The following is a 144,179-nucleotide window of genomic DNA, read 5'->3' on the forward strand; positions in this document are numbered from 1 at the left end:
TTAGTACGATCACACACTCTCTGGCTATTAATTCTTTCTCAATATGTCCCTCTGTAAAAGCGATAAGTTCGATAGCTCCAATTGTCCACTTTGCTCTTTTATTCTAGAGAACACTCAAGTTAGCAAGGTTTTGTGGGATATTATTCAAGAGATAAAAAGAGGCTTCTAGATTGTAGTAGTACCTCAGTATGGCTAGATACAATATGGCAAGTAGTTAAAGATCTACTGTAGCTTCTCCTCTTGCTACAGAGCAAAGAAAGTTTGACAATTGAACATGATTTTGTCTCTTATTGCTCTTGTATTAAAGAGAGATTATGAAAAATATTCAACCTTGTTCGGAGGGAAAGGAAGGAATCTATGTGTAATGGAACTATCTACATGGCATCCTAGATGGCAAAAGGAGGGCTCCCCCTCCAAATTTGCCTTCATTTCTTGGTTACTTGTCTTGCTTCTAGATCTTAGGCTCCAAATCCCTCATGCGTATGGCCAATACACCCCTATCTTTCCCTCATTTCATAGACCTAGAGGAGATATTATGGGATGGAATCCCACTTCAACAGGCACCTCAGGATGGTTGGCCTTTCAGGATGAGAGCCCTCTTCAATAAGCCCCTAGGTTTCTCTCTCTTGTTTTCTCCCTCACCTAGTTTGAGACTGGTCAGGGACTAGCTACTAACAGACATCATCAACACCCAACAATGGGTGTAGACCATAGTATAAACATATGTTCTCACACATACAAATCCACCCACCCACACACTTTTGAGCATCCATTTATACAAAGTCTTCGTACTGCATTTCTGTCGACACTCCGAAGGTGAGGGACAGACTCAGCCATGACGAAGGCTAGCAAGCCTAAAGGAAAAGGCTAATCAAAAGGTACTCCAAAATCTCTTCATTCAAGCTACAACCGCTTGTAATGACAACGATTTCATTTTAGTCTCTCCTAGACGAGCATCTAAATCTAGCTGATAGGACAACACGCCACTTAAGATAGAAAGTATTATTACAAAATCAACACGCCGTTAATAGCAAAAGTGAGAGGGGGAGAGAGAGGAGTGCACACGATATAGCTACCTGTACACTAAGTTATATTGAACATGAGCATAAAGATATACATGTGAACCTCTTCGGGTTAGGGTTAGGGTTAAGGTTTGTCCCTATGCCCTATGTAGATGTTGCAATTTACACCATCGTCAACACCCCCTCTTAAATTGCACAAGGTAAGTAGAGAGTGCCTATACAAGAGCGTTTTATGGATTTCATTTGGTGCATATGCTAGCATCCAAAACTGAAAAGAAAACTGAAAGAAATCATAGTAGTATGTGCGTATGTGAGCACGGTGACTATGTAGTAAAAGCTTGTACAATGAGTACAACTTATGATCCTGTACATAACGTGGATTTCTCCCTCTTAAGTTGTGGGTCATCCTTCGCCTTTGGAAACAAAGCCCAGAAGATGGGCCGAAGGGAAGAGGAAAGAAATGTGCAAAAAGTAAGGTCCACTTAGATTAAAAACTAATCGATCGGAAGATGACTGCGTGAATGACGGTGTGTATGGCCACATGCTGAACATGTCATTAGTCGTTGTGGACTATGCAGTTGCTCTAAAGAAGAGATATCCGGGATGTGAGACTAGTCGATAAACGATGGAGATGTCATCTGATAGGTTGTGATATACGTGAGTGTCAGAACTGACAACAATGTCGAATGTATGTTGCAGTAGTGTAATCTCTGTCGAATGATGCGGGGTCAAAGAAGACCGCATAGTTGGTGTGGACAGAGTGATCCAAAGGCTGAAAACCTAGGGCCAAAGGTGCATGTATGATACTCTTCTCTGCAGAAGAAGAGGCCCGTAAAATTGACAAGATACGACAACCTATCAAACCTATATGCTCAACTGTCATGAGCTGAAAGTCGTCTGATGTGTGCATGGTTAAACATCCATCGACATGGGATGTAGCATCTGTCATAGGCTCGTCGAGAAGGAGATAATAGTGTAAAGGCCTAGAAGCCTGAAATACAACTATAAAAACATAAGATATCCCTGAAGCATATGCGATGCCGCATGCTGATGTCGAGATAGATCTATAGACTTGAATCCAACCACTAATCTGCATCAAGTAAGGACTGTATACTGCAATCATAAGTGCATGTTGAAACATCGAGTCTCCCCAAGTTGCACTATGGCTGAACCTGATGATGTCCACTGCACTAAGGCGGGACCACACCGATGCATAGGTATCCTTGTGCGGAGGAATGATCTGTTGATCGAAAGAGGTGGTGATCACTAGATCCAAGGGAGATGCAATGCAACATAACTGAGCCGATGCTAGAATATCCTAAAGACTGATCTGTTGATTTGAACTGCTGAAGGAAACTGAGCCCAAGAAGATGATGTGCTCCGATTCAGAGGTGAAAGCATCATCGATAGATGCTAGAAGGTATCACCTGAAGAGTTGAATGCCCCGTGACATAAATCTTCACATGCGGCTGGAGATGTGAGTGCCTCGTACTGAGGACTTACCTGCCAAATAACTACATGATCATAAGTGAATTGCTGTGTATCTACATCTATGGCAAAGGATGGAGTCGAGTCCATGCATAAATGTGATAGCTGTACATCACTAGAATCAAAGTGTGCTGAAGTAGATGGGACTGCCTCATACTGAGGACTTACTATCAAATTCGCATCATGCTGAGGGCTCACTACCGAATGCTGAGGGCTCTAATACCATGATAGCGGAAGTGAGAGGGGGAGAGAGAGGAATGCACACGATATAGCTACCTATACAGTAAGTTGTATTGAACATGAACATGAAGATATACATGTGAATCCCTTAGGGTTAGGGTTAGGGTTTTCCCCTATGCCCTATGTAGATGGTGCAATTTACACCATCCTTAACTGCCGCAACATGGACAAAGTCACAAGGTGAAATTTGCATGTCCACTAATACGGCAGAGGCATATACCTAGATGAGTCCAAGAACAAGCCCAAACTCATCCTCTAATAACACAACATAGTGCCGTTTCAATCTCATGATAGTCACTCATAAGTTTGAAAACCATAAACTCCATCACGTATAGCAAGGACTCACCAAAATAGAAATGGAACCTTCAAAGAAGAGATTGAGTACAACTGAGGGAAGTAACTTTTATTTAAAAAAGATCAAGTTTATAAAGGAGTTGCCTTATACATTCAATTTTTCATAAATTGAGATCATTTCCAAGCATGTGTAGCTATTGCCAACCTTTGTCTAGAATTTTATCATTGATCCTTCCTCGCCTCAGAAAACGCTTCTTTGTGATGTGTATGGATGCTAGTGGTACGTCTATAGGAAACATGATAATAGTAGGTTAGGAGAGTGAAACTACAAGGTGCCCACTTGAAATACAAGACATGTGAACAGAATTAATGGTACATGATTTTTAAGTTGTGATTATCTTTACTAGTCAGAATTCAAGGTTAAGTAGGTTTCCTAAACTGATTATTTCCTCCCATCAAATGAAGTCAAGAGAATACCTTCAATCATTTTGACAGCTTATCATTGAATACAACTAGGGAAGGAAAATCTAGTTGCTGAAGAAATATCGATGAAAAGAGTTTTGAGTAATATGAGGGAAGTCTACACTTTAGATGAGCTGTGAGCTTCTACCTAAACGCTGCCTTCCTCCCCGCCTGTGCCACAGCCCCGTTTCTCCTTCCCTATTGCTTCTTCCTTGGTGTTCCTCTACCTGAGTTTTTTCCAGCTCAAGTTCATTTGGTCATTTATATTTGCAAGAGCCTATTGCTGTGGAGTCGCACTTGACCGGGAACCTTACATTACACTCCCTCTGGTCGCGGTTCTTACAGGACTGCCTGCTGAAGCCCGCTTCGCCCAGGATCCCCTCAGACTGCTGCACCTCTCCTTGGAGCTGTTGGCGGAGCTCATTGGCAGTTTCTGCAGTTCATTTCAAGCTGGAGAAGCCCTTGTACCCACAACTGTTGTTTCTTTGGCGTCAAGCTGTTGTTTTCTGGAGCTGTACTAGTTCGTGGACTTTGGAGCAGCTCTTATGCTGCTTTATTCGAATTTTCAAGCCCCTTGGACTGTTATTTGTGGCCTATTCTCGATCGCAAGTAGCTTCCACATGTCAACCCAAACAGTTTGGGGCTGCCTTGGAGAGCTCTTTGGCCTGGCCTTTGGAACTTTGTGAGTAGTTTCAAGCAGGGTTTTTATTGTTCAATTGCAGCCAGGACCAGCCCCTAGAGAAAGGCGTAGCTGCTCGACCTTTTTTGGACCTCCTCCTAGCCTGGGGGGCTGTGTGGTTTTCGAGCCCCTTTTCCAGATCCTTTTTCACCTTTCTGCTGCTCCTCTACTTGGCGAGCAGCTTAACCTGCTCACTCAAGGACTACGGGTGTGAAGGCCCATGCGGCCTTCTCCTCAGCTACGAGCCCATGCCTCTTCGTTCCTTTTCCACCCCCTTCTCTTCCTTCCATAGCCCAGCACTCCGCTTGTTTTTTAAAGAAAGATTATTGGTGGTGGACATTGGTATGGTTGAAATTGTCAGTCCAGAATACAGCACTGGTGTGCAGGAACGTGGGTCTTATGCCCTCAAGGAGACAGATACGGGATTGGCTTTAGGCGATCTTAGCATTAGCAGATGACCATATTCAGTAACCCCATTTATGGGAGGGGAGTCTTTCTCCTCCAGCTGATCTCCACTGACACCGCCCTGTCCCTGGTGGAGCAGAGTCCTATCCTCCTGAGTCCTCAGCCCGCACCTCATCTACCTACTACCTTGGTCGACATGGATTTGACTTATCACGTGCCACTCTCAAGGGAATATTATCCTATCCTTCCCTCCGTAGGGAAAGCATTTGGCACGGTGCTCAAGTCTCTGCCTCAGACAGCAGCTCCAGTGGTAGCATATGACAGAGTTCCCCACCCCAGGGTGATAGTCAATTACCTGGAAACTCTTCCAAAAGACATCTTGCTTGAGACTCGACGGAGGAGAGTTCAGAGGAGACCGCAAGTATGCCAGGTCAGTGTTTACGTTGGCTCATGCCTATTAATTTGGCCGACTTAATGTAGTGTATACCCAACCAGACATACAGACTCGCCTGTAACCTTTGACCAGTCTGCAGCTACCAGTCAATAGGATTGCCACACGGCAGGCACCTACACGCTTGACCACTTCTTGCACTATCCTGACTGTGCAGTCTGATGACTCTGTTCAGGGCCTGTGAATAGGTCCTGAGCAGATAAAGACCTGCTGCTCCACACACTGTACCGTGCAGCTGCTCCAGCCATCTGTATCGGCTGTTTCCGAGTTGAAATTAGCCTCTAAACGCCCAGTACCTCCATGGCACGCTTCATGTTTACTCAGATCTTCCCACATGGCAGTCTAGGGATCTGCCAATGTGACCTCTCTCTGATCCCAAATCCTACCACAGGTTACATGCCCCCATGTCCTCCACATTTGGGGGTTGACCTCCAGTCTCAAACACCCCTCAACGAACCACTATGGGCCAGCACCCACTTGTCGACATGGATGCTCCATCAGCTACATAGAGAAGCTCTAAAGAACAACTAAGAGACATCCTTGATCGTCAGTATTCGAACCCACAGCTCCTGTTCCCCCAAATCCAGCTCCACCAAGGTTAAGCCATCCCAAAACACACGTGCAATCCAAGTAGCACCAAGGGTTCATGGTACCACCATCCTTGATTAAGAACACGCCAAAGTTATTGAGCACTCTTGTTACTACCATCAGGTACAACCACCTACCCCCCTCAAAATCCAAGGACAATCTAGTTTCTGCCAAGCACCATGCTCCCAATGTCTATTTCAACCCATCTTTACTCAGCAGCAAGATACACTCTTATTCTGTTGACGTCCCTTCTCCATCTTTAAGGCTTCAATTGGTTCAAGACAGCAAATCATGCTCCTCGAAGCAACATCATTGTCCTTAACAAAAGATGTAGCAAGCGTTGATGGCCTCTGCATAAAGAAATATCCATCTCTACTTAAGAAGGGCTTTCACCATCCATTCTCTCAACACCTGAGAAAACAAGGCAAACACTTTGCCCAAAACAAACTATTGAAGTCTAAATGTATGCACAGACAATATACATACCGTCAGATCCAGCTGCTTGCATTGAAAACAAGCTAGGAAACTCTTGGAGGCACCCACAGCATCTACAGGTAACTCTATACAGCCATCCTTGGAGTCCCTGTACTCCCCTAACCCTGATCTTGCAAGTCTATCCCAAAAACCTCCTTTATGCAAGTTATGTACCTAGACGCTAATCCTTGCATTAGCAAGCTTAATCTTGCAACGTTAGGGGACCCTAGGATTGACGAAGCAGCCTAATGTGGGACTAGAGGACTAGAACACTAGAAAAGGGCCAATTGGCTATATTTCCACTAGATGGGCTGGTCTGGATATTGAGAATAGAAACTTGCCTTCTACATGGCGGATCACGTGATCATGTGCCGAAGGTTCCTTGGGAACGGGTTCGGGTGGTTGGGAGTCTGAGCAAGTTTCTACATGGCCGATCACATGATGATGTGCCACAGGGTTCCTTGGGAAGGGTTCGGATGGCTGGGAGTCTGATTTCTAGCCAGAGTAATGAGCATGGGCTTGTGGGAGTGTGACCTCTAGCCCTTGTGCTCAGGGGGGGGCTGGAAGTTGAGTCACCTATTCATTATCCTTGTGTTTCACTGATTGTATTTTGGACTGTGTTTACAATTAGATCCTAGAGGGGATTCAACAGTTGGTATCAGAGTAGCCCTCGTTGCAGAAGAATCCTTGCAAGGTATAAGAGAGGGGATTCAACAGTTGGTATCAGAGTAGCCCTCGGTGCAGAAGAATCCTTGCAAGGTATAAGATCAAATGGTGCCGGGCATGTGTTTCACTAGTACAAAGTGTTTCTGTAAGTTGCTGTTGTGTCATGAGGAAGAATTTATTATGATTCATCAAATATGATGTAGGGAACTAAAAAAACTCCAAAGGGACACTGAACCCGCCCGGGGCGGGGGGGGGGGGGGGGGGGCGCGCACTAGTTGTCTGTGAATGAATTTGACGTGCTGCTGTAGTGATGCATTCCTGGGCACTCCTTGCTGCTTCTTTCCTGACGAAAACCTGCAGGCTGAGTACTCCACTCTTTGGATCCCTGGACCTCCCTGCTACACCTGCAACCACTTCTGAGGCACTAGTGATGCTGAATCCTTGGGCCTCCTTGCGGCTCTGAATGTAGTCAATGCTGAGGCACCTCTAGATGATTCCTAGCCTCCCTGCTGCTCTGCAATGCAGCCAATTGTGAGGCTCTCTTAAATGAATACCAGGTTCCCCCATTGAAGCCCTTTTATAGGCTCATGCCCTGCTGATCTAGTCCACCTGATGTAGGGTATACCCGACCAGAAATACAGATTGGGTAACCCAGTCTGTAACCCCCAGCCTCTGCAGCTCCAAGCCAATTGGATTGCCACTTATAGGCCTGACCACTTCCTGCAGTAGCCCGACTGCAGTGTACAGTCTGCGGCCCAGCCCTGCAGTCTCATGACTCTGCCATCCCGACATTAGCCTCTGAACTGCCCGGTACCTCTTTTACTGCAGCCGTACAGATGATGAATTGCTTCACTGCCCTCCGTGGGCCTGCTCCCTACAATACCTACATGGCAGGCTTCATGTTCACTCAGATCTGCCCACATGACTACTTTGGATCTGCCCACGTATTCTCAAAAAAATAGTATCAGGGTCCTCCACCTTCACAAAGGCTCCTTGTCCCTCTGGTTAATCGGACCATCTATCAATGCCAGATATAATTAAGACATTCACCTAGGTTTGCATACCTGATCTCACTAACACTTGGAGTCATCACCAAGAAAAGTTCTCATGTTTCTATTACCTCGCTTGCCACTGGTTTGGACTCCTCAGACCTGCTTGGACGACGAGTCCTTTTAATCAGTCTTCTTCTTTCTACAACCCTTGCATGATGTCAGGCTAGTCGTAGTAGAAACATTTCTTCTTCTTCTTCTTGCTTCACCTCCAATTCTTCTTGTTGGGCTCATCATTGAAAAGCTTGCCCTTACCTTGCCTTCTATAATGAAGGCTTTGTCATTGCGACTATCTCCATCGTACACTTTTGCCTAGTCTCCTCCTGTACCAACATAGTCCCCAGCTCCTCAAAAGTGAGTGGTCTTGACCTTTCCGAAGTCGTAATGCTAGTTACAAAGGTTTTGAAGCTCTTTGAGCAACATATATTGAGCACAAGTATCGACAACTGAACCAGGTCTACCTTGTGACCGACAGTTCTGAGTTGATTCTCACTACCTCCACTTTAATGAGGGAGTCACGCACAGTATCTCCCACCATCCTCATGGCAAACAGTTGATTCTCGCAGTTGAGGATCCTTGTAGCATCATTTTCCTTGTATAGGTCCTTCATGATGTCCCATGCTTCATTCAAAATATCTGCGAAATCACTCCGTTCGTTATTGTTGCGATGATAATTGACCGAGCTTCGGCATCCTTTTCCTCCCACTCTTCAACCTCATGTAGAACAACATGTTTTGTACCCTTTCTGTCACATCCACTATTTTAGATCCTCTCCTGTCGTTACTTCCTTGCCACATGAGGTGGCTCCACAACTTCACCTTCCAGATAGGATAGTTACTCCCAGCCGATATGTCCACTTCTCCAAAATTTGGGATTGGCGCATGTGCAGCTCCTGGACTGAAGTTCCTAAAACACAAATGCACTTCATTCAAACACTTGCAATCCCTCAATGCCATAGTCACATGAAAACCGTTTTCGTCTTGTGCGAAACCTCGAAACGCGAAACAGACGAAACGTTTAGAAACAGGACGAGACACTCTCAACGAAACCTTTATTTCGCCCAAATCAAAATATACGTTTTTGCCCTGTTTATTCTAGAATCCATATGCTATTAAGTTTTGACTCCATAAATACTAAATGTCCTAAAGCTGAAACTTGAGAAAGGAGATTGAACGCTTGAATTTAAAAACATTTGTGTTTTGAATTTCCTTTTTAGGTATCTTGACTCGTATTTCTCTTTGTTCACTCTAAACGTGAATATAACATATCTTATTTGCCCCTATCCTTATATACATTGAGGAGCATCTTGAAACCTATCCGAACTTGAGAAAGGAGATTGAATTTCTCTTTGTTCACCTAACTTAAATATAACATATCTTATTCACCCCTGTAAGGGTATATATTAAGTATCAATTCAAAACCTATCCGTTTCGTCTAAAAAGTTGAAACGAAACGAAATGAAACTTGTCAAGACGACGAAATGACGAAACGGACGAAACATTTCTTGTGACTATGTCCCTCACTGAGATACAAAGGTTCTCACCTCCAAGCTCCATGCACTTGTGAATCTTCCTCAAGACTCTGATACCATGTTAGAAAATCGACATGGAGGTTGCTTGCTGTAGCCAACGCTCCTGCAACGGAGGAATGTAAAGATATGTAGCCCCAAGAAAATCTCGCTCGAACACATTTAGAGATAGACAGAGTGGACACAGATCTTGAACAGTACACAATAGAGTAGAACACCAAAACGTGTAATGTAGATTGCTCCAAAGATGGACAAAATCAGATACAAAAGCGTACTCCGTGTGCCACCTTACAGAGCTGTCTTCTACCTCATCTTGGCACCCTCAATCCTGTCAGCCTGTGCCCACCAAATGCTTCAGTAGGCTGGCTGTAGCGATGCCTTTCTGGGCACTCCTTGCTGCTTCTCTTCCTGATGAAAGCCTGTAGGCTGAGTGCTTCTCCACTCTCTATATCGCAGGACCTCCCTATTGCTGGAGCTGCAACTACTCCTAGAGCACCAACGATGCTTGAATTGGGCCTCCTTGTTGCTCTGAATGCAGTAAATGCTGAGGCACCTGTGGATGATTCCTAGCCTCACCTACTGCTCTGCAATGCAGCCAATTGCCCTGCTGATCTGGCTGAGCCAATATAGGGTATATGTGACCAGACATACAGACTGGCCCGATCCAGACTGTGGCCTCCGACCACTGCAGCTCCCAGCCAAGTTGATTCGCACACAGAGGGAACCTACAGGTCTGACCATTTGCTGCTGTCTGCAATCTGCAGACCAGTCTGGCAGTTTGATAACTCTGTTCTGGGACTATGAAAAGCCCTTGAGCAGCCATAGACCTGTTGCTCCACATGCTGTACCATGCATCTGCTCCAGCCATCTGTACCTCTTGCTGCTGACCTAACATTAGCCTTTGAATAGCCCAGCACTCCTGTCCCGCAGCTGTACAGGCATTGTATTGCTTCGCTGCCCTCTGCAGGCAGCTCCTACATCTCAGGCTTCATGTTCACTCAAACTTTCCACATAGCAGCCTTTGGATCTGCTCATGTGGCCTCTCTTCAACAGGTTACACTCCCCCACGTCCGAGGAGGAGGTTCATAGGTGGGGAGTTGACCTCTAATCTCCAACACTATACACATACAAGGACCTCTCGAATGGGCTTCACAGCTAAGCCATAGACACATTTTCTCATTTTCCTGTCAAGCCTAGGGCCCTTGATTCGTGGAAACTGGACGATACTGTCCTAAGGAGATCTTCGTCCTTTGACATTATTTAAAATTTGATAGGCAGTACTATGAACAGATTGCTCCTTTAGCCCCAATGAGGATGCTATTACGCCCAACGAAGGTATGAGATTACGGAAAACGTTTTACATGCCCCAGTCCTCCTAACAAGAACTAAAATTTTCATCAAAATAAATATAAAATAAAATAACAGAATCTCCTAAGTAGGCAACCAAGTGCATGCAAAAGACAAGGGAGTACCATAATTGCAATGCCAATCGAACCTTCACATAAGATCTAAACTGAAAGAACGTTTACATCAGGGTCACAAACCGATGCTGCTGCTTTGCTCAATTTTTGCCTACGTATTAGTGCACGCAAAATAAATACAGTATCATATTATTGTGCTCACAATGCTGTTTTCTATAGGCTTGGTTCTCTTTATACAGCAAAGCTACAATACCAATGGCCTGTGCAAGAACCCTCGCCTAAGAGGTCAACTGAAGAGCATTTACATGAAGGTCACAGCCCTATGCTGCTCCTTGTCCTCAACTTTGCTACGTGTAACTTTGAAAGGGGGAGAGTTTCAGTTCAAGAAACATAGATCAAGTTAATGCAATCTTCATACTCAATAGTCCACTTCGGACAGACTTACAATGAGTATGAGGAGTCACAACTTCGAACATGCACGCTGATCCACTTTGCAAGAACTCACATAGGAGCTACAGCACAAAAACATCTAGATAAAGCTTGAAGACGAGGGGGGCGAGAGAGGTTTTTGAGTTCAGGAGCTACACGCAAGGTTGCTGCAATCTTCACCACATTGAATCAAGGTATGCATTCGCATGGCAGCGGTTATACTCCAGCAGACTGCCATACGTTCTATCAGCAACTCCAATAAAAAGAGCCTCTGTGTCTGGACTAAAGGAAATCCCTGCAATCTCACCGAAAATGTCAATTTCTTGAGATCGCTTGAATTCCTTTTCGACATCAAATAAGTGCACAAAGTCTGCTGCTTCTGCCATTGCAAGGAATCGTCCATCCGATGTGAAACGAAGAGAACGTATTGCTCCTATCCGACCTTTCAGAACTGCAAACGAAGAACTCAGATTTCTGACATCCCATAATCTACAGGAAGTGTCCTGGTTACCGGTAGCAAATATATATCCATTTGGGTGCCAAGCAGAGGCGAAGGAATAATCCAAATGACCTCTCAGGGTTGTTATTACCTTGCCGGTTAAACTGTCGGCAAGAAACCCATCTGCGCTGTCGCCCACAACGACCACATATCTATTGTCTGGACTGACTGAGGTGTGATTGACAGGCCAAGGGAAGCTGAATCTCTGGAGCACCTCAAACTTCTCAACGTCCATAACCCGAACAACACGATCATTATTTGAATTCATCAGCCACATTGCACCACTAGAATTCTCGAATATCTCAATGGCATTAGTTATCGCATTTTCCTCAAAGGTGATCTTGGTGTAATAAGAAACTCCAGGGCGGTCCAAAAATTTGCACAGCATCTCCCCTTGAAATCCACCAGCCACCAAGAGATTGTCTTTAACACACATGGTACAAATTTGCACATGATTTGCAACACGCTCTAAAGCCCATGGGCTTCTCTGCGCCTCAGGAGCCGGCACGATAGGGCGAGAGACATTAAGAACTTCTGTCGATTTTCGTGTCAAAGGAGACCAGTGGAGAACTGAGGAGCTGTGCATCGAATAAACGTCGTGTTTTGAGGTAGCCCAGACAAGATTCCGGAGCTGGAAGTGCACCACCGTGCATTTCACCGACCTTGTGTTCTCTCGAAACTCGTAAAACGTCCGTCCTTTTGCAAACTGCAAGCTTTCCCTTTCCACATCTTCATGCGACCAATTCAGGTTCTCATAATTCTTGTAGTGCTGCAATCTGCTCTCGCGATAATGTTCTCTGGTGATCTGCAACCTCTCCCAGGGGATACCCTGAATGTCTTTCCCTCGCCGAGCCTGCGTTGCGGAGGTATCGGACAAACTACCGACCTCATCATCATCGGGGTCGGAATCGAGCTGTTCGTCGCGAATCTGGACCTGAAAGACATCCATACCGTCATCGAAATCGCCAATATCGAATTCATCAGCCATGGCATAATGATCTAAGATGGGGGAGCAAGAAATTCTCCTGGAATCCTCGATCTCTACGATTGTCTACAGCTCAACGTGCACCTGGCACACAACCCAAAACGCGTGTCGCTGCCTGTGACACATACACTCTTTGTGGGGGGGGGGGGGGCTTTTGCCGACCTTTTCACACATTTTTTTTCTTGGGTTGTGTGAGTTGGTGAGAGAATCACACTTCATCTCCCAAATAGCGAATTCAAGCTAAATCCTACCTGCTAAACTCTAAGGTTCGCGTGCCAGGGTTCAAATCCCTCGGGATGCCTCCTGTTGCTTGCCAGCATAGGCCACCGGCACATGTGCCCCTCATAGTTAGCCATGTGTGTGACTTAGATATATGTACCCGAGGGATTTGAACGCGAGCAACCACCGTGTGTGTGTGTGTGTGTGTGTGTGTATGTGTGTGTGTGTGTCTGTGTGTGTGCACGTGCGTGTGCATGTGCGTGTGCTTGCACGCACACATCCACGCGCAAAGTGGCATGCAGCAAGCTTTCATGAAAGTTTCCACTACATTAGATTCTATGCTTTTTGGATGCTATCGAAAGCTCAGAACAACCATACCTTTGCAAACGACCCTTTTCTTTTTTCTTGGGGTTGCTGAGGAGTCTCTTTATGATTGCCTCATGGCTCATAACATTGATCCAATCACAATGACTCTTTGTTGCCATTTTCTAGTGCCTTTCTGATATGCCCTGCTTGCTAGGCATTTCCTTTATTTTTGTAATAGAATGCAATATAGATTTCACGAAAACTCTCTCTCTCTCTCTCTCTCTCTCTCTCTCTCTCTCTCTCTCTATATCTATCTATATATATGTATGTATGTAAAGCCATGCAAAATGCAAGCTAATTCCTAACTTTCATGGAGATGTACATGCACAATGTAATGCCACTTCTTGCACGGAGGCTTAATTCTAGGTACACAATTGCCAATTCAACAACACAAAATGCATTTTGCTCATAATTGTGGAAAGAAAAATGACATATGTAAAAGATTGTAAATTTTCTTTCTTTGATACATACAAAAAGCAAAGGCCTAACACAAAAATAAGGACAATAGTTAACCACATAGTACAAAGTGCTAAATATCACCCAATGTGTGTGTGTGTGCGCGCGCCCAAAACTGGAATATTGGAAAACTGCCACTTGGCCACTTCATGTCCCCGTCTCAGGATAGTGCAATCAATTGTTATGGCATATATACAATTCTTTCTGCCACTTTTACATTGGACAGCTCAAGAAATTGCCGCCAATTCTTTCTGCCACTTTTACATTGGACAGCTCAAGAAATTGCCGCTTGTATGTCAAAACTTGGAAATGTGGCGGTTTGAATGTGCTTAATATTCACTATCATGCACTCTTGAGAAAGGTATCATCGCTGCTCACCTTCTTTAAGTAGGAACAACCATGGACAAGAATGCTTTCCCACATGTGTTAGACTGTGCAGACCCATTTTTATGGCAAATGGGAAGTGGATGTCTGGGAGCTTTTACTTGGGAAATTTATGGGGAAAATCCCAGGTTGCCCCTTTGCCTCGGCACTCATTCATGATTGGAAAGAGGTCCTGTTCAATATCAAATGGGATCCTACAAACCCTAATGCTAATTCTTTAAGGGGTGAGAGCATCTTTTGGAGTGTTGTTTTTGATCCTCCTCTTACTTGTCAAGAGCCTGTCCGATCATGTAACCTAAGCAAAATGGGTATCAAATGCATTGCAGATGTGGTAGATGAACAGAGGTCATGGCCAAATGCACGCTTGGAATGCACCATAGGCCTATCTGGAAGAAAATAAAAGATCTTCTGCAACCTTTCTTGCCCATTCCCTAGCTCTCATATTATAACAGGTTAGCTGACTGGAAGTTATGTCCTAAAGGGCTGAATATGCGACCTGTGGCTTTAAGCAAACTCACCTCTATGACAACATACAGGCTACTACAGTCCATGCCTTGGATACACACTTATATGGCATATGCAAAAACCCCTCTCTTGGTGGTCAAGGAACTTGAGTATTTTATGGAAGGCCAAGCTGCCTCTCAAACAAAGATTATTTCTTTGGCGTTGCATTACTGAAACATTGCCAAATGGAACTACTTTGATTAAGAGGAAGATAGCTACTGCCATAGCTACATGTTTACGATGCCAGGTACATGCAAACAGTACCACACTTATTATGGTTTTGTCAATGCTCAAGGCTCTTGGCTCAAAAGATCTCCAGGTTTTTATGCCTTAGATTCCCAAATAACAGGTTTGGGAAATTTTTTTGGCTTTTTGGCGGATGTCCTAATCCATTGAGACCCTATTCTCTACTCCTTCACTGGATTAGATATTGGGCTCTATGGACCTTCTGGACTGAACATAATATGGCATACATGCATAAACACTTCAATCAGCCTAATGAATTCTTCAGAGCTTCCTTAAGGCAATCAGTTTATGATGCTTGTAAAAAGGAAGGTGATCTAGACAGTGCATGGAGATAGTTTCTATGTGTTTTTGATTTGGCCTCTCCACTTTTAGGAGACTCTTTGTACAATATTAATCTTATAATATAAGCCCTAGGAATTACCCAAAAAAAATAGTGTGTGTGTGTGTGTGTGTGTGTAAACCAATGGTGTATAGTCTCTCAAAACTCTCAAAACTAGTTGTTTATAATCTCTCAAAACTCTCAGAAGATCACTATCACTTTCGTCGCTCAATGTGATGGGTACCATTAGCTCCTTTCTTGGACACCTCACAAAGTCTGCGTCACTCTTAATTGTCATTGAATGCACAAAAGGATGTCTGTCTTTTCAAATCAACCAGGTGGTCAATTCGATGCCCGTGAGGGTTTGCAAAGGGAAACCTTTTCAAATTGACCATATAGTCAATTTGATGGTCATGCAAGTCATGTGAGTCTACAAAGGGATGCCCTTCCAAATCATCCACGTGGCTGATTTGATGGTCATGCCCGTTATGAGCGGTGGCTCGTATGCATAGAAAATATTGCTTGCATCATTTGCATGGACCGAATATGATGAAATATGAGATCGCCAAAGAGAGGATGCAAAATGACGATTCATGCTCTTGCCTCGATAAGGTGTAACCCATGGTGCATAAGGATAGATACCAACCATCTTGCAATATATATTTTTGAACTTCCTGGGATACAATGTGGTTTGATTGCTTCTTTTTGTGATAGCATTGTTCTTCTTCATGGCCAATCTTTCCACAAGATGTGCATTCCAAATTTGCTTTGTGCTTGTTGCAACATTCATTCTTAGTATGCCCAAGCTTTCCACAATGGTAACACCTTGGTGGTGGTGAGGAGTTATTTTTTCCTCCTTTGTTCTAGAACACTTGATCATGTGTAGTTGTGGGGAGAACTTTGTCCTTTACTTTTGATTTATGCTCGAGTAGTGCTTCTTGAATTTCATTGAGACTTTTATTAACATTTTTTAGTGTGGATATAAGAGTATCATATGGCTTCTTGTTGACAATGTTGAGAAGCACAGATGCAGCTTCTTCTTCAGTCTTCCTTTTTATCCCTACCAATTGTTGCTTTAATGCCTCAAATTTGTTGATATGAGCCATCATTGTATCTGCTTCTTTTTTATCAAACCGAAAAAACTGCATTAAGAGATTCACTTTTGAGCTCTTAGTCTCACTTCCAAAATTCTTGTTAAGTTCCTCCCATGCTAGTTTTGCATCTTTGATTCTTGCAATGTGATGTAAACCTCATCTCCTAGACCTTGGGCTATTAGGCCAAGGGCCTTGTGATTATTTGTTGTGAGCTTGGTGTGCTCTCACTTTCCCCACTTGGCTTGATTAGGTCTCATAGTCCCTTTCACATTAAGGTGTACATGGTTTTCATTTGCCATGTATTGAAGCCATCCCCATTGAATTTTGCAAAACGGTGACTTCTATGTACTCTACGAGGGGTCTTGAGTACTTATCAATATTTTCTACCTCATTTACAACTATGGGCATGATGGATGTATCGATCTCAAGAAATTGAATAAATTTGCCTGCTAAACCAAATGCAAATTCTTGATAATTCACAAGGTATAGAAAATCAAAGTTTTGATGACTTGATATGGATGTTCATGTACAGAATACCTATTATGCTTGGCAAAACATTTTTGTGTGACGCATGTCTATGATTGAGAAAGTTCTCAAAACCTTACCCAGATGAAAGGAGGAAAAATATAAATTTTCATCGTTCGCAAGGAGGAATTGCCACTACGCAACTTTAGCAGATTAGGCCTTCACCTGGCTCTTTGCACAAAGCCCCAGAAGAGCCCCAACAGATAAAGAAACCATAGATCCCACCTACCCCACATAAACCATTGCATGGACTTTAATTTAGGAGCCAATTTAAGCCTCTTTAACCAATGAAGGTGTCTCTTGTCCAAGCCCAGTAGTACTATGCCCAATTTTTTAGATATTTGCAAGGGATTTATGTTAATGCAAATGCTAGTGTGGATCCACCAATCATTAAGTGTTTGAAGAGAAAATATACACTTTTTTGTTTCTCTTACCAATACCTCTCATGTTCCATTAGAGAATCTTAATGCGTGACCATCTATGACATGCTTGTTTTCTTTCTCCACTATACCTCTATCTTACCAACTACCAATCTCCGTTGTACCTTTGTCTACCAATTTCCACTCATGAAAGTGTACCATCGACTATACCACCATCAGTCCATTTTCCAATCTACCATCATGTTGTTGTCTATAGCTCTGCCAAGCCTACATCACCTATACACCATTGGCATAGGTGGTCACTATCTATTGCATCATCATTGTTTGGCTTGTGGAGTCAAATTTCTCTACATCTACCCATTTGCTTGGGTTAATCAATTTGTCAGGCATTTGTGCCACTAGACTATGCCACCAGTTATTCTACATGAACAAAGCTACAATTCATAGGGCAACCTTGTTCTTTAATTAGTAATGTCGGCATGGTCTTTGAGCCGATCACTGCTATGTGTAAAGCAAGATCACTACCAAGTTTTGCCAAGCTGCTAGTGGATTACAGTGCATGTGCTCCAATATAAACTTGAGAATCATGTTCCTCATGCATGGGTGCCACATACAACCACATAAGTCGAACCTAATCCCCTTTTGCCTAGCCACTCCATGGAGCCACCAATAACCAAAATGCCAACACGATGATTTGGTTCTTCCTCACGCTAGGCATTATATGCCTTCTCATTACAAAACAAGTGGATTAATCAGGCAAATTTGGACAAGTGGATCTTGATCAGGTAGACCTGGACAAGGGGGTCCAAACAATTGAAGTGTATCCTAGACTATCTAACATTAAAAGGGAGATAGGGGTCCTACACAATGAGGTTTTCTTAAGGCAATATCCAATGCCATGATTGAGTTAGTGACACACTACCTGTCTTGCTAAAGAAAGGATAGGAGATGGGTCAATATGACAAGTATCCACCTACTTCCTTTTCCTCTAAAATATCTACCAATAGAAACATGAAACTTTTCTAAGTCTAGGATTTTTTATATCCCAACCTCTAGATTTACAACACTGTGTGTTGCCTATCTATTATAGTGATTCTACTAACAAAGGCAAACATCTCATGGTATTTTTCCAAGTCAAATGAGAGTTGACTTCACAACTCAAAATCACAATAAGAACAAGATTACTTATCAAACCCATGCCAATATGGACGTTTCTCATAAGAATTGCTTTTCAAGGAGCTACATTTTATTATAGGGCAATCTCCCAACTACTTCAATGACTCCTCTCATAGTGTTCAGCCTCTCTTGCTCATAGAATTGAGTGGGGTCACAAGTGGGGGGTGAGCCGGAGGTTTTGATACCAATTTCAAGTGTATAGGAGAGGAGTCATGCAAGACAAAAGTGTTCCCAAGATGAACCACCATCATGAAAAAATTAGAAAGATCAGTCTGTCTTTTGCAGGTCCCTAGTCAATATGTCATTATAGCACATTTCCTTAGGCTCCTATCAGTCCTCTAATGTCATAAGCCGAGTAAATGTCAACTATTCCGACCCATTGGACAAAAGACGCAACCGATGATGAGCTACCCATGTGAACAGTAACACTAACTTTATTGAGCTACTTGATGTTTGCATGCATTCCAAACTCATCTATTAGGTAAACACACTTAATTAGTCATGCTTACTTAGCATCGTCTTTCTTTACATTGCACTTGTGTGTAATTAAAAGAAATATAACGAACAAAGCGCATGGAAGAAGCTCTTATGTTGGCAAGAAAGCCACTTGCAAGGCTTAATTCACCTCAACCTAGAGGTGTTACTTGGTCACATTCCACCTAGTGGTATGATCCACCTTGCGAGCATGGCAATGCATCATGGCTCAAGGGAATTGAGAGTTGGACTAAGGAAGACATGTCCATGACTATTTTCGCATGGATGGAAGGTGTGGACATGCAACAAAAGGAGGGGACCATCCACGATAGTAACGTCTAAAGAAGAGAATGCTTTGCTTGAGAAAGCTATCCATGGTGTGAGGTTTACAAGAGCTCTGTGTTGCAATATGCCATACTCGTAACACTCTCTCCACCCCATGGGATCCCCTAGAAAGGTAGTGGGATTCCCCAAGCAACATTCCAAACCTAGTTTTCAAGATGCTGAAGGGTGAAATAGATCTCAAGAAATTTACAATGCAGTGATTTAAGGTGTAAGCATGAGTTTTATGAAAAAATGAATCTATATTTTGACTCCAAGCACTTGGGAGTAATTTTGCATTGACAATTTTATGTTGTATTAATGCAAAAAGGCTGCCTTTGCAAAATTATGTGTCAATGGGGAGATGGCACAATGTCTTAGTCTCAAGACATCCATCAGAATAGGATGGCCTCTAGCTCCCCTTCTTTTTACCATTGCTATTGATGCTCTAGGATGGCTCCTCTAGGAATAGGTTAAGTGCATGGAGTGGAAAAATCAAAAGGCAATAATTTCCAAGTTAGAAATTCAACTACTAGGTCAAGCTGATGTGATGATGCAGAGGAGTCATCATAAGATCTTTTGCTACAAGGCATCACTACATTATACCAAGAGCTTGTTGCAGGCCTCCAGTAAGAGGATCACCTTGAAGGAAGAATACACATACTCTGGAAACACTTGCAAATCAAAATGGTACTTGTAGTATCTGGTCTTGATTGGACCAGACTAGTAAGCACAAAGACTCTGAGATCCATGCCAACATATGAATGAAGATGAGAAGAATGTGTTATGTCTCTCAGTGCATGCAAATCTCATACGGTTAAAAACTGATGCAATACTACTATATGAATGCTTGATGGGAAGCCCCCCTCTTCGGGTAGTAGCCGGACTCCTACCCTTACTACAACAATCACCAGCAACTTCCAGGGGATATAACTCCTAGAAAAATCCAAATTTAAAGCTATCAATGCCTACTAGAAGCGACAAGGATTTGCCAAAGGAATATGTGGTCTACCTTCAATCTAATCTCCCCTATCTTGCCACTCTCTATTATGATCTACTCACATCCCTCCCTAACTCCAGTACTATCCTCTATACCTTTCCAAAAATCTATGCTAATCCATATTCCTTGCCATGCCTCTTTGCCCATGCCTCTCAACACTCTCGTCTAATCCAGGGCAACATAAGGGGGATTGAGTTACTGTCTAGAAAGCACTTGGTGAACTAGAAATTCACCTTAACCCTAGCACCACTCGGATTGTCAAGGGTGTTTTAGATTGTTTGATATTTTTTTTGCATGGCCTCTGGATCTGTTAATAAATCATACAAAAAGAAGCCACTCTGATCTCAAGGAGAAACATCAAGAGCTCTTGAAACAATTGGTTGTCATAGGATCCCCAAACGGTATTGCATTCAAACTTTTTGGAGTTCCAATGGGTTTTGCAGTGTCAACAAAAGACAGATGAAATTGGTTCCTTGCCAGATTCAAGGGAGAGGGGAGAAAGTGGAGAGGATTGCAAGCAAATCTGGTTAGGAGAAGGATGGTTCTTAACCACCATTGTATCTACCCTTAGGCCACATTCTATCTTCTTGTTGGTGCCATTCCAAATCTGGATTGGAAAAGTTTACCAACATATGCAGGTCCTTCCTTTGGCAGGGGGTTTCCATTTTCCGAGCAAAAACCCCCGAGCGATGAGCAGACAAAAGGTGGGAGGGGTCAAAATATATAGGCTCAAGTCATTTTTTGGGAGCTAAAAATTCCAAATTATTTCAAGGAATATGTAAGTAAATATGAAACATTGATAAATAGACATAGATGTAAATATACCTTTATATAATATACATATATAATGTCCAAGTGGTGACTTATTTTATGACTTTCAAAAATCCTTTCTTTTGCTTTCACCATTGCTTGGATCATAAAATTTTGAGCAAATATCCTCTTTACAGTTCCTGAGGATGACCTAGGAAAAATAAATAGTACCTTTTTAATAGACCCTCTAAGTGCATTTTGCTAGAGGAATATGGTTTGAAGAGCTTATCCCAACCCTATTCCGCCGGCGAAATACCCTTGGAGAGCCTATGTAGAAGGGGTCATAACTTTTGCTCCTTAGCTCAGATTGAGGAGCTGTAAAAAGGAAAAATGTTCAAAATTTCATGATCTATGCAATGGTGGGCTTGAAACTATACTTTTTATAGTTGTAATAGCGAAAATTTTAAAATTTCAAGATGTATATGAGAGTTACAACTTCTCCCTAATTCATATTATGGTAGGAAGGAGTTTAATAGAGACCACATTTCCTTAAAAGTACTTAGGTTTAGAGAATTGGGAATATTTTTAAATCCCTACCTTGCCTTTCCATATTTGATAATGCCTTAGAGATTAATTTATGATTGATTATAATGGCTTCAAGTATGAGGTTTCCAATATCTTTTTCCTACTTATCCAAGGAATATGGTATACATTATTACATGAGAGCTTCAAATATGGGATTGCTAAAGATTAGGGAAACTCTTTTAAATTGATTGAATTACCAAAATCCTCAAAAGAGAGTATGGTAAGGAGGTATTTATAGGAGTTTCTAAAGTGTTCACTATTTGTTCATATATAGATGATGTTCTCTAAAATGAGGGCTATAGTGAAAAATAAGTAAGTATATGGTTCCATAAATGAGAAATTAAGAAAGAATTGTATATTCCTTTGAGAAATATACAAGCATGGTTGGTGTCAAAAATTATTGCTTGGACTTTTCTGCTCGTAGGTTTTTGCTCGGAAACTGTGCACCTCCCTTTGGGGGTTATAGCACCAAAAGAAGAATTTCCAAAGGTGGGTGGTCTTTTTACACTAGACCCAAAGAAGAAGGAGGTCGTTGGGTGGTGGAAATTCAGCGATCTTTCTACAAGCTCTCAGCTACATGGATTGTGAGAGCAAATTTCAACCCTCAAATGGACTTGGCTTAGCTCTTGCTCATGAATTTCTCCCAAGTCATACGTATAAGGAGTTAGGACCCCAAGGTGGAAGAAGTATCCTCTACTCTTTGCAATCCTAAGCCTTTATTTTCCAAGGGGAGTTCTGAGAGTGCTCTCAACGGAAGCAAGAACAGAAGAAGGAGAGAGAGAGAGATAGAGAGCCACACAAGTTTTGGTGGGTGCAGAACCACCCTAATCTTCTTTTTCATTCATTTATATATGTGTTTGAGTATTGTACATAACCGAGGTAAAGGCACAGTGACCTTTAACCCCCACAACCTCCCACTTAAAGGACAATGTGCCTTTAAGCGAGAAGAACCAGTGAGCATACTATCCAATGCCCATCAATACACGACAATACTCAAACCGCTGACTAGGTAAACTCTTCGTCAGTATATCTGCAGGGTTATCATCTGTATGAACCTTGACAAGCTCTATGCGCTTGTCCTCAAGTACCTCCCTGATGAAATGGTACCTGACCTCAATGTGTTTGGTCTTTGCATGAAAGACCGGATTCCGTGTTAACTGAATAGCACTCATGGAATCACTATGCAATGTCGGTACACCTGTATGAATCCCCAAATCTCCCACTAGCCGATCAAGCCATATAGCCTCCTTGCAACCCTCTGTGGCTGCAACATACTCAGCCTCTGTGGTAGACAAAGCAACGCACTTCTGTGCGCGAGACATCCACGACACTGCACCACCTGCAAAGGTGAACACATAACCAGAAGTGGATCTCCTACTATCCACATGCCCTGCATACTCTGAATCTGTGTACCCAAGTACACGCATGTCTCCTTTACCAAAGCAGATGCACATCTCCTTGGTACCCTTCATGTACCTCATGATGCACTTAACTGCCTCCCAATGCCTCTTTCCTGGATTAGCCATATACCGGCTAACAACTCCCACTGCAAAGGCAATGTCTAGTTTAGTAGCTATCATAGCATACATAAGACTCCCAACTGCTGCTGCATAAGGAACCTTGGCCATCATGGCCCTCTCCTCATCTGATTTGGGACTATCTGTATGACTCAGTTTCACATATGGAGGCAATGGGGTACTCACTGCCTTCCCCCCCTCCATATTGAAACGCTGCAATACTTTTGTAACATACTCTTTTTGTGAAAGCCAAAGGAGTTTCCTACTCCGATCACGCGTGATGCGCATACCAAGAATATGACCTGCAAGTCCCAAATCCTTCATATCAAAGGCCTCATGCAACTTGGCCTTTAAAGCATCTAGCTCATAAGTATTCTTGCTAGCCAATAGCATATCATCCACATAAAGTGCCAAGATTATCAGGCTATTATCCTTAGCCCTTTTAGTGTAGAGGCAGTGATCAATTTCACTCCTTCTAAAACCCTGGGACCGAATGAAAGCATCAAACCTCTGATACCATTCTCTAGGTGCTTGCTTAAGACCATAGAGACTCTTCTTCAGCTTGCGAACTAAATGCTCTTTGCCCTTTTATTCAAAGCCTTCCGGCTGAACCATGTAAATTTCCTCATGCAAATCCCCATGCAAGAAAGCTGTCTTGACATCCATCTGCATAAGCTCCATATCCTCTATTGCCACTAGTCCAAGCATGCATCTAAGTGTGGTTATTTTCACAACCAGAGAGAATATCTCATCAAAGTCCACACCCTTCTCTTGCTTGAACCCTTTAGCAACCAAACGGGCCTTGTACCTAGGCACATCATCACCTGTGACCTTCATTTTGTAGACCCATTTACATGGCAATGCTTTCTTTCCATGTGGCAAAGAAACCAAGTCCCAAGTCTTATTCTTCATAAGTGAACTCATCTCTGATTGCATAGCATACTCCCACTTGCGTTGATCCTCACGCATCATAGCCTCTCTGTAGCAAGAAGTCTCCCCGCAATCAGTAAGCATCACATAGTCTATCCCTAGAACGAACCTATCAGGCGGTCTAGACACTCTAGATGATCTTCTCAATGGCATTTCAGCTTGCTGTCCCACCTGCATATATCAGCCACATTTGGCTCATCATTTCCACCAATAGATGATCCATCATTTACCCTTGATTGTATACCTGTGGGAGTACTTGGTGGTACCATTTCTTGCACATTTGGTGCATGGACAGCTTGTTGTCTATCAACATATGCAGGTGGATTCACATCCTAGAAAGTGATTCTCCTCATTTCCACATCCCTCATGGGTGCCTTATGCATCTTCTTCTCATTGAAGACTACATCATGGCTGCGTATGATCTTCTTTGCTTCTGGATCCCAGAGACGATAGCCCATCTCTCCACTTTCACCATAACCCAGAAAGATGCATTTCCTAGACTTAGGATCTAGCTTCTTTCGAAGCTCTTTTGGCACATGTGCATATGCCTCATACCCAAATATATGCAAATGAGAGTAAGAGGGCTTCTTGCCACTCCATGCCTCTTCAGGAATACCACCATCCAAACTCTTACTAGGTGATCTATTGATCACATGCACTGCAGTCTTCATTGCCTCAGCCCAAAAACCACCAGAAAGACTTGCATTGGAAAGCATGCATTGCAACCTTTCTTGAATGGTACGATTCATCTTTTCTGCAACTGGATTTTGCTCTGGAGTACGAGGGGATGTGAGCTCCCTCTTAATCCCATGTGTATCATAGAAATGTTGAAAGTCATGAGAGAGATACTCTCCACCATTGTCAGTCCGTAGGCATTTAAGCGTTCTACCTAACTAATTCTCAACCAAGGCCAGCCATTTCTAAAAGACCTGGAACACATCACTCTTTCGAGCTATAGAATAAGCCCACACTTTCCTAGTTGCATCATCAATGAATGTCACATTGTATTCCGCCCCGCCTAATGACCGTGTAGGCATGGGACCACATATGTCTGAATGCACCAAATCAAGCTTTTCAAACTCTTTCTTTCCCCTTCTTTTATGGGCTGATTTAGTCTGCTTCCCATAGAGACAATGCTCACAAAATTCAAAATCAGAGAAACTCAAATGCGGTACATAACCCAAACGGCATAAGAGTTTCATTCCATTCTGGCTCATGTGCCCCAACCTGCAATGCCATAAAGAAGTGCTTGGCTGCTCGGTTATTGCAACAACATGATCAAATACCCCTGATACATGTAAGGGATATAAAGTCCCACACTTGGCACCCCTGGCCAAAAGCATAGAGCCCTTCTGAATTTTCCAACTCTGAAAGCCAAAAGTGGTGTGAAAACCAGCATCATCTAGCTGACCCACTGAAATAAGACTCTTGGTCAGCTTAGGCACATTTGGCTCATCATTTCCACCAATAGATGATCCATCATCTACCCTTGATTGTATACCTGTGGGAGTACTTGGTGGTACCATTTCTTGCACATTTGGTGCATGGACAGCTTGTTGTCTATCAACATATGCAGGTGGATTCACATCCTAGAAAGTGATTCTCCTCATTTCCACATCCCTCATGGGTGCCTTATGCATCTTCTTCTCATTGAAGACCACATCATGGCTACGTATGATCTTCTTTGCTTCTGGATCCCAGAGACGATAGCCCATCTCTCCACTTTCACCATAACCCAGAAAGATGCATTTCCTAGACTTAGGATCTAGCTTCTTTCGAAGCTCTTTTGGCACATGTGCATATGCCTCACACCCAAATATACGCAAATGAGAGTAAGAGGGCTTCTTGCCACTCCATGCCTCTTCAGGAATACCACCATCCAAACTCTTACTAGGTGATCTATTGATCACATGCACTGCAGTCTTCATTGCCTCAGCCCAAAAACCACCAGAAAGACTTGCATTGGAAAGCATGCATTGCAACCTTTCTTGAATGGTACGGTTCATCTTTTCTGCAACTGGATTTTGCTCTGGAGTACGAGGGGAGATTTTGCTTTGGAGTACGAGGGGATGTGAGCTCCCTCTTAATCCCATGTGTATCATAGAAATGTTGAAAGTCATGAGAGAGATACTCTCCACCATTGTCAGTCCGTAGGCATTTAAGCGTTCTACCTAACTGATTCTCAACCAAGGCCAACCATTTCTGAAATACTTGGAACACATCACTCTTCCGAGCTATAGCATAAGCCCACACTTTCCTAGTTGCATCATCAATGAATGTCACATAGTATTCAGCCCCGCCTAATGACCATGTAGGCATGGGACCACATACGTCTGAATGCACCCAATCAAGCATTTCAAACTCTTTCTTTCCCCTTCTTTTATGGGCTGATTTAGTCTGCTTCCCATAGAGACAATGCTCACAAAATTCAAAATCAGAGAAACTCAAATGCGGTACATAACCCAAACGGCATAAGAGTTTCATTCCATTCTAGCTCATGTGCCCCAACCTGCAATGCCATAAAGAAGTGCTTGGCTGCTCGGTTATTGCAACAACATGATCAAATACCCCTGATACATGTAAGGGATACAAAGTCCCACACTTGGCACCCCTGGCCAAAAGCATAGAGCCCTTCTGAATTTTCCAACTCTGAAAGCCAAAAGTGGTGTGAAAACCAGCATCATCTAGCTGACCCACTGAAATAAGACTCTTGGTCAGCTTAGGCACATGTCTCACATGTTTCAAAACAAATGCAGACCCATTTGCAAAAGAAAACTTTATGTCACCTACTCCCACTATGTCACATGCATAGTCATTTCCAAGATGCACACAACCTGTCTTTCCAGTATCATAAGTGGAGAACCATTCCCTATGGGGAGTAACATGGAATGAAGCACCAGAATCCAAAATCCAATCCTGGGAATATGCATCATCTGAAGTGGTAAGCAACTCTGTAGATAAGCTAGACATGAAGAGAACGTCATTGTCACTATCATGTGTGACTGCATTGATCTCCTCGATCTTCACTTTTCCTTTGTCCTCCCTTGGACTCTCTTCCTTTTGATTTGCACCCCAATTTGCATTCTTTTTCTTATCCTTTTGCTCTCTTTTCAGCTTGTAGCAATCCTTTTTCATATGGCCCTTCTTGCCACAATGGTAACACTCAATGTTCCATGCCCTGGATTTGCTACGAGACTTCCCTCTTTCTTGGGACTTCCCCCTGAACTGTGATCTGCCCCTTTGCACATTTAAGGCTGCATCCTGCTTGTTGCCATCCATAGACTTCCGTCTAATCTCCTCGGCCAACAAGCTACCCACAACATCATCAAATTTCAATACTCCACCAGGTGCAGAGTTACTAACAGCTGTACGGAAGGTATCCCATGAGGATGGCAATGAACATAAGAGAAATATTGCCTTAGTCTCTGCATCAAAATTCATCTTCTGAGCCTGAAGCTGGCTGAAAATAATATTGAATTCATTCAAGTGAGAAGCAAGGGAGACCCCTTCCTTCATCTGCAGCTCAAACAACCTCTTCATGAGGTAAACTTTATTAGAGGCAGTTTTCTTTTCATAAGTGGCACACAGTTTCTTCCACAAATCTTCCGTAGTCTGCTCATTTATACTACTGTGAAATAAACTGACTCTGCAAGATGAAGTCTAATAGTAGACTTTGCTAATGCATCCAACTCATTCCAATCATCCTCAGACATATTTGCAGGCTTAGCTTCAATCCCTGCCAAGGGTTTAATCTGCTTCTTTTGAATAAGCACATCCCTTATTTGTTGTTTCCACAAAGAAAAGTTTGTCCCATCAAACTTTTTAATGCTGAAAAACTCCTTTTCAGATGTGGAAGATGATGCCATGATGCAAATGAAACAAAATCCCAAATGCTAGTGCCTGCAAGAGAGAATCACACCAAATACTAGGTGCACCCAAATGTGTATGCCACAATAGACATAAATATCACCAAAAAAACTCAAAGCTCAAAGCATCAAAAGATGCATCTGACTCATGTGCATATACTATGCATCCATATGAGCAAATCTGGCCCAAAAGAAAATGCCAATAAGTGCCAAATGACTCAAGCATAAACACCGTCCACTGGCATATGCATCAATAATATCTCATCCAAGAGAGCATAGCACTATCAGTGCATCACCTGCAATGTGTCAAAGCTGTCCCTCAGCATAAAATAGCATCCATGTGCAAAGCGTCCATAAAAAATAGCATCCCATAAGGCAATTTGGGCCTATCAGCGCATCCAACAAGGACCGCAATGCATCCAAATGGCCTATAAATCATCCACTGCAACCCAATGCATACCACAAATGAGCGCACACTGCTCAAACTGCAACCAGAGTGATCTGCATAAGGTATGCTCAAGAAATCATAGTCCCACGGTAATGAGCGCTACTGAAAATAGAACCTGAGATGCCTCAAAACATGGGCGCCATTGCATAATCGGATTTAGCAAGAAAATCTGCAAATATCTCTCTTCTGCCAGAACTCCAAAATCCCAACCGATGAGTGAGAAATGGGAGTCAATACTTATCCACTGCCATGTGGCATAAATCTAAGGTTTCAAAACCTTAGTATGAAAAATGCATAACAGAGAGACGAAATCGAATACACACAGATTTATAACTCTGAAAATCCTCCACCGAATCATGCAAGAACTGATAGGTAGGGGTTTTTGGGCGTCCGGAATGCAATGGGACAGACGGTTTTGGAAACCGTGGTCTCAATCACTGGGTCCAATACACGGACTGAAAAACGTTTTTTGAAATAGAGCTGTTTGTAAACTCCACCGGAGTGCGAATGATGAGCAACATAGAAGTTTTAGGACCTCCTGAGTCCACCGGAACTGACAGATCTGCAAATGGTTGCTCCAAACTGAAGTTCCAAAACCCGGGCAAAAAACGCAGGAACTGACACAGTGAGTCAGAAATCCACTGAAATGATCCCAGATTCAAGAATGAAGGTGTTTCCAAGCTCCTGAAGTAATGTGGACACCAAAAGCAAGCAATAGTTGCCTCTACGAGTCAATACGGAGTCTCTGTCATCGAACGGAACAGGAAAAAGCTCAAAAAACGACTTTTTCTTTGAAACCACTTAACAGGCTCTCAAAACCACTTCGCAAAGCCAAAGTGACTTTTCCAAAGGTTTCTCCAAGGTCTTTGCACACTCGGATGCAAGTAAAGTCACCCACAAAGCTTCCCAGCTTCTCCTTCCTCCCACAGAGCTACTGAGCTTCAAGCATTCATGCACGCTTAGCTAGATCACCTGGGCTCTGATACCAGTTGAGAGTGCTCTCAACGGAAGCAAGAACAGAAGAAGGAGAGAGAGAGAGATAGAGAGCCACACAAGTTTTGGTGGGTGCAGAACCACCCTAATCTTCTTTTTCATTCATTTATATATGTGTTTGAGTATTGTACATAACCGGGGTAAAGGCACAGTGACCTTTAACCCCCACAAGTTCATCGTGGAAGCCTCTTTGGAACTCTTATGAATCTCTTAAAAGTCAATTTGTTTTTACTAGTAAAGGGATTTTTATGAATATGGATTCTATTTAGGTCTTAGCTATTGGATGATCTCCTCAAGGACAATGATTTTATCAAAGCTAGTCTTCTTTTCAAAAAGGTCCTATAGTGTTGGGGATGGCTTTGGGTAAAAGAGGATTTCAGGTGGAAGAGCTAGCAAGAAATAAGGAGAGAGGTTAGGATCTTTAATCAAGAGAAGATACACTTCAATGTCTTAAGATCTCCTGCCATGTGCCATTCAACTTTAAATGATCTGAACCCTTCAACTTGAAGCAATCAGTTGCAACCTCTTGTAATACAAGTGGTATTGAATCTTATGGTTAATGGGTTTCTATCTTTTCGTAGCATAGCTTACATGAAAAAAACTTTTATGGCCACAAGAAAGATCATGCCAACAATGATCGATCCCACCTGCTAAGAACAAGGGGTATTCACACGGAACTCTTTAATGTATCATGTGAGTGTAAGGGAGGGTGTTTTTTTGAAGGTGTGGTTTAAGCTTATAAGTCAGGGGGTAAGGAGGGTTCTCTGTGGGATTTTTTTTTTTTGGGAGGGGGGGTAGGGCGGGGCTCAAAGGGGTAGGGGTAGGGGGTGCTTATCCTAATAAACTCCTTAAAGAGGGGTAGCAATAAGTTTTCAATGAAAAACTTATAATCTTAAGTAGGAGTACTTATTACCCATAATGCAACCTTAAATAGGGGGTTTTGTAAGGTTCATGCACACAGGTGACATGGCCCTTTTATAAGTAGTAAACCCCCTAGGGCTAAGCAATTGTTCCCATATTTATAAGGGGGAAGACCTTGTTTAAGAAAGTATGGGTCCCCTCTCCCATCAAGAAGCAAGGCCTACAACCTACATGGGAGATATATATATACCTATCATTTAGTTTCAACAAATTTCAAAAGGATAACAGCACCCAAGGAGACTAACAAGAAGAGGAGGAGAATGAGGACCCAAACCTCTTAGCTATAGTGCTCGTACAACCCCTTTCACTCCCACCCCCACCCCATGTACCCCTCCCACCTACTATGCTACCACCACATCCCGTGCCTCTCCCATTCCCTATGCCACCACCTTCTTTGAAGTCCAAGTTATTGGAGTAGGTTGTGCACAGCTTTTTTTTAATACACCTGATCACAATTGGCACGCCTTGTCATCTGCTCCAATATCACATGGATTGCAGCAATCATCTACGAGGACATTATTAATTCTAAGCTTCAAAGTCATCGTACTCACGTTGAATCAGAGTGAAAAATCCATTCCTCATTCACTTTCACAATTTAATAGCAGTTGAGAGTAATAGATGGGGTAGCTTGAGTGAGTGGCGAGTAATAGATGGGGTAGCTTGAGTGAGTGGCTTGATAAGGGCTTCCCACCAGTGTTCACAGAAAACATTTTTCTCAACAATTCACAAAACTCAAGGTTTCAAATTTTTGAAGCTTTTCCCTGAGAATTTGCTGATTTTTTCGGTAAAATATAAAAATTTTGCAAATTTTACAAAATTGAGGAAATATTTTTTACAGGTGCAAATGAAAATGTTGGAGATTCGTTGTATATAGTTTGCAGGTTTTCTCTGAACAGTGCTTCCCACTAGTATAATTTAAGAAGAAAATCGTGATATATCAGCATGATTTCCTCGCCTAGGCAAAGGATAAGTGAGAAATTATAGAGGCACGAAGAGCTTCTGGGAGCCATGGCGATGGCGGCGAGCGATGCAGGAAGTGCTGTTGCTGCTGCTTCTCCTCCTCACGGACTGGTGCTGTCGTTCCCGATGCAGGGTCATATCAACCCGCTCATGCAGCTTTGCTCCAAGCTCGCTACGTCGGGCGGCTTCCAGATCACGTTCGTGCTATCGGAGCACCATCTCGCGAGGGCGGAGCAGCAGCAGCAACGAAACAAGAAGAAGAAGAAGAACAACAACAACAAGGCAGACGAAGAGGAGGAGGAGAAGGAGGAGGAGGAGGAGGATGATCATCTAGGGGGAAGCGGAATTGGGAAGATGCGGATCGTCGGAGTCCCCGACAAGCTGCCCGCGCATCGAACCGGAGGTGCCGAGTTCCGACACTCTTACGACGCGCAGATGAACATGCGCGAGGGTGTTGAGCTGCTGATCGAGCGTCTCCAAGCTGCTTCTTCTTCTTCCTCCTCCTCCACGCCCATTACCTTCCTGCTCGCCGATACCTTCGTCGATTGGGCTTCCGATGTCGCCCGGAAATTCCACCTCCCCTTCGTCGCCTTCTTCACCTCCAACGCAGCTTCTGCCCTCATCTTCCTCCACGCTCGATCTCTCGCCTCCAACGGCATCATGCCTTTCCGAGGTCTTCTGCGCCCTTGCAATTTTTTGCCCTTTTGTTGCGAGTTTTCTGGGAACGCTTGCTTGCTATGGCATGTGTTTGCTTTCCATTTCGGTGTTCAGAGGTTGCACTGTTTTGTAAATCACGTGAAACGAGCGATTGCCTTTTTCAGATGAGAACGATAACTTCATTGCCAACGAGCGTGTAGTCGTCCCGGGGATCCCACCCATCTTTCCGCGCGATTTCCCCGCCTGCTTCACCTTTGGCGCCTCGCATTACAGGTATCAATTCGTGTTGAGGCACTATGAGAATTTCCGGCACTGCTCTGCCATGCTGATGAACTCCTTTGAGGAGCTTGAGAGTACAGCCGTCGCTGCCCTGCGCGAGCATGTCCCCGTCCTCCCCATTGGGCCGCTGTTGCTGCTTGGCGGCCGAGATGCTTCTCCCAACAAGGTGAGCCTGAACTACTGGGAAGAGCAAGCCGATTGTTTGATATGGCTCGATACACAGAAGCCCTCCTCCGTCTTGTATGTCGCCTTTGGCAGTATTGCTACCGTATCAGCCTCCCAAATGAAGGAATTGGCTTTGGGATTGGAGGCGAGCCAGCAGCCCTTTCTCTGGGTTGTTCGATCAGACTCTGTAGGGGGGTCTCTTTCCAGCAATTTGCCCGAGGGCTTCTTATCCAGGACGAAGGCCCAGGGTCTGATCATCTCCTGGGCTCCTCAGCTCGCAGTCCTTTCTCATACTGCTGTTGGAGGCTTCATTACTCACTGTGGATGGAACTCCACCTTGGAAAACCTTAGCATAGGAGGTTTGCCCACCATATGCTGGCCGTTGGTAGCAGAACAGAGGATGAACTGCAGAATATTTGTGGATGAATGGAAGATGAGTATCGAGATCATGAAGAGAGAGGATGGGATAGTGGACAGAACCGAAGTTGAGAGGGCTGTGAGGGCATTGATGGAAGGTGAAAAAGGCAAGCAGATGAGAGCAAAGGCTGCAAATTTGCAGGACAGAGCCAGGAAGGCTGTGGAGGAAACAGGCTCATCTGTTAAAAACTTCAGGGCCTTTGTGGAAGCTTGCAGATCAAATACCTTAAAGCCAAGCCCTTGAGTGCACTGTAGGGTTCCGAAAAAGAGAGCTTCTCAGATTGGCATCCAGCCGGTTAAAATTTTAAATTGGCTGGTTGGATTGTTGGAAACCAGCCGAGCCAGTCAAAATTTCAGAGTTTCTACTTATATTGCTTAGCAGGTTGTTTGCCATTCAACAGGTTATATTTTCAAATTGGCTGGTTGGATTGTTACTCGTCGGAAACGATCGAGTCCGAATTTCAACTTCATGTGTACCCTTTCTTTAGAAAGGTAGGGAGTCAGGTACTTTCCTCATCTGATATGGCATCAGGGGGAAGTGATTCTTCAATTCTGAACATAAAGAAACTGGAAGGAGCACACAACTATGCTTATATATATACATCAGTTTTGTCCCCGGGAAAAAAAACTTTAGTTATATTGCTACTCGATTTCCTGTCGGAATTACAAAGTTACTCGGTTGATTGCCATTCAACAAGAAACTATTTGGCTGAGCTTTTTTTTTTTCTCCAGAACACTCTACGGTATCATACATAAATCTTTTTTTCCCATTTTGTCACACAGATGCTTAAGGAGTATTAGGGTTGAAAAGAGAAAAGGTCGATATTTATCGTCGAAATAAGAGTTGAAACAACTTCCAAAAGAAGCATTGATATGACTCTAGATGTTGTGTTTTTTTATTAGCACTAGCTCTCCTAGAGAGAGTGCTTTAGGATTGAGTTGAGTGGGAGTTTTGTGATTATTCTTAGTTTTTTAGGAATTTCTAAAATTCTTAACCTCTAGTTTTAGATGGTTGTTGGCTTTTGAGCTTTTAGCTTGTGTGTGGCAGTTGGCTTTTCAGCTTTTAGCTTGTGTGCGCTTTTTACCTCCCTCCAACATGGCTATAAATCAATTCAAGGGCTCCACTCCATGCTTGAGCTCTCCCTAGAACGATTGCCTTGGCTTCTTCCAGCTACAAGTCTTCAAGTCACTTCAAGCTTTTCGGTCACTTATCTTGGTCTCGCGTGTTCGTTTGTGAGCAAGGCGCTTAAGCCGATTCACCTATGAACTATTGTTGAAGCCGTTGCGTGGAAAAAATTGCTATCCAGAAAACAGTTTGCCAAAAAAACAGGTTCACTTGTTTTAAAAAAATCAGTTTTCCTATTGAAAGGGCTTTATGCATGCCTAACAGGCTTTATGCCTGTCGGTGAAGAGATTGTCGTCTATTGGGTCTGTTTATAAAAATAAAGCCAAAAAAACCCTAGAAACTTGACATCAAAACTTTGCAAGTATCATTCGTAAAACCTTCAAGGAAAAATAACGCCAATTTACCTTTCAGTTTTAAATCATAGTTTTTTTTAATAAAGGCACTGGCTTTGCAGTTAGTGTGAGAGCATGCAAATAACTATAGAACCTTGGCAAAGTTTAATGGATCCTGCGAGTCCTCAAAGCATTTCATTTTTATTATTTCTTACTAAACAATCTATAGTGTCTAAAGACCCGTAAAACCCACAAGTTGGAGCCAAGTGCTTTCGTGCATACATGCACCCTTGTTTTTAATAAAAATGGGCAAATTGGGACAATGCCCAAAATATATTAAATGAGCAAAGTTTATTGTTTGAATAGTGTCAAGGAATCGTTTTGGAACCTTTTTTCATAATGTTGCATATTTTGAAAATAATTAAGTATTAGCTACATTCCGAGGAAAGAAAAAATATGACATTGAGACACCTAGTTCAAAGAGGTGCCATTCTCCTTTATGTTTTGCCATTGTTATTGCATCACTTATTCTTTGTCATTCTCCTCATTCTTAGTCATGGATGCAAATGATAATGTTGTGTATTCACCCACGTTGTGACCACTACTACATGTACTCCAACTAAATGCCATATCTAAAATAGACAAAGATGGACTTTGGCAATTCCAAAACTCCCCATTTGGACTTCAAAGAGATTTCAAAACCCCATGACTTAGTGAAAAGAAGTTCCAAAATCCCACTACAAAAGACAAAGGGGAGAAAGGGTGTTAAAGAGCTAATTCGCATGCAAGTTAACCATAGAATCTTTGTACATTGCGATTCTTATCCCTTGTATTTGCCAAGAGTAGAGCATACATGTTCATGGTTTACTCATGGCACTAGTTTTGCAATTTGCGATCAGCATGCAAATTGAATTCCATCGAGTGCAAGCCACAAATCTTTATGAGCTAACTCAATAAACCTAACCACCATGGATTAGTATCATTGCGACACATTCACTTGCTCATGGCATTTAGTTTATGGTTTGCCATCCGCATGCAAAAATCAAACACCATGTTTGTGTTTCTTTGTTTACCAACTTTCCTAAAGAATTAGAATGAAACATGTGTACCATTCTCATGATTCCATACAAATTCAGTAAAAAGTTCATTAGACAAAACATCAAACACAAGCATACTATACGAGTGAGCCACTAAGCTTACTATTCTAGCATTTAAAGACAACAATTAAGAGAGTTGCATCCTTAAACAATTGCTCACCTTAAAGGGTGGTAATGTTGGCTTTTGTCTAGTTTTCTTAGTAGTGATATATTCATTATTAGCTTAGAGGGTGGTAATGTTGGCATTTGTCCATTTTTTCTTAATAGTGATATAATTAAATACTCTTCCATTCCGCTTTCATTCTTGATATCTCTCATAAACTCCATGTGGAATGATTTCCACTCTCCTACTCCATCTACAACAACAACTAGATTAAGGGAAATCTTTTCCAATATCATGGGAAGGTTTGGATTCACAAACCCAGTAGAATTGCTGAACCCATTTGCTGGATAGAATAGAGCCTTAAATGCAGGCCCAACCATAGATATCACAAGCAATTTTCAGTTTTCCAAAAAAATCAATAAAATCAAATAATAATATTCAAATGACATTTTGTATGAAGCCACATTTCACACGTTTCATCATGCTTTGACCTGACAAAATGTGTTTCTTGGTCACTAGATGCTCTTATTAATGGATGATGGTAAAGCCCCATTCTCAAACATCAGTATATTGGGCAAATTGTACCCAAAGATTGCCCACTATTAGGCTATGATCTAACTTATATGGTGCAAGAGGCATGTACCAAAGAGGGACTTATTGACAAAGCTAAGATGATGTACTAAACCTCATATGCTAAATGAAATAGGTTAAAAATGGGATACTAGTGCCTACTCACACTTCTCAATACATCTTACCAAAAGACAATTTCCCTCATCATTGTCTTTATTTCCAAGTAGATGCTAAGTCAAACATGAAAGCTTCTTCTAAGGGTTGAGTATCAAAAGGGTGGTATCCCTAGTAGATTGGTGCCCTATCGCACTGGCTGTCGTGGCTTCCTCGTTCTATCCCCATAGGGGGTAGATGCAGGACGGCTGCCCTCGATAGCCTCAATCGTGTGTGTGAGTTGGGTGGGTGAGTTTAAAAGGGAAAAAAAAGAAGAAAAAAAGGGAAGTATCCCTAGGAAGAAATTGAGGCTCCCTTTGCATCTCACAATTCTTTGTTATATATCTTATTTTCATGATTGTTGCTACGATGAATCTCACTTGCCTCTCTCCATCTTTCCCTTGCCCTCTCAAGGGTTTTGCCCTACCTCCTATTTCTCATATTTTATTTTCCCTTGCTTCAACAAGGCACTAGGTTCCTTCCTTTATACTTCCTTCCACATTCACAGATGCTCCCTCACTATGGCTTCACCCAATACATTGCGCATAGTCCTTTCTTTGAAAAAAAATAATAATGCATTGCTCATAGGACAGTCGATATTACCCTTCAAATTGACATAGTGTAACCCACTGGGAAAATCTAGATGAACGATTTGATATGCATCTAGTGCTCTAGCTAAGAGTAGGTCCCCATGGTAGGGATCTACACTAGAATGGATATTTGGACCGTGCCATCTTGTCCCCATGCTTGAGCTTGTCAAACTACCCCATCAATTCACAGGTGGGAACTATTAGAGAACTCCACTCAAATGAGGTATTGGTGCGCATGGGGAGGCGGGGGCGAGGGGTGCCCATAGAAGTAAGAGATCCGGATTGGATGCGGGGGTCGATGGGCTATTTGGCAAAAATAACGCAAAGTTCAATTCAGTGTGCCAGTCACCAATTGATAAAGGAGTAGTAAGTGATGAAGTTTAGTGGCATGGACTGGCAATCCAAGCCTAGTTGATCCCCTTGAGTGGATGCCTTCCATGGGAACTCTCACCTTCCAAATTACAGAGATTAAAGCTTGAGTTTGCCAAGGCATGAGGACGCACTCTAAGGATTGTTTTGGGTTTTTCAGGGGCATGGGGACCTACTCTAAGGCAACAATCGGGCCAATCGGAATCTTTTAGCTTAGCCGCTATGCTCAAACTTTTTTTTTAGTTTTACACACACACACGTATGTATATATATATATATATAGAGAGAGAGAGAGAGAGGGGGAGAGAGAGAGAGAGAGAAAAGATCACTTAAAAAAGACCAACTAAGGGGGCGCGTGGTGGGAAAAGAGACTCATTTTAATTTTAATGTAATAGAAATATCCTTAAACCACGAGAGAATCCTTCGGGGAAACCACTCACCAAGGCCATATCAGCAAGAATCTGCTTTCAAACTTACTCGAGGAGACCTGTCAAGGTCGTGAGTCAAGGCTGAAAATGAAAAATGCTCCCCATGTTGTTGAAAGCACGGCACATTTCCTGAGATGGAAGCATATGCAACATTGCAACCGGGAAAGTCCTCAGCAGCAACTAGAGACTTAATAAACGCTTGACAGATGCCATCTGCATGAGTCATCCTTCACTCTCAGGAAGGACGCTCCTCCCTTTTGTAGAGACGTTCCACGCTTGGAGTATCACGATCTTCGTCCCTCTTTCACTCACTTCTGCTCTTAGTCGCCTCTTGTCTTATAGGCAGGTCATAGCGCCTCCAAGACCATTCTTAGTTGACAGACAACAACCCAGAAAGAACAACGAAAGGACCTGTAGTGCAAGAATGCAAGGAAATCTCAATGTAGCTCCAGTTATCTCAAAGAGTCACGCCCCACACGGTTTCTAGGCAACGCAGCACTCAGATAATTGCACGCAATGCCAACGCAAACAGCTATGTAAGCCACCCGCAATGCCAGAGTCCGCACAGTAGTTCCAATAACACTCGCAATATCTTGCTCTTCGACCAGTTTCATGTTCAACTGCACGCACATTCTGAATCGGAGTTTCCTTTGCTTTTAACCCGATTTGATAGCGAACTCCATCGTTATCGCATTGTCTTCGTTTGTGATGGCTCGTCAGTCAGGCTGCTTCGCTACTTCAATTCATATAATCGCATTCTCAAAATGCAATTTCTGTGGTAGATCCTGTTTAAACCCACCCGATGGTGAATTAGAGTTTCCTTGGGAAGCCATTCCATCAAAGTCACCGGACTTCAATATAGGCAAAGTATCCCCTCTCGCTCTTACGCAACCCTTCTCGCATATTTAAAGATATTATTACGTGCTTGATTTGACACGTCAACATGCAATTAGCATACATGAAATTTTCTACGGACGTGAGTCCATTGCTTCAATCAAGTCTTGTGGATATCCAAGAGTGAGCAATGGTTTTTTGATAATGTCCTCTCCTAAGTAGTGTATGTGGTATGCAAGAGTGAGGAGTTGTTTTTTGATAATGTCCTCTACTAAGTTGATAGTCTATATGGGTATGCAAGATTTTACACAATACTTTTTTTCTACCTAAGTTGGAATGTTAGGGAGGGCTTTTAAAAGGGAGATATGTAGTAGATAACTATTTCTAACAAGATATTAGGCTACTATGGAAGATGTTTAGAAAAGACTGTTGTATCAATTTAATCTTGACAACATTTGTAACATATGAGCATCATAAGGAAGGAATAGCATACAACATGGAGATTGGAGTACAAGGATGCAAGCTAATAAAAAGAGGTAGGTGCTCACAACAAGGTAAGACAAGGTGAAGGGGGATGATATTCAACTATGGGAGAATGTATAAGGGGAGAGAGACACACCATGGGGAAGGGAGTGAGGGCGACCAGAGGAAGGAGTGAATAGGAGAGAAGACTTCATGAGGGAAAGATGAGGAAGATTTATTGTATTAGAACCAAAGTATATACAAGGGTGCACAATAGATGGAGTCAATGTGAATGTGAGAGTGTGTTACATCAAGCAATAGCCCCCATTTTACAGCCAATTCTTCCTTCATTAATTAGCATCCCACATGCACAAGGTGGGTGAGGATATCTTCGATGTGAGCATCTTTGACTGATATTTCCCAATCCAGAGTGTGACAACCCTTTGCCTCATTTTCCACATAAATCAAGATTCCATCCTTTAAGTCAAGAGTAGATGGCTCACCACCTTGGACCATTTCCCTAGTTTATTATTTAAATAAAGCATCTAGAAGGAAAAATGGCACAAAGATGTTGCTCTAGGGATTGTGTCTTTGTCCCCCTTCAAAAATATAGTTTTCAGCATTGCAACATTTCGAGCATCTATAGGAAGAACTTGTTCGAATGACCTCAGTCCATTCTCAATTGTAACAAAAGTGCATTTTTAATTCATGGATTGAAAATGCATTCTGAAAAATGAAATTGCATCTCCATTAGCCAAAATATTTTCAACCATACAAGAAATGCACAACAGCCCACTAAGGCTTCTTTTCTTACAACTTGAACACATACCCTGTATTAGAGGGATTTTCATAAAACAAAATGATCTAGACTCCCTTTATAGTGTTGTTGAAGATATATTCTCAAGAGTCAAAAGCACGTTGCCAACTATTAAATGCACATTCTCAATTTTTGGGAATAGAATCTTTGGAGTTGTCTTTTTGACCCATCAAAGTTGAATTTTTTATGCATCAAAAATTCAATTTAGAGAGGTAAAATCTTAACATTAAACCCTTCTTTAAAATAACTAAAGTCCAAAATTAATTAAAATAAAAATTGCATGCCTTTTTGGCAAGGACATTGCTCCCACCTCATCTCTAGTTTTGTGTCATTTTAAATGGAATATATTATTGTTTCACTGGAAAAATTATATGCATTTTGTTTTATGAATTTTGTTAAGATCTCATCTTTTTGTCTTCTTGTCAATTTTTTCCACTGTAAGTTTCTACAAATTTCACCTTTATTGAGCCATCATTGATTTAATAAAGGTGGATGCTAGGCTAGTCTAGAGCTCAAGATAGTAATTTGGTGTGAAGAGGCCTTTGATAGAAATGTGGGAAGAAAGAGGGTATATAAGCCCAAACTCCCACATTATTGGCATCTTTTAAAATTATAATACATGTATATCGACTTTGTATTTACCCTCTACTCCTCTTCTCTTATCATTGTTCTCTTGCTCTCTTGTTGTCCCTTTCCTTTCATGGCTTCCCTTCCTTCTTGTTTCCCTCTCCCTCACTTTCTCTCTTCTTGATTCCTTTCTACATTCTTACATCTTATTCTCCCTTTTGCTTCAACTTCGTGCTCTCTATGAACCTACATTGTACCTTCATTTTGTTCTCATTTTGTTAAAAATCATTGCTCCACTCTCCTCTAACTATGTACTTTGTCAGCTCCTATTATGACCTTGGAGAAGGCACTAAGTTACATGAATTCCCAATACGTCTGAGTTTAGAAATTGCCAAGTGTGGCTTGATGGTTAGAGATGGCCTAGAAAAGAGTTGGCATACTACCAACGAGTACTAAACCCGTGCTTTGCATGGGCAAAGATGCATGACCATCCTCAACCACTCCCCATCTGAAGGTGGATCTTTGATTCTTAAATTGCTAATCAATTCACCTTGCATACTTGGATCGGATTTTAAAATTTTGGCTAAGTATTAACCCATGGCTCTAAGACCATCCATCTCCTCCTTTCATTCCATTAACCATCCATCTCCTCCTTCCTCCTGAAGGTGACCTTCCATCTCCTCCTCTAAGACCTTCCATCTCCTCCTTCCTCCCGAAGGTGACCTTCCATCTCCTCCATTCCATTAACCCTCTATCTCCTCCTTGCCCCTAAAGCTGCCTCTTGTCTTTCCACCTCCTTCCCCCTCCAAGAGCTCCTTCTTTGTGACACGTGGTAGGCTCTTCAGCTGCCACGTGTCCTCTCTTTTTTTTTTGGGTGTCCCTGGTTAATAGGTTAAAGAGAAGGCTACATTCTAGTGCAAGAAGATATTCCCATGATTGAATGCACTAAGGGCAAAGGGATCCTTACTTCATTCTCACATTGTGGGGTCCATTTGAGGGCCCAAATGACCTAGATGGCTCCAACAGCTACACAATCTATAGGTATGTCATAGTAGTAAATCATGCCATCGATCGAATAGTGTGGTTGGTGCTTTCTACAATGACTAACCCAAGTTGGCAGATTCATCGGTCTACTAGGTCATCGGTCATCAATTGACCTCACAATGGGTTATACCTAGAGCAACCCATGTGGTCCTTCACCATTCCCTCTCTATTCCCCTTTTATTCACCTAATGTACAACATCCATCCTCCATTTGTTTCTAGTGCATCATCAAAGCTTCTTCATTGAAGCACACGACTAGGAGGTGACTACCATCGATTGTCATGATTTGCAGTGGCAAAGTTTTTAGTCTTCTACTCTCTCTCTCTCTCTCTCTCTCTCTCTCTCTCTCTCTCTCTCTCTCTCTCTCTCTCTCTCTCTCTCTCTCTCTCTCTCTCTCTCTCTCTATGTCTAATATGTCCCTCACTAATTACTATGAACCACAAGGGTAGCTTAGAGTAACCCTCATCTAATATATAGTAGTTTCTTTCTCCATCAAATGAGTCAATTGTAAGGAATAGACTTGCTACAGTAGTAGCCCTTTATATGACCTATGTGAGCTTTAATACCAACTTTTGCATCAACTATCAAGGCAAATGCTTCGACATAGCTTCCACCTCATCCTTAGATTCGATATTAGAAGCTTGGTTGGGAAGCTTCCATGTATCTGGTTGGGCAGATACGTGGTGATGAACCAAGTGAAACAAGATTCGTTGGCCACAATAATTCATAATATATGACTTTTGATGGACCCAAGAAGTTGTGGTAAAATTCCATACGCACATCTAGAACAAAAGCAAGATGAGTAATCAATGCTCCTTACCTATATTGCATCTTGGTAATATTCTCACATGCATGCTTTTGTTATAAATGAGCAAAGAAGGAATGTGGCTGACAATTAGCATCCTTTAGGGCATCCATGTGAGCCAAAAATATACATATGATATATTGATTCTGATGCAATGTTGTGACCTGATGGGACAATTGATCAATAGCTAGTTAGGTCAATTTCAAGGAAAGAAGCATCTCTTGAACCACTAAATCAAATAGTCCAGCAAGGATTTAACCTCTTGCAACTTCTCCCTTACATATGTTGCATTGTGAATCCTGTGATGGTGAGCAAGCTTTGCATATTGTGCAAACATTACTCCAAAGTTGACGCCCCAATAGGGCACATGGCCTCAAAAGTGTTGTAACACATGGAACATAAACTAGTGGAAAATGGTATGCTCAAAGAAAGTCTACTTAAACTTAAGAGGAGACTCCCCAGTAATAGCTAATGAGCATCCACAAAATGAATATGGCTCTCCAATACCAAAGAAAAATTATCTGACAAAATATGATTATATTTCACATGCATGGACAATATCTTTGGTAGAAACAAATCATGCTAGTACATATACGTTTGGTCTAGATGAGATCTTATATCCATGTACTATTGAGAAGCATCTGTAGATTCTCTTCCATGCGGGTGTAGCCATGACCACATATATTGTTTCAAAATTTGATTGGCAAACACATTTAGCACAACCATTTTGGCCCATCCATAATAGAGAGGGGTGTAGAGGATGCTTCAGTAATTCAAATACATTAAAATTACCGAGCACAAGGCCAGGCCTGCATGGCTCAAGCATAGTAAGCCATCCATAATTGATAACGTTGCATCACACAATTAGGTACATACAATCCCACTAGCCATAATGTTTCATCCATAATCTCCACTTCCTTACAAGAAGCTCACAAGAAGGAACCACTCCCAGACATGCTGCATAACCAAGTATGGCTTAAACTAAATTTTCACAACAATCATGGCCTTGAGTGTGTGGTGGGATGCCCACTATAAAGCATACAAATCCCTTTTAACCGTACATCTTTCCAGCCATGCAATGTTGTTTATGCTCCACATCATGAAACACTATATGCCACATGTGATAATTCTTAGATGGTGAGCGCACACCTTTAACATTCCAAATCATAAGCAAGCTAAACAAAAGGCCAATCAACGAGAGGTACCACCTTCGACCTCTCTTCCCCTAAAGTATTTGCATTGGATCCTCAATGGCATCTCTCTCCATCTGTTCCCATACTCTATGTAGGAAAACCTCCACTTGTTCCTTTGTACCTAAACGTCTAAAAATACTAGGTGAGGTATCTAGTCTCTACTTGACATTTGAATACTTCTTGTCCTAGGCTAATCTCATAGCCTTGTTTTTATCAAACACAAGAGGAAAAATTACTTGATTTTATTTCATAACTAGAGGGTGTATATTATACCAAAAGTTTAAAAGACTCTACCTATGTTATCTTGATCTCAAATTCCATCATGGGGTTTCAAGGTGAAAGGATGAAAAAGCACCATTATCAACACCCAAAATTTAATTGACAGTAGTCTAAGGAATTGACTGAAAACAAATCCTCTTTACCACCATAAGCCAATCTGGATGTGTCACATATCGTTCAACTTTAGCTGTCAAACACGTTGAGCTTTATCTACCACTCTTGCACTTGGTTTGTTTACCTATTTTCCCTTCTCACGATTAAAAGTAGGTGGCAAAATAGAAACTAATATGAGTTGGGACAAGGGTTTTGATTGAGCATCCACCTCGTTCAGACACTAAAAAATGAAGTGACACATCTCCCCACAAAGGAAGTGGTGGCCTACGAAATGATCCCCACTTTAATTTGGAAAACAAAGGGTTAAAACCATGCACACATGTCATTGACCTCAGTTGTTGAGGGCTTCCTTGTATGCCAAAACATGCAAATCCTATTTTAATCCCTAGGCAACATTCTAGGCACAACCAACTGCTCCCCAATAGTTTGCATGGTCAATCATAATAATTCCCACATAGTTGATACAAAGTCTACAACAATGACCAAATACGATAAGCTTAGCACAACATATCTCTATACTCGACTATAGGTGCCAAAGGGTCACATGCACCAACTGTCCATCCAAAAATAATGGGACTTTCTTCCAAATCTCAGACTTCTTTGGATGAGAATAAGACCTCATAGAATCCCTTGGGACTATCAAATATTTTCTCCACAAAATCATCATCTACTAAACCATGCAATACAACACAATCATAATTCTCTTAGAGAATAGAATTTATCCAATTGTAATTCTCTTAAAGAATAGAATTTATCCAATAAATAAGAAAATTGCAGCCTACTATGAAAGGATTCTTTTTGTGCGACAAACGGCCATGTTTCTACTCAAGCAGCAATCCCTTACTAAACCCTTTATTGAGGATTCATATGAACATCATGTGATCATATGTGCATAGAGGTAACACAAAAGAATGCTAAAAGGCACAAGTTTTGGAAATCCTAGCCTTAACCCTAAAGGGGTTTTTATATTTTTGTTAGCTATTCATCCTCATGGGTGATTAAAGTTAGAGAGGGATCCTCTTAATGTAGTGTGATTGGTCTGTTGGTAAGTCCACGTGAGTTTGTGCATGGAGGACTACTTGGACTTCTTTGCATGAGTTTGGTTATGTAATAGGAGGTCATGGCATTTTTGTCTTCATGCCTACTATCTCCAAAAGGCACTTTTGAGAGTCGACTCCCGTGAACTCAGGAAGGAGGTGTGACCCTTCGTTTCTATGCAAAGTCAAAGGGCTAGATAGCTTGCTCCATGGAGGTCACAACCACGAGAGGTAGCAAAATCTTTGGCAATGTTGGTAATCAAAAGTGTCTACAACATGTGTTGTGCCTTTGTGGCAGAGCCTTTGTGGCTAACTCAGATGCATTGTAATGAGCAACAAGCCCCATAGGGATGAGCTCGATGTTTGATAGTAATTTGAAACATTCTCTACGTGAGTTATTGACGCATTTGATATCTTGACTATTCTCTAGTTCATGAATCATAAGCAAGTAATTTCAGTTTAGAGTTAAAATGTCTAATTCAAATTCATTGCATGCATCGAATTTTTTGAGGCAATAAGCCATCAGTGGTGGTATCAAAGACAAGTTATCAACACAACCTTTGTGATAATGTTTTTGTTGTGGTGCATGCATGTCTCACACTTTTGCACACCTCTGGTCAGGCATCAAAATCATGAAGAGATGTAGGAGCAAATGTAGTGATTGAAGAAATTCCCTCCACATACTTGTAGAGGATTGCTTCTGAGTCCTTCTCACCCCATAAAAGCTCTAATCATGGATACCTCCAAGAAGGATAAGCATGGAGTTATCCTACTCATTTCAACTGCAAGAATTTCACATCTTGGTAGTTGGCCACTCGACTGTTGTTTATGCGACAAGGATTATGAAACATAGTCTCGAGTGCAAAAAAGAAGCCGAAAGGAAGATCTCATGATGTAGATAAAATACAAGTTTGGGAGTAGAAGGACGAGAAGGCACTAGGCTATTTAGGTAGAGCTCTAGGGCCAAAGTATTTTCATCACATGGACATTAAAGTGACTACAACATAGAATTGGCAGACATTGGAGACTCTCTTTGGAATACGACTAAAGCATTCAAAGTCAAATTTGAAGCAATATCTCTTCAACTTGCAGATGAATGAATCAGAGACTTTAGGCGTCTTTCAATTGCATGCAAGCACTTCTCAAACAATTGAGTGATCTAGGTGCATGAGTAGAAGACGAGGACAAGAATGCGATCTTGCTTAGGAGTTTACCAGTAGAAGAGTTTGGAGAGATTGTGAGACTCCTCAGGCTCAATGATGATATGGATTTTTTGGATTTTGTGGGTATGCTTCTAAGTGAAGAAAAGCATAGCAGCTTCACATGGCTTGATAGCAAGGCATTGCAACTAGTGACCAGAAGAAGAAATCAGGTCAGGATACACATAAATGGAATTACTATGGTAAGGAAGGACACATTGAGGGATATTGCTATACTAAGCAACGTGATGAGATCCTAGAACAAGATAAAGGCAAGGAGAAAGCATTTGTAGCAAATAATAAAGAGGAGACAACTATGATGGTTGAGGTTGATCACCTCAGTGATCAAGACTAGGTATTCTAGTATTTTTGTGATCATGGCAGGGCAGTATTGACTGCTGAAATTTGAGCTCTTTGTGAGCAAGTGTTGGTCGAGGATTCCTTGGTGGACAAAGATAGCTTTGTGCTCTTTGTGAGTATAGCTTTAGTGTTCTTTGTGAGCTTGAAGTGTTCGTCTAATCTCCCATTCTGGCTGAGGGAGGGTTTGTTAGCTATTCATTCTCATGGGGGATTAAGGTTAGAGAGGGGTCCTCTTAGTGCAATGTGATTGGTATATTGGTAAGTCCACATGAGTTTGTGCATGGAGGACTATGTGGACTTATTTGCATGAGTTTGGCTATGTAATAGGAGGTCGTGGTGTTTTTTCCTTCATTTCGGCTATCTCCAGAAGGCAGTTTTGAGAGTCGAATCCCGTGAACTCAGAAAGGAGGCGTGATGCTTGGTTTTTATAGAGATTCGAGGGCTAGATATCTTGCTGGAGGTCACAACCACGTGAGGCAGCAAAATCTCTGGTAGTATTGGTAATCAAAACTGTCTACAAAAGGTTGATTGTTGTGTGAGTCGTATGTGTGTGTTGTGCCTTTGTGGTAGAGCCTTTGTGGCTTACTTAGATGCATTGTAATGAGCAACAATCCCCGTAGTGATGAGCTCAGAGTTTGATAGTAATTTGAAACGTTCTCTACGAGAGTTATTGAGTCATTTGATATTACAACTATTCTCTAGTTCATAAGCAAGTAATTTCAAGTTCAAAGTTAAACTGTCTAATTCAAATTCATTGCATGCATCCAATTGTTTGAGGCAATAAGCCATCAATTTTCAATCTTTTCAACAACTAATATTAGTGTAGAGGTGTTCATTACTTTGAGGATTTTCTTTCATCCATTTGCTCATTTATACTAAGAGATCCCTTATGAGGGAGAGACCTTTTGGGTGCTTCTTAGGTCATTAAGAGGGATAGAAATCCATCCTATTCTCATTCTTTTTTGAGAGATTGAGAGAGGTTTTCTCTTAGATAGATAGATCGATTGATTGATTGAGAGAGAGAGAGAGAGAGAGAGAGAGAGATCTGCTATTTATCTATCTAGAGGCAGTTGCCTTAGGAATCCTCTGTTCTCCTTCAACAAGCTTTTACATGCAAAGCCTTCATTGATAGATGAGACCAACAAGATCATGATATGAGTCAAGCACTCCTGATGCAGCATCTCCAACTTAGTTGTTGCTCTGCTGACTGAGTAGCTAATTAGTCTCTGACTATAAGCAGCACATTATCAAGGTGCTTCACAAAACTCTTAGGGTAGATCTTCCTGCATCCAAACTATCTACCAAGCAATGACTCAATTCCTCCTAAGCTCCAACATCAGCTAGGACACAACTCAATCCCATGCCTACGCAGCCACCAGGTGACCCACAAGGCAATGTAGTAAACCAACTACAAGGTGACTCCTAGCATAGCAGTAAGCAACTATCAACAATCCACAAAGCAACACAGCCGACAAGGACACACATCCAAGTGACAACATCACCTCCTAGGCACGTATAAGAGAAGCCACTTCAATGGGTATGTCTTCAATAAGCTACATGCGTAGCAATCAGAAAAACATTGATGAACCACACAAGCACTCCATCGATGAGCTTGTTTTCTGGAGGAGAGGACACAGAATCTTAGGATTTTAACAAAATCTGCAAAGATTATGGGATACCTTATCACTTGGTCTCAGTGACACATGGCACCAATGAGAAAGGTGACACATGGCATCCCATTAACAGTTGCCACATCAGTAACCTTATCCTCATGGTTATTACCACACACTTAGTTTGGTCACAATTTTTCCATGTGGTAACCCTATCCCTTATCTACCACGTCACTAGCCACATAGGTAGTGCCACATCAACACTACCATATCATCAAGCAAATGTCAGTTACCATGTCAGCACAACCATGTCAGCAACTCCACCTATCACGTCATTAAGGACACATAAGCTACCACATCAACACAACCATATCATACTACCATGTCAGCACAGATCATCATCCACCATGTTATTAGTGCCACATGGCACACATCTTGCTAGGCACATTTTCATCCTCACAAGCACGATTTGCATGCTACATGTGCACCCACTTGCCACATCACAGTGCCACATCATCATTTTTCACCTTTTTTTGCCCTCCACCTTGACCAAGCCATATCTCTTGATCCAAGAAAGTTTCAATATCTTCATCACACACCTTTTATCCTCGGCATCAAATCCACTTCTTTCACACATTCAAGCATCTATATCAATACATCTGACCCCACACCTAAAAGGAACAAAAGGAAAAGAAGCTATTTCTTGCTTTTCATCACTAGATGGTTGGTGGTTTAGCATAGACTAGCATAGATTAGTTTTCCAGAGAGAAGACAAATCCAAAGCATCCAATCACAAAGCCATGCCCAAAAATTCTCAATTAGTTCTTACTGGGAGTCAGTCCCTACGCTCACATGCAATTTCACATCATCACATGTCTTTGAACCCAATCTTCCACAGGTTTGTGAGTAGTCTTCAAACTTCAAAGATCAAAGGCAATGGCAAGTGGTGGTGATATTGTACACCATTTCAGATCAAGCAATGCACTTCTACGTGTACTAAATTCATGAAAGGCACTGGATCATCACCAAGGTGATATTAATCAAAACATGTGTGTGGATAAGATGGTAGCAGATGGTCAAATGGAGTTCAAATGATTGCCTGAGAACTTACAACTACAACTTGACAATTATGGATCAGAGAATCAAAATTGCTACTTGTTTGCATTTTTATCGCTTTTGGTGACACGAGGGACCTTCAAGATGATACAACTGGGATTTCTTATGGTGGTGAGTCGTACACATGAGGACATTGATGCCATGTTTAGCAAAGTTTTTGAGAAGCTCAGGACAAGAATGGCTTTCACTTTCCCACACCTAATGCATCATTTTCAAATGTGTCAATCTTCAAGGCCCAAACCATTCCTAATAACTGATGGCCCAAATTTCAATAGTTACATCGATGGCTTCTTGTGTGATGGGTAGGATGCATTGGTGGGACATTCAAATCCACTACAATTTAGGTTTTATATGAAAGGAAACATGCCAAACATGCAGTACAAGATGTGTGGGGGTTAAAGGTCACTGTGCCTTTACCCCGGTTATGTACAATACTCAAACACATATATAAATGAATGAAAAAGAAGATTAGGGTGTTCTACACCCACCAAAACTTATGTGGCTCTCTGTTTCTCTCTCTCCCTCTTCCATTCTTACTTCCGTTGAGAGCACTCTCAACTGGTATCAGAGCCTGGGTGATCTAGCTGACCGTGCATGAATGCTTGAAGCTCAGCAGCTCTCTGGGAGGAAGGAGAAGCTCTGTGGGAAGCTTTGTGGGTGACTTTACTTGCATCCGAGTGTGTAGAGACCTTGGAGGAACCTTTGGAAAAGTCACTTTGGTTTTGTGAAGTGGTTTTGAGAGCCTGATAAGTGTTTTTTAAAAAAAAGTCGTTTTTTGAGCTTTTCCATGTTCCGTTCGATGACAGAGACTCCGTATTGACTTGTAGAGGTAACTATTGCTTGCTTTTGGTATCCACTTCACTTCAGGAGCTTGGAAACACCTTCATTCTTGAACCTGGGATCATTTCATTGGATTTTTGACTCACTGTGTCAGTTTCTGCGTTTTTCTGCTCGGGTGTTGGAACTCAAGTTTGGAGCAACCATTTGCAGATCTGTCAGTTTCGGTGGACTTAGGAGGTCCTAAAACTTCTATGTTGCTCATCATTTGCACTCTGGTGGAGTTTACAAATAGCTCTGTTTCCAAAAACGTTTTTCAGTCCGTGTGTTGGACCCAGTGATTGAGACCACGGTTTCCAAAACTGTCTATCCCATTGCATTTCGGACGCCCAAAAATCCCTACCTGTCAGTTCTTACGCGATTCGGTGGAGGATTTTTAGAGTTATAGATCTCTGTGTATTCGATTTCGTCTCTCTATTATGCATTTTTCATTCTAAAGTTTTGAAACCTTAGATTTATGCCACATGGTAGTGGATAAGTGTTGACTCCCATTTCTCACTCATCAGTTGGGATTTTGGAGTTCCGGTAGAAGAGAGATATTTGCAGATTTTCTTGCTGAGTCCGATTATGCAATGGCACCTATGTTTTGAGGCATCTCAAGTTCTATTTTCAGTAGCGGTCATTACCGTGAGACTATGATTTCTTGAGCATACCTTATGCAGATCACTCTGGTTGCAGTTTGAGCAGTGTGTGCGCTCATTCGTGGTGTGTATTGGGTTGCAATGGATGATTTATAGGCCATTTGGATGCATTGCAGTCCTTATTGGATGCGATGATAGGCCCAAATTGCCTTGTGGGATGCTATTTTTATGGACGCTTTGCACATGGATGCTATTTTATGCTGAGGGACAGCTTTGACACATTGCAAGTGATGCACTGATAGTGCTATGCTCTCTTGGATGAGATATTATTAATGCATATGTCAGTGGACGGTGTTTATGCTTAAGTCATTTGGCACTTATTGGCATTTTGGATTGCCATTGCAGTTGGCATTTTCTTTTGGGCCAGATTTGCTCATATGGATTCATAGTATATGCACATGAGTCAGATGCTTTGAGACATGAGTTTTGGTGATATTTCAGTCTATTGTGGCATACACATTTGGGTGCACCTGGTATTTGGTGTGATTCTCTCTTGCAGGCACTAGCATTTGGGATTTTGCTTTATTTGCATCATGGCATCCTCTTCCATGTCTGAAAAGGAGTTTTTTAGCATTAAAAAGTTTGATGGGACAAACTTTTCTTTGTGGAAAGAACAAATAAGGGATGTGCGTATTCAAAAGAAGCAGATTAAACCCTTGGCAGGGATTGAAGCTAAGCCTGCAAATATGTCTGAGGATGATTGGAATGAGTTGGATGCATTAGCAAAATCTACTATTAGACTTCATCTTGCAGAGTCAGTTTATTTCACAGTAGTAAATGAGCAGACTATGAAAGATTTGTGGAAGAAACTGTGTGCCACTTATGAAAAGGAAACTGCCTCTAATAAAGTTTACCTCATGAAGAGGTTGTTTGAGCTGCAGATGAAGGAAGGGGTCTCCATTGCTTCTCACTTGAATGAATTCAATATTATTTTCAGCCAGCTTCAGGCTCAGAAGATGAATTTTGATACGGAGACTAAGGCAATATTTCTCTTATGTTCATTACCATCCTCATGGAATACCTTCCGTACAGCTGTCAATAACTTTGCACCTGGTGGAGTACTAAAATTTGATGATGTTGTGGGTAGCTTGTCGGCCGAGGAGATTAGACGGAAGTCTATGGACGGCAACAAGCAGGATGCAGCCTTAAATGTGCAAAGGGGCATATCACAATTCAGGGGGAAGTCCCAAGAAAGAGGGAAGTCTCGTAGCAAATCCAGGGCACAGAACATTGAGTGTTACCACTATGGCAAGAAGGGCCATATGAAAAAGGATTGCTATAAGCTGAAAAGAGAGCAAAAGGATAAGAAAAAGAATGCAAATTGGGGTGCAAATCAAAAGGAAGAGAGTCCAAGGGAGGACAAAGGAAAAGTGAAGATCGAGGAGATCAATGCAGTCACACATGATAGTGACAATGACGTTCTCTTCATGTCTAGTTTATCTGCAAAGTTGCTTACCACTTCAGATGATGGATTGGATTTTGGATTCTAGTGCTTCATTCCATGTTACTCCCCATAGGGAATGGTTCTCCACTTATGACAGTGGAAAGACAGGTTGTGTGCATCTTGGAAATGACTATGCATGTGACATAGTGGGAGTAGGTGACATAAAGTTTTCTTTTGCAAATGGGTCTGCATTTATTTTGAAACATGTGAGACATGCCTAAGTTGACCAAAAGTCTTATTTCAGTGGGTCAACTACTTTTGGCTTTCAGAGTTGGAAAATTCAGAAGGGCTCTACGCTTTTGGCCAGGTGTGCCAAGTGTGGGACTTTGTATCCCTTACATGTATCAGGGGTATTTGATCATGTTGTTGCAATAACCGATCAGCCAAGCACTTCTTTGTGGCATTGCAGGTTGGGGCACATGAGCTAGAATGGAATGAAACTCTTATGTCGTTTGGGTTATGTATCGCATTTGAGTTTCTCTGATTTTGAATTTTGTGAGCACTGTCTCTATGGGAAGCAAACTAAATCAGCCCATAAAAGAAGGGGAAAGAAAGAGTTTGAAAAGCTTGATTTGGTGCATTCAGACGTATGTGGTCCCATGCCTACACGGTCATTAGGCGGGGCTGAATACAATGTGACATTCATTGATGATGCAACTAGGAAAGTGTGGGCTTATGCTGTAGCTCAAAAGAGTGATGTGTTCCAGGTATTTTAGAAATGGCTGGCCTTGGTTGAGAATTAGTTAGGTAGAACGCTTAAATGCCTACGAACTGACAATGGTGGAGAGTATCTCTCTCATGACTTTCAACATTTCTGTGATACACATGGGATTAAGAGGGAGCTCACATCCCCTCGTACTCCAGAGCAAAATCCAGTTGCAGAAAAGATGAACCGTACCATTCAAGAAAGGTTGCAATGCATGCTTTCCAATGCAAGTCTTTCTGGTGGTTTTTGGGCTGAGGCAATGAAGACTGCAGTGCATGTGATCAATAGATCACCTAGTAAGATTTGGATGGTGGTATTCCTGAAGAGGCATGGAGTGGCAAGAAGCCCTCTTACTCTCATTTGCATATATTTCGGTATGAGGCATATGCACATGTGCCAAAAGAGCTTCGAAAGAAGCTAGATCCTAAGTCTAGGAAATGCATCTTTCTGGGTTATGGTGAAAGTGGAGAGATGGGCTATCGTCTCTGGGATCCAGAAGCAAAGAAGATCATACGCAGCCATGATGTAGTCTTCAATGAGAAGAAGATGCATAAGGCACCCATGAGGGATGTGGAAATGAGGAGAATCACTTTCTAGGATGTGAATCCACCTGCATATGTTGATAGACAACAAGTTGTCCATGCACCAAATGTGCAAGAAATGGTACCACCAAGTACTCCCACAGGTATACAATCAAGGGTAGATGATGGATCATCTATTGGTGGAAATGATGAGCCAAATGTGGCTAATATGCAGGTGGGACAGCAAGCTGAAATGCCCTTGAGAAGATCATCTAGAGTGTCTAGACCACCTGATAGGTTTGTTCCAGGGGTAGACTATGTGATGCTTACTGATTGCAGGGAGCATTCTTGCTACAGAGAGGCTATGATGCACGAGGATCAACACAAGTGGGAGTATGCTATGCAATCAGAGATGAGTTCACTTATGAAGAATAAGACTTGGGACTTGGTTTCTTTGCCACATGGAAAGAAAGCATTGCCATGTAAATGGGTCTACAAAATGAAGGTCATAGGTGATGATGTGCCTAGGTACAAGGCCCGTTTGGTTGCTAAAGTGTTCAAGCAAGAGAAGGGTGTGGATTTTGATGAGATATTCTCTCCGGTTGTGAAGATGGCCACACTTAGATGCATGCTTGGACTAGTGGCATTAGAGGATATGGAGCTTATACAGATGGATGTCAAGATAGCTTTCTTGCATGGGGATTTGCATGAGGAAATTTACATGGTGCAGCCGGAAGGCTTTGAAGAAAAGGGCAAAGAGCATTTAGTTTGCAAGCTAAAGAAGAGTCTCTATGGTCTTAAGCAAGCGCCTAGAGAATGGTATCAGAAGTTTGATGCTTTCATTCGGTCCCAGGGTCTTAGAAGGAGTGAAATTGATCACTGCCTCTACACTAAAAGGGCTAAGGATAATAGCCTGATAATCTTGGCACTATATGTGGATGATATGCTATTGGCTAGCAAGAATACTTATGAGCTAGATGCATTAAAGGCCAAGTTGCATGAGGCCTTTGATATGAAGGATTTGGGACTTGCAGGTCATATTCTTGGTATACAGATCACGTGTGATTGGAGTAGGAAACTCCTTTGGCTTTCACAAAAAGAGTATGTTACAAAAGTATTGCAGCGTTTCAATATGGAGGGGGGGAAGGCAGTGAGTACTCCATTGCCTCCATATGTGAAACTGAGTCATACAGATAGTCCCAAATCAGATGAGGAAAGGGCCATGATGGCCAAGGTTCCTTATGCATCAGCAGTTGGGAGTCTATGTCTATGCCCACATTCAATTGAATATGAACCATAGAGTTCAAAATTTTGTGTATTATACATGACAAGGTGGATCAACAAAAGACAGCAATACCAAGATTGAGGGTGCAATCGAAAGAGACGGACAAATGCCCTCAATTGTCAGTTTCACTAACAAGAGTTATTACACATGGGCATGGGAAAGGGCAATATGGTCACTTCGCTTAGGAACTATGGCCTCATAACCCAACCTTCACCGTTGCATCATTGTCCATGTGTCTACAAAACTTAGAGAGGTTGGAGAGACATGTGAAGGGTGATCTTTGCTAATTATAAGCGATTGAGAAAAACAAAGATAACAGATACTTGTAAGTGCTTAGAACCACATTGATTGTGTAAAATATTTGACAATGGATGGACAATTGGAACATGCCATAGTGAAGACTTTAGCACTTCAGATGTGACATTTTTGTAGTTGTATCTAGCAATTCTTGCTTTGCATGTCGTTCACATATAGAAGGTTTAGATGGAAAATCCTATAATGGGAAGTAATGGATGATGATTTGCATGATGGGACTCACATCCCGATTATTGAGGTATTCATTTCTTGGCAAGGACATTCGGATCTAATGTCAGAATTGGAAGAGGAGTGGACCATGCGATGTATCAAAGAATAAATGCAATTGGCAACATCAAGCCCTCCCCAAGACTATTATTTTAGAATTGATAATTGCAAAGTTATATATAGGAATGTGACATACATCCTTTGTAAGAATTGCTATCCCCCAGATACTCTAGAGATAATAAAGACATGATGGCCGAGTCCATCTTTTTGTCCCGGAGGTTAATAATATCTAGTTTCTTTGATTCTCAGTGTTTCAACACTTCGCCATGAGGCATTGCTAGATGTATGAACAAACCTTACAAACAATTCAAAGCGATACTTCATTGATTGTTATGACTGCATTTAATCATTAGCATCTGTAGACTATATGGGCGGAATGACAAGTTGATAAATTTTAAAATTTTAAAATTATGTGGATATGCGTATATGTGTATTATGTGTCCAAGTGTGTATGTGTGTGTGTGTGTGTGTGTGTGTGTGTGTGTGTGTGTGTGTGTGTGAGAGAGAGAGAGAGAGAGAGAGAGAGAGATCTGTTTTTTTTGTTTTTTACTTTTATTTTTTAACAATGTTTTTATTCAAGTATTTTTAGGGTGATGCCCCCTTTAACACCATATTAGGGAATTTGGGAATTTTTAGATACTTTGGGAATTCTCAAATGAGAAAAATCCCATTAAATTTGGGAATTTCGTTAATATGGAATTGGCCATGAGATAGTATGTTTTTATAATTTCATGGAAATTGCCATGACATAGTATGGAACTTGCATGGTGTGATTGCAATTTTTATAACACTAGCAACGTGCATCCACATGGTAAAGGATTGAAAATACTCACATTGGTGGTGTTTATAAAACACCATTTATAATATTGTGGTGTTTATAAAAACTATTTGTAAGGTTTGCATAAACTTGTTACATCACAATGATGAATCTCTAGGGCACAACCGTAGATTTTCTTGGGCCTTTGCCACATGTTTTGATGGGATTTTTATTTTTTGGGGGAGTTTAACACATATGCATGCATGCAAATACAATCCTATCTATACTCTCCCATCGTTGAGGATCCTTTGTATTCCAAAATCTATCCCAACACCTTGAGTACATTTCTTCATCTATAACATCTCATCGAACGCAAATTGGTGCCCAATATTGTACAAGCATCTTTTTGCAATTCTTTGATGTCCTATTCACATCTATGTCACTTTTTGCAACTTCAAGCCATATTGGATAGATTGAGTCTGGTGGCTGAATAAGCACAAAATCACCATTCTTGACATCACCATTGGCTTAAATGCATCTTTGGGCCTTTTCATGAAGGCCCACAATACTGGTCATTGAGTTCTTCCAACTCTTCAAAGTCATCCTTGTCATCCATTACAACAGATGTTCCTTCACCATGTGTCCTTGTCCAAAAATCTTTGAACACTTCCTCTTCTTACATATTTGGAGTTTGTAGAGCACCCACCATATTTTTCCATACTCAATCCTAGGTGCTATGTATCGTGTGAACTTCAACCTCTGGACATTGTGATGTGAGAAATTTTCCCAATACCTTGGGTATCCTTTGATGCTTTCTACCACCTCTTAGTGATCATTTATGTATTCAAACATGGGTACTAGCATTGGGGACCCTGTTGGAAGCATGGGCTCCCCAGAATTGTCCCTCTTCCTTAATTTAATGCCACCTTCTCTTGGTAGCCACTCAATCAACTTTGGATGCATCTTGAGAGTGCTCTCAACTTAAGCAAGAACGGAAGAGGGAGAGAGAGAAATAGAGAGCCACACAAGTTTTGGTGGGTGCAGAATGCCCTAATCTTCTTTTTCATTTATTTATATATGTGTTTGAGTATTGTACATAACCGGGGTAAAGGCATAGTGACCTTTAACCCCCACAACCTCCCACTTAAAGGACAATGTGCCTTTAAGGGAGAACAACCAGTGAGCATACTATCCAATGAACATCAATACACGACAATACTCAAACCGTTGAACTAGGTAGACTCTTCATCAGCATATTTGCAGGGTTATCATTTGTATGAACCTTGACAAGCTCTATGCGCTTACCTCCCTGATGAAATGGTACTTGACCTCAATGTGTTTGGTCTTTGCATGAAAGAACGGATTCCGTGCTAGCTGAATAGCACTCATGGAATCACTATGCAATGTCGGTACACCTGTATGAATCCCCAAATCTTCCACTAGCCGATCAAGCCATATAGCCTCCTTACAACCCTCTATGGCTGCAACATACTCAGCCTCTATGGTAGACAAAGCAACGCACTTCTGTGCGTGAGACATCCACGACACTGCACCACCTGCAAAGGTGAACACATAACCAGAAGTGGATCTCCTACTATCCACATGCCTTGCATAGTCTGAATCTGTGTACCCAAGTACACGCATGTCTCCTCTACCAAAGTAGATGCACATCTCCTTGGTACCCTTCATGTACCTCATGATGCACTTAACTGCCTCCCAATGCCATTACAGCATTGTGACATTAAAGAGAATGTTGCAGATATCTTTACCAAACCACTTAGGAAAGGGCTTTTCGAGAAGCACTGACAAGCCCTTGGTTTGACGTAGAGAATCATCATCTTGAGGAAAGGCCTACTTCATGATATTGATCTTGAGGAAAGGTGTTGAGGATTTATCTCCACATCCTATGTTATCATATGTGCATAGCACTAACGCATAGAGTGGTGAAAAGGAAAGGGTTGGAAACCCTAACCCTAACCCTAAAGGGGTTTGTATATATTCTTTATTTTCAACTAAATCTAGTGTATAGTTAGTCATTTGTGGTGTGCTCTCTAGCTGTGCTCTCTCTGCTCATCTCCACTTTTCTCCTCTCCTCTCTCCATATTTGTTCATATAGTAGTATATTCATCCATAAGTTTGACAATTCAATGGAACACAATAGTATACTGAACGATAAGACCCAGACAATCATGTAGCCCAATTTGAGACACAATGGCAAGCAATTAAATTCAAACAATGTTTAGGGATGCAGAGAAAATGCAATAATTTGCAAGTACGCTGGTCGCAGGGCCATGAGTTGGTTCAACCATTATAGTGTCTCATAATTTTTGGATTATAATGCCCTAAAAATAGTGTTGCTACTGCTAGTAGAGAGCTATGAACAAAAAATTTAAAATTTGAATGCTTGGTTGGATCCAACAGAGAGACTAACAATTGAGACATTAGTGGAGTTACTGTATTTCTATAAAGGACTCAAATTCAAAATACGTAGTTTAGTAAATTGATTTGAAATCCCAAAAGGAGATAATGGCTTTAATGATTTAATTGATGCTGCAGAGAGAGTGGAAAGGAGATGTGGAATCTCTAAATGGGAAAAGCAAGGAAGGAGGATTGTGATTTACATAGTGACTAAAACTCAGATATAAAAGAATCAAATAGTGAATCTGACAAAGACTCCAAGATAGATAATAAAAAGTCTCTGTGATGATTTGGATGATGAGGATAACAAAAAGAATAAGAAGAAGCAAAGAAAAAGCAAAAGCAATTGAAGAAAGAACAGAAATAATCCAAGAAAGGAAAAAGAAATTATAAGAAAAGTATAGTATCAAAAGTCGAGAAACTGGTGGAAGAGAAATTGAGAACCTTTGGTGTTGCCAAAAGCAATTCCAAGACGGGTTGTTAGATTTTCTTTAAAAATCATCCAAAAGAAGTTTGTTAGTACAATCTGAATGCCAGGATGAATGCAGCATAACAAGCTACCCATACTCTGGCAATAGGGGCAACATAGCAAGTTGCCCGAATCCAACAATGGAATTAGTGGAATCAACAAAGGAGCAATTGGAACCAAAAACATAACAACTGGAACCAATAGTGGCCACCTTGGGCACAAACTAATAAGGACTTCATTTACTGGAAAATGGGCATCGGCAAGGTCTGAATTTCCCTTTAGGGTGCAAAAATTACAAAAAACATGGATTATTGATTGTTCAATTCTACAACAATGCTCAAAGAGAGAAACCACCAAATCAAGTGCAACAACCACCATAAGCAAATGCAGTGAGCATCAAGGAGCTACTCAACATAAGGTAAGAAACCAATGAGATTAATTTAATTGATGGACACAAGTCGTGCAATTGCTCAACTTGTATACAGACTGAAGAAGTGCCCGAGAATCTGTAAAAGGTCTGGATTCTCACAATTACATGCTCCAAGGGACCAATCTGAGTTTCAAAGGCAATGAAAACAATTAATAAATCTAAGCACGTCAGCTGGAGGGAGCAAGAAGAAATTAGAACTAGGGCTGTATAGTAGGAAATCTAGAAGGTACAGGGGGAAGACACAACCAATGAAGCGTGGCAATCTATAACAATGATCTAGCAAAATCCAACAAGGAGATTTTTTGACCGTCTGAGGAAATTTAAGAAATACCATTCAAGGACATTCGAGAGGTACCATCTAAAACTATGGTTTTTGAACCAAATAATTTATCTATCGATATATTCAAAGCATTGAAACATGCACGAGTTCAGATCTCAATTTACGAATTGCTTTGCATAGTGCCAAAAGTCGATGCACTTGGGAACACCAGAGAATCCTGAGGTAGAGCTAATTCATGGGACGTATTGGTGCGATAATATGATACACTTTCTAAAAAACAGAGTATTCCCTCCTTCGGACATGAAAATAGGCCACCCTTCTTTGTAATAGCTAGAGCATTATACCATAGAGGCATCAACCAAGTACTATGTAGATGTCTGTCGGATCATGAACAGAATGCAATACTACAAAAGGCACACTAGGGAGTGGATGGTGGTCATTTTTTAGGTGATATTATGTGAAATAAAGTCTTTCAGGAAAGCTTGGGGTGGCCAACCATGATCAAGGATTTGCATGAGCATGCATGACATCCTGATACTGCTAGAGAGTGGGCATTCAATTGATGCAAATCAAATGCCCCTAAATCCAATTTTGCCTCTTGAACCTTTCCAAAAGTGGGTTTTTTATTTCTTGGGACCATTTGAACCGACATCCAGGTTCACTGGGAACAAATTCATGCTATTTGCCATAGAGTACTGTACCAAATGGGTGCAAGCACAAGCAATTAAAGACAATATGGTAGATAGGATAAAATATTTTATTTATTGCAACATCATGACCCATTTTGGATGCCAGATAGATTTGGTGTCGGATAAAGGAGGCCATTTTCTAAACAAAAAATAACAAAATTGACAAATGTGCATATGGTATCTCACAAAGTCTCAACAACATATCATCCACAAGGTAAGATAATGTGTATGTAGAAACTATTAACAAGGTCATGAAGTGTGTCTTGAAGCTCATTGCATACAAAACTTGACTCTAGACTCTAGGCATTTTGAACAGCATATAGGGTGAGTACGGGAATATTATACCAGTTTGATTGGTATATGGATTGGAGACCATTGTACCTATGGAGTTTATTTCTTCGAGTTTGTGCATAGTAGAATAGAAACTTAATTCACAAGAATTAGTGGCATTCTACTAGTATTAACTCTTGCAAACTGGATGAGGATTGGATGAGGATTGGATCAAAAGCCAATAAATACACAAAATTCCATTTCATGCTATATTTGCTACAAATAAAGTAACGTTAGGAAAATCATCTAACAAGTGGTAATCTGAACCCTATAGAATAAAAATACCACTCTAAGACCTCTAATACCATCATATCCACCATTGAAGTGGCTAGACACTATTTGCTATCCTTGTTAAGACCTACACTACCATCACATGGCACCAAAAATGCTTAGGCATGGCCAACTAGTAAGAGCTCCAATACAATCACATCCCACAATGTATATGCATAATATGATAGTGAAATGCATCTTATAATAGTTCCCTTTGGTATAGTGACTCTCCCAGTGCTTGTATTTGCCTTCCTTTTCCTCGTACAACTTCCATGACCCATTCTTGTATCAACATATCCAAGAGTGCAAGGTTTTTTCCCATTTGGGACCTCAAATCTAGGATTGTATTCATCAAGCTATTGAATGGTTGTGCATGTGTCTATAAGTTTCTTCCTTTTGCTATAGATTCAAAATGTATTTCTCTTTATGGTGCTAAGTGTAAGGAGCATGCTAAAATAATTCCAAATAGAGTTCACATCTATATTTCTCGAATCTTTCACATCCACTTCCACTTTAGTTCATTTGAGCAAATTATATAGGGAATATTTCTTCCAAAATCACTTGACCCCAAGTCTGCCTCTATTGTAGCCAAATACTTCACAGCCCTTCACACCTAGCTTATAGTTGCTTATAAGATTTTATTAGCTCATATGAGCCTATGGGCATACTAACTATTCCACACAAAAAGAGTTGCAATCGTTCACTTTATCTAGGCAAAAAGTACGAAGATCTAGAATATTATTTCCACACAAATTTTTTGTATACATGCACTTCCTTTTGAAATAAATAAAATAAACACTCAATTTGGAAGGAAGCTTATGGGCAAAACATGAAACCTATCCAACTATGTTTTGGAAAATTTAATTTGCATTAATAGGTAATTGTAACATAAACATTGATAGGAAGAATTGCAAGAAGATGATGTCTAGAATTACAATATCCACACCAATAACATAGACCACCTATGATCACCAATATGAATTATTTTGACATATGCATTTGGCACAAACCTCACATTGGGTGACCCATGTACCAACCATTGCTAAGACATAGAGCTCATGTCAAAAATTTTGTAATTTGACAAAGTTCATGTGTGTAGCCCCCATATAGTGCTACTAATTGATTATGTCAAGCACAAAAAGGCACTATACTCACGAAAAATGCATCTTTATGAAAAAGAAAGCACGTCTACTTGAGAAACAGATCTTGGACGTGCAAAGCCTTCCCAACTTTTTTGGTCAATTTGCTAATGGAAGTTATGACAAAGCTGCACATAATGCAAACTCTTCATTTTCCAATACATTAAACTCTTCATTTTCCAATACATATGGCTAACTTAGTAGGTTTCTCAAAATAAAAGCTCAACACACGTCATGACAACATGCAAACTTGCAACTTGGCAAAATCTCCATGGTGATAAAAATATATGGAATTTGTTGATTGAATGTTGTGAACCACCCAACATAACCACGACTCTTACTTTGTAAAATTAAAAAATCATTACATATGGAGATTTGTTACAACTAGTCTAAGTGCAAAATTTTGGGATATTAAATTAACATGTTATTCACTATCATGTTTGAAGAAATTATTCAGTATCACATTAACATGTTATTCACTATCATGTTTGAAGAAATTAATGAGCTTTTTCATGCTAACGATTTCACTTTGGATAAAATTATAGAGAAAAAGATGAACCATTTGCTGAATTTAGTTCAATGATGTTTGAGCTTTTCAAATTCTTGAAAAATTTTATAGACATGACAATGAACTATTTATGTGACTTTATTCCAAATCTTTGACCAATCACCACAAACTTATGCTTGTAAGACACGCTGACAAATCATAAAAGTCAAAATTTCCTTGTTCAATTATAAGGCCATACACAATCATGCAAACTTTGGAAACATTGTTGTACACTATGCTCTCAAGTTTTGCTATTGACCAATTACATGGCATAGAAGTCACATGGACATGTTAATTTCCATCATTACTATGTATAACCTCCATACATCAAGATCTATGAATTGATCACAATCCTACAACACATCCTCCAACATTGGAAAATCAAGTCATTCAATGTTATTATATGTGAATTTAATGTGATGTTGCTTGACCCTTCCTGACCAAGCCAAAACTCATTGGATTTCTTGATTACAATGACTTTGGAAACTTTTCACCAATGCCACAATAATCAATGGCTCATAGCTTAATCATACCTAGATGAATTTTTGAAACCCATAATTGGATTTTTACTTTAGGTGTGCTTATTGATTAAACCATTTCTTAACAATCTTAATCTAGATATTTATATAATGATTTATTGTACTCAAGCATTTAGGCTAGGTAAAATCATTCATTTATTTATGCAAATTCAAGTAAACACATGTTTGTATCTTTATTTTGATATTAGCATTCTTGCATAGTCTCAAGACTTCTAAATGCTCTAGCATGCTGACTAGATTTAGCATTTAAATACTCTATGGCATGATGATATGAATAAGAACTAAATTGCATTTCTACTATGTTATAGCATAGTCATTCATATAAACATAACCATTGTACAAGGTTGCACAAATTGCTATCCGAATATAACTCTAGCTATAAAAGAGAAAATTGCACGTCCAAGCATTCAACATTTGATAGCATTAGAATATTTATTATAACTAAGCAAATGAAAATTGACAATTGTATATGTGATCAAAGCATGTAAATAGAAGGGTGTAACCAAAAGACTAAGCCCCCAAGTCTTTATTCTAGAAAAAAATAGGCATACAAGAAACTATACATGTAGACAAAAACAATTAAAACTCCATAATACAACATAGTATTGGAACATTTGAGAACACATATTCATCAAAGTAACTAGCTTCATAATCTAGTGCATATGCCACTGCCCTTGTTGTGCATACAAAAAAACTCCATGATATGATATTATAACAATTGAGAATTGTATAATCATTCAAGCATTTTTCTATTGAAGAAAAGAACCTTGCTCTGCATACAAAACCTTACACAATGTGCATGCACCCTTGGAAAGTTGCTTCTCATCTCTTAGTCTATGAGGACCCCCTATGGGGAAAAAGGGCCTAGATCTAGGGGTTCAAGCCAAGAACATGCATGATCAAATAGCTGTTAAGTTTGTGGATGGCTTGGCGCACACTCAATAGGTTAGGTTTGGAGTTTTCATAGATATATGATTTGTGTGCATGGAGAGGGGCCATTATGCTTGAAACTATCCTTCAAAAGTGTGTAAAAAGAGTTGCATGTAGCTGGGACAAAATTACATGAAGCATAGAATGGTGTTTGGTAATCCTAGAATCCCAGAAAGTAGATTATGAAGAGGAGTGGGTCAACAACATCGTTCAATTGGTGGGTGCGGCTTTGGGAGAGTATATTATACTTAAATCTTGATGTGATGACTTCAGAGGGGTGTAAGGTTGTAAGCAAGAAAGGGAAGGCATAGACTATGGGTGTTGACGAGGAGTTGGATATGACACATTCTAAAGGTAAATTAGGGGTTCCTGAGAATGTGGAGGGGTGGAAGATTGGGCGAGGGTTGCAAAAAATATAAGATGACTCCTCTCCTATACTTGGTCTCCTTGACGACGATGCAAAAGATGAAGAACTATCGAATGTAAATCATACTAAGAGGACCTTTGAAGAAAAACAATAGTAAAAGAAGCCCCTTGAGGAGGCCATTGCTTTAAATTACCCTCAATCTATGAGAATAATTCCCAAACAAACAAATCAAAGATGTGGCTCGAAGTTTTGGTAGTGGTAAGGAAATTCATTTTAACTTCTTTTTAGATGCCTATAAATTCCTAGCACAATTAGGGTACGGGCAGGTAGTGTTGGCCACGGGTAAGTGCAATCATCTATCAATGATTCTTTTTCTTTGGAATTTGAAGGTTGTCCTAATAAGGATAGTAGAAGGGTTGTGTTAGAGGGATTCGGGGTGTGAGGCTTGGGATCATTTTGTGCAAGAAATCAAGTGTGATGAAGGTGGTGTGTTTTGGCAAATCTTTAATAATATGGGATTTAAGGTAAACTATCATATAGAGGGAGAGGAGGCATGGCGGTGTTGCTGAAGAGTTTGCTATGTAAAGAATTATTCAGAGGCAGTGAGGGTCAATCACTAGCTATTGAAATCACCCTATTCAGGTTTGTGTTTAATGTGTTTGTTTGTATGCTTCCAATGGATCCAGGAACCACATTGACTATTAGAATTTTCGAAGGATAGGATGTGGGAATGGATTGGCTTCAAGGAGGGGATTGGAACATGATTGGGGTTAGAGAACCGCTCTCACAATAAGAGAAGCCTATCTTTCTCCGAGTCAAAAGTGTGGGGGCATTTATGCCTAGCATGGGATGTGGTTGATTGTGTTTACCTAGTTCACAATGGCTTGAGTGGTTTCTCACAGAATAACAGAATAAAGGGCAAGGGGTTTCAGGTCGGTAGAATTGATAGGTTCTATGCCTCAAGAGAGGTGAGGTGGATGAGGGGGGTATGCATATCTTAGCTTTGTTAAGGGGTATGCATATCTTTACTTCGGGTTTTTCTAATAATGTGCCAATTTTGTGGTGGTTCTCACTCTTGGTGCTAGTTAGTGGGAGCTCCCAAGACATCCTCTTTAAGTTTGAAAAAAGACACTTGAGTAGAAAGGAGTTCTATCAACTAGTCTCTAGTACTTGAGTGTAGGTCCAGTTTGGCTTTGTGGTGGTATGTGCTACCAAAGGGATAGGTAGTACAAAACTCAAAGCTCGAAAACAAGAAAAAATGGCCATACTCAAAGTTACAATTTTGGCCACTATTGTGGAAGTACTTGTGGCTATCAATGGGAAATTGCCCTTCTCATGTGTTTTTCTAGGTTGTTAAGGGAAAGCAAGCTCGGGAGATGGTGGATACGGTGGTCGATAAGAGTTTTGGCTCATTGCAGATGTTGTTCAAAAGGGAGCTTTGTGTGAAACTTCAAGAGGTGCCATTGGGCTGAAGTTGAAAGGATGTCTTAGGAGTTAGTTCCACCATGATGCAACAAAATGGCTCTACTTTCCTAAAAAATCATAACTTTTAGAACACAATTGATATGACCATGATTCAAACAACAATATTTTTGCCTAGAAAACTTGCATGCACAAAACCAATAGGGACCCCTAGTCGCTAAAAACAAGTATTAATTCATTTGTTTTTGTGGAGGGCGAGGGTGCAATGCATATTAACCTATGACAAGCGAGGGCAAATTAATGTATGGTCGATTAATCCATGACAAGCGAGGGCGAACTAACATAAGACGAAATCGAGAAGGTTCTCAGAAATCTAGAAAGTTTGTATCGCCGCCCTGAGTGAGTATATGAGGGGGAAGGGGGGTAGGGGAAGGCAGGGAGGGGGAGAGAGGGGGAGGGAGACGGAGACGGAGGGAGAGGGGAGGGCTGAGTGGAAGAAGGGGAGGGAGATGAAGGAATTGAGCGGAGGGGAGGGCTGAGAGGAGGGAGAGGGGGGAGGGGCTGAGCAGAGGGTGAGGGTGGAGGGAGAGGGGAGCGCAAGGCATGAAGGGAGAGGGAGAGGGAGAGGAGAGGACTGAGCGGAAGGAGAGGTGGGAGAGGGGACGGCTGAGCGGAAGGAGCATAGGGAGGGGAGGGGAGGGGAGGAGTAGGCGTAGTAATGGAAGAGGCCAAAAGGCAGAGGCGAGGAGCGATGGAGGAGAGAGGAGCGAAGGGCTGAGGAGGGAGGATCGCAAACACAAGTTAATTCAAAAATTACCTTAGCTTAATTGAGGATCAATGGGGGGGTGCGCGATAGACATTAATTAATTAATAGGAAAAGTACGAGGAGCGATTAGAATAGTAGCATTCATTTTACTTTGGATTTTGAAAATTCACATGAATTAAGTGGACATCATTAAGCTAAGGCCAATACTTAATTAAAGAGACCTAGCATAAGCCACATAACCTAGTGTAACCCTCCCCCTCTTAGTGCAGCCCTATCTCTCACCCTCGCTTCCCACTGTCTCTCCCTCTTGAGCACGCTACTCTTTATAACATAATGGTTACGGTATTTGGACAGGGTTGCCAGTTCCGAAGTGTATGGCCATTGGTCTCCAAGGGCTTTGATCTTCTCGCAACTTTCAACATGGTAGATCACTTGCATTCAAAAGCTTTGATCCCCTTCGAGTTCGGCAATGCTATGACAAACTCGTGCCTCGACTCTGTGCTAAGTTTGCGAATGCTGTGACAAACTCGTGCCTCTATTCTATGCCAAGTTTGCGAACAAAATTATAGACGAGCACTAGTCCAAGGCTCATGACAATGCCAATTCCTTGGATTTCATGCCCCCTCTCCCCACCCTTTCTAATCTCGATCTGCTCCATGCTCACAATTGAACGTTGCAAAATCAATCAGCCTCACAAGCGGTGGCTACAACAATAATCAGCTACACTTGCGATCAACACCAAAAAATGACCCAATCATTCTGCCTTCAAGAACATTCGTCAACCAACATGACGTGGCCTGGTAGCTTTCTCAGACAGGACAAGTATAATCCCTTGCTCCATCCCAACGATTTGCCCAAAGTGAAGAGAAAGCTCGTGAACGTCAAAGGAGAAAGGGGTTGGGCTTAGCAGAGGAGGGCGAGCCGATGCACGGAGGCGACATAAATGTTTGCCCTATGTCTTTCACCTTTATTTCATATTAGGGCGCTCTTGTTTGTTTTCCACATACACACACATGCGCGTGCGTGCATGCACACACACACATACACATGATTGATGACGAAGGGCCAACCGCATGTGGCTTACGCTAAGGCTTTTCACACGTTGAGGAGGAAACAAATGCTAAGGTGGCGGGCGGGTGCGGTGGTTCACACCACCAGAAGTACAAGCTAAATATTCTGATGCGACATTGAATGCCAACAAATTCTAATTGGTCTAGTGGATAAACGACAATTTTTGTTGAGCCGCCCACCGATGGGCACAAGAATTTTCTTGTCGGACGTCCAAGGCCTTGCTTCGTTATTGGGCCACGTAGGTCGACGCACGTGTTCTTCCCTTGTTCTGGGGGGCTGTCGGAATTGGTGTCCGGGCAAAGTGCAGCCGAAGAGGCTCTCGAGAAAATCAAACGCGGGCAGCCAGCTCAGTAAGGGAGACCCCCACCTCTCCTCCGCTAAGGTTATTTGGGACTCTCAAATGGGACACTATGTTTGGCAGCGACCAGTGGGTTGCCTAAACTTTAAAAATTGGGAGCAGCTCTCACCCATTTCATTTCGTACTTTTACTAACAGGATGTTGCAGAGCTGCTCATTTCTTTCGAGTAAGTCCGCCCGTTCCCTGTTTTGCCGTCTTGGAAGTTTTGCGTCACGTTGGCCTTCTCCTACACCTGTTCCCATCTCCAGGGATCGGCATCCTGGAGTCCAAAAAAATGTTTTCTCCAATTTCAGTTGTTATGACAGGAATGCACTTGTCATGTTCGAAAATGACTTTCCATGCCTCGGGAAACTATCTTCCGATGCTTTTCGCTCGCAATCGTATGCGACCTTGTCCAAATCGGCCGAACGCGTCAGTTCTAAGCATTCTACTGGCGTTAGCAGTCAGAACTTGCAAAAGAGATCACAGGCAACACTTATGTATCTCATTGCTCTTGTGATGGCAATGGTTGGCTGCTCATATGCAGCTGTTCCCCTTTATAGAAAGTTTTGCCAGGCTACTGGTTATGGTGGAACTGTAAGGAGGCGTGAGGTAAGCCAATGTTCATTGCTTGCATTCGAAATGCGGATATGCCTTACTTTCTTGATTCTCAGCTTGCCTTACTCTTGCAGGTTTTTTGCAGTTTTTACATAAACTGGATAAATCACCTATGTGTTGATGGATGATTGTACGGTTTGGCAGACTGTAGAGGAAAAGATTGCACGACACGTACAAGATGATAGCGAAGCAACAAGGTGATAATCTTGGACTTATTCGTTTGTTTTAAAAGTGATATATAATATTTGCTAGGTTTAAACAAAACCGTCCCACACGTGTAGACACGAAGGTCCTGGTATCACTGAAACATACAATTTTACAGTTAGAAACCCAGTAGAGATTGCTGCTTTTTGTGATGAGTCACGACACCTGCTTTTCCGACCCTGTTCCATGGTCTCAACCCAATTGTAGACTTCTCAGCTCTCTCTCTCTTTGATGGCCATAAAAGGGCATATTCCTTAAATTTTTGTAACACACATTAAAGTTTCTGGAATATCATTGATATTTTTTCTTCTGTCATTAAAGTTTATACTATGGTCTATACCTACGTTGGGTGCTGATGTCATAGTAGTTAGTCCCTGCTATGCATGATGGAGTTTATGGTTTTCAACCTCTCTTGAGATTGTGAAAAACGACTGTGTGTTGTATTTTCTTTGGGTGTGTTCCTGAATTCATCTAGATATATGTTCCTGCCATATTAGAGGACGTGCAAATTTCACCTTGTGAAGTTTTCATCTGTGTTGCCTGGATGCATGTAGACGTATCTTACTTGCTAGTCCTGGATCCATGAGTATTAGCTTCTATATTCAGACCTCCTCATGTGGTTTGCTTGTTTGTCACTATATTGGCACCATATTCTTTGTCCTATCCCAAGTAGGTTACAAAGCTCAGGTTTTGAAGGTGGCCTCGCCTTCCTACACTCTCAAGTTGTCTGTACAAGTCGATCTCGTAGCAGGGTCTAAAGTAGGTACTGCTGGTCCATGGCTAGGAATGCGTGTCATGGTAGGAAAGAACTTCCGGTAGATTCTTGTGAGATTCTTGGCTACTACTCTTTGAGGTTTGGAGGTTGAGATTTATTATCAACATGTCTGTTCCGGCTACTTGCAAGTCAATTTTAAGAATTTTCTGTGGTATGCCCCTGATAGTTTTTTGGTTCTTAGACAGCCTCTTCTTTAGCTGTTTGGTATGTTTTAGTGACAAAGCTTTATAAAAAAACCGCCTTGAGTAGTGTCCTGAATTAGACAGGGTCTTTTTAAATTTATATTCACCATTGCTGGGACCAAACTGGTGGATCATGTTGTGAGTGTTCTCAGGCAGCTGGCAGTACAGTTCAATGCTGATGTTGCAGATGGTCTGCCGTGGAAATTCACACCAACCCAGCGGGAGGTACTTATTGCAATCCTTTTAAGCTGATGACCGCACTGAAAAAAAGTACCTGTATGGAGTATTGCCCACACATTGCCCCAGCACCGTTAATATCTCTTTTTGTTTGCTTGTACCAGCTTTTCTGTGTTTTTACTCAACATTGAGCTTTGTGAACGACATTTTGGCAATGTAAGCAATGGTTTTCTCACTCTGCTGATGCTGTTTGCTGACGCTTCCTCCCAATTTTCTGTTTGCTGAGGTGACATCTGCAGGTTAAAGTGAAGCCAGGACAAAGCACACTTGCTTTCTATACGGCAGAGAACCTGAGTTCTAAGCCCATCACGGGTGTTTCCACATACAATGTTACACCAATGAAGGTTGTCACAGAATCATATGCCTTAGTTTTGGAAGTTTTCTTGATGCCATTAAAAAATGTTGATCATGTACCTCGGTCCTCCAGACTGCTGAAAGGCAGGCATGTTATACTGTTCAGTGGGGTGTTTGTTGTTCTGCTGATAACAATTTGAAAAGAGAGGGAGAGGAACGCACACACCTTTCCTGTATTCTTTTAAAGTTAGTCTGGCAACCTATTCGAATCTGTATTTTTTCACTTAGATGATGTAGTGAACAAAGTGGCAAATTAGTTCTCCTGGTGGACAGAGCATTCCTACTTCTGCCAGCGGCATTAGGTGTGGAGTTTGTGCAGTGAATTACCAGAAACGTTGCGAGAAATGTTTAGTGAAACATGTTTCTTAGGTTTTAAACATAAATGTTTTGTAATTTTGGTAGGAGTTCGAGCTAGAAGAAGCGCGCTCTATTTATACATGCAAAGTACATGTTATATAAAGTATGTTGGAATGGTCACCTCCCTATCTGTAAGCTCCCATATGAGGAGAGCATGGGGGAGGTAGACCTGGAGATATTCATGGGCAGCACATGAGCTGCCATGTGGGCAGCTGTCAAAACAATAGTACGGACGTGTACGGGCAGGACATGGCGCCGGCAAAAGGCTGCAACATGGTGCAGCAAAACAGGGGTCTATGGGCAGGTATACAGCCTGCAGGAGGGTCTCCAGCAGCAACAAAGGGCAGCCTAGCAGCAGCCCAAAAGGGCCTGGCTAGGGCCCTTATATAGGGCTGGTTAGACTAGCCAACCAGGTCGGCCAGTCTGGTCGGCCAGGATGAGACTGGCTGGTCGGTTTTTGGCAGCCCCCTTGGGGGCCTATAAAAGGAGAGGCCTCAGGCCTCATTTATCATCCAACATTCAGCAGGAAAGGAGCAGACAGGAGCAGTCAGATTCCACTCCCTTGGGCCTCACACTGGGGGTGAAGGAGAGTGGAAGGTGTGCTGCAGACTGAGTTCCCTAGAGGCTGGACCTTGGCTGTCTTCTAGGGCAGCAAGGTGTTGTGATCATATCACTTGGAGCTCCAACGCCAATTGAACGACGAACAGGAGCGCAAGTGCATCGTGGACGCAGGTTCGTTAGCGCATCATGCATGACGATAGTAGCCCCTTTTGTTCGTGGATTCACTAGTCCCTTTGGTTCGTATACAGCTCGCTGGCCTTTTGTTCATTGGCAGAATTTCTACGTGCTCCTTCTTGCCATGTGTCGTTGCGTTGGAGCCTGGCAAGTAGATTGCTGCATGCATGATGCTGCTAATTGCTAGCTAGCTAGCTATTAGCTAGCTGCTGTGAGCATTGGAAGCAGTTGGCTGGTCATGTTCATTAGTATACGTATTACTTACTACTACATTCACGATTCACAATAAAAAATTTATTGTAAATTGTCTTGCAAGCTTGAAGCAACAGATAATCAAAGGGATTATTGGTTGTCTCGCAGGTCAAAGACTTGAAGTGTCAGAGGGCTACAGAGTAACGCGTAACCAGTTCCAACTTCCAAGGACTTAAGATAGTATAGCTTAGAGATGGGGCGAGCAAAGGACACTGTTTGGGAGCAAGTGCATGTGGAGCAACAGTATGGTGCTTCGGGTTCGAAACAATGGAAGTGTAAGCATTGTGGTGGCTCATTTTGTGGTAGTGCACCTCGTGTAAGGGCACATCTTCTTGGTATCATTGGAAAGGGTGTCAATCCATGTGTATGAGAAGTTCTAGATGATGTAATTCTTTCCTTGGGAGGCACACCAAGTGGCCCGTCAAAGAGGGCACGAGTTGAGGCCTCATCAACACTAGTAGGTCCTGGATCTCCTCCCAAGAGTCCCGTTATATCTGTGACATCTGGACCCCCTCCTCCACTTTCACCACCTACACAAGGGGCTTCTTTTTCTATTGGTAGTGCTTCCACTAGATGGGCATCAGTGCGAGTTGTGAAGCCTCCAAGGTTTCCAAATTCAACCAGGTTACCACCTAGGCCAGGGACTTTACGAGCCAGTTGGGTCACAACTTTGCTTGCATCTGCTCGTTGGGCAACTCGCAAACTCTTTTATGAGTGTGACCTTTCCTTTAACCTTGCTCGTACTCCAGCTTTTTAGGAGTTTGTTCAGGCAGTGGCCGAGGCTGGCCCTTCATTTAGGGCTCCATCTTCAGAGACTTTACGCACTGGGGAGCTGAAAGCAGAGGTCTTGCAAGTTGAGAAGGAGCTGCAGCCTATTAAGGCATCATGGGGTAGATACGGGTGCTCCATTTTGTGTGATGGGTGGTCAGATACCAGGAGGCGCCCGCTCATTACCATTCTTGTATCATCTTGCGTGGGTACTATGTTTTTGAGATCCATAGATGCATCAAATGAATCTCATACAGGTGAGTACATTTACAGCCACATTAAGAAGGCAGTAGAGGATGTGGGGCCTCAGAATATGGTACAGGTGGTTACAGATAATGCAAGTAACTGTCAGCGCATGGGTGCACTACTTGAGAGTGACTATCCGCATATCTTTTGGACTCGCTGTGCTGCACACAGTTTGGATCTTCTTATAGAGGACATAGGGAAGCTTCCTTGGATTTCCTCGGTGGTTGACAAGGCACGGAGCATGGAGACTTTCTTGACAAGGAAGCATAGAGCCCTTGCAAATTTTCGGCAACATAGCTCCCATGAGATTCTGAAGCCCTCAAAGACCCACTTTGCCTATCTCTTCATAGTCTTGTCACGCTTGGTAAAGGTGAAGCCTAACTTAAGGCGCATGGTAGTCAGTGAGGAATGGTTGAGCTGGGATAAGTCTAGCAAACCAAAGGCACGTGCCTTTGAGGACATTGTGTTTGATGGTGATTTTTGGCATGCAGCTGAGGAGATTGTGGGGATTGTGCAGCCCCTTTTCAGTACCCTTAGACTTGTTGATAGAGAAGGATGCACAATTGGACTTGTGTATGAGTTCATGGAAAAGGTTGGAGAGGCATTGAAAGGGTGCACATGGCTTGATGCAACAAGGTAAATGCAAATCAGGAATCTTGACTTTTCAATTCATTGTTGGCTGCAATTAATTTTCTTATTTGCAGCTTTAAGGCTTTGCATGTATGATGTTACATTTGTATTTAGAATCTAGAATCTAGATTCTAGGTTTGCAGCAACCTAAATATATTTCATTTGCACCCTACAGAGAGCAAGAGATTATGGCCTTGTGGGAAAAAAGATGGACATGGTTCCATAGGTCTACAGAGAGCAAGAGATTATGGCCTTGTGGGAAAAAAGATCGACATGGTTCCATAGGCCTATTCATGCAGTAGCACACATTTTGCATCCTCTATGGAGGAGGGAGGACCAATCGGATGATGTTGAGTTGACTGCAGGGTGGACAGGTTTCCTTGAACGTGCATATCAAGATGCAATATTGCAAGATGCTTTGGAGGACCAACTCCTCTCATTTAGGAACTCCTTTGGGGAGTTTGGATCAGCTCGTGCATGTCTCCGTGATGATCAGTTGAGGCCTGTTACTTGGTGGGAGAAGTATGGTTGGGGCACGCCAGAGTTGAAGCGCATTGTCCTCCGAGTCCTTTCACAAGATTGCTCATCTAGCGCCTGTGAAAGGAATTGGAGTGTGTTCTCACTTATACACACTAAAAAAAGGAATAGACTAGGCACTGGACAACTTGACAAGTAATTCATATTCGGCCTCTCACTTAATTAAAGAAATACCGAAAGGGGCGCCAAGGTTTGGGGCCAATATGTGTCTTTGTCTTGGTGCAGGGGCACTCTAGCTCCCAATCTGCTACAAATACTTTGGCTGAATTGTTAATGTAACAGTGTTGACTGGTTACTTGTTAGTTTTACTGCCCTTTGAATTATTGAAGGCCGGTTTCAGCAGTAACGGACCCAACTCCTCAAAAGTTAGAGCTTTGGTCCTCTTTCCTGTTGTCATAGTTGTCACAAAGCTTTTGAACCTCCGAGGTAGCCTCCTCAATATTATCAAGGCCAAATGGCATGAGTCCACCTTCTGACCAACTGATGCCAATTGATTCCTCACCACCTTGACCTTTGTCAAGTGGTCATGTACCGAATCTCCCTCTTATCAAGATTGTTGAGTTGATGCTGAAGAAGCAAAATCCGGGAGGTGTTATCTGTCTTGTACAAGTCCTGCAGAGTGACGCACGCCTCTACTGTCGTCTCGGCCATATGGATGTGAGGAAGCACAAAGTCCGCCGTAGTCCCTATGATCAATGCTAGGGCATGGGCATCTCTGTCTTCCCAAGTTTCGATCTCCTCTCTGTCTACTGCCATGAGTATCTTCCCCTGTCTGTCCACCATGTCCTCCGGCTGTGTCTCCACTCCTGTTGTTAGTTTCCATAGCTTCCGAGCGACTAAATGACTCCGGATCTTCACCTTCCAGATCGGGTAGTTTGTCTTGTCTAGTTTCCCAGACTCTCCAAAGTTAGGGATAATGAATGAAAGAAAACTGGGGGAGGAGGAAGGGAGAGCAAGGGCTGAAGAGGCTGTATAAGTCGACATCTCTGTTGCTTAACCACACAGCAAAGTCAACCAAACTCAATCTTCAGTAGACCAGAACTCTTACTGCTCGCAAGGGCATTATCCTCCAGTCGTGGAAGTTGATTCCCAAGAGATTCTGAATCAGGGTCGTCCTTCAGCAAGGTCCTTGCCTTCTGTAAGGTACTGTATCTCTAATTTACGAAACTCTTTCATGCGTGGATACAAGTCACGTCTGATCTTCTCCTACATTAGCACAATCACGGGCGATGGCATTCGATTATTCCCCCCAGCCAAATTCTCTAGGATAGCTATCGTCAGATATCTCTACGTTATTTTCCCTTCATTCCTATCCATGAGACCCTCAATTCCCTAGATAGTTCTCCCTGCCAAATGTCATCATTATAGCCTCTCCACTTGGTGCACCTTTTTACCCCTCTTTTGGGCACATTAAAATCCACTTGCCCCTTGGCATTATTGCACATCTAGGTGCACCTAGGCCTTAGCACTCAGAACTATCTAGTCAATGCCATTCCGCCCTCACCTAGGACCTTGGCAGTTACTTCTCTTGACCATTTTAATTACGCACATTAACTATTACAAAAGTTGGTCATCTAAGAGAAAATGCCCACTGATCTATCCGAGGTCATGCTATCTCGGCTAGAGCATAACATTCCTTCCCTCTTCAAGCATCAGCGTCCTCGATGATGAAATCTGGGAAAGCTCTCCGTAACTGGTATACGGATTCCCAGGTAGCTTCCGATAGAGGCTGACCATGCCATGCAACCAACACGGTGGGTATCTTCCGATTTCGTATCTGCATTGTTCCTCGGTCCAGGATTCTTGTTGGCTGGTGCCTTGCAATATCCTCTATCTCCTGAAACAAAACCACACCTTCGATTAGTGAGTCACCTGTATGCAAAAATTTCTTTAAGCGCGAAACATGAAAAACCGGGTGCACCTTACACCCCTGTGGCAATTCTAATTTATAGGCTACACTGCCTATTCTCTTTAGAACTAACCACGGCCCACAGTATCGAGGTGATAACTTAGCACACTCTCTTGAAGTTAACGACTTTGAGTGCGAAGGAACTCTGAGAAAAACTTTTTCTCCTTCCTTAAATACTCTTATAGACCGATTTTCATCCGCATACACCTTGGCTCTATCCATAGCCTGGCGGATATTAGCTCTCGCAAGTGCTAGCATCTCCCGCATCTGAACTACAAAGTTCGCGGCACTAGGCACTTTCTGAGGTACTCCAACTATAGTTGGATTGGCTGGTCTATAACCATAGTTCAGCTCAAACGGACTGAACCCAGTAGATGAATGTTTCCTATCATTGTAGGCAAACTCCAACAATGGCAACCACTTGTTCCATGTATGTTGCCTCAATGACACATATGCCCTCAGCATATCCTCTAAAGTTTGGTTGACTCTCTTCGTCTGACCATCCGTCTCAGGATGATCCCCACTACTCATTCCCAACTCAGTCCTTAGTGTCTCAAATACCGCTGTCCAAAAATGACCGGTAAATCTAACATCTCTGTCTAACACTATGGATCTAGGCAATCCATGCAGACGAAATATATGTCTAATAAACAAATCCGCCACTTGCGGGGCACTAATAGACTCTCTAGTCGGAATGAAGTGAGCCATCTTGGTTAGACGATCAACCACCACAAGGATAGAATTATACCCTCCTTGTGTTGCAGGTAGCCCTACAATAAAGTCCATGGAAATGCTCTCCCACTTACTTAGTGGTATCTCCAAGGGCTGTAAAAGTCCGGGTGGCTTCACCCGCTCGGCCTTACTTACCTGACACGAGAAACACCGTGTCACATATTCATGAATATGCTTTTTCATCTTTGGCCAAAAGAAATCTCGCTTCACGAGATCATATGTCTTCTCGACACCTGGATGTCCCGCACACGGGCTATCATGGCATTGTCGAATGACTCTCTGCCTGAGATCATTCTGACCAGGTACTACAACCTTGCCATTTCTAACTAGCATACCATCCCTTATGGTATATCTTGCATATGTTTGGCCTTTTCTGGATGCCAGGTCATCCTATCTCGGTCATTAGAGCACTCTCTAATATCGTGAAACTCAAGTTGTGCATAATGCGAGACAACGCATCAGCCACCTTATTGTCTTTTCCTCTTCGGTACCGAATCGTTAGATTAAACTCCTGCATGAGCTCTGCCCACCTAGCTTGGCGGCCCCTCAAGTCAGGCTGTTTACAAAAATGTTTCAGAGTATCATGATCTACATCCACATAAAACTCTGAACCATACAAATAATGCCTCCATGTTTTCAAAGCATGGATAACAGCATACAACTCTAATTCATGAGTTGGCCAATTCCTTTGAGAGGGAGAAAGCTTCTTGCTTTCAAAGGCTACTGGCCTTCCCTCTTGAAGGAGAACTGCTCCTACCGCAATGCCACTTGCATCGGTTTCTAGGAACAACGGTTTCTGGGGATCAACTATTTTTAACACCGGTCCTGAGACCACAGCTTGTTTTATGGTGTTAAAACTTTCCTGTTGATTCTGTCCCCAAATAAAAGGTACTTTATCTGAGGTCAGATTAGTCAATGGCGATACTATTCCGGAATATCCTTTGATATGCCTTCTATAAAACTGAACAAATTCCAAGAATGATCGCAACGCGGTCAGACTCTGAGGGATTGGCCAAGTTAGTATCGCAGCCACTTTCTTCAGATCCATTTCTACCCCCTGTGGAGTAATTATGAACCCTAAGTACTCAAGCCTAACCATACACAGTATAGTTTTCTTTTTATTCACATAAAGACTGGCTTTCCTCAAAGTACTGAACACTATCCTTAAGTGTTCACGATGTTCAGTAAGACTTTTACTGAATATCAGGATGTCGTCAATAAAATGTACTACGAACTTTTCGATATACGGACGTAGTAAATCGTTCATAAGCATGACGAAGGTCGCTGGAGCATTGGTAAGTCCGAAGGGCATTACCAAAAACTCATAATGACCAAACCTGCTTCTAAAAGCGGTTTTATGCACATCCTCGGCTCTAATCCGGATCTGATGATAGCCGCACTTAAGATCTATCTTGCTGAAAATCACGGCTCCATGTAATGCATCTAGCAAATCATCAATCCGAGCCATCGGATACCTGTGCTTAACAGTGATATTATTCAATGCTTTGTAATCTATACAGAGGCGAAACGTATCATCCTTTTTCCTCTTTAATATCACTGGCGAAGCAAAAGGTGAGAAACTTGGTTGAATCTGCCCCAACTTGAGGTATTCTTCCAGTTGCCTACGCACCTTCGCTTCTTCAGCAAAACTCATTCTATAGGGAGGTCTATTTACAGGTTCTGCCCTCGGGATCAGTTCAATCTTATGTTGAACTTTCCGCTCTGGAGGTAACCCATAAGGTAGTTCATTCCTAAAACATTCAGAGAACTCCTATGTTATAAGATTAGCTAGCTTGGCCACCTCACCACTTTGCGTAACATCAGTGCTAGCCGAAGAATCATCCACCGGCTCTACCGACGTTGTGCAAAGGAATAAAGACTCGACTTGAGCCTTTCTGATTTCCATCACGGAAACCAACGGTCCCTGAGGTATATCTTTTTTGCCTCGTAAGACATAAAGCACATCATTCATCTTGAATTGATATACGTGCTTTTTTCAATCAATGGCTGGATTCTTCCTAGAATGCCACGCCATTCCCAGGGCTATATCCGCATGAGCAAGCTTGGTCATTTCAAAATCAAGCTTCTCAGCATAGTCCTGAATCCGAAGCTCCAACTGGGTAACCCTTTGGTCCCATACTTCAGTTGAACTTCCATCGGCCATCCTGACTGTATACGCATAGTTAGATGGACTTGTCTTTAGTTTCAGCCTCTTCACGAGCTTGGAGTTAATCACATTGTGAGTTGACGCCGAGTCAAACAACACAATGACATCATGACTGGCCACTTGCCCTCTCATTTTAATTAACTCCGTATCATTGAAGGCCGTATACCCCGTTGCTGCGGGCTTAGATAGGATGTTATCAGGTGCACTCGTCACTAACTTAGCAACAGATACACATAACAAACAAGGTACTAACCTCTGAGAAGGTCCCGCCAGTTGCATCTGCATATGTTCCGCACTGGGACTCTCCTGCATTTCTACGTCGCATTCAGATAGTCGCATTCAGATATTATCATATTAGCCGTGCGATGGTCTTTATTCAGTGCACAATCCTTCCACTGATGTCGCTGAAGGCAGCCGAAGCACAATCCTTCCTTTCTAGCTTTCTCTTTTTGTTCAGGGGTCAATGAGGACTTTGACCAAGCCCGGGCTGCCATTGGAGTTATTTTCCTTTTCACCCCAACGGTGGTACTTGTTTTTACTGGTCCCTCAACCGGCTTCACCTGCTTGGTTTGGCCACTTGGCTGTGAGACACTTGTCTTTGAAACCCATTTCCTCTGAAATCCCCCTTTTCTCGGGTGCTCATACTGAGTCCCTGCCTGCACAAATCCACCAGATCTGCCTCTGGCATCCTCATAGTTCAGGGCTACTGCTATAGATTCATCTAGCGTAGTCACATATTTAGCCCGAACTTCCATTTTGATCTTGTCGTTCAGTCCATAGATATAGTCTTTTAACTGAACCGACATAGGGAGAGGGTCTGTTATCTTCATGACACATTCCCTGAATTTGTCAGTGTACTTTGCCACTGACAAGCTCCTCTGACGAAGATTTCTATAAGCATCCCAAGCTCGGGATTCTTCATCAGGTGGGAGAAAGTGTTTCTTGAATTCAGCTTTAAACCCTTCCCAGGTGGTTGGAGCAACTTGATCCTTCTGTTGCTTCATCCACCATAGTTTCACAAATGGAAAGGGGTTTCTTTTTTTTTTTTTTTTTTCTCTTCTTTAAAAAAAAAAAAAAAAATATATATATATACTCTCTCCCTTTTCTGTTTTTCCCTTTTTTTTTTTTTCAACACGCCAAACTCCAAAGTAATATATATATACAACTTTTCGAATTTCTCTTTGCGGTACGCAATAACAGAGTGGAAATCGAAAAACTAGAAACTCAAACGAAAGGAAAAAGATGCTCCCTGGTAATTACTCCTAACCAAGATTTCGCTTTCTTTCTGACTGTTGAAGCTCTGCACGATCAATTTCCCAATTTGCTTATGCGTAGCCTGCAACTACAGCTTGCCTTCCTGTGTCTACTTTCGAATCAGCATCCAGTCACGAACCACGAACTAGCTCTTCCCTTTGGCTATCTGGTTCGACCGATTGACCCGCAAGCTGCGTTGAGGCCTTCAAAGATCATACGTGAAGTAAGTCTTCACCCGCAAGCTACTCGTCAAGGATTCCAGATCGTGCGCTGCCTTACGGGACATAGGCCGATTCCAATTCCAGATCGTGTTAATTAGATCCTACACCTTCACCTACGAATATCCACGTCCCCTCTGCGCTGCAGTTTCGATTTAGAAAAACCCGCCTGGTTTCTTTCCCGTCAGCGCGTCACCCACACCGGTCGTCGTAGCAGAAGACCAAACAAAATTGGCCGTCCACCATCCCTTCACGCACCGCCTTGGCCTAGGTGAGGATGAGCTCGTCAGCTTTCCATTGATCTTTTTCTTGCCTTGGCTCTGATACCAAATTGTAAGGTACTCTATCTCTAATTTACGAAACTCTTTCATGCGTGGATACAAGTCACGTCTGATCTTCTCCTACATTAGCACAATCACGGGCGATGGCATTCGATTATTCCCCCCAGCCAAATTCTCTAGGATAGCTATCGTCAGATATCTCTACGTTATTTTCCCTTCATTCCTATCCATGAGACCCTCAATTCCCTAGATAGTTCTCCCTGCCAAATGTCATCATTATAGCCTCTCCACTTGGTGCACCTTTTTACCCCTCTCTTGGGCACATTAAAATCCACTTGCCCCTTGGCATTATTGCACATCTAGGTGCACCTAGGCCTTAGCACTCAGAACTATCTAGTCAATGCCATTCCGCCCTCACCTAGGACCTTGGCAGTTACTTCTCTTGACCATTTTAATTACGCACATTAACTATTACAAAAGTTGGTCATCTAAGAGAAAATGCCCACCGATCTATCCGAGGTCATGCTATCTCGGCTAGAGCATAACACCTTCAGGCTCCCACATGTGTGAGCCTCCTACTTGGGCTTTGATACCATGTTAGGAATCACCCAACAGAGGGTACGCATGACAGAAAACCGATAGAATTGCCCAGGAGCTCAGATAGTGCGGTGTGGGGTGTGGAATCACAAACTTCTTAACTTAATGTGCATTTGGTGTGCAAGCCAGTAAATAGACAATGCTTAGAGACGAATATAGAAGCAACACTCTATATTTCCGTCCGTCCACAAAGTTGGACAGGATACAATACCAAAATGTTCTACTAGATGTCAAGCACTTTTAGATCTCTGAGTCCGCGTGCTCCACCTCAAGCGTATGTAGACTCTCTGTCCAGAGTGTTCTTCTCCACCTTACTGCCTATGAATCAGCCTAGGTGGGCAGCACCTTGCCGAGCTAGGTCTGCAACTCTCCAGCCTCTATGTCCCCTTGGATGTAGGCTCATAGGCTGCCGGTCTGCTGCTCCTTCTGCTCCCTGAAGTGCTGCTGCAGAAGATGATCAAATGACCTTTTATAGGGCACAAGGCCCTTGAACCAACCGACCTCATCTGGCCGACCAGACTGCCCCTACCCACCCGACCTGCTGGTCTGTAAACCCCGACCAGTGGGCAGCCCATTTGCTGCCCCATGCTGGCCCGCCTTGCCACGTGGCCTTCAGCCACTGTCACATGTACTGCCCTGCCCCAGTCGAAGCCTATTGCAGGCCCATGGCCTGACCAATGCCCCGCCTGGTCGCCTATGTACGGCCTGCTTCCACATAACATCTGCCAATGCTTGTAATGCAGTCCAGCCATGTTATGCCACTCCCTGGCATGCAGGACAATGACCCCATTTTTAGGGGATCTAGGAAAGAGGCTAGGAGGTCTCTTGCTAGCAAGGATGATGCTCCTACGTTGAGCCACCAGATCACCTCTGCGTTGGCAAGGCCAACTCCATTTACCTACACTGATGGAAGAGACAGCCTATCCCTTGGTTTTGGGTGATTCCCATGGACAATGTGAGATTCTGGCCACTAACACCGAACATGAGATTGCCACCATTAGCATGGAAAAGCATGATGCATTGACCAAAGTTGGTGGGTTTGGGATGAATGCCGATTCAAATAATGCACCTAGACTCCCACAAGGTTGTCATAGACAAGCATACATCAAAGGGCAATCAAAGTTTGAGCTGCTTAGCTTACATGCCATGCTCATGAAGCACACAGCAGAGATGCATTCATTCGGGACAGAACTTAATGGTGGGGATGGAAGCCAGGCCAAGTATGCAGATTTCAGGGGTAATACCCAATGTCAGAGCCCTACAGCTGATGCAGGGGTAATACCTGATGTCAGAGCCCTACCGCTTATATGTTCATGACCACTGCCACAAAAGCTGCTAGTACATGCTACAACCTGGAAATGACAGCAAAAATTATGAAGACAATGGACAGCAAAATAAAGATGGCTGTTATGACAATTTAGAAAGTGATGGCGAGCAGCCCTTGGTCTAAGTAGTTACTGTCTCCAGCAGTACATTAGTGCACCTCAGCAAGATAATGCAGATCTGCAACTTGATGGAAAAGGTGCACATGAAGTGCTATTGCAGGAGACCAAGGTAAGTCTGTGGTTGGGGATGAGCAAACACAACAGAAGTTGAGGATCATGAAGGGCAAAGGCGATCAGCTTCTTTCTGAGGGTGGTGATCTCATAGGGCATGATTATGCTACCTCCTTGCCAATAGAGCACCAAGGTACACTAATGTATGGGGATTTTACTGCAAGCCCCACACAAGGTGCACGGTAGGCAACAGGCAGAGTATTTATTACACAACCAGCCAGATCCTTCCACATATGGGAAGCCTGTTAGTGAGCAGTCCACCATGATCTTGCCCATTGGAGATTTCAGCCAGAGACTTCCACCAATGACTCTTCCAAGTGGGGATGCCTTTGAGTTACATGCAGGGGATAGAGGCCGGTCTTCACTATTGCTTTGTGTGGATGCTTTTGGGAGAGCCTGTCCCTCGAGCATTTATTTGTCAGATTTGTTTCAGCACGATGCCAATTGGGCTCAGTCTCAATCAGACAAAAGGCTCTGCATAGAGCCTAGACCACCTGGACAGCAAATGCAGCCCGGACAGATTTATGTGAAAGGATGCCATATGCCCAATGCGCACATGCATTCGTGGGGTGAGTGGGACATTGATGTTCCCTTGTCAAATCTGCACCATGCTTACATGGGCCTACCATTTGAGGTCAGAGATAAGTGGGAAGAATGGCTCTCAGCTTTGGAAGGATAATTCAGATTATATTGAATGGATGATGAGGGCGATTCTTTATGATGGCATGCACCATGCCCACACCTGGTTGAAGATGAGTCTTGGGAGCTGTACACATGGGCAGCCTTCAAAGACCTCATGGCTGTCATGGCTAGAAGGAAATTACAGTGGTACAGTGGCCTACAGCCTAGTGTTGAAGGCCTTACACGTGAGGGTTGAAGACCCCTGGAATGTTGAGGAAGCACAATAACTTCTGGAACTGTTTGAACCTGAATATAGCATCTATAATGAAGATGATTTTCAGTCTGTTGCATTTGGGCAAGACACTAGAGCCAGAGATTCATTGGAAATATGGAAAAGCAATGAATGCTCTCAATGTAGGCACAAAGGGACAGCAAGGCATAAAGAGTTGTGCAAAGTAGACTCCATGGAGGCCAGCAATGGCTATGTGATTGTGGAGCTTCTTGATGATGAGCATGCTAGGTGGGATCAACGCTTACATGACTCAGGAGGTGCCACATCTATGGCAAAGAACTATCAGACTTTCCCTTTTGACCCAGTTGGCCTGCATGTTTATTCTGCAGCAGGGAGTTTTGGAGTTTAACCATCTCTTGCAATTTTGAGGACAAAATTATATTGAGCAGGGATGGTTGTAATGAAGGCCAAAAGCTGGCCAAGTTAGTGCTTGGGGATGTTTGAAAGATAGAGGTCAAAGCGGATAAGAAGTACTATATTATATAAGTACCCTCCCCTCATGTGGAATGTAGCTTTTGATGTGACATCTAATCCTATCTACTCCCCCCTCCTTCCTCCTATGTGCTGCCTACACTCTCTCTCCCAATCTCTCTCTATCTCTCTCTTCCCCTCGCCCTTCTCTCTCTCTCTCTCTTCCTCTCCCTCTACCCCTTTTCCTCACTTCTCACTCCTCCTCCACCTTCCTCTCTCCCTTACGCCAATTCTATCCTCTTCCTCCAACCTGCCCCTGCCTCCTTCATCACAGAAATTCACTCCTTTTATCTGCAACCATGTAGTTACCACCATAAAAACATTTCACATATAATGCACTTGTTTCTGTGGTCAATCAATTGTAGAGACTGACTATTCTCTGTTTAGCTTGTTTTTATATTTTCTGCTCAAGTAAAATGTTGGTGGGATTTAGAGACCAGAATCCCTGATATGGGTGTTGTTCTTTCTGCTTGTAGACTTTATGGTACATTGAGATCTGACCAAATTACATTTTTTCATTTTTGGAAATGATTTGGATCGTGGTACTTAAAAGGTTTTCGTATGCAGGCAGGGCTTTATTTCAACAAAATTCAGTGCTTCTGTTTTGAAGAGCAGAGGTTACTTCCTGGGGAGAAGATAGACATGCCTGTGAGTAATCATTGCATAGTCAATGGATATACTTAATAGTGCTATCATGCTTGTACACTTTGTTTTGTTTGTAGCCCTGAAAGCTCTTATGGCAAACTGATAATGTGAATGTGCAGGTTTTTTTCTATATTGATCCAGAGTTTGCTAAGGATCCAAAAATGGAGAATGTGAAATCCTTGATATTGTCATACACATTCTTTAAAGTTGAAGACAGTGAGGAGGAATCTAGCAATGCTACTCAATCCCATTAGATGCCACGCTTCCAGAGGCCTTCAACTTGGGTGATGTGGCCTTTGTCTGCATCCGCCGGATTAGCAGTGCAAGAGGACCCCATTTTGTGGCTAAAACTTGAAGGAGACAATGCACCCTGAAGTGAGACATCATGACATCTGAGCTTTGCTTGGAAGTGGTCTCATTTTTTATGTCATATCTTTATCAGAATTTTAAAGGATCTCTAGTCCGTGATTCAGATTTGGGAGGACTTTCTAGTCCATGAATGGCAGTGACTCATTCCACTTTCTCACACTGGTAACATGAATGCATGTTCGCTGACTTGTAATCCCTCCATCAAATAAGTGGATCGTCTGAAATTAAAAAATGCAACTTATGACTTGCATTGTTATTTTGCCATGCCAGATTTCCTTATGTTTGAAGTTCCTCTGTGAGGTTTAGGGTGAGAACGACATGATTTTGTTAGGAGAGCTTTCTAGTGCTTTTGCCTCTTCTTCTCTAAGGCTTGTTAGAACTTCAACCGCAAACTATTGTGCCTTATATAGCTCTGCTCAGTCCCTACAACCTACTCTACGTCTACTTCTACGTCTAATGCAAGCTAGCAAAGTTTAAAGCCAAAGCAACATACACAAAGGTCAAGGTAGGCTTTGCCCCCAATCCGCAAGACAAGCACTACCGCGATTTTGTTGCAAGAAAGAGAAACAAGGAAACCTCAAACTAACAGAGTATAGAATAGGCATTGACGGATTACCTACATTGCCTCACAAGCAATCAGTGACGACACAATAAAAGAGGCACGACACAAACGTAGTGAGTTGTCCAAAGGCCACACAACCTAGTAGGCAACACAAACAATCGAGCATGAGATGCTAGCAGCAACACTACGCACATAACAGTCGATGCAACACCACAAGCAATAGCACGACAAAGCAATGAAGTAGCTCGGTAGACACAACAACGGCTACTTTGCCTCAACAAACGAACGATAGACGCAAGGCACATGCAACAACATTTACAACAGAGAATAAAAGAAGCAAGCATTGCAGCATGTGAGCATGCGATCGCTAGAGAAAACATAGAAACTAACCCATAACTTGTAACTTTGCTTCATCGTCTTCAATAGTTTCACTAGCACAGATTCATTTCTTCATTTCTTTTCAAAGTCTTTGCAAGGCTTAGGCCACGTGGTAGATAGGGTCAATTAGGTAAGTTGGGGTTTTAGTGTGACATCGTAGTACAATCACGTGGCAAATAGACCTATTCACAAAGTGCCACATGGCATCTTTAACCTATTAACCATGGACACTAATAAAAGAAAATGAGGACACTTGGTAGCTTGGAGGAGAAGAGCTTGCTAAGAGTCACAAAGAAGGAACTCTTGGATGAAGGCTTTGACAGGGGAGGAGTGGAAAGATGAGGCAGGCTTTGAGTGGGAGGAGGTGGAAAGACGAGGGAGCTTTGGGAGGAGGCAATCTTTAACTTATTAACCACAGACACTAGGAAAAAGAATGAGAACACGTGGTAGCTTGGAGAAGAAGAGCTTGCCACGTGTCACAAAGAAGGAGCTCTTTGGATGGAGGCTTGGAGAGGGGAGGAGGTGGAAAGATAAGGTAAGCTTTGAGTGGGGAGGAGGTGGAAACATGAGGCAGCTTTGGGAGGAAGGAGAAGATAGAAGGTCAATGGAAGGAGGAGATAGAAGTTCAATGGAATGAAAGGAGGATATGGAAGGCCTTAGAGCCATGGGTTAAGGCTTAACCAAAATTTCAAAAGCCAATCCAAGTACGTAAGGTGAATTGATTAGCAATTTATGAACCGGTCAATGCATGTGCCAAAAGAAGAAACTGATTGAACGCTGGGAGCGTAACTCCCTAAAGCAAATGCTTTAGGTTAGTGGTTGGTTGAGAGAAGATCCACCTTCAAATGGGGAGTGGTTGATGATGGTCATGTATCTTTGCCTATGCAAAGCACGGGCTTAGTTCTCATCTATGTCCAATCAGCCATATCAATGAGTGCCATAGGCATCTATGTCCAATCAGGCACATCAATAAGTGACACATCAACATTCACAAGCATCATGCCATGCTAATACATTGTCATGAAGTCCATGTCATCCTTGACACATCATTATGCCCCATCATCAGTGTCACGTAAGCACAGTGTTCCACACAACCATACTTTTGTTAGAGCGTGTCAACACACTGTCACATCATCACACAATGCCACATCATCATTTTTTGACTTCTTGGACAAAGTTTGGCCTAATTCTCAAATGGCTATAACTATTGATCCTTAAGGAACTTCACACTGATCTAAAAGCAAAATGATCAACACATCATGCACCTTGCATTGAGCACATTAAGTATGCATTCTAACTTTTTCACAGTTCAGAATCATCAAGCCTCTTTATCGGAACCACGTCCTCATCCATTGTTGCAACATCTTCCACCCAGCATATAAAATGAACTAAGATATAAAAAAATTGAGACGTTTTATGCTTTGACTTGTAATCCAGTTGTAGACTACCATGTTCGTAGAGGAGATCCAACTCCAACAATCCCAGTGAGCCATTGCATGAATCACTTGATTAGTTCTCACTGGCATTGGTCCATTCGGTTCTATCATCGATGTTCACACACATACATTTGATACCAACTCACCTTGGCATATTGCAATTCATCACACAGTGTAACACTTTGTAGAGTGAGGTTCCTAGAATTTGGGATAGTTGCACAAATCTTGTACATACATGCCACCCATGTAAAATTACATTTTACGATGACTTGGTTCATAGAATTTTTGAGTAATCCTATCACATCCAGATAGTTGGATCATTCTTAGAAAACATTGTTTTGAGAGAGAGTATCATAGTGTTATAGTTTGACAAGCTCAACATAAGCCCCACAGCAACAGCTCAAGCATCAGTCCCGCAATGGTAGCTCCTCATAGTGTTCTCATGGGTAGACACCCTTGATGGTACATAGGTAAGCCTCTAGCACAGAGCACCAAGCTATTTCTAGCATGAAGCTATTCACAGTCACATCATATTGATGATACACCAGCCATGATTCACATAAGATCCATGGGTGAAAAGAGAACCTTCTTGACCTTTCATTGCCAACTCAAACCTCTTTGTCCTTGAGAGATTGGATACCATATGCTAGTATGGATTAGCCTCGAGTTTTTCATCCTACACATTAGTAGGTAAGTCCTCAAGACGAGACACTTTCATCTACATAGCAAGGTATACAACCATCACATTCGTGCATGAATCCTACTCCATCTATTGCCACATCACATGACGAAGATACTAAATAGGAGTTCAACAGTGATAAGTAATTCCTTAGCAGAAGGCTCTCTCATCTATAATAGCATGTGAAGATACTTGCTAGGTTTCCGATATTGCCTCAAAGATTTAGATCGAAGTGCCAAATATTCTTAAGATGGATTGGAAAAGGAAGAGTAGCAAAAAGCAAAGCAAATCAATTAAAAGATGAGTAATTAATCTCAAGAGATTGCTGAATCTGTTATGCATTCTGGTACCTAATTAAAGAGTGTGATTATATGAATAAGAAACTTTAAAGAAACTGAACATCATTTGAGTAGGTTTCAAGTCAGACATATAAATTGCGCTATATGTGTTTATGACCCTTACAGGACGACATTGAGCTCATGGGAACCTAGCATGTATTGATTCCCTTTTCTCACCAATAGTTAGTCAATGTTGCTCTCTCTCTCTCTCTCTCTCTCTCTCTCTCTCTCTCTCTCTCTCTCATCTAGAAGATTAGCTGAGCGCGGGGTGGACACATGGTATGCACGTATATCCACATGGTTTGCAAGACACGGGATTAAAATGGGCAGGCTCCCTCCCTTTCAGTACAATATGGATGCACCCCCTGAGTTGATCCCACGTGATGAAATTAACCATATCATACAGTTAGATCTCCTCTAGGTCGACACATCTTGAACTTGGGGGGAAGATCAGGAGCTCCCCACAAAGGGACAGTTCTACTACGATCACTTCTTGAGCGTCTCGGAGGAGGGATTCATCATCAGACCCCAGTATTTGGAGGATAGAGGAGTCTCACATGCAATGAGGATTGCTATTGGGGCAGATGTGGGTTTCATCTTAAGGATTGAGATAGGGAGAGTAGCACGTATACCCAGAGAGCATTGGATCTACATGCTACACACAGTGGGAGTGATTGAGATAGAGGAGCACTTTCTCTGCACCTGCCTAGCCTACTACGATATTCGAGGGTGATACCACTATCTCTACCAGGATGGGAGTGGCTTCGGTCGACTCTCACGATTGATCCACTTCCGTGACCAGGTCTACATTGGGCTTTATCTACTTGAGATGAACCGACACATGGAGACCCTGCTATGATCAAACCACTAGGATACAGAGACTGACCTGACATAGCGGTGAGTCACAGATTTCTATGTTTTTGAGTCAGCCCTAGGACACAGTGGGGTGGAGCTAGCTGATATGCGGTCAGTCTAGATTTCTAAGAGAGGGGAGCAAAGGCCACCCGCAACATGGAGAGCGACGAGAGCACCCTCTATTGAGGTCATACCTATTACACCTTTTCTCAGAGGAGACCGCTTGAAAGACGAGGGGTCACTTTGAACATAGCTCAGCGGGTTCAAAGATCAAGGAGACCACATCCCCCTCTGCCACCATAGCATGAGAGAGCCCAACAACCAAGACATTTTCATCCCTCATAGACAACAGTGCCTGGTTTACGATTCTGAGTTTTGAGTTCCAGCTTTAGTCTCTCAGCCTATTTTAGATAGCACATGATATGTTTTGTACTTGGTTTTGCTTGAGCTATTGAGCTTCTTTCTTTTTTCAGCATAGTACTCAGCAAGGGCCTTAGCGTACCCTTTGCTCCAGCCCTTTATGGCCTGTATAAGTTCCTTTCCCTTTTGGTGTGTCTTGCAATTTGTCACATACGCATGTGAGGCCTTTCGCAGACGTTAATCTCTCTCTCTTTCTCTCTCTCTCTCTCTCTCTCTTAAATTGATGTTATAAAAGCCACCTTATGTTAAGTTATATTCTATAATAAATCGGGAGGAGTTGAGCTTGGTGAACTCCCTCGATTCTCATGTTATCCAAATGTAGTTAGTCACTTTTTCGGTGTTGTTCTTTGTCTCATAGACCCATGATGTCTTTTGTAGATGCTAATCTCTCTCTCTCTCTCTCTCTCTCTCTCTCTCTCCAAATTTGTGCACTCAAGCTCTCTTCCACACCCTCCTTTGTTTTTCCCTTATGGTTTCAAAGACTGAGATTATTTTATCCTCTATTTTAGTGATAAGCCCTCTAATTGAGGCATATTCCACATCTTTTAAATCTGTATAAAATCTTACATCTCCCTATGCTTGCACCCCCTCTAGCTAGCATCATTGTGCTGATCTTATACCCACTCTAGTAGGATTTTGTGCCTAACTTGGTGAACAGATAAATTGGTGGTGTTTCATACGAATAGTTTTCTTCCCTAATGTATTAAACCCTCTCCTTTAGCATTATCTCAAATCTTACAGCTCCTTATGGCTTGTACCCACTCTAGCTAGTATTTTGTTAATCTTATACACACCCTAGCTCCTTGTCACTTGTACCCACCCTAGCTAGTATTGTGTTGATTTTATACCACTTTAGTAGTGATAAGCCCTCTTTTCTATTCATTATTGTTGTACTTGAGGCATCTTATGCATCCTTTAACATGGCATCAAATCTATAGCTCCTTAAAGTTGTCCCCACTGTAGCTAGTGTTATGCTCATCTTGTAGCTTATGTTGTGACCTACACTTTTGCTTTTAACGCTCCATCTACATACCTTTGAAGTTTTCAAGTCATTGTTATTCTCATTTTGGTCATCTTAGATTTGAGCACTTGTGTTGTGGAAGAAGGTTCATGTGAGGAGAGGTAGGTAGCCTCTCCCTCCTCACCAATCATACTACTACAACTTGGTTTTTTGTGGAAACTTACTGCATGAGACCCTTCTAAAATCTCTTAGCAATAATCTTAGAGTCCTTGATGCCTTGGAGTAGCTTTCATAGTTCTCCAATCATTTGCAATAGGGAAGAAGAAGACACTAGTCACTTTTATAGCCTCTTGACATCAAGTGGTATCTCTACTAAGTGCTCAACATCATTGGTTGTCCCTCATGATGGAGTTCACAACTCAGTTCGATGATTGCTACATATAACACCAACTTTTCTTTCTTAAGAATCAGTCTCTCCCCTCGATCTTCCAATAGTTTTGTGTTAATTCTGCTCCAAGAGAGGGACCTCCTCCAGTAGCACATCTACATTGCACACAACCTATTTGTATAAAGAAGATAAAAAAATGCATCCAAGCTTATTGTACCAAGTGTCTTGAATGAAAGGAAATTAGTCCAACTGTCTTAGATCAAAGCCAGAGTAATATGTCCACAAGTGATTGCCTTGTCTCAGGCACATGATCTATATAACTAAGAAAGCATAATGAAGACCTTGCCTAGTTGGGGACTCTTGGAAGTGGTGTTGAACTACAAGCCCAAACTCAACATGACATCATTGACATATACAAATGGAATGAGCATCGCTACCTCCACTAAGACATGTCCTTCTAGAGTGCGTTGCCTATATAAGATTCCATAGAGGGGAAAGTTGGCATAAGGATAATAAGCAAAACTCAAAATTTGATCCAAGCGTAAGCTGCTATTGAAATTTTGGAAATCTTCGCGATATACCGATAGTATATTTTACTAACAAGTAGCTCTACCACTTGCTCATCAATGCCAACAACAAAATAGCTTAGTCTTATGCTTTCAAATAGGAAATGATGGGAACCCAAATGGTTTTGAGTTAGAGATAGAAAAGGAAGGACCTAAAGTAGCACCATGCCTCTTCTATATAAAAGTGAGTGAGGGTGATGGTTTAGAAGACAATCAGCATGCCTCACCTTCAAGGAGAAAATGGAGGTGTTGATGGAGGTGGAGGTGACTATTATTGTTCAAAGATGTTGGCTTATTTGGTGCCCCTTAGTTATAGTCTATGTGTTTTGGATCCCTCTTGTTGAAAACTTCAAACTTTTGTCTAGGTAGTGCCTTGGCGAAAAGATCTACCATGTTACAAGGAATACTTTAATTTAGGAGTGGTGTCCCCTCAGTAGCATCTTTGGTGTTGCCCATGTCTCATCTCTTAGGTGTTAGCCTTGATTTCCCCTTTCTATCCTAGATTTGGTGCAACTTTTTCTTGGCATCTTCTAGTGTAAACTTGCCCCTAGTCAATCAAGCAATTTATACAACATGGTTTTCCTTTTCTAAGGCCAACAACAATCGTTAGACCATAAGAGAAAGGACAGAGAGGTCCAAGGGAATCTAAGCATGTGTAGACACAGTTAATATTAAAGATTAAGTTGTGATTCTCTTGGTGAGATGATGCTTTGTTATCTAGACTCCACATACCATGGATCTTGACAAAATCTCAACAGATAGTTGTGCTAAGCAAGATAATACAAGACTAAGGCAAGCAATGGATGTGCAGGTAATACAAGACTAAGGCAAGCAGTGGTGGATGTGCAGGTAATACAAGACTAAGGCAAGCAGTGGATGTGAACGTGCGGCTAACAAAACTGAGAGAAAGTGATGGACTTGAAAGTCCCATCATGCATTGACGTTTGATGTCTTCTCAAAAGTCAAAGTTGTTGAGAATTGCCTTTAAAATGAATACATACTTTGTAAATCCTTTGTAAGGATGATGATTAAGAGTCAAAGACATAGTCACCTTGATGATAACTTTGAGGGATTCAAAGGAGATGAAAAATGCATGCATGATTATTGGGTAGCTAAGCCTCTACACCTTTAAAGTAATGATTGATTGTAGTCCCTAGTAGGTCAAGTTCAATATTCTTATGCACAACTCTAATGTTTTGTCTTTGGTTTCCACCTTTTATTTTTCTTTGATCTCCAACTTCGGGCTTTACATAATATGTGCCTTCTACTCAAATCTCATGGATCCCTTAAATGGGTGGAGTAGCCTTGCCTTCAAAAAAATTGCATTGGTACATCATTGACCTCTGCTCATTCAAAGAGTCACTTGCCGAAGTTAAAAAGCATTGGATTTATCTTTGCTTGCTCCTAGATCCAAATGTGTGTATGTGTAGGGATTAAGCTATAGAGGACTTCGTTGTTTTATATTTTACAAGTTAACTTCGCTTGCTCTTGGATCCAAATGTGTGTGTGTGTATGGATTAGTTGGTTTCTCTTAACAATCTCAAGCTGTAGAGGACTTCATTGTTTTATATTTTACAAGGAATACTTTAATTTAGGAGTGGTGTTCCCTCAGTAGCATCTTTGGTGTTGCCCATGTCTCATCTCTTAGGTTTTAGCCTTGATTTCCAGTTTCTATCCTAGATTTGGTGCAGCTTTTTCTTGGCATCTTCTAGTGTGAACTTGCCCCTAGTCAACCAAGCAATTTATACAACATGGTTTGCCTTTTCTAAGGCGAACAACAATCGTTAGACCATAAGAAAAAGGATAGAGAGGTCCAAGGAAATCTAAGCATGTGTAGACACGGTTAATATTAAAGATTAATTTGTGATTCTCTTACTAAGATGATGCTTTGTTATCAAGACTCCACATACCATGGATCTTGACATTCATGTCTTTGATATTTTTTCTCGCGTTTCTTGGCATTGTTCTTGCAATGTACTTGGAGCCCATTGTACTATTATAAAAGAAAAACCTCTTCTTTATGGTGTCCCCTCAATATCTTCTTTAATGTTGTCCATGTCTCATCTCTTAGGTTCTAGCCGCCATTTCTCCATCTATCCAATTTTAGTTGCAACATTTTCTCGGCATTTTCTAGTGTGAACTTGCCCCTAGTCAAGTAAGCAATTTATACATAATGGTTCACCTTTTGTAAGGCCAACCACAATCATTTGGACGTAAGAGAAAGGCAGAGAGGTCTAAGGGCATCTAAACATGTGTAGACACGGTTAACATTAAAGATGGAAAAAGGCAAATAATAGGATGTGAGTACTATAAAGTACCAACGATCGTGATGAAAAAATCAATGCACCCTTGCATTGGTGGGATGTGTACTTTTGTCAGCACGTATGTATTCAAGCTTGCCAAAAGAAATCTCATGGATGTTCTACCCACAATCATTAAACTTGAATTTCAATGGGATTGAGGCACATTAGATATGACACATATTCCAATATGTAAAGATGTGAAGAATGGAACCATACATTAACAAGGTGGTAAAACCACCATGGCCCTCTTTTAATGAAAAGGAAGAGTAGATGGATCTTAAGAAAACTAAGCTAAGTAACGTTTGAAAGTGATTTAAAACACAAATGACCTTCTTGACAAAGTAAACTAGACCCAATATACATGGAAGGATGTTTGGATTAAAAAAACCAACTATCTCTCTAGCAAGGGCCAAAAAGGAGAGGAAAGAGGTAAGATATGACACTTTTAAGCCCCCTTACTCACCAATTCCTAAAGCGTGGATGAAAGGGGCATAAGTTGACCTGGTTGTCACGTGTCTGAGTTTTATTAGATTCGCAAAATGGGGTGCACCCATGGGTGTGGGAAGCCTCATCCTCCGTGTCTGAGTTTTATTAGATTTGCAAAATGGGGTGCACCCATGGGTGTGGGCAGCCTCATCCTCCTGTTCATAGCCCACCCATGCTTAAGATTGCCTGAAAAACCTTAGGCTGCCCAATCCAAAACTTGCCTTGGTGGGCCATTGTGATAATGCTTATAAAGGTAACATGTGTGCGGTACTTACCTTAACTAGAAATTGGTGAGAGAGAGAGAGAGAGAGAGAGAGAGAGAGAGAGAGAGAGGGGGAGGAGGAAATGTGGACGGGAGGGGGTAGGTGGGGGGTGTGGAGCATACGAGGGGGGAATATATATTGTTATTTGTGTGGGGGCAAAAGGACTCAAAAGGGGAGACAAGTGAGAGGAGGATAAAATACTAGGAGGGCTAAAAGCTCCAATTCTGTGTGCGTCAATTTGGAAGGGGAAGGGAAGGGAAGGGGAGCGGAGGGGATTTCGTGCTTTTGATTTTCAGCCTCCTCCTTCTTCTTCTCTGCTGCTTCTCCATCGCCATCGCCATAGCTTAGCCCCTCGTTGACCTTCAGAATGCTTTCATAGCTCCCCCCCCCCCCCCCCTCCCCCCTCCTCCCCTCCCCCCCCCCCCCCCCCTTCCCCTCCCCTTTCCTCTTCCCCTCTCTTTCCATGGAGCGTGGCGCCGTCGGAGTCGGTTCCTCCCTCGACATCCCCATCATGCACGACAATGACCGTTACGAGCACGTCAAAGACATCGGCTCCGGTAACTTTGGCGTCGCTCGCCTCATGCGTGACAAGGCCTCCAAAGAGCTCGTCGCCGTCAAGTACATCGAGCGAGGAGAAAAGGTAGGCTGCTTTTCTCCGGCTGCTGCTGCAGGAGTGTCAGTCTTGCCCGGTTGGGGTTAGAAATGGACGACGCTCACGGCCGCTGCTGCGATTCTTCTTGGCAGATTGATGAGAATGTGCAAAGAGAGATCATTAACCACAGATCGCTGCGTCATCCAAACATAATCCGCTTCAAAGAGGTAAGCAGCTAACAATTTCTGCCACGTAACTCTCTGCATGAACCACTGTTGTACCCAGACCTCATGTACCTAGCACTTTTGAAGGTCATACTCACGCCAACACATTTGGCAATCGTGATGGAGTATGCCGCCGGCGGGGAACTCTTCGAGCGCATTTGCAACGCCGGCCGATTCAGTGAAGACGAGGTCTGCATGTGTAGGATGTTAGAACTTTTGAATTTGATTTTCAACCCGTAGCTCATCTACCTTGTCCCTTCTTCAGGCTCGGTTCTTCTTTCAACAGCTCATTTCGGGCGTCAGTTATTGCCACACTATGGTACTCCCCGCCTTTGATCGTGCTCCTAACATGGAATAGGATAGAAACCCTGGTATCATAACATCCTTTTTTTAATGGCAGGAAATTTGCCATCGTGACTTGAAATTGGAAAACACTCTGCTGGATGGAAGCCCTGCTCCACGTCTCAAAATCTGTGATTTTGGATACTCAAAGGTGATAAGTGCCGAGCTGTACAGCCACACAATTCATTTCTTTAAGAATTACGGAGTGGTCGAATCAAGTCGTTTTGAACGTGGGTCACGCTGTCATGTGTCCTGTCCAATGTATATGAATGGGATGTTGATGCAGTCCTCGGTGCTACATTCACAACCAAAATCAACAGTGGGTACACCAGCATATATAGCTCCAGAAGTGTTGTCCAAGAAGGAGTATGATGGCAAGGTAAACCTTTCTATCATACGTTGATTGTTATTTTGTTTTCATGTGCTTTGGAAGGTACCGTTTCATGAGTTTTTTGTATCCAGATTGCAGATGTCTGGTCGTGTGGTGTGACTCTATATGTCATGTTGGTTGGAGCATATCCATTTGAGGACCCTGATGATCCACGTAACTTTCGCAAAACAATTGGGGTAAATAAGTTTTGTCCATTTATAAAGTTATAAGTTGCCGTCTCTGGTTTCACACTTTTGATTGTGGGATGCTTGCTGTTTGCAGAGGATTTTGAATGTGCAATACTCAATACCAGACCATATTCTCATCTCTACAGAGTGTCAGGATCTGCTTTCGAAGATATTTGTTGCCAATACAGCCAAAGTAGGTTCTAGCCTTATGTGTAAGAACAACAAAGGAGAATCTTGCGTATAATGTTCTTGATACACTTTATGTCTTGCATTTTGAACTTTTCTACTTATTTCAGTGTGTTCCTGTTTGGGCCAGAGAATCAACATGGCGGATATTCAAATGCATGAGTGGTTCTTGAAGAACTTGCCTGCAGACCTTGTTGATGGCACATATGCCGGTGCTGAATCGGATGACGAACCATCCCAAAGTGTTGATGAGATAATGCGCATAATTGCGGAGGCAAGGATCCCTGCTGCAGGTTTCGGAATAGGCCAGTACCTTCCTGATGCAAGTTTGGATTTTGATGACATGGATCTTGAGAATGACCTTGATGTTGAAAGCAGTGGAGAGTATGTATGTGCAATTTAGTGTGGTCAACTGATCTGAGGGTGGGAGTTGCATTCTGGAGTTACCTTGCCGGCAGCAGACATCTTCGTTGGTTCACAGCCTCTCCTCTATCATAGCCCACTTTATTGGTTTCTGAGAAAGGGCCTGTAAATTAGAAGTTTTGAACCAGGATGGTCCTGAGCCAGTGCAAGCTGGTTGAGGTGGCTGTTTGCTAAAAATAAGAGAGATTGAGCTATCTTTCAGCAGCAAATATCTGGTTCATCTGCATGATGTCGGAACTGTATGTCTGGGCCTTGCAGCCTTTTGTAATTCTAAGACTGATTGATTTACTATTGGTTTGAAGCTTATGAAAGCAAATTCAAGGAGACTTTGGAAAATCAGACGATAGTATTGCTTACTCAGCCAAGACTTATTGATGAGTTTTGTACAGTGGAGATGAGAAGTGCTGGGTTTTATGCATGGTCAGATTTGTACCCTAAACCTACCAGCATGTTGACTGGCTCATTACTGCCTTTTCAAGAGTACTATTTTGTTTTGAAAAAATATACTGTTGAAAGTTTAAGAATTTAGTTTCTTGTGTGATCCTATCGGTATAGTGATAATCTTCATACATGATTTGTTAGTTGAGCTCAAGATAGCAACTGATATATCATGAAGACTTGGATTCAGGAGTACATTTCAGCCAAGGGTGAACTGGATACATTATTTTACATTTGGAAGTGAAATGTTTGTGGGCATGTGGTTTCAAAATTAGGCATATGTTTCTTTTTGGAGACAGATGATTGGACAGTGAAAGCTGTCTAGCTTGACAAATCAAATGCTCATAGATATTTACTACTGACTCTGAAAATGAACGGGACAAAGTAAACCATCCCAATCGTTTTTCAGGTGTTTCAAAGTCTCACATATATTATATGTGAGACTTCATAAATGATTGGGACAAAGTAAACCATCTCAATCGTTTTCAGGTGTTTCAAAGTCTTACATATATATATGCCTCATGTTGGGAGCTTCAAGCAATAATTGCAATTTAATGACTGCCCCGGTTGTCTTCAGCAATTTTTCAACGTTGTCACTTGTGTGGAGGTGGGTGTCTGTATAATCATCATGTCAGATTCTATTTAAATACTAGGTTATTGTTTTCCGCATGTGCTGGAAGGCCCGAACTAAAGATTCCTTGCACCTGTCACATGCTGCCAAATGTGCATTGTAGTTCTTAGGAATCTGTTTCCATATTAGATATGAAGTGGTGACAAGATTATGGCCAAACCATGTATAGTTACAGCCTTCCAAAAGGGCCTCCTATGGAAATGTAGCAAAAGGTGGTCTTGAAAGCACAAACATTGGACTTGTGACTTGACCATTGATCTTTAAATGAGAAGAGCTTCTAAAAATGAATAGTACAATGCTGGGTAAATGGTTAGGTGGCCAAATCTTTGTGCTATATGGCTATTAGCAATACTAGTCCAGAGGATTGTTAAAATGGGTGCTAGTTCGGACTTGATGGGCCTTGCAACCATAGTGGAAATAACCATCCTCTTGTATTGTGAAGTATACTAGGTGGCCCCTAAAAAGTTTGAGACTGGTTTACATCACACCAAGGGTTTTGCATTAGAAGCTTTAACAAAGAAACAAGACACCATAGGTAGTGGCATAGGTGGAATTATAAGTTTTGTTATTGTATTGGGCAAATTCTGATGGCAAAATTTTTCATATACGTGGTGCTTTGAAAGAGAACTGTGCATGTTATTTAGGCAAAGTGTTTCACAGTGTTGTTCACAATGTTCCTCCTAGCCCTTGTGGCATGTCATTTAACACAAAGTTCTTTTTGGAGGTCAATAGCATGTGGCCAAGCATCTTACTAGGACACTGTCAATGTCTAAGGCCTACCTTGTCAACATTTAAACTAGCTCATTTGTTTTGTTCACTAGACTATCTTTTCTATATGCAATGGATTGAGGGTCAAACAATCTCAAAGCACATGTTGCTAGAGTTTCACTTTATTGAATTTTGCTTTTTGAGCACCTCTCCCTTTTGTGTCATCACTATCAATGGTTCGTTTAGTGTTGGGCTTCGTAAAACTGATGCTTTTTTTACTTAACATGTGTTTGCAAGCATTCGAGTTGATGTTAAAGCTATCCTAGAGTCCTACATTAGTGCTAGTATAACTAAGATTGTTGGCATTCGATGATTTCTTGAAGTAATGTGATTGATGCATATGATTGAACGGTTGTCACAAATTTCCTCATTCAGCCATCAACCAACCAAATATTCGAGCAGACAAGGGAGTCATAGTCATTAATGTAAAGTGCCCCTTCATACACCTGCAAGCTTGCACCCCCCTGCCCCCCTCCCCACCCTTAAAAAGCATACATTAATTGAGTTGGTGAGAACGATGAGGTCAACTATCTATTGAAGGGAGCTCAACAGGGCGATTAACTAGTAGCAAAAGCAAGCTCCTCAATACCATATCTCAAAACTACAATAGGGGCTACAAAAAGATTGAAGATAAATCCCTACTTGTCATTTGAAGAATGTCCGTGATGCTTGTTGTTGAATGCAAATGGCGTATTGAAACCACTGGTATTATCTATGACTAGAAATACAAGAATTGCTAGGCATAATACAAATGGCATACTCTAACCCAAAAGCTTGCAAGTGAGGGTCGTTGTGCTGAGATTAATCAAGTTCGTTTGCGAGGGCTCAATGTGGATAGTATTCATTAGTGTATCTCTTTAGTTAAAAGGTGGTTGTGCAATGGAGAAATAGGGCGAACTGTGGGGCCCCAAATGAGGAGAGCTTAGGGGGTTAACACCTCAACATCCATGAGAGTAGATAGATATGCAGCGAGTGGAAATCAGACTACCATGTGCACAACAAATGGCTGGTACATGGGCAGCACCTAGATCTACTGTTAGGTCATTAGCATGAAGGTATCTAGGCTGGTACGGTAGGTATAGCAGGTACACGAGCTAGGATGGTACAACAGGTATAGCAGGTACACACTGTACCTGGGCTGGTATAACAAGTACAAGGGCTGAAGCAGTGCGTAGCAGTAGCCCGTGAAGACTGACAGAAGCAGGTCGACGAAGCAGAGGCAGACTGACAACAACAGGTTGAAATAGTTGTAGGCGTCCAGACATAAGCCAGCAAGAGGAAGGTTTTATAGGCAAGGTGCGTCAGCACAGAGAGTCAATAGTCTGTCAAGTCAGGGCAGATCAACAGTCTTTAGAAGGCCCTTATAGTTGCAACAGACCTAGGTGCAGACATACATCTGTAGGAGAGCATAGGGACTGCATGAAAGCATAGGGACAGACATACATCTGTAGGAGAGCATAGGGACTGCATGAAAGGGAGCTTTTGTCTGCAGTACATATTAGGGCATACTTTTGCAAGAGTGCTCAAGCTAGAGCAACTACTGAATTCTATCAGGGACACGCCATGATCCAGCAGGGGCCTATAGCAGAGGATCACCAACAAACAAAGCTTGCTCTAGGTGGCTTACCTCAATGTGTGTTTGTTGAAGGTGTTGTCACAGTTTTGGCAATATTTTGCACATGGACATTACCTCTATTTATGAGAATTGACTGGTTGAATATCTGTGTGTATTCTCCCCATATCTAAAGCGTTCTCTCTATAAGCACACAAATTGAGTTGTGTTCCGCATTACTATCTTGTCATCTTGAGGTTAATCTCCATTGTAAAGTAGTGCTGGCCTTTAGCAAGCAACCTACCCTTACTTTTCTAGCAAATAAGGTACATATAACTTATCTTTTTAATTGCTCATGCTTGGTTGATATTGCAACCAATAATTGTTTTCAAACATTTTTTTGGTTGTATGCTTGATTGTAAAAGCTAGATGTTTAAAAAAAAGTGGACTCGAATCTACTCATTTTTTAAGAGGTGTTTTATGGCTGCTATGTTCCATATTGGTAGAGAACAAGTCGTTAGCATTGGGACATGCAAACGCAATAAATCATGATAGAGGCAAGAATGTATTGAATGAGTCCAGCGCATTAGTTCCAGCAAAGTATGGCTAGATGCATTCTTCTTTGTGGCCCTATGTGAAATGCCAATTTTCAAGGCTTGAATATTTAGCATTATTTATTAAGACCTAAAAACATTCGCACCTCCTACCAAAACTCAATTAATTAATTTGTCCCTCGTTCCACCATCCAAATTAACCAATTAATTAAGGTGTTAATTCGCCGCCTCCTCTTTCGCCACCTCTCAGACTCTCTGCCTCTCTGCCCTCTGCTTCCGCTCCCTCCTCCCACTCCCCAAGGGGGAGGAGCCTCAGCACACGCAGAGGTAAAGCGCGATCGCAGACAAACAATGCAGAGCTTCATCGATGGTGAACGCCAACTGCATGCTTGTGCACGTGCAAGCAACAAGATCTTTCAGCCTACGAAGGTAGAGATGGCATGCAAGGAGGCTTGACGAAAATTGCAATGGTGAGCATGAGCATTTTCCGTGTTGCCATGCAGAAAGCATGGCAAGCTTGATGATCTGTTCTTGTTTGCCCGATCGCTACTGAGGAGAAGAAAGGTTGGGCTTCCTTGCTTGTTGGCGAGATTTCTTGGCATTGCCGCTTTCGCGTTGCTTGCTTGCTTTACGCTCCCTGCGCTCACCAACCTTGCGTGCAGCACGCAGTGCATCTGTGGAGCGATCTCATGAATTGCAAGCCCAAATACGCTCGATTGTTCTCTTCGATCAGAGCAGTTTCGACTGCTCCCTACCTCCAGCCCTCCCCTCCCTCCCCCCCTCTCTCTGCACTCAACCCTCCCCCTCTCCCTCCGCTCTCTTCCTCCACTCCCTTGCTCAGCCTCCATCCACCCCTCATATACTTAGCTCCTTCCACCCCAACTCTCCCCCTCGCCAGGCTTTTCCACTCAGCCTCCTCCCTCCCTCATATACTTGGCTGAAGGCGGTTCTTCAGAATCTTCACGCTTCCCGCCTACGATTTCCTTAATCAATTTAATGTGGCATTGCGCTTAGGTTAATCCATCCCCCGGCCGCGAATAAATTAATTAATATGGAGGTTTCCTATCGCTGGGAGGCCCTATTCATTAAGACCTAAAAATATTCCTAGTATGATGTAAGTACAAACAACAATTTCAAGCGTTTGGCTTCATAAACATTTTGTCAATGAAATCTTTTGTAATAGCATTTCATGTGTTAGTTACAAATAGGTTCTAGCCAATAGCTAGCAATGCCCAAGAAGACCCAAGAACTAAAAATTCCTCGTAATGAGATTCTAGCACATAGCTACTAATGGCCAAGAACACCCAAGAACTGGATCGTAAAATTTGGGTAGTTCATATATTTTGTTGTGAACCTCAAATATATCCCCTAAAGCATTTCCATTATCAAAAGGTTCATCAAGGTAAGTTGGCAAGGGATCTATACTCGTTAGTGTATAGATAATGTGAACACATTACAACAAACAAACGTGGTTGAGCATAAAATCTCACCCAACAAAGCAACTCTTGAGCATAAAATTGTACCCCAAATAGTAAGCCTTCAGAAATAGAAAAACATGAACATCGAATTGTACCCCAAATAGTAAGCCTTAAAAAATAGAAAAAAATGAAGCTCTAATATTACCTATCATATTAAGATGCATATCACTATATTTTGACTAGCTTCATATGTGGATATTCTAAGAATATTCCCTCCAATCTAAGAATTTCAAACTGCATAAACATGCCTTTTCTTTTCCATTGTAACTTTTCCACCAATTTTAATTAAGCCACATATTCTTAAGTTTAATCCTCAACTCTAATTGTTGAACATAATGGACTACCACTTAAAGCAAGCTAAGCACCTTTGAGAAGAGAAAAAGGCTCAAGTAACGTGGCTAGTGAGAATGCTACTTTACACAAGATTTGAGGTTAGAAACTTTGGATGTTGAAATGAATTTGAGATTCAACAATGGAACCCCTTGAAAGAAAGAAGCCATCGTGATATTAAGCTCTAAGAATCTTAGGCACCAAGGCATGTACGCCTCAACTAGGTATCTGAACTAGCTCCATAAACCGTGTAGCACCATTCTTCTGATCTTGTTCTTCCCTTTTCTACAAAGATTCATAATGTTTTCCATATTTCTTTGTTCAGCAGAAGGCATGTGGGTCCAAATGCTTATACAGAATTCCCTCCCATGGACGAAAGTGACGAAACTGCGTATATTCCTGATAAAGTTTCAGGATTCCATGACATGATGATGAAGACTCTCCTTGGCAGCCCGATTCAATCGTCCAAGATCACCCCATATCTTTACCTATGACTGCACTCAATACTACACTATTCTCAGGCTTAGCGGATTGTTTACATGATGGGATTTCACAGTCAGCAGTGAACTAATTGTATTGCAGACTCAACCTTAATTTTGTACGAAAGGGGAGCCAGTCCTACCACTCTAACTATCTTTGATCAGTACAAGTTCCAAATTAATTCTCAAGACAGGTTCTTGCTACGAAGCTTTGCCTTGTGAATACCAGCGATTGGCTGAGTGTTCAGGCAACTCTCCCTACATTTCAAGAGATACTGGAATACTCTCCCAATCTGCCCTTGATGTTCCCCTCATTTAATATTTCTGAATTACCATGCAAAGTGTAACATGAATAAAGTTCTAAGCAGTCTAATTAGCAGGAGTCCTGTACTACTATATGGAAGTATGGGTTTGCTTGAGACAGTTTCCCTATTGACAAAACACTACAACAAAATGTGAACAAGGTATGCAAAGAAGTAGACAATTGGTAGTACAAGTAGCAACTAGTACATGTAGACAATTGGTAGTACAAGTAGTAACTAATACAATGCAGCTCCTTCAAGACCCAAAGCGTATATGAGTGCACCAAGGTTTTCAGGCTCCAACCAAAGCCCACTCTGCACAAACTGCGCTCAACTGCCTCTAAGTTGTCTTATAGGATCTCTCTAGAGCAACCAAACTCTTCTCCAGCTACAAGAGTACGATTGCCAACACCAGCGACAAACTGGAGCAAGGTAGCAAAGATAATCTTGTTCTGTTGTATTTCATTTAGTATAAATGAGGTTATACTGTTGAGGATGAGCTGGTTTCCTTCAAAAGGAGCAAAGAAGGAATTCACTTGAGCAAATTTGACTCTCCTTCATGCAGCCATTGTTGGCTCCTGCAGTTCCTGAACTTTAGTATCCTCTGACTTTTACAAGTACTCAATTGTAGGGCCTACTGATGCTGCACAGGCAGCTGAATTGACTGCATGATGGCCTGTCAGATGCATTGAATTAATTCTTTACAAATGTGAGTGGGAGGATGGCTAAGATTAAAAGCCACACCTGTTCTACACTATCATGTCACAGGCTCTCACACACTTCGGCTTGCTGTCACACAATTTGACGATAGGGATATCTTGCATGTACTATTCGATGACAATGCTGTTGTAAATTTATCAGTTTGCTTCCTGGCTGCTTCATTGGACTCCGCAAAGCCTCTGTTATTGTATAACAACTCCAAGGTAAGACTTTGTGCTGGCCTTGAGCTCCTGGGGATTCGAGTGAGATCTGAAGTGAATATGAGGGCCAGGGCCCGTGCAAATATGGCATTGAACCACCTCAGGGCCTGAGAGATCTTACCAAAATTTCAGACAAGAATGCCAGATTTCTGATTTACACACAGACTGGCATTGCGTCATTCTCTTTACTAGTCATAAGATCATTTGGATAATAAAAAAGAATCCCTCAATGATGAGGCCACTAGATCTAGGTAGTCATGGTATCTAACTCTCTTCAGTTCCATTGCGATTCAGGAAAAAGAACCATACCAGGCCCTCTTTCTTTCCAGTCTTTTAGTTCCTCTTGCAATAGCATTTAGGCTGCCGGCTTTGTGATTCGATACACATATTTGGACATATATTTCTCTCATTATGTAGGTTCCTCAGTGCTTCCATTGTTCTGAATGTGCCGTGGCGTTGTTCAATAATATGGCACAACTGTTACCCTAAGCTTTTGTGAACCCAAATTTTGACATTTTCTTATGCCATTTTAGATCAATTCTCACAATTAGCCCTTCCTTGGCAAGACAGAAACCACCGAATGCAGCCGCACCACCAAAATGCATCAAGCCTGAAGATGGCATCATACAATGACATGAGGCGCAGACAATAACAACAATAAGCCCAATTGTCAAAGGTCCAGCATACTCCACCTGCTCAGCCACCGTTCAGTGGAGAAAGCTACAGGTTGAACGGTGGAGAAAGCTACAGGTTCAGCTCTCAAGTCCTTCAATGTGTCAGCTGTGTAGCTCTGCCAATGATTCCCCCAGAAGGCGAGCAATGTCCACGGACATTCTTTCCGCTTCCTCTTTCTGAGGAAAGAATTCTGCAGGAAAATGTTGGCTCAGCCATAAGTATAGTGACAATAACTGATATTTTGCTTCAAGATCCATGAGCTCAAAGTCATTTCCAGCATACCCCAAAGGTAGCCCTAGTGCCAATTGAATGGGAAGCTTTCGACTGTAGGCACTCGCATACTGAAGAAGAGCCTCCATTGACTTTGGGCTCCTGACATTTACCGGCGAGAAGCAGAAAGTGAACCTTTCTTCAAGTGTTAAGTTCTTTATTAAGTCAATGGCCGAAGCCACTCTCCTGATGTTTTTATTCTGGCAAAGAAAATAGAATCCGTCTACACGACAAGTTTCAGCAAACCGCTCTAATAGCTCAGAGAAGCTCACATCTGGGATATGCTCTGCAAAAAGCTGCACTTGCTCATACATGGGAAAGAGGCCTGCACTGCAAGCCTCGGTGAAAGGTTGTTCCAAGCAGGTTATGAGATAGGGCAAATCTACAAGATGGAAGGTAGTTACAAACCCTTCAGGGTAAAGGCTTCCTCGCCGCCCAGCTCTTCCAGCAATCTGCTTTACAAGGGAAACAGGTACAGACTTCCTCAGCTCACCGTCGAATTTTTCAAGAGTATAAAACACAACTCTCCGTATGTTCAAATTAAGCCCCATCCCAACTGCATCACTTGCAATCAAGACGTCATAAGCAGTGCTAGGATCATTGAACAGCTTTGCTTGCTGTGCCCTTGTTTCTGGTGGAAGAGCCCCATAAACAACACAGCAGCGCTTGTGGGTAGCTTGTTCAACAGCCCGCTTTATCTCAAAAATCTCCCTTCGAGAAAATGCAACAATACAATCCCCTGGCTGAACGCTGCAAAAATCCCCTCCCATGGTTTTGGTGTCAACAGCTAGGGGCTTAAATCGCTCATATGAATATTCCTTTAGCTCGTCACCAGTGATAGAACACATACTCTTTATCATAGCCAGAGCACTAGGATCCCCACATAAATGAATTTCCTCAGCTTGCAGTCCTAGCAATGCTCGGGTCCAGGCCCAACCTCTGTGATCATCAGCCAATAGCTGTACCTCATCAATCACAGCAACTTTCCAAAGCTGCTGAGTTGATGCCATTTCTATAGTGCACGATACGTGATTTGAAAAAGGCACATCCTTTCTTTCTTGCCCGGTGTGGAGATTGCAGAGAACTCCATTGCCATTAGCATACTCATATACCTCCAAAGCTAGAAGACGAAGAGGGCTACAATATATACCATTGGACTCCTGCATAAACCGTTGCAGTGCATTGTAAGTTTTGCCGCTATTTGTGGGGCCATGATGATAGATGATCTTTCGTTTGATTGCACGGGCCAAGGGAAACCACGTGTGAGGTTTGGTCAAATCGGCTGTCTTAACCAAAGCTTGAAATCTTGCCATTTCTCTTGGAAATTCCCTGGTACAAAACTCAGAAAACATTGGAAAAATAACATTTTCCCTGACATAAGACGGCTCCATTTGTTGGAGTTGCGTCCTGAGTTCCTGTGGGCAATTTTGAAAGAAGAAATTTTGAAAAGCAGGGGCAGCCGACGGAAAGAGAGATGAGCTTATAAAAAGAGCCGGATCAGCATGTTGATCTGCTTCAAAAAAGTGCGTCAAGCTCGTAATGAAGCCGCCTTTGTGAAAGTTGGAAATATTTGCGAGCTTCCTTAACCCCGATAGGTCACTATCAAGAAAATCCGCTATCCTTTTATCTCGCGTGTCAAGTCGATCGTCTATCTCTTCATGACTCAATAATCTTTTAAATGCATCGTCACTGATTGTCACTGCCTGCCGAGATGCATAAGACAGTGCATCTGTTGTGCAATGAAATTCGTTCAAATTATGCCGGCAGTCGCTGTACCTTCTAGATTCTGACTTCCTCCCAATAACAAAACATATTGCAGACGGATTATTTAGAGTTTTCTCTGTTGCGATAGTCACACCACAGGGACCATATCGACGGAACTTAGCAATTGCTAACTGCCTTTGCGACGTTTTTGTCCGTTGGAGGAAATTATTTTCCTTGACACTCCTGGGGTAGATTACATTGCGATGAATAAAATTGAACAAAACTCCAATCCCTAAAGATGGGACGTCACACCTCCCAGAACCAGAAATTGTACCACAAGAGATGCTCCTTTCCCAATGCGCGGAGTATGTGTTCCTAATGAAATAATGCCATCCAAAGTCACGTTGCAGTGGAAGAGCAGCAGGCTGTTCGATTGCCTGTAACAGAGGAAGAGCAAACCCGAAATCTGATCTATTTTCGGGCCGTACAGATTTTAGAGTGGGAACTCTGATTCTGACCATCGTGATTGACTCTACAATATGCCTGCAACTAGGACGGTATCGTCCCATCTCCTGATAAATATGCCGCACTGTGCCTTGGCATGAGGTCAGAAAACCCTAATTCACCTAAATGCAAGCAAAAACTGTGAGAGTTAAGCTTTTTGAGCACAAACCACACTACCGGTTGAGAGATCGAAGAAGAAAGCAGCTCACAGAGATACAGCCAAGGCATGTCGAGAGAAGAACGTCCTTGGTAATGCCAGAATTTTCCGCCCTCTCGCCATTCCATCTTCGTGAAAGCTCACAGGCAAAACGATGCTCAAACAAGCAATGGCTTTCACTCCAAACGAGTAGCATGACCCGTCTACAACGGGTTAGACACCCGCTCGGCCGGGTCTCAAGGTCGCGATCTCACGAATCAAATTTAGGCTTTCTTAACAAATCTCAGTTCTTTTCAAGGAATTTTCACATTCGATCTCTAGCATTTTATGGCTCTTCTATTGGACCAGCTTTCTACCCTTCTCAATGTGTTGCCTTTCGTGTTTGTTGGACTCGTGTATCCCTCTATCATGAAAACGATTAACTGCGGTTCCGATTAGCCTTCTTTGAGTTAACCTATCCTTTATTTTAATTCTTATTCCGGCTTTTACTATTTTAGAGGGGGGGAAATTCGATGGGATCTACATTGTTACCAGTGTTAGGTCTCTATTTATTGTCTTGCAAGTTAGGCCAGCCGAGCCTACTTCGAACGCTTAACCTTTTTGATCCAATCACAACTCTCTCTCTCTCTCTCTCTCTCTTTCTCTCTCTCTCTCTCCCCCTTCCTCCTCTATCTCTCTCCAGTTACCGCCCCCCTCTGTGTGTGCGTGTGTGTATGTCTTGCTCTCCTCTCTCTTTTCTGTCTCTTCTCTCTCTCTCTCTCTCTCTCTCTCTCTCTCTCTCTCTCTCCTTGAGTACGCCCTCATGGGAGAATGCAATAGAGCACATGGCATCTAGTGATTTGTATCTCATCGTTGGTTGACGGTTTCTTACTTGTCCATGCTTTAGGTGCTGGGTGATTGGCGGTTTTGTGCATGGGAGAATACGTCGCGCAATAACAATGAGATGATGACTCTAGATGATTCAGGTGGCGACGATCTTATCGACAGTTCGGTGCATGGCTATGAGCTCGTCGGTATATGAAGAGACGGTGACCTTCGTACTCATTCTCTTTGTCGAAGCCATGAGCTGTAGAGCCATGCGCTATTAGATGTAGAGCAGCTGCTCTGTGGTCGTAGAGTCTGTCAGTAGTGTGTCTTCTTTTGTAAGTCTGCAACAAAGTTGGTAAGCTTGAGCAGACAGTCGTAGGGTCTAGTTGAGTCTTCTTTTGCATCCACAAATAGTTGTAAAACTACCAACAAACCCCATAGGGTTGGGGCATATTTGCCAGACAATAATTGAAGGAGTCAAGTCAGTTTGTGTCTACTGCATAGGAATCGTAAATTATTTATGATCATATTATTGCAAAAGATCCATCAAGAGAGCTATAGTAGCACCACTTGTATTTCCACGAGATATTAGAAGGGCTAGAAGTAGGGCTAGAAGTAAACGGTGTCGAACGAGGAAGAATTGGTCTGGATGTGTTCGCCGAGGCATGCTTTCAAGACTATCTGGGTGTTCTACCACAAATCAATGGATTCGAAGAAGACAAAGGCTGAGGTGTCCATCATGAAGTTTACTTGGCAAAATTTTGTGAGCTGGTAGTTGTTGTTGACGAAGCTATGGTTTATGCAAAAAGGTATGTGGGGTATTGTCTCTAATGTTGAAAAAGAACCGATGCTTGGTGAAGGAGAGAAGCGTGCATGGAAGAGGGATAATGATAAGGCCATTGGTATAACGGGTAGAGCATTGGGAGAAGAATATTTCCATCATTTGGATGTACGAAGAATGCTGCAGCAAACTGGGCAATCCTAGAAGCTTTGTTTGGAGTGAAAATGAGACATTCGAAAGCCAATTTGAAGCAACAACTATATGATTTGAGGATGAACGACAATGAAGATTTGGCGACCTTCTTGAATCGTATGCAAGCTTTATTGAAACAACTTCTAGAGCTTGGCTCTAAAATTGAAGATGAAGACTAGAAGGCGATTCTACTCAAAAGTCTTCCCTCCAGGTATTGTGAAGTTTCACGTATTCTCCATTTGGATGATGAGGCTGACTTTATTGATTGTGTGGGATTATTGATGGCGGAACATAAGCGAGAGGAGGGTCTCTTTGTTGGTGATGTTGCATATATGGCCAAAGAGAAGAGAAAGTTGTTTGGTAATACAAGATCAAAATCTCGTACTTGTTATTACTGTGGGAAGCGGGAGCACATCGAGAGATTTTGTATCAAAAAACAAAAAGATGAGATGGCACAACAGGGAAAGGCGTATGCTGTTGTTGAAGAACCTTCTTCTCAGAACGAAATAGTAGGACTTGTCGAAGATGATCTGCCTTCTAAAAAGTTTTGGTTGACATGTAGAAGAACTGCTCCGATGCAGTTGTGTTAGATGATCATTGATAATCATGTTTTAGGTGTTGATAAGACTATGAGTTTTGTTTGATCTCTCCCTATTTCGGTCGAAGGAGGGTATGTTGGATACACCCTCATGAGAGAATGCAATAGAGCACGTGGCATCTGGTAATTTGTATCTCATTGTTGGTTGACGGTTTCCTATTGGTCCATGCTTTAGGCATTAGGTGATTGGTTGTTTTGTGCATGGGAGAATACATCGTGCAGTAACAACGATCTGATGACTCTAGAGATTCGGGTGGCGATGATCTTGTGGACAGTTTGGTGAGTGGTTGTGATCTCGTCGGTATATGAAGAGACGATGATCTTCGTACTCATTCTCTTTGTTGAAGCCATGAGCTATAGAGCCATGTGCTATTAGATGTAGAGCAGCTGCTTTGTGGTCATAGAGTCCGTCAATAGTGTGTCTTCTTTTGTAAGTCTGCAACAAAGCTGGTAAGCTTGAGCAGATAGTCATAGGGTCTAGTTGAGTCTTCTTTTGCGTCCACAAACAGTTGTAAAACTGCCAACAAACCTCATAGGGTTGAGGCATATTTGCCAGAGAATAATTGAAGGGTCAAGTCAGTTTGTGTCTATTGCATAGCAACTGTGAATTATTTATGATCATATTATTGCAATTATTCTATCATCTCTCTCTCTCTCTCTCTCTCTCTCTCTCTCTCTCTCTGTCTCTCTCTCTTTAGTCTGTCCCCTCTCCCCACTTGCCGCGTGTTCTCACCCCTTCCCCTCTAGTATTTTGTGTGGCTGCCATTGTGGCGCCGCGCCACTGTGGCTCTGCCACACTTTAGGCCTTGCTCCACTGCACCGCGCCTTTGCAACTCTACTATGCGTGAGATTGCTGCGGCGCTGCCTCAGCCATGTGGCCTCTTGCCTTGCCAGGAGCCATTTACTAAATAGTCCGTGCCCCCTTTAATGGCACACGTGGCTGCTTGTACCTTGCTGCCCCCCACACGATCGTGCCACATCGCACATTGGCATGCTTCTTGCTGCCCTATACCTATTACCCTCTGTGCGTGTCAGTCCAGTCTGTCCAGAGCATTGCCATTGGTGCGCCAGTGCCTTTCGAGAGTTGCCACTTATTCATCAGAGCTTCCCCAAGCTCTCTTTGCATGCCCGAAGCTCCACATTACTGCTCCAAGACTCCGAACCTCCCCAAACCTACCTCCAAACCTCCACTTTCTTGCCACATTGGCATGGGTTCCACTTGGTAGCCTCTCGTGACTCTCACCCTCCTTAATTTATAGTATAGATGAACTCCCTAAGTCTGTATGTGCCCCCTAACATTGAACAATGGGAACTTCCTATTACATAGGTACCCCAAATTGAATTTGGGCATATTGATTAATTTGTCTCACTCGGGGAGGCTCAATGTTTGAATAAAGTAAGCTGGAAGGAGCCATCAAACACTGGCATGTGGATCAATACAAGCAGCAAGGCACCATTGAAGGTGTGATTGAGAAGTTTTGACCCCCCCCCCCCCCGATTCCATAACTTTCAACATGGCCACCCTCAACGGGTATATGAGGGGGAAGGGGGGGGGAGTGAGGTAGACCGAGGGGGAGGTGGAGGGAGAGGGGAGGTCTGAGCAGAGAGGGGGAGGGGAAATCGGCTGAGGGGGAGGGCTGAGAAGTATGGCAGGGGGAGAGAGCGGTGGGGAGAGGGAGTGGTGGGAGGAAGCGTGAGATCGGAGAGTGGCAAGAGGAAGGAGAAGGGAAGTTAGAGGTGGTGTAGGGGAGTGGGATGGCGACGAAAGGGAGGGAGGTTAATTGGACACTATAGAGGAGGTTAATCGCACACAAAAACACTTAGGTTAATCGGGGATTGAGGGGGGGGTGATTCACAGAGTAACTAATTAATTAATTGAAACGAATCGAGAATCGAATAGGTAGTGTAGCCATTAGAGAAAAGAAAGGGGTGAAAAGGAAGAGGGGCAAGGCCATGATTAAACTAAGGGATAAAGGGGAGGGGAGGAGTTTCAATTGAAGAATAATGGAGGGTAGGGGGCATTAAAGAGGAAGCTAAGTGATATTGGGGAGAAGGGAGAGGAGGCATTAAAGCAAAAGGGCCATGCAGAAGGGGTAAGGGGAGGAGGTGCCCACGACATTGAAAAATAGGCATTATAGAATGGTGCTCATTACGGAATTTTAATTTGGCTCATAGTTTAGAATGTTAGGGATGGTTCTCATTACGAAATGTTAATCTGGCTCATATTTTAGGTTGTAGTTCATTTGGTCAAGTTGACCATGTTAATGGGTGTTTAGAGCCTTTTCACACTAAGGTGGAGTTGCAAACCAAGAATTTGAATTTGGGTTCATTTGAGGGAAAACTTGTGTTTTTCTGTTGGCGCCTACTCAAGAGGACGGGCTCAAGCAACACTTGCTCCTGATAGGGATAGGGTGGTTTGCAAACGACCCCTCGCAAAGCACCCCTCCACCCCACGTGAACAGGTTGTTAGTGTTAGGATTAATGGTATTGTAATGAGTTTTAGGTTTAGGTTTTTGTCTCTTTGTGGAGATCCTAAATGACTTTGTCACCTTGTGTGGATTAAGTTTTGCCCTTACATGAGGGATAGTGAACTATTTTGTCATTTAGCTTGTATGACACCATCTTTATTGAAAGGATGTGTAATTATTTAAATGAGGATATCTTGCCAAAGTGGCCACCTCCTACTCACATTTAATGTTCCAACCTCTCTTTCATCTCTTTTCTCTCTTCTGTTTTCACTAATCTACCTTTCCCCGTATTCATTCACCTTCACTTGCATTTTGGCTTGCCCCTTGTGGGGAAGGCTATAGTTACAATTCTAAAGGAAAATTAGGGCATTAAGTAATTCGTTTAATTTTTGGTATCCCTTCATTGGTGGATGTGGACAATTATTCTGGCCATTATGGCTGAGATCGCATGTTGCATGGGTTGGCTGATCAATTCGTTGTCAGTTCTATTCCACAGTGATTCACGTTTATGAGCCCTCCCTCCTCTCCTGATCTCTGTCTCTACCTCCCTTACCATCACTTAGCCTTGCCTCCCCATCCCTTAATGTTGGCCCCCTCTATGGCTCTCTTCCCCCCCCCCCCCCCCCCCCACATGGCTCTGTTCCTTCATCACCTCTCTCCCATCCCTTCACTTGGCACCTTTCCCTGTCCTTTGTTCCTTTCCCTCTTGCTACTTCTCCCTCACCCCTTTCCCTCTCTCCCTTCATTCATCACCTCTCTCCCTTCCCCTCACTTGGCGCCTTCCCCTCCCCTCTCCTCTTTGCCCCCTCATCTCCCTCACCCCTTCTCTCACTCTCTTGTTTTCCCCCCTTGCTACCTCACCCCTTTCCCACTCTTACCTTGCTACTTCTCCCTTACCCCTTTCTCCCTACTCGTCTCTCATCCCTTTCCCTCTCTCCCCTCACTGCCCTCATCCCCCCCCCCCTCCCTCCCTCCCTCCCTCCCTCCCTCCCTCCCTCTCTCTCTCTCTCTCTCTCTCTCTCTCTCTCTCTCTCTCACTCTCTCTGTTTCTCACCCCTTTCCTCCTCTCCTCCTATTCCACCTAGCCTAGATGTGTTGCAAGGGTTGCAGTTTGCCGTACTACAACATAAACTCTTGCTACCCTAGCCTATTTCTGTGATTTGATGGTCTTCCTTATGTGCTTCAAAACATGATATTAAAAAGTCTTATTGATGCTTAGTAAGTAATGCAGTTTTAGCCTGTGTCCTATGGCTCAATTCCTTGAGGAACATATGATTTCATTTATGTGCTATGAAAAATAGAAACTCCCTTTTATTGGAGAGGTTTGGTGCTTCATTTGTGCATCTTGAAATTTGCCATCGATTGCAAGTTTTGCCCAAGATTAGCATCGATTTCTTAGTCATATGCCCTTGTCCAACATGCCAAAAAAGTTCAGGTGAGAGTTGAGAGGACAATTGTAGGATCTGCTCTTGAAAGCTTTTCTAAACTAATGATATTTGAAAAAGAGATCAAGCCACAAGTTTTTAGATTTAGTCAACCCTACCCTACAATATCAATCGCTATCCTATAGGCACGATTGCCAGAGTCATGGGATTGACTGCCCCCTTGTAAAGGCTACTGTCGCTCTGGATGATTATGTTAGCAGCAAGCCTCATTGGGGGGCAGTTATGCTCCTTAGCTTTGGAGGGGTTGGAAAATCTCAAAGGGAGATTGGTTCACGTAAGAGTTCATAATGATTGGTTGATCCAACATGGAGGGACAATTGCTGATATTTGGTTGGCTGTGATGTAGAGGCTTGGCTCTACCACTGCTTGGCGGTTCAAAAGAGGTGGCTACCTTCACATGTGGCATTGGATTAGTGTCGCGACATTGTCTTCTATAAATACAATGGGCTGCCTCAAGACACTTCTCTTTGTCATGATGCGAGTCGGTCAACATCTCTCTATAGAGTAGCTGCTCGTAAAGGTTGTATGGTCCCTAGTCGATTCAATTACTAAGTCTTTTTATCATATGTATTCATGCAACAAAGCCCATAGGCGTGAGCAAGAAGAATCTTCGTCATGTTATGTAAAAAATCTCATCAATAAGAGTTAGTCTCTTTTGTTCTCTATGTTAGAACGATTAAGCTCAGCTAATGAATGCATAATTCATGTCTTTGATTAGTTGTGAGCAATCCGAGTATTACAAGGCTTATTTTCACAATACTAACGTCATTTTATGCTCTTTCATGCATGCAATTTGCTAATAGATTAGAGAATGGTGAAGGAAAGGATCTTGAGCTATGGTGGTGGTGGTTATGGTGGAGGTATCTTTCTTGCTGATTATGACAAAAGGGAAACCCTTGCTAGCCATCTCCCTCCACCTCTTGCCCCCTCTCATTTCCTTCACAGTTAAATGTTGCATTTGTTAACGATAGGTTAGAGGTTGGGTCATAACTCGTGTTAATTAGGTTAAGTTACCATGTTCCAACTAGGAAATCTTTCAAGATTCTCTTCCTTAATGAATGTCCAATGAAGTTATTGATTTAATTGGTTCTTTTGCATGTGAAAAAATAAAAAATCTTGGGGTTTGAATCATAGTGAAAGCATCATTATGAAAGTTATGAATTTTAGAATTGAGAAGAGCTAGCATACCTTGGTCCCCTTCCTTTATTGGCCACCTCTCTCCTCCCCTATATTTTCACTCATCTTCACCTCCCCATATGTATTTTAGTAACTTCACTTGCTTTTTCCCTCTCCTTTCCTCCCATTTTACTCCTCTTGTCTTTCTCTTTTACAAGCTATATTATTTTAGTGTCACTTTACATTTTTCTTATACAGGGGGCTTAAAGGTTGTGTTACCTTCTTTCTTTTGAAAAATATCCTTGTATAGGTGAAAGGTTATGCTAAGATAAATTAAATCATAAGGTTTAAATAAGGTTAGGAGTTGCTCTGTATACTACTCTGCTCCAAGTTCTAGATTCTGTGATTTAAAAAGGTATATACGTAGTACACAATAATTTTAAGCTAGAAGGCTAGGTTCACAAATGTCTACTACTTAGGCTGGGAAATGGTGTTCTCGCTTTGATGTATTTCATACATGATTGGGCACTGCAGTAGCTTCTACACATTGGATCAAAATGAGATGTCCCCCCTCAGATTTTCACTTTTTTGGTTGTCCACACCCCGTGCAACCTACCTAGGCCAGACCAAAATAAATATGACTGATGTGAAATTCTGCCAATTATTTTGGACCAAGAAATCTGAACACCTCTTCACCTCCTTTTGTTTGGTCATGTGTGAACCCTACCTAAGTGCCTGAAAGGCACACTCTTGTCTCTAGGAACTAGCTTCTGCCTTGACCCCTCTCCAGGAACATCATTGTAGCCTCACCTCATATGCACCATCGCTTTAGGAAAGCCATGCCATTGCCTCCAAGAAGTGCATAGATGGCTCACTATACGTTTGTTCCCACCGACCCTTGTACTGCCATATACCATCCTTAGTTCATAGGATCGTCGTGTAGCTTTGTTGAAGCAAGTTAATTGGAGAGATAGATAGTAGTTGCATCCGAATTTCCGTCGATTCTTGTGATTAAAACCTTGTAGTGGTTGAGATTCCTATTTGTTAGCATTGCCTCAATAGAGACAATGCTATAAGAGAGGATTAAAACCCCTTTTTGTGAATTTTCCATGGATTTTTTTCTCGTGAAAAATTCTTCCACCGTTTTAGGTGAAGCTACCCATGTTGTTGCATTGCTCTTCACCATTCAGAGCCTCTTTGCTATCATTCAAGCTATTCTTATTGTGGGTACCTTGCTCGAGCCAAGCCTTCTCTACCATAGTGATGTGCCTTCTTTGTGTTGTTAAAGCATGAAAGGATTCTAATAGACGTTTCATTCTTTCTCCTTAGATGCTTCATTCTTTCTCCTTAGATGCTTCATTCTTTCTCCTTACAGAATCGTTGCCTCCCATAATCAACAGTGCTAGCTATGGTGACTCTATGCAAACCTTGCCTACTTTGAATATCTTTGCTCAATTGCCTCTCCCCATCGTTTCTTCCTACGGAGACATGGAGCTTCCCTAGCATTCCCTTTGTGTTGTCCTTGCCTCTCCACGACCTTGCACCAAAACTTGCCTCTAATTCCCACTTCTATGTGCCATGTAGAGATGCAAATTCTTGCCCTCCTTTAGCTAGATCCTTTTGTTCACAGCATCGAGTTTTTGATCTAGATTGCATCCCTTCATGATGTGTTTTGGTCATGTGGTCAATGACTAAGGCATTGCTTTTGATGCAACTTTTTAGATTGAAAGATCTTGCACATGGATCTATGCTCTTCTCATTTGGATTCCTACGAGGTTCCACAATTTACTGATTATCAATGTTTTGCTAGCTTCAAGCCTTAGAGGAGATGTTCCAAGAAAATTGGAGGAGGCAATCACTAGCTCCTGTTGTGGCAACTATACTGAGCAAAGAAAAGGGAAGGGGATCACATCCAAGAGACTTTCTAGGTAAATGCTCCTACCAAGATGGAGCTACCCTCAAGGTTAAAGTCTTCGTACATGAAGAGATCTCCCATACCTCAAAGAAAGGATGTGCGATGTGATATGTGTATGGATAGTTGGGGCAAGAAAAGAGCCCCAAAGAAAGGATGCACGATCTGAGTCACGTATGGATAGCTAGGGCAAGAAAAGATCCCCAAAGTGAATAATGTACGGAAGGCTTTGGCTTCCAAGCAACAATCAAACAATACTACTATTGGGACAGGATCTCAAAAGGCAGGAACCATCAAACAATCACCATCAAGGTTTGTTTAGAAATTACCTATTCCTCCATGAAAACATATTTCAAATCTTGATCAATATTCCAATGAGGTGCACGACCCTCCCCGTTCACATTTACGAGTATTGCTCTTAGCTCCTACCTTGTTAAGACTACGGAATAAATATGCAAGTATTGATCTTAGCTCCTACTTTGTTAAGACTATGGAATGAATATGCAAGTGCTCTTACATATTGAGGGTTAGCAATCCCTTATCTTTGATTCTTTCTTTCCACCATTTAGTAGCAGAGAATGGAGAAGAAAGTGAATAGATTCAGAGAGCTCACTCAATAGGATGAAAGAGCAGATACACAGCTAGGGAAAGAGGCATTGAACAATCAAAGTAGGTGATGATAGTGGTAGTGTCCTCAACAAGTACAATATTTGGAGATTAGAAAATAATGAAAGCACTGCTTCATTGGTGAGGTTAATGCGGGATCATCTAATCATGGGATTGCACAACCACCCTCATATTTTGTGAGACTTACGATTGTGTACAAATAGAGTTAGTAGACACTTGGAGAAGCTCAAATTGACTCATGTCAACCACATTAGTAAGCTTTGCTATTCTTATCCTTCAACACTCCATCATTGAAAGGAGAGGGCCTTAAAGGGTTGGTTTTATAGAAAATATTTTTGAGTTTTTAAGCATGTTGATAAAGAGGCTTTTATATTCTTTGCTTGCAAGATCTGGGAAATTTTGTTAGATTAAAACTATAACCCTTTTCTTAAGTTAATAGTTTATGCTTTGAGGAACATGCTAAACATCTACACAAGTGACAAAACTTTGAAAGATGCAAATTGGTTTTTGGATCATGTGAAATGCATGATTGTCTACTAGGATGCAGTTCACATTCAGTTTGTGGTACTACATCATGTACTCTAGTGTAGGTTTGTACGTAGACTAACATAGGTTTGTCCCAAGACATCCTGATGGTTGTTGATACTTTGGTATTGATTAGATCATAAGCGTAGCTTTGGTATTGATTAGAGCATAAGCGTAGCTTTGCTAGTTTGGTACTATTGATACTTTGGTAATGATTAGAGCATAAGTGTAGCTTTGCTAGTTTTCTCTTGTATTTTTAGCTTTTGTGTTCTTTTTTTGTTTGGATATATTGCCAAGCCATCTCTCCCACCCCATGATGCCAAGAGGATAGCTCCTCTCAAGTAAAGCTAGGTTACTTGCATTGTGGTTTAGATATACTCATCATGCATGGTTTTCTTTGAGAACCATCTTCATGTGCTCTTAGTGCTCCCTTTTAGATGCTCGGTCTATGAGTTTATCAAAACTCATTCTTCATGGTTTCTTATGTAGTTGGCTATGGGCGAGTTGTGCAAGTTCCATTAGTGTATCATTTGTATCTTATGAATGGTAGTAGCATTTCTTTGTCTGGGTTGATTGGTCCCATTTCAAGGCTTGATTTATTAGCACTTGGCACAAAGTCTCTTGGTTTTGCATTTTTCTGTTACCACTACCTCCTAATGTGGAAAAATATTAGGAAGCTCGAATATTGCAAGGTCCTCCTATTTACTGACATAAGCTAGAAACTATAGCTACTCTTGTATGAACAAAGTGTCATCTAAAGCTATAAAACATTCACTTGCCATCTTTGAATGATATTGCAACATACATTGAATGCCATATTGAAACATCACAATGAAAACTAATTTTGATGCCACAGTGAATCAGTATTATAGCTCTCAAAATCCATATTCTTGGAAAGAAGTATAGCCTTTGAAATGCAAATTCAAAATCTAACCCATATGACATGTTGAAATACCTAGCTTGAAATGCAAACTCAAAACTCGACTAGCTCGAAATGCGAATTCAAAATCTGACTTAGATGACATGTTGAATATCTTGCTTTGACAAACTAATTATGCAAATGAGAAACTAACTTATGATGTTGATTCTGAGAAATTGATTATGATGCTAATTTTGGGAAAGTAAATAAAGAAATAATAATAATTGCTAAACTTCACTACACTAAAAAGTTCTTGATAAGCTGAAGCTAACAAACTGTGTTGTATTATTAAGCTGAACACTATGATTGTAGTGCATTTGTTGTTATGACGAGCCATTTACATATGAGAGGAGGGAAAATAAAAAGCGTATGTAACTTGGTATATAAGGAGACAACTTTTTTAAGACATGTAAGAGGGGTTCACAATTACGCAAAAAAATGTTAAATTTTAAATATATGGGTATTTAAAATGTGCACTTGTTTTATGGTTTTTTATATCGTGACCATCTTGGGGTTGTGTGTGTGTGTGTGTGAGAGAGAGAGAGAGAGAGAGAGAGGCAAGCATAGAAATATTAATTAAGAATTTAATTAATTAGCATAATATTTCCATTTATTTATTATTTCAAAGGAACTTGAATCTTTGTATCTTCTAGAGGATTAGCCCATATGGTAATCAATGTTTTAAAGGTTATCCAAAATGTTGGCATGTAAAGTATCTTCTATCTAGAGGATTAGCTCTTATGTTCAATGCTTTAAATATTATACAAAATGTTTGCATGTAGAGCATATTGACTAGAAGAATAAAACCACGTGCATATATATCATAGATTCTTAAGAACATTTTCGATAAAAAAAGAGAGGTTCATATATATACTTATGCATGTCCATAAAAAGTACCCTTTTTTATTTTTGTTATAGTGGAGTTTCCATTCAATTGATCTTGACCATATAACTCTTATCCATAGAGGAAGTGTTGAGGTGCACTCATTCACACTTGTTTATTCTTACTATAGAAACCCAACATCTTCCAATGGAAATGCTAGTAAAACACTTCTTTTCCCAACCAGTTAGAATAAAAACTCACTTTGAGTTCACTTTGAGTTGGCCTCTCACAAGTTTGCCGGACCTAGATTCATAACCTGAATTGAGCAGAATTTGAGCATAGACTTGTCACTAGGAGGAGAGCAAGTGAGGTCTATCTATGCTCAAATGTCAATGCTCAAATTCTCATGATCCACCGTTCATTAAAAGTCATATGATTTGTTGGGTAGTTCTCTTACAACAATGCTTCATCTTCTTCTTTCTTCTCAATAACTCTAATAATTCTTCTTCTTCTTCTTCTTCTCTACTTCATTAGCGGCGCTTAAACATGTGCCATGCCGCCATCACCAGTTGGATCTGACAGGTCTCATCGCGCCTGTATGTTTGAGCTGTGTGTTTGAAACCACCGCATTCGCTCTAGCATGCATATCATCTCGCCCCGCTCACGAAGATTGCGCTACGTTGGATTGACTTCCACCCCATGGGCAATGCGGTCGGTGCATGGAGCATCACTCCCTTTGGAAGGGACATCAAAGGAACCGGAGATGTCAATGCTAATTGCGAAGGAAATAAGGCGACGGACCGCGCAAGGGAATTGACAATGATCACTTGGAGGCCTTCCCATAGGAACGAACGCTGGTGATGCTGAAAGGTAGCAAAGGGGGCTTCTTCTTGCTAGGATGGCTACCGTTACTCCTCACACTGTAACTCTGTTGAACCCATGGTGGCGAAGGCTGGACCGTAAGGCGATTGCTTGGTTGCGGACGATACCGATCCCGACATTCTCCATACATTGCTTGACGTGTGAGCAGCTCAAAATTGGGTTGTGTTCCAGATAGGACATAGGCAGTGGCGTTTGTGGCAAAGCGGACGAGGATCGCTCCATACTGAAATCGAAGAAACTCCTGCCTATCGACGGCCCGGTGTGGCAGACATAGTGGGAAGAGTTGGCAAAACGTGATGCTACTATTTGGCTTCACAGTTCTTTGTTAAAAGCACACCATAACAAGAGATGGCAGTCCATTGTATGCCCAGGTGCGTACATAAGGTTTGGATATGAAAGGCTTCGTGAATGGCAGCTGGCCCAGCTTTGTCTTAGTCTTTGTCTTTGGTTTTTCTGGCTTTTCTATTTCTGCTTGTGTGGCCTTTGGTCATGAAACAATACTCGCATTTGTGAGTGTCTCTTTTCTTTGTCTCGATGATGTATCTCTGCCAATCACTCTGTGGTGTCGACGATGTGAAGTTGTCTGTTTAAAATGAATCGATTCTTCCTATAGCAAGGAATTTCCTCTTTACTATGCATTTGCAATCAGCCATTTCAATCTTTTTCTTGCAGATAGGTGGCCCAAGTTCTGGCTTCCAATTGGGGCTTTGCTTTCGTATACTTTCATGGGTCATTCCAGGCTACATTTAGCTGCACGTGCATTCATCCAAACATGATGTTTGGTGTTGATCCGTTTGATGTTTGATGATTGTAATTGAAAGAACAAAAAATGTTTGTTTATACTACCTGCAATGTCATTATTACAGATGCTATGACAATAATGTTACACATTATATGTAAAAAACATATAACAACACAATTGCATGGACTCGATCCTAAAAGTTTCAAAGCTATCAAGGGAAGGCACCCTACCACAAGATTCCACGTTCAATGTCATTATTACAGATGCTATGATAATAATGTTACACATTATATGTAAAAAACATATAACAACACAATTGCATGGACTCGATTCTAAAAGTTTCAAAGCTATCAAGGGAAGGCACCCTACCACAAGATTCCACGTTCAACCCAGCAGGTGCACAACACAATTGCATGGACTCGATTCTTAAAGTTTCAAAGCTATCAAGGGAAGGCACCTTGTGGTAGGGTGCCTTCCCTTGATAGCTTTGAAACTTTTAGAATCGAGTACCACACGGTGCCTTCCCTTGATAGCTTTGAAACTTTTAGAATCAAGTCCATGCAATTGTGTTGTTATATGTTTTTTACATATAATGTGTAACATTATTATCATAGCATCTGTAATAATGACATTGAACGTGGAATCTTGTGGTAGGGTGCCTTCCCTTGATAGCTTTGAAACTTTTAGAATCGAGTCCATGCAATTGTGTTGTTATATGTTTTTTACATATAATGTGTAACATTATTATCATAGCATCTGTAATAATGACATTGCAGGTAGTATAAACAAACATTTTTTGTTTTTTCAATTACAATCATCAAACATCAAACAGATCAACACCAAACATCATGTTTGGATGAATGCACGTGCAGCTAAATGTAGCCTGGAATGACCCATGAAAGTATACGAAAGCAAAGCCCCAATTGGAAGCCAGAACTTAGGCCACCTATTTGCAAGCAATAGAATGAAATACAGGAGAAATGTCTTGTTTATATATAAAGCCACAGGGTTGTCATGGCATTTCCACTTTCTGATTGGTTACAGCAACCTTATTATGTATGAGATTGTCAAAGAAATTTTGGTCATACTTAAACGAAGCTAAGTTTCAGAAAAAAAAGAATAGTGAGAGGTAATTGACAAGATCAATGTAAGAGGGCTAAGTTTTTGGAAAAAAAGAATAGTGAGAGGTAATTGACAAGATCAATGTAAGAGGGCTGCATTAATAGTCCACACCACCAATAATTAACATAAAAGACATGATTGAATCTTGATATAGGCCATCTTCATTACAAAATTCAAGTCTCTCATTCTGCCCATCAAACTTGAAAGTTGGAAAATGAGTGATATTCAAGAAGCGTATACCCAAGACTTTGAGAGGCAATTTTCAAAGATCTCAATCGGCTTATTGGAGAGGCAATTTTCGTGTTGCTTGCAGGGCTTCCTGAAGGCCTTGGGAGAATCTGCTAAGACTAGCACGTATGTTTATTGCCTTGGCTCTAATAGCGCTAGGCTGGCTACTAAGAGATTATTTTGCTACCTAAACTAGCAAGTCGATACAAAACTCAGTTTCTATACTCATTTCTTGTGAGGCTAAGCCATACACAAAAATTGTAGTAATGCATGAGTATAGGATTCGAATCATGGGAATGCAGTCAGTCTATCCAAGCATAGATACGCGTGACCTATTGCAAGCTACTAGTCTACCTACCTATCTATGCCTCTTATCACGATGCATTAGAGAGAGAGAGAGAGAGAGAGAGAGAGAGAGAGAGAGAGAGAGAGAGAGAGAGAGAGAGAGAGAGAGAGAGAGAGATGATATGATACGATTGTATAAGAGTCCACTTGAGACCCTTCAGGATCTATGGGGCTGGCAAACACTATTAACTAAAAATAATTACAAACTTGCTAAGAGCTTGCTAAGAGTAAGTACTTGTTGGGCTAGCTTGTGTGCTAGCCCTAGTACCTTCTTGTGGTGTTCCTAAACTTCTTTTAAGAGAAAGAAAGAAAGAAAGTTTATTAAAGCCTTCAAAAGACCGATGGGTCTATGAGACTGTGAAAAAACTTGGTACAAATCCAGCTAGAGGGATGGAGCTACTAATTGAGCACCCACACCCATAGAGAAACAGAAGACTATATCATACATAGTCATGTCAAACAATAATAGTGATCATCTACAAGAAGACCATCCTCCACTACAGTAAAAGATAGAATGAAGTGTGCTATAGGACAATGTGGCCCCTCCCCTCGTCAATAGTGAGGGAGTGATAGCAAAAAATCAGATATGGAGTGCTGGCAACCCCCAGTGGGTGCCGTCCTATGCTCTCTCTTGGTCACAGCTCGGTCTGGCTTCATCACTGTCATCCCCAACATAAAGGTGCGGCCACTGATAAGAAGAACAACTCCAACACAAAAGGACTTTGTACCATCTATACAGGCGACCATAGATGGTTCGATTGTCCCAAGCGACCAAAGCAAAATTCTAATATGGAACCTAGCATTTCCCATACATAAGATGCTACCCCAGCACAAGACAAGAAAGGCAAAGTTGTTCGAATGGCAAATATCATCCACATGAGCCTTGCCAACAACCCCGAACCTTTCGTGGCCACTCAAGTACTTTGTGTTCAAGGATCGATTTGTGGAACAATGGTCACTATCCTCATCGATAGTGGCTGCTCTCATAACTTCCTAGCTAGTTCTATGGTCGACAAACTTTGGTTGACCACCAGTCCTAGTCCCATGGACTATCAGATTCAACTCGCAAATGGAACTACCTTCTTGTGCAACACCAGGATCAAAAACTTGTCTTTTCGCATCCAACATTATACCGACAAGTTGAATTTCGACATCATGCCTCTTTCTCGATACGATGTCATACTCGAACAACAGTGGCTCTACGACTATGATCCATCAATCAGTTTTCGCAGCCATACTATCCAGTTTGTCCACTAGGGAAAACTTATTGAGCTAACTAGTTTTAGGGACTCTCCTTCAACCCCAGTTGCCTCTGCCCTACAAGTAAAGAAGTGGGTTCATAAGCGTCAAGTAAAGACTTCACTTCTGTTGGTTACAGCAGTAGAGGAGACACCAACAAAGGATCCTCCTGAATATCTCAACCAACCTTTTTTCCAACCCTACCTAGATATTTTTCCACAGGAGTTGCCAAAGCAGTTACCACCTCGACGACCAGTGGATCACCCAATCGAACTTATTCCTGGCAGTAATCCACCATCGAAACCTCCTCATCGAGTTTCTTACACTCAAAATGAAGAAATCCAAAGACAGGTGACCGAACTACTCGACAAAGGTCACATTCGGCCCAGTCGCAGTCCTTTCGGATCTCCTGTACTGCTTGTGGAAAAAAAGAATAAGTCAATGTGCCTCTGCATGGACTACCGAGCCCTCAACAAGCTCACTATAAAAAACAAGTATCCATTGCCTCGCATCGATGACCTCTTCGATCAACTTCTACATGCAACACAATTCTCAAAGATTGATCTTCGTTCAGGTTATCATCAAATTCGCACACGAGAAGGCGATGAGTACAAGATAGCTTTTGGAACAAAGTATGGACACTATGAATGTTTGGTTATGCCTTTTGGGTTAAACAATGCCCCGGCCACATTCATGACACTAATGAATGACATCTTCAAGCCTTTCCTCGATAAGTTCATCATCGTTTACCTCGATGACATCCTCGTTTTCAGTAGATCCCTACATGAGCACAAACAACATCTTCACCAAGTTTTTGAAGTTCTCCGCGCAAATTCTCTTTACATCAACATTGAGAAGAGTGAGTTCTTCAAGACCCAACTCGAATATTTGGGACATGTTATTTCAGCTCAAGGCATCTCTGTGGATCCCAAGAAGGTCGAGGTAATCTGAAACTGGCCTACTCCTAAGAATGTTCATGATGTTCGCTCTTTTCTCGAATTGGCAAACTTCTACCATACAAAGGTCTATTAATTTTCCGAAATCGCAGCTCCTATGCCCGAATTATTGAAAAGCACAACAGTTTTTCAGTGGCTTCCCGAAACAGAGTATAGTTTCCAACAACTCAAGCAAGCATTCACTACCACACCAGTTATGGCTATTGCTGACCCAAACCTTCCATTTGAGGTCATGACCGATGCTTCTGACATCGTTACAGGAGCAGTCTTGATGCAAGAAGACAGAGTTATTGCTTTTGACAGCCATAAACATTTTGATATCCAAACCCGATATCCGGTTTATGATAAGGAGTTTCTTGCTGTTGTACATGCTTATCGCTCTTGGAAACATTATCTCATGGGAGCCGACTCGGTGCTCAAGACAGACCATCACTCCCTAAAGTATATCTTTACTCAGCCAGTCGTGAATGCTCGACAAGCACGTTGGGTTGAGTTTTTGGCGAACTTTCACATGACCATTGAGTACATTCCAAGACTATGCAATGTAGTTGCAGATGCTCTCAGCAGGTTAACTCTAGCATCAGCTATGGTAATCTCTACATTATCTGTGGATGTTCCGAATTCATTCAAAGGGAAGTATTTCAATGATAAAGACTTCGGCATAGCAATACAAGTTCTTTCAAAAGATCAACCTTCGACTTTCGAACAGAAGATTCTCATCCTATTCGTATATGGACGACCTTCTGTATTATCAAGATCGCGTCTGTCTACCACATGACAAGGATGTTCGACGTCTTTTGTTAAAAGAGCATCATGTGGTTCCTTATGCTACCCATCCAAGCATCAACAAGACTTATAGGTTACTCAATGCAACATACTACTGGCCTCAGATGAAAAGCGGCGTCATTAAAATGGTTACATCTTGCTTATCTTGTCAACAAATGAAAGCAAGCCAACGACTTCAGTAGGACTTCTTCAGCCTCTTCCAGTTCTAGCTGAAAGGTGGGAAAATATTTCCAACACTACCACAATCCTCTAGAGGTAACACTCAGATTATGGTAATTGTTGATCGATTGTCCAAAATGGCACACTTTGTTGCTTGCAAAAGTAGTGCACAGGCTCCGGACATAGCCAAACTCTTCATACAACACCACCATGGATTGCCCAAGAATATCATATCTGACAGAGATCCTAAATTTACTAGTCACTTTTGGATTTCACTGTTCGAATCTTTGGGTACAACTCTACTGTTTAGTTCAGCCTACCACCTAGAATCAGATGGCCAGACTGAAAGAGTCAACCAAGTTCTGGAAGAAATGCTTCGACATTATATTCAGTCATGCCTAGCAGCTTGGGAAGAGTATCTACCACTCCTTGAGTTTGCTTATAATAAATCTTTCCATAGTGCCATCAGCATGACTCCATTCCAAGCAGCTTATGGACAAACTCTGATTGTACCAACAAATTTCGTACTTCAACATCGAGTGGCCCTAGCTGATCAACTGGTTTAAGAAATGCATGACATTCTCCTCCAAGTCAGGGATCATATGCGAAAAGTGCAAGAGCGGTATCAATGGTCTGCCAACAAACATAGCCGTCACTTGGAATTTGACACTGGTGACATGGTGCTATTATTTGTAGCCCCACATCGCTATAAGACGATTAAGTCTGTGTTTCCTAAGTTGCGACCAAGATACTATGGACCTTTCCGGATCATTAAGAAAAATTCACCTTTAAGTTACAAATTGGAATTACCACCATCATGGGGTAAAAATCCATTCGACATTTCATATTTCTTGGCTAAAGACATACATTCCAGGCGATGAAGCAGTTCCTCCTGCAGGTGATTATGTCCTAGAATTTATGTTCTCCTTATTCCTGAGCGTATTCTGGACCATCGATAGCGAGAGACTCGACATCGACTTATCACGGAATTCCTTGTTCTTTGGTGAGATCTGGATGACTCCAACGCTACTTGGCAATCTGATGAAGACTTACAGCAATACCCTGACATTTTACAGCAATATTTTTAGAATTTACCGTGATATTTTCTACATTAGTTCATTATCTCCACCAGGGTCTTATTTTGAGTGGGAGGGGATGTCATGATTTGTGACGTATTCCTTTCTCTATATCTTAGACTTATGGATGGTTTGATGAATGGACACTTGTGGAAGGGTATGCCCTTTCGATGAGACACTTCCTATGAGGCACAACCCTTCACAAGAGACATTCTATGGAAGAGACACTCCTATTGTAATGTACCCTCTCATCAAGGGTCACACCCTTCACAAGGGATACACACCTCTTCATGCACATACACTTTGGAGTACACACCTTTTCATGTGTGACTCCTCACTCTCTATATAAGAGAGACCCAATTGTATGGATGACACACTACAGACACTACAGACACTCAAGCAATACAAATATTCCTTGTTCTCTGCTATTTCAGTCTCCTTTTTGTTTCTTAGCACATTCCTAAATATAGTAAATCTAAGATTTCTTACAACCAACAAGAAGCGATGTACTAGGATGTGGCAAGGAGTACTTGGGTTCATTACTAGAGCTCGACCTGCGAGAGAGAGTTTCGCGGAGCTCCAGTACAAAAGCTTCCGCCGAACACTCTCCAGAATCGGGCTGAACTGCTGCTTTGTTGAAATGTCGATGCCTACTTGACAGGCTAGGTATCTGGCTGCCTCTTCTTTCGAGATCCACCGAAAGCCAAAATTTGCATCCCAGCGTCGAGCCACATGGCTCTCTTATGTACCTATGAAGAAGCTAACCGATTTGGTCCAATTTATGTGAATTGCACGGGTGGACGGAGCCATCATCTGTACTACATCAGTATTGAAGAAAAATTTTGTTTATCTCCAATTTATTGTGTACTCTCTATTCTTTGTTCAGTTTCTGTTCTGCTGCACCGTGTAATTTAACAAGTATAGCTTAGTAAATAGCTATACAGGGGAGCAAGGAAACATCATTATTAACTCACATTAGTTGCTTGATGCTTAATGCAATAATTGAAGCAATAAGAGCTACAAGACAAACCGTAAAAACCATTTCGTCCTCCATGCTATAGTGTATGAAAGCGATTGTGAAATATACAGATGGGATTGACAATAATATATAGATGTACATGGTACCAAATAAATGACAACTAAATCTGGCATATTCTGATGTAAATTACAGCAAATATGCCACACCAAATTCTGAGATAGACACATGCAAATGGCTCCAAATATGCCACAACAAAATCTTAAATTTACAAAGGTAACTGACAACCAACTAAATCTAAGATTTCCTGATGTAAATTACAGAAAATATACCACACCAAATTCTGAGATAGACAGATGCAAATGGCTCCAAATATGCCACAACAAAATCTGAAATTTACAGATGTAACTGACAACCAAGAAGCCTCGCAAAAAATGGACAGTGCACCTCTGACCCGCTCTAGACTGGTTGTAGAACTGTCAACATAGAGCACCGTATCATCTACAAACTCCAAATCTAGGAGCTCCTCTTGTCGGATCGGCAACCTCATCCTTGTAAGGCTAGGTGCCTGAGAATGCAGAAATAGCCGAGGGCTTCCGCCACAAAAAGGAAAAGATAAGGAGCCAAAGGACATTGTTGTCTCACTAAACAGGAGAGTGGAAATATCTCACCCATATGGCCTTTGATGATCAGCTGGCTGGAGCTGCCTGCATATAGAGCTGAGATCCTCTGAAAAGCCAAGTCTCTGCATAGTCCCCTCTAGGAAGGACCATTCAACTCTATCATAAGCCTTCTTGAAATGAAAGAGAAGGATAGCGAGAGGCTGTGCCTCCCCCTTGGATCCATCAACTGCCTCCTAGAAGGTGAAGATATTATCTAGGATGCTGCACTCCTAGACAAAGCTGGTTTGCGTCTCTTGAATGATATCCGGAAGGTGGGGTCTTAGGCGCAGACTCAAGACCTTAACCAAGATCTTGTAAGTTGTGTCTAGAAGGGTGATTGGTCTCTACTATCGAATATTTGCTCTATCTCCCCCCCTCGGAATCAGGCATATCCAACCTTTGCTCAGGGAATGAGGAAGAAGTCATGAGTCAAAGATCTCTTGGCAGGCTAAGCGAAGTGGGGTGGAGATGTGCTCCCAAAAGCAAAAAAAAAAGGTCGAAGTCAAACCATCCTCTCCTTGGCACTTTTGGACTAGAAGAGCCTATAGGGCCTCCCACAACTCCTCATTTGTGAAAGGCTCCTCTAGGCGTCTGCTAATGCTTTGTGAAACAACTGTGGGGACCTGCTCCCAAACTGCCTCTCTAGCTGGAATAGTGGTGGTCGAGGCCGCCTCTGATTGAAAAAGCTAGTGATAGAAGCCCATAGTCATCTCGAGGATCTCATGTGGCTGTGAGTGCATCTATCCCTGGGAGTCCCTAAGTAGGCCGGATTGTTGGGCTCACCCCCTTGAGGCGACAGATTTAGGATTGACTTTAGGGGAGTTTAGTCCTAGGGGATGACCACACAGGATGTCACCATGTATGGGAGAGGGGTCTTCCTTCTCCAATTGAGCTCTTCAAAGACCACCTTGTCACTTGTGGAGCAGAGCCCTATCTTTCTTGGTCCTCATCTGGTCTTCCTCTTCCCTTGGTACCATGGCTTCACAGTGGCGGACATGGACACGACTCACCACGTATCTCGCTTCCCGGTGACGCTCCGCTTCCCGGGGCTCCCAAAGGAGTATAGATCCATTCTCCAGTCTATCGGAGGATGTTTTGGTACAGTGCTGGAGTCTCCTTCCCCCTTGGTAGCCACAATGGTCGCAGATGATGGGGTCCCTAGGTTCAGAGTGGTTGTGGACACCCCCGAGATGCTTCTTGAGGAGATACTTTTGGAGACCTTGGATGGAGGTGAACTATGTCAGAGAGTTGAGGTCTTTGGGCTTCTAGGCCAGTGCCTCTGATACAGACAGATGTGACACTTAGTTCGGGATTGCATGAGAGGCCAGGGTAGGGATCCTCCTCAGCCTAGGCAAGAGCAGGGGGCTCCCCCTCAACCTAGGCAGGGGCAGAGGGCTCCCCATCATCAGGCGAGGCAGCTAGATCGTTAGTAGCACTCGCAGACACCTTGGGTCAAGCCCTCTCAGGGGACTTGGATCAAGGTTGAACACAAGAAGCCTAGCAAGGCAGCCCTCAAGCATCGCACAGGCAAGGCTAGGGTCAGAGAGCATGAGACAGCCCAAGGCAAGGATCCCCCAGCCTTAGGAGAAGCTGGCAGAGGTTGCCCCATGGAGTAGGAGGAGGATACCTTCATCGATCTCCCGACTGAGCTATAGGCGCCAACAAAGTAGAGCGCCTAGGTCCCTTCGCAGCAAGAGCCTGGAGCCACCACAGAGTAGGTCTCGGTGGACCCTCCATCGGGGCTGCCCCCCCTCCTGACCCCCCCACCTCCACACCCCCCCCCTCCTTAGTCCCCCCTCCCCCCTGAACCTACAGTCACCTGTACCACCCGTCCCCCTCCTTCTTCTTGCCCGCCTCTCCTCCTTGCCTCTAGGACTGCAGTCCTCTCTGTTACCTGTCCCCTTTCTCTCTCCAGACCTGTGTCTTCAGGCAAGGGGGTGCCAGAGTCCTCTCCCTTGCAGTAGGCCTTGGGTCCCTCTTCCCAGGCACAACATAGTCTGGGTGCATCCTTCTCCATGCAACAAAGCTCAAGCGGTTCTGTTTTTGCAGCTTCCAGGTCCCAAGCCTCATCCAAGATAGTCTCTACCTAGAGAGTTCTGGCGGCTAGGACCGTGGAACTATCTTGAGATCCTTGATGGATACTCAATGGCTCTAGAGGTGTCTATCTTCATTTTATAGCCCTGGGGAGGCTCTATAGGAGTGTTTGGCTCGCGATCGCGCCCTTTCTGGGGGTTTCTCTTCACGGCTAGAGAGGAGCAGTGGACTTCCACACTGTTCGACCTTATGATGTAGTAGCAGATGTTTGACATGATGGAGGAGTGTGGCTTGTCCCCAGGGGAGGGAGATGTGGGTCACCCATGGTCACACTGCCACTTTTCAGCTTGATTTCTCTAATTGTTGGGAGCTGGGTGTTGCAATCTGTGTGCTTCACCTGGGACCCGAGGTTCAGCTGAAGCAAGCCACGTATTGGACTCTATAGCTTTGTGCACACAGATTAGGGGTTAATTCCTCATTTCTGAGGTAGTGGGCCACCAAGCTAGGCATCGAGCCAATTATGCCCTTGGTGCAACGCCGCACTGACACAGATTACTCCCTATCTAAACCCGCAGCGAAGTCCCAAAGGTCTTAGGTTTTAGTATAGGCTCCCACTCATAGGCGAGCTCTTTTCGTGTACTCCCCCCACCTCCCCATGAGTTTGACCATGGTGAGTAGGAATGTGCACGGGCTCCACAATTGCGCGCATTAGTAGCTGCAACATCTGTTACTTCGATAGGAGTTGCATAGGGCAGTGGTTGGGTGGATAGTAGACTTCCTCTTAATCTAGGAGCATATGTTTTCAGCCGTAGATGTTCAATGAAGATGGCACCTCCTTCCAGGGAGAGCCCCTGACATATGGTTCCCGCAGTTGGTAGGAGTGGGGGGGTCTGCATTTTTGGTGTCCCAGTCCGTTGGAGCGGATGTGTATGACTGGGCCGAGCTCATCCCAGGTAGAGCAGTATGGATGGGTTTGAGGGTTGGCGACTCTAGGATTGGGGTTCTCAATGTGTATGCCTCAGCTTGTAGTGGGCAGCGGCGGCAAGATGGTCTACTTGAGAGACTAGACAGATTCTATGTTGGAGATTGGAATTTGGGCCATGCATAGGGGTGGAGCCACCAATAGGGACTACCCTCTCAAACCACTCCCCTATCGTTCTTCACCTAGAGCAGCCCCGTCGTGGCCTACTGCAAAAAGGGGTCCGTATTCCAGATGGTTGCTCCTGGAGGAGGAGGTACAACAGAGCATTACAGCTATTTGGCAGCAGCTTGAGTCCCCCCCCATAGGGAGGGTGGGCCGTGTGGGCAGCTGAGGCGATTTAGCAGACCAGTGAGGAGCTTTGCACCCATGCTATGCACCGTCGTCATACTCTTCAGGAGAGAAAGAGGGATTTGTGGTAGGACTTGGCCTCCATTGAACGTCTTCAGGAACAGGATTCAGAGTCGCAATGGTTAGTAGACTGGTATGAGTGCACTTGCTTGGAGCTTCAGGATACTGAGGTGAGACGGGCTGAGTACTCCTACCACTCTTGTAGATCTCGGTGGGTACAGCAGGGTGACAGGATGACCAGGCAGTTCTTTCAGGCCACTGGCCCTAGATCAGCTGGCGCACAGTTGCAAAGATTGAGAGACTCTAGTGGGCAGATGCACTTGGATCCGCATGAGATCTTGGAGTTGACCTCTGTAGAAAAGAGGGTAGGGGTAGGTTTGGAGAAAGAGGATACACTAGTAGAAGGGGAGAGAGATAGGGGAAGAAGGGAGGAGAAGGGGTCGGAGAGAGAGAATGAGATAGGAAAGAGAGGGAGAGAATGAGAGGGAGTAGGGAAGAGAGAGAGAGAGAGAGCGTAGCCAGGAAGGAGGAAGGGAGAGTAGATAGGATTAGATGTCACATCAAAAAGTACATAGTAGGATAGTCCCTCCACATTTTCCACCTAAAGGACCTCTAACTTGGCCCCTTTTTTCCCCTTCATTACAGCCATCCCTTCCCATAGAATTTTGCCCTCAAAATTTCACAGCTTGGCTGTCCAAAAGTGCAGCGAGGCATAACGGTTCTTATGGAGACGCAAATGCACATAATCTCCCTCTTTGAAAGACAAATATCTCCTGCATTCATCCGCATATTTCTTCTGCTTGGCTTGGGCATCGTGCATATTTCTTTTTGCCAACTACAGAAGGGAATCCATCCTCTCCAAGTCATTCCGTGCTTGCTGATTTTTCATAGGCATGTCACCAATTGAAGAAGGCATCCTGACGTACATTGCCTCAAATGGGCTCATGCCAATGGAGAGATGCTTGTTACTGTTGTAGCAAAATTCAGCAAGTGATAACCATTTATCTCAAGATTTCTGAGTATCATGACAAAAATGCCTCAAATATTCCTCCACCCATTTGTTCACCCTTTCCGACTGTCCATCAGTCTCAGGATGGTAAGTAGTGCTAGGTGTGAGTAAAGTACCCACTGCTGTAAATATCTCTTGCCAAAAGTGACCATAAACTTTGCATCTCTGTCACTAACAATTTCCTGAGGGAAACCATGATGCTTAAAGACATGTTCAATGAATTGCCAGGCAACCTGCGATGCTGAATACTGGGTCTTAGTGGGTATGAAATGGGCCTGTTTTGTCATTCTATCCACCACAACAAAGATGCTGTCCCATCCCCTCTCTATAGAAGGCAATCCTGTGATGAGATCCATTGCTATGTGCATCCATTTGCCCTCTGGAATGGGGAATGTTGTAAGAGGTCTGCGGGTAACTTGCTGTCCACTTTATTTTGTTGGCAAGGCAAGCATTCAGCCATGTATTTAACCACATCTCTCCACATGCCCTCCTAGGTAAAGCTGTGCTTGATTCTTTCATATGTCTTAGTGATACAGGAATGTCCAGCCATGGGAGAGGAGTGCATTTCTTGCAAAACCAACTGGCGGTATTTTGAGTCAGGCACTAAATAAATCCTGTCTTGGCACCATAACAGCCCATTATGCAATTTGAAATCCGGATGACCTTGACTAGAAGGCTTCTGCAAATCTGAAAATATGAGAGCTGCTTTAGAATTTTGCATATACTCTTCCTGGATGACCTTGACTAGAAGGCTTCTGCAAATCTGAAAATATGAGAGCTGCTTTAGAATTTTGCATATACTCTTGTTGAATGCCATGAATCCACTTCTGATATATGGTAGAGATAGCAGACAAATTGTAAGCCCACATCCTGGACAAGGCAATCTGCAACCACATTTTCCTTCCCTTTTTTGTACTCAATGTCAAAATCATAGGATGAGACTACAACCAACCACCTCTTTTGCTTATATGACAAATTTGGCTGAGTAAGGAAGAATATGAGTGTCCTATGATCTGTTTTCATCTTAATTTTACTGCTGTACAGATAGTGGTGCCATTTCTTGAAAGCATGCAAGATAGCCAGCATCTCTTGATCATAAACATGAAAATTGAGTTCTTTGGCATCAAACTTCCTGCTTTCAAAGGCTATTACCCCATGTTCCTGCCTCAGAACAACCCCCAATCCTTCACCACTGGCATCTGCCTCCACAATGAAAGGATGCAAAAAATCAAGGCATACCAAGACAGGTGCATGAGTGAGAGCAAATTTGAGGTCTTCAAAGCTACGTTGTGCTTCCCTTGACCACTCAAAAGCATCCTTCTTCAAGGGGTCAATAAGAGGAGCTGCCTCTTGGCAAATTTGTGAATAAAGCGCATGTAGAAGGAAGCAAGACCTAAAAATCGTCTCACATGGGTGGGATTTTCTGGTTGTGGCCAATCTTTGATGCATGTCACCTTTGCAAGATCCACCCAAATGCCACGCCTACTCACAATATGCCCCCGGTACTCAACCTCCTTTGCCATAAAAGTGCATTTGCTGGCTTTTGCATAAAGCTGATGCATCAAAATTTCCAGCACTTGCTTCACATGCTTAATGTGCTCTTGTCTATCCTTGCTTTAAATAAGGATATAATCAAAGAAAACCAACATGCATATGAAAAGAAGTGGCTGTAATATCTTGTTCATCAATGCCTGGAAGGTGGCCGGTGCATTAGTCAATCCAAAGGGCATCACCTTGAATTCATACAAGCCTCATTTTGTGCGAAAGGCCATCTTGTGCTCATCTCCTTCTTTCACCCTGATTTGATGGTAACCCAACCTCAAATCTATCTTCGTGAAAAACTGAGCACCCTTGAGTTCAACCAACAGGTCATCTATTGTGGGGATCGGAAACCTGTTCTTGATAGTGGCTTTATTTAGATCCTTGCAATCAATGCATATGCGGTATGATCCATCCTTGTTCTTCACCAGAAGCATTGGAGAGGCAAAAGGAGAAGTGCTATGAGAGATGAAGTTCTTCTCAAGCAATTCCCACACCTGTACTGCTACTTCCTCCCGCTCAATCTTAGAAAGACAGTATGGGGCTTTGTTTATGGGCTTACTGCGAGGCTCTAGAACAATGGCATGATCCACATCCCTCTTGGGAGGCATTTGGAATGGCATATCATCAAACTCCGATAGCAATTGCTGCATATCACAATCCTTAACACGGGGAATGCTACCGACATATTCAATGCGTAGAGGCATGTTCATTCTCGAGCTCTCTAGCTAACTGCCTTTCAATTTAGGGGTGGCAATGCCATGCAATGTTACAGTTCTACCCTTGTGGACAAAGCTGAGTGATAGAGCATTTCAATCCATGCTGATTTTACCCAAAGATTTCAGCCAATTGCAGCCCAGGATAGCATCTAGTAGGCCCATATCCAATGCCAAGAAATCCCTAGCAAATTCATAATCCTCAGAGAGCTTGATCCTTGCATCTTAGCAACAAAATTCACTGACCAAATGCTATCCATTTGCCACCACTACTCTCAGCCCATGATCCATCTCAGTAGCAATCAATCCCACCTTCTGTAAGGTCTTAGAATTGATGAAACTATGAGTGCTACCGCTGTCCACAAGCATGTGAATAGTCCTGCCATTAATTTTCCTTTCAATCTGATAGTTTCAGCACTTTTGGCACCCATCAATGCATGAGAAGAGATATCATAAATTGTTTGCTACGCATCCCAATAGATCTCCTCCTCATCCACAGGAGCATTACCATTTGCATCCTCTCGCACAAGAAAGGGCATAGAACCTGATGCTCCACACGAAAGGCTTTAGGCCAACGGCCTTGTGGGTGACATGTGGGCTGAGTGTCATTGGATTGTATACCATGCATATTATGTTCATTAGCACCACCAGGATCAAAGGGGAAACCACCCCCCTTCGTGGCTCCAACATATGGAGCTTCTTCCACGATTTGTGCACCCTCTGAATCATCATGAGTGGCATCCAAAGTCTCAGAAGCATCCATGAAGTCCTTATCACCGATATCTCAATAATCATGCTGAGTTTTGCAGGACCATTGTTATGCATTTTGCAAACTTCCAGATGCTCAGGAGTCCACTTCTCACCACACTTAAAGCATAAGTTTGCCCTCTTTCTGCTATCCATAATAGCCCTGGTGTGTTATTTAAATTCTGATTTTTCATGTCCAACCCTTGGCTTAGGTCTTGGCTTAGCATCAAATGACCTGTATGGCTTAGCATATGGCATCTTGTTGCTTGTAACTGTGCGAAACCTTGGAAATGGTGTTGCTACTAATTTTCTTTCATTCCAATCAGTCACGTTAGGCTTCTTCTTAGCCTCATTTGCATTCCCATATGCGCTACACGTTATCTGATATTTGTTGGCATATTTGGGCTCAAATACCTCCTCCGATTGGGCTGCACGCTCAATTGTTTGAGGGATATAAGCCTTCATGTCTATAGCAAGAGAAGGACTTAACCCATGGATGAAACACAGTAGCTTTCCTTTTTTAGATACATCCTACACAAATAGGGAAAGCCTCCAAAAGCGTTGCAAGTACTCTTGGACTGTACCGGTCTGCAACAAGGGACTTTGGCTCTCTCCCTTCGACCCTGAGTTGTGGCTGGATATGCCTGACCCCGAAGGAGGGGGGATCGCTCAAACCTGAGACAGTGGAGATTGATCACTCTCCTTGACACTGCGTACAAGATCTCGGGCAAGGTCTTGAGCTTGCAGCTTTGCCCTCACCTAGTCGACATCATCCATGACACACAGACAGGTTTTGTTGTCCAGGAGCGTAGCATCCATGACAACATCTTTACTTTCTGGGAGGCACTGGATTGGGCCAGAGAGGAGTCTCAGCCTCTCGCGATTTTGCTTTTGGATTTCGAGAAGGCCTATGACAGAGTGGAGTGGTCTTTCTTGGGGGGCACCATCCAAAGGCTTGGCTTTTTGGATCGCTGGATCAGGGGTGTCTCAGGCCTTTTTGCAGGTAGTTCGAGCCAGATACTTATTGGTGGCTACACAGAGGAGGCCTTTTGGCTTTCTTGCTCAGTTCAGCAGGGATGCCCCCTTGCCTCTTTCTTATTCCTCTTTGTGGCCGAGGCCCTAGGGTATTTTTAAGGTCTCAATCGGCGGGACTCATAGGGATGAGTCTCTCGATTCGGCAGGAGGAGGAGCTTTTGGACTCAAAGTTTGCAGATGACATGACCCTTTTTGTAGAGGGCTCAGCTGAGCTTGGATGCAATTAGGGAGGCCTTGGCAGTGTATTGTCTAGCCTCATGCTCTAGGATCAAGTGGACCAAATCAGTTGGCTTTCTCGTAGCAATGAGACAGAGGCGGTACAGATGATCTAAGATTGGGGCTCAGCACTAGGCTTTCGGTGGATTCCGAGGGGGTAGACAGCGAGATACCTTGGTTGCCAGGTTGGCATTGATATTTCATCAGAGCAACAAATCTCCCCAATCCTAGAGAGTGTTCAGGGCAAGCTTTTGTACTGGCTCAGCCAAACTCTTTCTTGCAGGAAGGGCCTTGGTGGCTCACCAGGTTCTCCTTACTATCACCTGGTACATAGCCTCATGCTGGTGTTTTCACAAGGTAGGGCAATGGATAATGTCCCTCTCTCTCTTTGTGAGTATGCTATTCCCCTCAGTGATGCTTCATCTTCCCCCCTTTTTTTGATAGAGAAAGATACATCCCTTGGTGTTCTCATTGCAACTAGCAAGTTTGATGAGTGTCAAACAAGAGCCCAAGGGTCCTTTTGCATCCACAAGTGGTGGAGTGGATTTTGTAAACCTATACATAGAACCTAAGAAGCATGTTATAGACCTAACTGGAGAGCAAGCTCCTGAGAACCAGATCATTCTATCACCATATCTGAATCGTGCATAACCATCCTCCACCTATATTCTTGATGAGGTAGCAACCAAGCCACAACTCACATCAATTGATCCAATCACATTGAGGGGGAGGAATACCTTACCCTATTAGAAGTGATTGAGGAAACCAGTCTTCGAGAGGATGAGGTACTATGCCAGCTTGCAAATGGCACCAGCGAGGATATCATCTCATTGATCTAAGAGTCAATGAGATCGTAGGGGGGCAGAATTAGAGGATCTTTTGGGGAGGGATGGCTTCAATTGCTCACTACATTGACAAAGTGGCCCAGCACATATTGGTTTTCCATCGGCAATTATCTTAGATGGATGAACATAGTTCAGGGTCCTTAGTCGGATGGCGAAGATGAAGGCCATCTATCAGTGTAGATTGCGTTGTTTTGATTAAGCATAGCATTGCTTTATTTTTGTTCTCAAAAACCCGATCCAGACCCCTCCATAGCATCATAGCCATTTCAGGGCTAGCTGGTGTCACTGATCCCCATGAAATTGAGAATGAAATTATTAAGTTATGCCTTCTTAGACAAGCTAAAGAGGGTGTAGAGCTTAGTAAGCTAGAGTAAAATGTGCCCTAAAGGGTTGATCCATATAATCTTACTATGAATCAATAAACTTTACACTTTTCAATTGATTTCTTTCTTTGTTACTATATTCTTTCCTTTCTTTAAAGTACATGTAAGTTAATTCGAGGTTGCAAATTGGATATTATTTTCTTATTTCCAATTGCATGCAAGAAAAAGACAAAGACATAGAGTACAAATGATTTAAAAAAAGACACTTTTTTTATATTCATAGGAACAAAATACAAGATTGAGAAGTGCCCAAGGCATAGTACACACACCATCCCTAGCCATCGCCACTATTGTAGTACATAAAACAAACCTAAGTACCCTGAGGTCTCCTAAGACGTACAATGAACTGCATATCTTTTACAGTCACAGTGACCCTGCTCCTATGGATGGCAACCTGATAGACATTAGGTCTACCAAGTAGGCCTCAACTGCATGTTGCAAGGCAAGTAGGGCATTTGCTAAAATATGCCAAGGGGCCTCCACGACCCCTCTCCTGAAGAACCTAGACATAAAGCTCTGGTTGGGATCTTGCATGATCTCACATACCACTTTCGCAAAGATCACCTTTAGGATAAGGAGATTGATTGACTTCTGATACTCACGGACCTCCCAAAGTGAACCTTTACTTATTGACTTGGCGAGGACCTATTTGGCCTAGAATAGAGGGGTTGTTGTGGTCTCCTTGGGGTGGGGTGTGGACGAGGTGACTGTTGTGGTGAAGCTTATGTCTTTTGTTGTGCTTGCTCCTCATAGATGAAGTTGCTTGTTCAATCGATCTTGCTTCATCCTTTGCTCCCATTGTCACTGGAACTCCTCTTCAGTCTCTGACTCCTCATATTGGAGCTACTTCCTTTACACTGGAATCTTCTACTTACTAGTTGAGTGGGGGGGATTGCGGCAGGGATTGAGGCAAGGATTGGTAGGGGGAGCTTTGTGGGTGTCCCCATCTGATGGCACCTTCTCACCCAACTTTTTCACCTTTTTCTTAGTCTTGGCCATGGGGTTGGAGAGAGAGAGAGAGGGAGAGGGTGCAAGAGCAAGGGTGAGATGGGGGATCAGGAATAAAGTGGGAGGGAGTGTGGGAGTGGAGAGCTTGTAAAACAATGAAATGAAAACGAGGTCCAATTCCTTTATATAGGGCTCAAACCTTGATTTTTTAAAACCATTGTTTTCATCATAAACTCTAAAAACATAAACTTAGTGCAACCTTGAGCTAAGAACTTAGAAGTAACCTCCAACAACTCAATTTTTTCCTTTTGTATTGCATTGACTTAGATGTTATCTCTGATTTTAGACTTTAGAATTCGGAATGTTGTATAGCAGACTCTAACATATTTTTTGTGAACACTTTACCAATAGCATCGGAGTGTTAATCATGGTTAGACATGAGTTCTAAAATACCTAGAAGCTCTCACTCGATGCTTCTAGCGACCACTTTTCTTGGATATTTCACCTATTGGACACAATTTCCTCTTACAAAGCCTTGGACCCATAGGAGTATGCTTCATGAATGCTAATGTTTTTTCAAATTTCCCAATCTCATCTTTGCATCTGCAAGTGAATTGCATTTACACTATGCTCTCCTAACTAAGAATCTAATGTTTTAACCTTTACCTATAATTCTTGACATATTCTCAACTCCGTCATACCATTTTTCTTTCATAGCCATCTAAACACTTGTAGCTTGCATTGATAATACCAAATGTTGATTCCAAGACTCTCTGTAAGTGAATTGCATTTAGAGTGTGCTCTCCCAAGTAAGAATCTAATGTTTTAACCTTTACCTATAATTCTTGGCTTTTATTCTCAACTCTTTCATACCATTTTTCTTTCATAGCCATCTAAACACTTGTAGCTTGCATTGATAATACCAAATGTTGATTCCAAGACTCTAACTTTGCAATCCTTTTGTCTCTTTTGTTAAGGAAAGATTGGTAAGTTGGTTAGCCCATGGAGTTGAGGATCTTGACAAGTTTGTGGATATACTAAAATCTAACCACGAATCCATATGTGTTTTTCCTTGATTTTAAAGAGCTACTAAATCACTTTCACTTGCTAAGGTGGATTGATTCCTCTTTAGAAATGGTGCATTCTTTACATCAATTTGAAAATGGATGTCCACCTTTTTCATTTTCCCAGGGGCCTCCATGGTTTTATACACTTTACAGCTAACATAATATAATATTGACATCAACAAATAACATAATAAAAATAAAATCCCTATTGCATACAAAATCTAGCACTAGTTTGTTCAAAATATTTTGTAGGCATCAAGTGGAAGACATTAAGAAGTTTATTATCCCCCAATTAAAGGAGGAGTTCTATAGTGGATAGAGTCACAATGCAGCCCTTGACAAAGTGAGGGATCAAGGAGGATCAAAGCACCATAAGAGAGACATAGGGTAGAAAACACTTAATCTATTGCAATGTGTGTTCAACAATACATGATAGGCTTCTTATATAGAGAGAGCCTTTAGAATAATCAAACCATGTGGGATCCTCTCATCCACATCTCTCCTTGTGGATATCCTCAATCCACATCTCTACATCATGTAGTCCACATCCTAGGGTGGCTACTTTAATTCTTTCCTATACCATACCTTAGCCCTTTAATCTATGTGCTCATGGCACCATATCTCTCAACACCTCCCCTTGGTGCCATGATCCTTTGGCTACTGCAAGGTGGTCAGATGTGAGTTACAAATCCATCACCTCCCCTTAGTGCATGCATTGCTACTTAAGGTGGTAAAGTGTGGTTTACATGTTAGTACCTCCCCTGGGTGCTTTCATAGCTACTCTCAGGTGGTCAGGTTTGATTACAAACATATATGCAAGGTTGGCAAGGATTTTTGTTTCTCAATACATTCCATTGATGTCACCTTTTGGCTCATGGCTTGACGATGATTCCACGTAGTTGACCTGCTGGTTCTTCAATCTGTAATCTTCTTCCTTGTGTCCGAGCTTCTTGCAATGGTGACACTTTGGTTTGTTCTTCAATCTACAGTCACTTTGATAGTGACCCATCCTTCCGCAATGGTAGCACTTCGTTGATGTTTTACTAAATAGTGCTTATTCTTCATTATAGCTGTTGCATGTTGATGTCGATGTTGAGGTCGATGCCTTCAACTCTCTTTCTTTTTCGAGAAAAGAGGATACACATTCTTCAAACTTTGGATCTGGCAAATTCTTCAAAGTGGTTCTCAATGCACTATACTCTGCATGCATGCTTTTAAGGAGAATTGTAAGTGCATCTTTCTCTCCTACTTTTGCATTTATGCCCTCTAGTTGAGTCATAATGCTTTTGATTTTATTGACAAATTGTGCCATGAATTCATTGAAGCCCATGTGCATACCATAGAATTCAATCTTAAGATGGATTTCTTGGTTTTTGGCTTTTGCACCAAACACTGTGTTCAACTCATCCCATGCATCCTTGGCATGATCCTTAGAGTCTATATGATGAATTATGTTTGGACCCAAGTGCAATCCAATGAGTGATAGTGTTGCTTCATCTTTTTCCTTCCAAGCATCATTTTGTGCAGTGGGTATGTCTTCTTTTATAGTCTTCCAAAGCTTTTGGTGCATTAGGAGATACCTCATTTGTGTAGACCATGTGTGAAATCCTTCCACTGCGAACTTCTCAACAGTTGGTGTGCAGATTGCCATTGCAAAGGTCTTACTAGTTGATGATACTTTCAAATCTGGCAGTGTCTAATTGCATACAAAAAAATCTCAGTTGACAGGTGCATAGAGCTTAAGCAGACGATCACTTTTCCTTTTTGAAGCGTGTGCAAATTTCTCCTGGATTGCAAGTTACGCCTTGTCGAAGTTTCTATGAAGAAGAGGGCCTTTGATGATGTGGCACAGGGATTCACATGCTGAATTCCATACTGTGCTTAGTAGGGGACTCTGTGCTTAGGTGGCACTTGGTAGCCTAACCTTAAGCCTTTAATCATGGTTTAACTAAACCACAGTTAGTAGCAAAGAATTAACTGTGTGTTCAACAATACATGATAGGCTTCTTATATAGAGAGAGCCTTTAGAATAGTCAAACCATGTGGGATCCTCTCATCCACATCTCTCCTTGTGGATATCCTCAATCCACATCTCTACATCATGTAGTCCACATCCTAGGGTGGCTACTTTAATTCTTTCCTATACCATACCTTAGCCCTTTAATCTATGTGCTCATGGTACCATATCTCTCAACAGCCCTCATGGAGATGCAATAGCTCTTGAAGCAATGTGTGGGGACAAAATTCAAACCATTGAAATTTGTATTCTCTACGATCATAAAAGATAGTAAGTACAAATAGTATGCATTCATAAAATATTATGCAAATTTCTCCGTTCATAAAATAATCAACAAAACTTTATAATCAAAGAAAAATAGATGTAAGGTGGGTGAAACTTACTTGTGCTTGCAATGACGTGCTTGAAAAATAGACTTCAATAGCTAAGGAATTAGAATTAGAAAATGGAGATCTAAGAAGACCAAGCAAAAATGAAGATATAAGAAGACCAAGTACAAAATTTAGATATAGGAAGACCAGGTAGAAAATGAAGATGTAAAACTTCAACACTAGAGCTAGACCTACAAATGGCAGGGGGGAAATGGCAAGGAGCTTGTTTGTGTATTTGTAACATCTATTTTTTGTTCTTAGGCCTGTTTGAGTCGTTTAACAACCCAAACAATTAAAAAAAAGAAGAGCCGTTAAATGACTCAAATACTATTTGAGACATTTAATGACTCATTCTAACTTTATTCAAATTTTTTACTGGACTTAGGGTCTTAAAATGACTCAATTTTAGTCATTTATAGGTGTCAGTTACTGACTGATGAGTCTGACTCGCATAACAACTTTAAACTCAAAATTTTACCGCATAGGTTTGCATCGTGTGTAGTCATTATTAGTGGGTTTTATAGTCATGTCTCTCTCCTCACTCATAATCACAATTCTCCCTCAGAATTCACAATGTCTATCTTCAAACTGTGTGTGTGTGTGTTCCTCTACAGTTGCCTGTGAATCCATAGAGAAAGCAATGAGGCACAAATGTAAAGCTTTATTCAAAGAGTGATTACATATATAGACAACTGCCTCCATGTTGGTAGATCCCAGATCCACAATCATCTCCATGATTATCTCAATCAGTCACCTCCTATGATCACTCACACATCACACCAACCTGACACACCTAACTGATGAGTCAATAGAACCGTCTAGCACACCTACACTCACACACTCCTTACATAGGACTCCAAGCCCATAGGCATACACACACACACACACATCAATTTGCCTCTTCATTCCCCCCCACAAATTGATGATCTCATCCCTCAGCAGTAGTACATGGGATGCTCCATGGATTGCCCACCATCATGTGGCAACACACATGGCCCAACTTGTGACTCACTCTTAGAATTCTTGGTTTACAACTGGGAGATAGACAATGACTATGTATGAAAAGCCCAATGAGTCCAACAAGGAAAGAATCTCAAAAGACTATAAATCATTTAAGGATTGACTATCCATGGCAGAGAACCATTATTGACCTCACACACACATAACTTAGAAAACATATGGATCCTCACCCTT

The 144,179-nt window shown here is 42.4% G+C and overlaps 5 protein-coding genes and 1 pseudogene across 7 annotated transcripts; 4 read left to right on the forward strand and 2 right to left on the reverse strand.

Moving 5' to 3' along the window:
- Positions 1-10,875: 10,875 nt before the first annotated feature.
- Positions 10,876-12,870, reverse strand: LOC147898300 (putative WD repeat-containing protein C2A9.03). Its single transcript, XM_087379255.1, has one exon. It carries the CDS (start codon positions 12,681-12,683, stop codon positions 11,373-11,375), a length of 1,311 nt encoding a protein of 436 aa, XP_087235381.1. The 5' UTR covers positions 12,684-12,870; the 3' UTR covers positions 10,876-11,372.
- Positions 12,871-31,117: 18,247 nt separating this feature from the next.
- LOC147898301 (UDP-glycosyltransferase 85A7-like) lies at positions 31,118-32,886 on the forward strand. The gene is made up of 2 exons (XM_087379880.1): positions 31,118-31,787; positions 31,936-32,886. Exons 1-2 carry the CDS (start codon positions 31,163-31,165, stop codon positions 32,874-32,876), a joined length of 1,566 nt encoding a protein of 521 aa, XP_087236006.1. The 5' UTR covers positions 31,118-31,162; the 3' UTR covers positions 32,877-32,886.
- A 34,718-nt stretch (positions 32,887-67,604) lies between these two features.
- Positions 67,605-84,877, forward strand: LOC147898302 (cytochrome c oxidase assembly protein CtaG / Cox11 family). Its single transcript, XM_087379346.1, has 6 exons — positions 67,605-68,225; positions 68,376-68,428; positions 69,545-69,617; positions 69,869-69,973; positions 84,174-84,254; positions 84,371-84,877. Exons 1-6 carry the CDS (start codon positions 67,677-67,679, stop codon positions 84,503-84,505), a joined length of 996 nt encoding a protein of 331 aa, XP_087235472.1. The 5' UTR covers positions 67,605-67,676; the 3' UTR covers positions 84,506-84,877.
- Positions 71,521-73,647, forward strand: LOC147898303 (uncharacterized). The gene is made up of 3 exons (XM_087378822.1): positions 71,521-71,691; positions 72,085-72,977; positions 73,206-73,647. Exons 1-3 carry the CDS (start codon positions 71,521-71,523, stop codon positions 73,645-73,647), a joined length of 1,506 nt encoding a protein of 501 aa, XP_087234948.1.
- Positions 84,878-94,442: 9,565 nt separating the features above from the next.
- On the forward strand, positions 94,443-97,060 carry LOC147898304 (serine/threonine-protein kinase SRK2A-like). Of its 2 annotated transcripts, none has more exons than XM_087379131.1 (9): positions 94,443-94,895; positions 95,000-95,074; positions 95,159-95,260; positions 95,337-95,390; positions 95,472-95,564; positions 95,700-95,792; positions 95,876-95,980; positions 96,066-96,164; positions 96,288-97,060. In XM_087379131.1, exons 1-9 carry the CDS (start codon positions 94,719-94,721, stop codon positions 96,558-96,560), a joined length of 1,071 nt encoding a protein of 356 aa, XP_087235257.1. In that variant the 5' UTR covers positions 94,443-94,718; the 3' UTR covers positions 96,561-97,060. The 2 variants fall into 2 exon arrangements, with proteins under 2 accessions (XP_087235257.1, XP_087235258.1); XM_087379132.1 differs by having other exon boundaries at positions 96,268-96,474.
- A 6,342-nt stretch (positions 97,061-103,402) lies between these two features.
- On the reverse strand, positions 103,403-107,621 carry LOC147898305 (DExH-box ATP-dependent RNA helicase DExH18, mitochondrial pseudogene; annotated as a pseudogene). The gene is made up of 2 exons (XR_015541601.1): positions 107,395-107,621; positions 103,403-107,307 (listed from the first exon to the last, which is right to left on the reverse strand). The product of XR_015541601.1 is annotated as a DExH-box ATP-dependent RNA helicase DExH18, mitochondrial pseudogene (transcript).
- Positions 107,622-144,179: the final 36,558 nt, after the last annotated feature.

The sequence above is a fragment of the Dipteris shenzhenensis genome, chromosome 9 (assembly GCF_047967505.1).
Source record: "Dipteris shenzhenensis isolate YYH24624 ecotype China chromosome 9, Dip_SZ_1.0, whole genome shotgun sequence".
Lineage (NCBI taxonomy): Eukaryota > Viridiplantae > Streptophyta > Polypodiopsida > Gleicheniales > Dipteridaceae > Dipteris > Dipteris shenzhenensis.

What these genes read in the sequence shown, in the direction of transcription:
- LOC147898300 (XM_087379255.1), bottom strand. Translation starts at nt 12,683, where the DNA reads ATGGCTGATGAATTCGATATTGGCGATTTCGATGACGGTATGGATGTC.
- LOC147898301 (XM_087379880.1), top strand. Translation starts at nt 31,163, where the DNA reads ATGGCGATGGCGGCGAGCGATGCAGGAAGTGCTGTTGCTGCTGCTTCT. An exon ending in CGGCATCATGCCTTTCCGAG is followed by an intron (nt 31,788 to 31,935) that starts GTCTTCTGCGCC and finishes TGCCTTTTTCAG; the next exon opens with ATGAGAACGATAACTTCATT.
- LOC147898302 (XM_087379346.1), top strand. Translation starts at nt 67,677, where the DNA reads ATGGGACACTATGTTTGGCAGCGACCAGTGGGTTGCCTAAACTTTAAA. An exon ending in GAACTGTAAGGAGGCGTGAG is followed by an intron (nt 68,226 to 68,375) that starts GTAAGCCAATGT and finishes ACGGTTTGGCAG; the next exon opens with ACTGTAGAGGAAAAGATTGC. An exon ending in GATGATAGCGAAGCAACAAG is followed by an intron (nt 68,429 to 69,544) that starts GTGATAATCTTG and finishes GAGTGTTCTCAG; the next exon opens with GCAGCTGGCAGTACAGTTCA.
- LOC147898303 (XM_087378822.1), top strand. Translation starts at nt 71,521, where the DNA reads ATGGGGCGAGCAAAGGACACTGTTTGGGAGCAAGTGCATGTGGAGCAA. An exon ending in GAAAGGGTGTCAATCCATGT is followed by an intron (nt 71,692 to 72,084) that starts GTATGAGAAGTT and finishes CCAGCTTTTTAG; the next exon opens with GAGTTTGTTCAGGCAGTGGC. An exon ending in ACATGGCTTGATGCAACAAG is followed by an intron (nt 72,978 to 73,205) that starts GTAAATGCAAAT and finishes ATAGGTCTACAG; the next exon opens with AGAGCAAGAGATTATGGCCT.
- LOC147898304 (XM_087379131.1), top strand. Translation starts at nt 94,719, where the DNA reads ATGGAGCGTGGCGCCGTCGGAGTCGGTTCCTCCCTCGACATCCCCATC. An exon ending in TCAGTTATTGCCACACTATG is followed by an intron (nt 95,391 to 95,471) that starts GTACTCCCCGCC and finishes TTTTAATGGCAG; the next exon opens with GAAATTTGCCATCGTGACTT. An exon ending in GTGATTTTGGATACTCAAAG is followed by an intron (nt 95,565 to 95,699) that starts GTGATAAGTGCC and finishes ATGTTGATGCAG; the next exon opens with TCCTCGGTGCTACATTCACA.